Source organism: Ranitomeya variabilis, chromosome 6, assembly GCF_051348905.1.
Source record: "Ranitomeya variabilis isolate aRanVar5 chromosome 6, aRanVar5.hap1, whole genome shotgun sequence".
NCBI classification, from domain to species: Eukaryota; Metazoa; Chordata; class Amphibia; order Anura; family Dendrobatidae; genus Ranitomeya; species Ranitomeya variabilis.
The window spans coordinates 182,215,794-182,359,972 of NC_135237.1; the positions used below are offsets into that span (position 1 = coordinate 182,215,794).

The 144,179-nt window shown below is 43.6% G+C and overlaps 1 protein-coding gene across 2 annotated transcripts; it reads right to left on the reverse strand.

The window, feature by feature from the left end:
• Positions 1–2,535: 2,535 nt before the first annotated feature.
• Positions 2,536–112,728, reverse strand: AVL9 (AVL9 cell migration associated). 2 transcript variants are annotated; one of them, XR_013216878.1, is made up of 17 exons: positions 112,333–112,728; positions 57,540–57,660; positions 56,884–56,969; positions 51,653–51,724; positions 50,995–51,084; positions 47,486–47,552; positions 44,518–44,558; positions 27,342–27,380; positions 26,625–26,694; positions 21,508–22,019; positions 10,808–10,942; positions 8,978–9,197; positions 8,590–8,707; positions 4,131–4,184; positions 3,946–4,034; positions 2,901–3,831; positions 2,536–2,771 (listed from the first exon to the last, which is right to left on the reverse strand). XR_013216878.1 is itself a non-coding variant. In XM_077269300.1 (16 exons), the coding sequence occupies exons 1-16, from the start codon at positions 112,426–112,428 to the stop codon at positions 3,725–3,727; spliced, it is 1,917 nt and encodes a 638-aa protein (XP_077125415.1). In that variant the 5' UTR covers positions 112,429–112,728; the 3' UTR covers positions 2,536–3,724. The 2 variants fall into 2 exon arrangements, 1 of the variants encoding a protein (XP_077125415.1); XM_077269300.1 differs by having other exon boundaries at positions 2,536–3,831.
• Between the last annotated feature and the right edge of the window lie 31,451 nt (positions 112,729–144,179).

Here is a 144,179-nt window from a genome sequence, read left to right on the forward strand (position 1 = left end):
TATAATGCGCAATGGAAAAATCATACAAATAAAGCAAAATTCTATATCAAATATTTAAAAAGAAAAATATTAAAGTATTTAAGGAAAGCAATAAATGCAGTAGTTCAAATAATATACAGCTGAAATGTTTTCTGCCAAGAGAACTGTCCTCCTAGCAGTTATAGCAGCAGACCTTGCTCAGTCGCGGAAATAACAGCTTTCTACAAAAGGTAGCAAAACCGTTTCACAACCCAATGACTAAGGAAAAAACACCAAAACGCAATTGGTCAGATTTCAACACATTCTCGTAACGAAGTCCTAAAACTCTATAAAGACATTTGTATATTTAATTTATTGATAGCTACATAGAAACTCTAAATTCAAGGGTGACGTATAGGAGGAAAGCTTGACACTTAAGGTTACTACCCAAGTTTTGCTTTTAAGCGCTGCACAAGTGTTTTTTTTTGTGTTGTAAGCAGCCCAGCCTAATAATACAAATTAATAATAATAATACATCTACTGATCCCAGCCAGCCACCGCTGTTCCTCTCTTAGCGGTAGCCGGAGTCTCCTGGCTGTTCCTTACAGCAAGGACAGGTAATGTGGCCACAGAAGCTAATGCATGGGGGTACAGCAGTGACCAAAACATCATTGCCATGATTGGCTGCAACATCACATAGCCATACCACCACAGCAGGATATAGAGAGACAGACTGTTGGGATTTCTTTTAAGCATGTACTAATAATCCAAGAGTGAAGAAAACAAAACACAAATTGTCTTTATAACGGCAGATGCATAAGGTGTGGTGGGCTAATATCCTAATCCACTTCAGCTAGGGGTACTATTTGATAGTGCCTCTCAGTAGTACAGATGCCAACACATTCTAGTGAGGAGCAGCATTTGTTTAAAGGGCATTTTGGGTTTATTTAACTACCAAACTAAAGCAAGTTTTAGGGCAAACATTTGTGTTATGTATTGTGTTTTGCCTAGTGCAGGGTCATTTTGACCACGGATGCTACTTTGAAAGGGTTGTAAAGAAAATCATAGCTCCTTCCTTCTAAATGGCTTTTGAATGAAAGCAGGAATGACAAGTTCAGCAACTTTCTATATACTTTGCATTTTTGTTCTTCAGTATCTCAAAACTTATGCCATCTGCCAGTGGAAATGGAACCATAATAGTTACATTAAAGGGTTATTCTGGCTCCGTTCAGCTCCTTACCAGGATGTAAGCGGGGCCACATCTATGGATATGTTCTGAGATGCACATGTCACTGGCAGGTATCATGCACCTGTCCTATTCACTTTCACTGCACAGAAAATATAACCTTTACTTGCATACAAAAAAAAAAAAAAACCCGCTAAATCAATTGGAATGAAAAGAAATAACTGTTCAACAGTGGGGCTACAATGTTGAAGAATTATGCGGTATTCAATTAGTTCTAGACCAAATATGGTCTCATAAATATTAAAGAGGTTGTTTACTACTAGGACAACCCCGTCTTGATCAAAATGTTTGGCCTCCATAAAATAATAAAGCCTATACTCACCTTCTGTGCAGCTGCTGTTCCACGGTGTCGGCACTTGCTCTCTCCAGGGCTCTCATGCGGTGTTGTAACACGCGACGCCGGCACCCAATCAGTGCTGGTGTCACTGTCCCCGCCTTTGGACAAATCGAACATGAAGAGGAAGTCCTGGCTGCAGCTGATCTTTGACTTCCTCTTCATGCTCAATTTGAAAGGCAGCAGAGACCGGGACGCCAGCAAGGGAGTCCCGGGTGAACAAGTGCTGGCACTGCAGGAATGGCGCCAACACGAGAGGGTATTACAAGCTTTATTATTTTATCGGGGCTAAGCCAGGGGTATGACAAGAAAGTTGTCCAACTTTTTTAAGTGAGGGAAAAATTTAAACTGCAGATGACTGCATTCAGGCCTAACTCTAATGCCAGCTGACCCATCAAGATTTATTGATCCATACACACCTGATTTAAAAATGTATCCAGGTTGTGATCCATGAGATCCACAGCATGTCTTATTCTTTTCAGTTTTGTAGATCAGACTCAGCCATTAAAATACAGTCAAGGCTGAAAGTGTTGGCATCCTTGAAATTGTACCAGGAAATGAAGTATTTCTCCCAGAAAATTATTGTAATTATACATGCTTATTTCCTGTGTGTATTGAAACACAAAAAAAAAAAAAAGGTGAATTTGACATAATTTCACACAAAGCCCCAAAAATAGGCTGGACAAAATTTTCGGCACCCTAAACTTAATATTTGGTTTCACACCCTTTGGAATAAATAACTGCAATCAATCACTTCCTATAACCATCAACAAGCTTCTTACACCTCTCAACTGGAATTTTGGACCACTCTTCTTTTGCAATCTGTTCCAGGACTCTCATGTGGACTTGTAACCTTGAGATTCATATTTTTCAACAGTTTTGGTTCTCAAGCCTTAGACAGTTCTCTTCTCCTCTTTCTGTTCCCCATGCTTAGTGTGGCACACACAGACACACTGTAAAGATTGAGTCAACTTCTCCCCTTCTATCTGGCTTTAGGTGTGGTTGTGTGTGAAATGACGTCCAGTTTGACTTAATTTCCTGTTTTTTTGTGTTATTCCAATACACAAAAGGAAATGAAAATGTGTTGACATAATTTTCGGAGAAATACTTCATTTTCTGGATCAATTTCAAGGGTGCCAACAATTTTGGCCATGACTGTATATGTGGATCCCATCATCACCCCATTTTAAAATTGAAGGAGGTAGATTGTGTGAACTTATAATCTTCTGTTGACTGTTAAAGGGCCACTGTCACCCCCTCCAGCCGTTATAAACTAAAAGAGCCACCTTGTGCAGCAGTAATGCTGCAGTCTAACAAGGTGGCTCTTTTAGTTTATAACGGCTGGAGGGGGGTGACAGTGGCCCTTTAACAATATCCGTGAAAAATGTGTTTCCGTGTTTCATCTATTTAATATGGATCCCCCATGAACTTTAATGACCATGTCCGATTTACAAAATGGATGAGGATAGAACATACTTTGAGACTTACGGACAGGAAAAATGGATCCATTTTTACAATGGATGTGAATATGGGTCCGTGAAGAAAAACAAAAAAAACAGTACATGGACATGTTATATGGATGTGTGAATGTAGCCGGAGAAGCAAAAAAAACAAAACAAAAACAAAACACAGACGCAACAATAGATGTATGGAAATAATTTTCATTCACCCATTTTTCTGTGACTTGAATACATTGTACAATTGCTCCGGTCTAAAATTGGGTGTACACATTCCTACCGATCCCCTACACAAATACAAGCTTAGCTTGACCTAGTGCATATGAATGTCCGTGAGAAGGGAATGATGACCCTGACAAACATCTCACATGCTGAAATTCAACAGTCTGATCCATTTTCTCCCCGACATCTGATGGCAGGGTGAGTTTCGATACCACCATAATCATTAATTGGATGTTCAGTCCAGGCTAAATAGGCAGGTTTGGCCAACAATCTATATAGTGTATGGCCACTTTAAACCTGCATTCACATTTCTCTCCGTCCATACTTGTAAGGATGGTATATTTTTTTTTTTATTTGCCATAAAAAGAGAATGGATCATAGTAGAAGGAAGGCAAATAGTAAAAATAGAATCCTCAAAAAGACTGAGAGATGAGAGGCCATAGACACGTGACTTGTGCATAAAACAATCCGTAGAGGGAACAGGAAAAATCAACAGCCGTCTTTTATTCAGTTGTTCTCTTCCTGCTGTTCCTGGGTTGATGGCTGAGAGAAGGTAGAAAGCCAAGAGGACATTGCAGATTTTGCACTGATCAGTGCGCCCCCAACTGACTGACCTACAGAAACAGAATATATCAGGGTCAATATTTGTGACAAAGTCATGTTAATATTTATGCGCCCCAAGATGAGGCGATACAATGAAAAATTAACATAAAAATATTTTCTCATACCCATTGCTTTACCCGTCTGAACCATGTTACGGCTTGTGGTGACAACAGCATTGCCAAGCTTCTTCCCTCTTTCACTGTTCTGGACTGAGCTTTAACATAACAGTGAGATGTTTATTTTTATTAATGCAGTCAATAGGGTAATGGGTCTAAAACTAGTGAATCAAACGCAGAAAACCAATACTTACTGTGAAAGTCTTAGCTTCACATCTGATACACTATAATTGCCCTGGAATGGATGGCTGAAAGACAACATGTTACAGGCAGATAAAATTTGGAGGCATAATACATCATTAGTGATGATAATGAAAAGCAAACACTTTCACCATGCAATTACTCTTTTGGGGGAACAGATTCAGATACAATGAAAGTCGGTGTCAGAATTTCTACATAATTCAGACAATGACAAGAGCATTTTAGGAGCCCAACTTAAAATTGTATTCAACTGCCACCTACCCAACCTGACAACTGCAGCTTGTACTGAGCAGTGTCAGATCTCAGCAGAGTATCAAATGTTTTATTGCTGGCTTCCCATAATATAGACTGGTGCAATCTTCCTCTCAGTTAAAAGGCAAACATGAACCTGGACACTTTCAGCCACAACTTCATTATGCGGTTCTGATGCTCATGTGCCCATAATAGGTGCCCCAGGGATGGACGGTTGCTGAGCAGCCCTATAAGCAGCAAGCTTAAATGCATTGTGTGTTCTGACATTTTTTTATTTTTTTATTTATTTTTTTTTTAAATCAAAGCAATCATTAGCATTATATGCATTTCTATGGGATTGGATCAGACACCTTAGCCTTCCCTCCCAGTGTGCATCAATGAGCCTTGGGTGTTCATAACTTTGTCCCAGGTTCACATGAACATTCCTGATGGGCATCTTTACACAATTCATACTAGCAGGACTGTGTGCCAGGTCAGAGTAATGCAAAGAGGACCTGTCAGCATAATACTTCTCACATAAATGTAATTCTTCCCAGAAATGTATGAAGAAATTGACAAATGGATGTTATTTCCCCTTCTCCAAGGACTGAAAGGCTAGACAACTGAAGATGACTGGACAGTGCCAGTCGGTGTAGGAACAAGTCACAACTGAAAAACGGAAACACCAGTCATTAACACAACGTTTTACAAGACAGAATGGTTATGTCATGGAGAATTAATAAAACATGAATGTTATTTTTTTAAAAGAAGCCCTCCACTCCCGATTTATTAAAAACCCACATTCCCGAAACATCATCTCATGGAATTTGTGTAATATCATTTATTACACTAAAAAGGCCAGGCAGTTAGATTTGTGGACATACTCCATGAGCAAGGGAAATAAATAGTAGTCGTCAGTTGTTAATTTATTCATGTTTTCATGAGAATTAAAAGGACAACAGAACAAAGTATACATCTAAAAGGTATTTCAGAATAGTTTATAAATATTATTTTAAAGGGAACCTGTCACCTCCAAAATCGAACATGAGCTAAGCCCACCGGCATCAGGGGCTTATCTACAGCATTCTGGAATGCTGTAGATAAGCCCCCCGATGTATCCTGAAAGATAAGAAATAAAGGTTAGATTATACTCACCCAGGGGCGGTCCCGCTGCGGTTCGGTCCGATGGGTGTCGCGGTCCGGTCCGGGGCCTCCCATCTTCTTACAATGACATACTCTTCTTGTATTCACGCTCCGGCGCAGGCGTACTTTATCTGTCCTGTTGAGGGCAGAGCAAAGTACTGCAGTGCGCAGGCGCCGGGAAAGGTCAGAGAGGCCCAGCACCTGCGCACTACAGTACTTTGCTCTGCCCTCAACAAGGCAGACAAAGTACGCCTGCGCCGGAGCCACAGCAAGAAGACAAGAAGAGGATATCATCCTATGAAGATAGGAGGCACCGGATTGGACCGCGACGTGAGTATAATCTAACCTCTTTTTCTCATCTTTCAGGATACATCAGGGGGCTTATCTACAGCATTACAGAATGCTGTAGATAAGCCCCTGATGCCGGTGGGCTTAGCTCATCTTCGATTTTGGGGGTGACAGGTTCAATTTAAAAGGTACTTTGGTTTCAGCAAAAATGGTATTTTTTTTAAATTAAGTTGTGCAATTTCCTAATATACCGTATATACTCGTGTATAAGCTAAACTAAGTATAAGCCGAGGCACCTAATTTTGCCACGAGAAACTGGGAAAACTTATTGACTCGAGAATAAGACAGGTATGCATTGTCCCCTAGTTCCCATCCTTGTCTGCATGGCTCCTCATCCCCATCCTTGTCTGCATGGCTCCTCATCCCCATCCTTGTCTGCATGGCTCCTCATCCCCATCCTTGTCTGCATGGCTCCTCATCCCCATCCTTGTCTGCATGGCTCCTCATCCCCATCCTTGTCTGCATGGCTCCTCATCCCCATCCTTGTCTGCATGGCTCCTCATCCCCATCCTTGTCTGCATGGCTCCTCATCCCCATCCTTGTCTGCATGGCTCCTCATCCCCATCCTTGTCTGCATGGCTCCTCATCCCCATCCTTGTCTGCATGGCTCCTCATCCCCATCCTTGTCTGCATGGCTCCTCATCCCCATCCTTGTCTGCATGGCTCCTCATCCCCATCCTTGTCTGCATGGCTCCTCATCCCCATCCTTGTCTGCATGGCTCCTCATCCCCATCCTTGTCTGCATGGCTCCTCATCCCCATCCTTGTCTGCATGGCTCCTCATCCCCATCCTTGTCTGCATGGCTCCTCATCCCCATCCTTGTCTGCATGGCTCCTCATCCCCATCCTTGTCTGCATGGCTCCTCATCCCCATCCTTGTCTGCATGGCTCCTCATCCCCATCCTTGTCTGCATGGCTCCTCATCCCCATCCTTGTCTGCATGGCTCCTCATCCCCATCCTTGTCTGCATGGCTCCTCATCCCCATCCTTGTCTGCATGGCTCCTCATCCCCATCCTTGTCTGCATGGCTCCTCATCCCCATCCTTGTCTGCATGGCTCCTCATCCCCATCCTTGTCTGCATGGCTCCTCATCCCCATCCTTGTCTGCATGGCTCCTCATCCCCATCCTTGTCTGCATGGCTCCTCATCCCCATCCTTGTCTGCATGGCTCCTCATCCCCATCCTTGTCTGCATGGCTCCTCATCCCCATCCTTGTCTGCATGGCTCCTCATCCCCATCCTTGTCTGCATGGCTCCTCATCCCCATCCTTGTCTGCATGGCTCCTTATCCCCATCCTTGTCTGCATGGCTCCTTATCCCTGCCCTGATATCCATGGGTCCTCATCCCTATCCTTATATGCATGGCCCCCCATGAGAAAAGCATAAAAAAATAAAAATATAAAAAAACATACTACTTACCTTCCCTGCCGGCCCTGACAGCATCTTGTCCCGGTGCCAGCAGCTCCTGAGGCTGAGCGATCACGTGTCCCCGCTTATTAAGGGAATAAATATTCACCTCTCTCCATGCCTATCGGAGTCGAGAGAGGTGAATATTCATTACCTTAATGAGTGGGCACCTGATAGCCCGTTAGCTGCTGGAAGTCCGATGCGCCCTGCTGGTGCATTTGTTTGGAGGCTTCAACAGGTAATCATCTCTGCTTTTTTCTCTGATTTTTTTCAATTTTCTGGAGGATTTTTAAGTCCTCTTTTTGTGTCTGTGAGCTTTTACTCAATGTTTAGCGTTAGGACCGGCAAAATGTAAGGACCCTTGACGTGGGTTGCCAGCTTAAGTATTGAGGCCCCAATATAAACTAATACCTTACATACATTGATATGTTTTTTTTTTTGCACTTTATCTCGCAGGGCGCAGTCGGACCAAGATGGCTCTGTAAACTGTAGGCCTCTATTCACAAAGCATGCATTTTGTAGCACTGGGCGGCCCGCCTGTATGTGCGTTAGTAATAGGCTGTAAACCAGATGCTCTGCATTCCCTGTGTGAACAATGCCACATACAGACTATTATCGCTTATCTTTCTGTGCACTAATGCCAAACAGCCAACACTGGATTGAAAGTGGTTGTTTCATCGGTATTTTTTGCACCTGTTTTTTGCCATCATTAATCGGGTCCGATGCGCCCTGCTGGTGCATTTGTTTGGAGGCTTCAGCAGGTAATCATCTCTGCTTTTTTCTCTGTGATTTAAGTCAGCGGCTCCAGATGACTGTGCGCGCTATAAGAAAACTGAATATTCATTGCCAGTGCAGTATTCATTTCTCTTTAGCAGCCGGCTCCTGTCTCCTGTGACCCGCTGCTTCGCAGCTCCCCCTTCCCCACTGGGACAATGACTTGTGTATAAGCCGAGGGGGTGTTTTCGGCACAGAAGAATGTGCTGAAAAACTTGGCTTATACACGAGTATATACGGTAAGTTGCACCAAGCAGAAATCTTGAAAGCCTTGTGAAATTGATAATCAACTTTTATTGGTTACATCCAGGGAAGAAGAAGAATAATCTGTCGTGGTCACGTGACCGACATGCAGCGGCTGTAAAGATTACAGTTGTTGTACAGCTACCAATGTGCCGTCTTGTACAGAGCCGCGCAGATCACATGACCAGGACTGGCTTGAATCGCTCAACAGTAAATAAAAGAATTAAGAATTCATACAGAAACAAATAACATTATTTCCTAAAACTGCTTTATTAACTTACACTCTCTTTTATACTGATTATTCTTACCATGGATTCACCTCCGAAAGAGCAGGATGCTTATTGCTGTTCCATACCCTATAGTTGTGTGTTATTTTCCACATTGAAATAAAAGCAGATCCATAGTCTGACATCATCTTCTCATTCTCTGCAAAGAAAAAAAAAGGAAATAGCAAGAACATCTGCCATCAAAGGAAAAAATAACACTCTTCTAGCACCAGCCTGTGCAGTTTTATCAATCATATCATCATCCAAGACCACAGGGATCACTACTACTCTCGTATGAAGCAGGTTGGCACTCCTATGTCTCGTGCCAGGTATAATGTTAGGTTCCTGGTTACATGGATTTGAAAGATACAGAACTTTAAGGGAAAAAAAGTTTACTTAACTAGACATTATGGGTTGTGATTTACACTACCTGGCTGTGCAGAGGCAGAAAGCAAAGAATGCAGGTAAAGTGCAAACTGTGCCCTGATCCATTCGTCACCACCCTCCCAGCCTGTGCCATCGAGGAACACATCATCCCGGTTTTCTGTGACATGCTTCACTAAGTGGTCAATGAATCGGAGGTCAGCTGTTGTAGGGTTCAGTATCTTCCTCAGCTCAGGGTCATGAATGTTCAGTCTTGCATCTTCTACCTTAAAAAGCACAATGATTATTCTTATCATCCAATACTTCAAGATGAAGTTATCATGCAGTACATGTTCCTCAGGGATCTGTCCTAGGGCCCCTCCTCTTCTCTTTGTATGCTGCCCCTATTGGACGAACAATCAGTAGATTTGGTTTCCAGTACCATCTCTATGCTGACGACACCCAATTATACACCTCTTCTCCTGCTTTCACTCCGACCTTCTTAGAAAACACCAGTGATTGTCTTACCGCTGTCTCTAACATCATGTCCTCCCTCTATCTGAAACTGAACCTGTCAAAAACTGAACTCCTCGTGTTCTCTCCCTCTACTAACCTACCTTTGCCTGACATTGCCATCTCCGTGTGCAGTTCAATCATTACTCCAAAGCAACATGCCCGCTGCCTTGGGGTCATCCTTGATTCCGAGCTTTCATTCACCCCCCTCATCCGATCACTGGCTCGCTCTTCTTATCTGCATCTCAAAAACATTACTAGAATTCGCCCTTTTCTTACTTTCGACTCTGCAAAAACTCTTACTGTTTCTCTTATTCATTCCCGTCTGGACTATTGTAACTCTCTACTAATCGGCCTCCCTCTTACCAAACTCTCCCCACTCTAATCTGTCCTGAATGCTGCTGCCAGGATCATATTCCACACCAACCGTTACACCGATGCCTCTACCTTGTGCCAGTCATTACACTGGCTACCCATCCACTCCAGAATCCAGTACAAAACTAATACCCTCATCCACAAAGCACTCCATGGCTCAGCACCACCCTACATCTCCTCTCTGGTCTCAGTCTACCACCCTACCCGTACCCTCCGCTCCGCTAATGACCTCAGGTTAGCATCCTCAATAATCAGAACCTCCCACTCCAAGACTTTACACGTGCTGCGCCGATTCTTTGGAATGCACTACCTAGGTTAATACGATTAATCCCCAATCCCCACAGTTTTAAGCGTGCCCTAAAAACGCATTTGTTCAGATTGGCCTACCGCCTCAACGCATTAACCTAACTATCCCTGTGTGGCCTATTAAAAATAGAAAAAAAAACAAACACATAATCAGGTTCCTTGCATCGTGTTCTCATACACTTTATGCAGTTAATAGCCCTCTGTGTCTGTACTGCTACATACTTAGGCTGTTAACTGGTTCATGCAGCTTTACATGAACACCCGAGCCTTACACTATGGCTGGTCCAAATAACTAAAGCAATTGTTACCATCCGCCTCTCGTGTCTCCCCTTTTCCTCATAGTTTGTAAGCTTGCGAGAAGGGCCCTCATTCCTCCTGGTATCTATTTTGAACTGTGATTTCTGTTATGCTGTAATGTCTATTGTCTGTACAAGTCCCCTCTATAAGTTGTAAAGCGCTGCGGAATATGTTGGCGCTATATAAATAAAAATTATTATTATTATATTATTAGATGTCATGCACCAAAACATGCGTCAATATTAGCCACACAAACAAAACACTATTACTGTATATACAGAACAACAACAAATCTATATTTTACATACGCACACCTATATTATAAAATATACACGCTTGTCTCAAAAATACTTTCCAATAACAAAGTTAACAAGAACCCAGCTAGGATGCAGGTGAAATTACACACCTCAACAATGGCATCACTTAGGTGTTTCTGTTGCCGAAAGAGTATGTTGGTGGCTCCAGCTACGAATCCTCGGACACTAACATCAGAGAGCAGGTGATGCTGTTGCAGGGCCATGTACGGTAAACACAAGTACCCCTAAAATAAGACCACACGTTAGAATATAAAGCGGAGAGGAGCTCTGAAACATGCTACCAGCTACTCTCTCCATGGCAAAGCTCTTTCTATTTATACATATCCAGATTCTTGAATCTGATGTTCACAGAATAAAACAATAATAACCCAGTCACATGACAGAGGCTAAGTGTCTCATCGCTAGGTGTCCTATCACCACTGGGACCCCAACCAATTACAGGAACTAGGGTGCAGTGTCCCATGTTTGAATGGAGAGCTTGATTGTCACTTTATTTAACCCCTTCCCGACCTTTGACGCCACGTAGGCGTCATGAAAACCCGTGCCAATCCGACCTATGACGCCTATGTGGCGTCATGGAAAGATCGCATCCCTGCAGATCGGGTGAAAGGGTTAACTCCTATTTTACCCGATCTGCAGGGAGAGGGGGAGTTGTACTTCAGCCCAGGGGGGGTGGCTTCACCCCCCCGTGGCTACGATCGCTCTGATTGGCTGTTGAAAGTGAAACAGCCAATCAGAGCGATTTGTAATATTTCACCTATGAAAATGGTGAAATATTACAATCCAGCCATGGCCGATGCTGCAATAGCATCTGCCATGGCTGGAGACCCCGATCTGCCCCCCCCCCACCCCACCGATCGCCCCACCAGTCGTCCTTTCTGCCCCGATCTCCTGTCCGCTCCCCTCCTCCCTCCTGTCCGCTCCCCTGGTCCTCCGATCCCCCCCCCCCCCGTGTTCCGATCCCACCCCCCCATACTTACCTAGCTTCCATGTCCCTCCCGGTGTCCGGCCGTCTTCTCCATGGGCGCCGCCATCTTGGAAAATGGCGGGCGCCTGCGCAGTGCGCCCGCCGAATCTGCCAGCCGGCAGATTCATTACAAGTACATTTTGATCGCTGTGGTAGGTTCTGACACAGCGATCAAAATAAAAAAATAATAAATAAACTCCCCCCCCTTTATCACCCCCATAGGTAGGGACAATAATAAAATAAAGAAAATATTTTTTTTTCTTTTTCCACTAGGGTTAGGGTTAGAACTAGGGTTAGAACTAGGGGTAGGGTTAGGGGTAGGGTTAGGGTTACGGTTAGGGGTAGGGTTATGGCATGTGCACACAGAGCGGATCGGCCGCGGATCCGCAGCGGATCGGCAGCGGATCCGCAGCGGATTGGCCGCGGATCCGCAGCGGATTGGCCGCTGCGAATTCGAAGCAGTTTTCCATCAGGTTTACAGTACCATGTACACCTAAGGAAAACCAAATCCGCTGTGCCCATGGTGCGGAAAATTCCGTGCAGAAACGCTGCGTTGTATTTTCCGCAGCATGTCAATTCTTTGTGCGGATTCCGCAGCGTTTTACACCTGTTCCTCAATAGGAATCCGCAGGTGAAATCCGCACAAAAAAACACTGGAAATCTGCTGTAAATCCGCAGGTAAAACGCAGTGCCTTTTACCTGCAGATTTTTCAAAAATCGTGCAGAAAAATCTCACACGAATCCGCAACGTGGGCACATAGCCTTAGGGTTAGGGTTGGAATTAGAGTTAGGGTTGGAATTAGGGCTAGGGTTTGAAATAGGGTTAAGATTAGGCTTGTGGTTAGGGTTACGGATAGGGTTAGGGGTGTGTTGGGGTTACAGTTGTGGTTAGGGTTGGGATTAGGGTTACGGTTGGGATTAGGGTTAGGATTAGGGTTAGGGTTGGAATTAGGGTTACGGGTGTGTTGCGGTTAGGGTTGTGGTTAGGGGTGTGTTGGGGTTAGGGTTGTGATTAGGGTTATGGCTACAGTTGGGATTAGGATTAGGGGTGTGTTGGGGTTAGTGTTGAAGTTAGAATTGAGGGGATTCCACTGTTTGGGCACATCAGGGGTCTCCAAACGCAACATGGCGCCACCATTGATTCCAGCCAATCTTGCGTTCAAAAAGTCAAATGGTGCTCCCGCCCTTCCAAGCCCCGACGTGCGCCCAAACAGTGGTTTACCCCCACATTTGGGGTACCAGCGTACTCAGGACAAACTGGGCAACAACTGTTGGGGTCCAATTTCTCCTGTTACCCTTGCAAAAATAAAAAATTACTTGCTAAAACATAATTTTTGAGGAAAGAACAATTATTTTTTATTTTCACGGCTCTGCGTTATAAACTTCTGTGAAGCACTTGGGGGTTGAAAGTGCTCACCACACATCTAGATAAGTTCCTTCGGGGGTCTAGTTTCCAAAATGGGGTCACTTGTGGGGTGTTTCTACTGTTTAGGCACATCAGGGGCTCTGCAAATGCAATGTGACGCCCGCAGACCATTCCATCAAAGTCAGCATTTCAAATGTCACTACTTCCCTTCCGAGCCCTGACGTGTGCCCAAACAGTGGTTTACCCCCACATATGGGGTATCAGCGTACTCACAACAAACTGGGCAACAAATATTGGGGTCCAAATTCTCCTGTTACCCTTGTGAAAATAAAAAATTGCTTGCTAAAACATCTTTTTTGAGGAAAGAAAAATGATTTTTTATTTTCACGGCTCTGCGTTGTAAACTTCTGTGAAGCATTTGGGGGTTGAACGTGCTCACCACACATCTAGATAAGTTCCACGGGGGGTCTAGTTTCCAAAATGGGGTCAATTGTGGGGGGTTTCTACTGTTTAGGCATATCAGGGGCTCTGCAAACGTAACATGATGCCCGCAGACCATTCCATCAAAGTCTGCATTCCAAAACGTCACTACTTCCCTTCCGAGCCCCGGCATGTGCCCAAACAGTGGTTTACCCCCACATATGGGGTATCAGCGTACTCAGGAGAAACTGGACAACAACTTTTGGGGTCCAATTTCTCCTGTTACTCTTGCAAAAATAAAAAATTCTGGGCTAAAAAAATATTTTTGAGGAAAGGAAACATTTATTATTTTCACGGCTCTGCGTTATAAACTTCTGTGAAGCACTTGGGGGTTCAAAGTGCTCGCCACACATCTAGATAAGTTCCCTTGGGGGTCTAGTTTCCAAAATGGAGTCACTTGTGGGGAGTTCCTACTGTTTAGGCACATCAGGGGCTCTGCAAACGCAACCTGATGCCCGCAGAGCATTCCATCAAAGTCTGCATTTCAAAACATCACTACTTCCCTTCCGAACCCCGACGTGTGCCAAAACAGTGGTTTACCCCCACATATGGGGTATCATCGTACTCAGGACAAACTGGACAACCACATTTGGGGTTCAATTTCTCATATTACCCTTGGGAAAATAAAAAATTCTGGGCTAAAAATCATTTTTGAGGAAAGAAAAATTATTTTTTTATTTTCACGGCTCTGCGTTATAAACTTCTGTGAAGCACCTGGGGGTTATATGTGCTCACTATGCATCTAGATAAGTTCCTTGGGGGGTCTAGTTTCCAAAATGGGGTCACTTGTAGGGGAGCTCCAATGTCTAGGCACACAGGGGCTCTCCAAACGCGACATGGTGTCCGCTAACGATTGGAGCTAATTTTCCATTCAAAAAGTCAAATGGCACGCCTCCCCTTCCGAGCCTTGCCGTGCACCCAAACAGTGGTTTACCCCCACATATGAGGTATCGGCATACTCAGGAGAAATTGCCCAACAAATTTTAGGATCCATTTTATCCTGTTGCCCATGTGAAAATGAAAGAATTGAGGCTAAAAGAAATTTTGTGTGAAAAAAAAGTACTTTTTCATTTTTGCGGATCAATTTGTGAAGCACCTGGGGGTTTAAAGTGCTCACTATGCCTCTAGATGAGTTCCTTGGGGGGTCTAGTTTCCAAAATGGGGTCACTTGTGGAGGAGATCCAATGTTTAGGCACACGGGGGCTCTCCAAACGCGACATGGTGTCCGCTAAAGATTGGAGCCAATTTTTCATTCAAAAAGTCAAATGGCGCTCCTTCCCTTCCGAGCCCTGCCGTGCGCCCAAACAGTGGTTTACCCCCACATATGAGGTATCAGCGTACTCAGGACAAATTGGACAACAACGTCCCTGGTCCAGTTTCTCCTTTTACCCTTGGGAAAATAAAAAATTGTTGCTAAAAATCATTTTTGTGACTAAAAAGTTAAATGTTCATTTTTTTACTTCCATGTTGCTTCTGCTGCTGTGAAACACCTGAAGGGTTAATAAACTTCTTGAATGTGGTTTTGAGCACCTTGAGGGGTGCAGTTTTTAGAATGGTGTCACTTTTGGGTATTTTCAGCCATATAGAACCCTCAAAATGACTTCAAATGTGAGGTGGTCCCTAAAAAAAATGGTTTTGTAAATTTTGTTGTAAAAATGAGAAATCACTGGTCAAATTTTAACCCTTATAACTTCCTAGCAAAAAAAAAAATTGTTTCCAAAATTGTGCTGATGTAAAGTAGACATGTGGGAAACGTTATTTATTAACTATTTTGTGTCACATAACTCTCTGGTTTAACAGAATAAAAATTCAAAATGTGAAAATTGCGAAATTTTCAAAATTTTCGCCAAATTTCCGTTTTTTTCACAAATAAACTCAGAAATTATCGACCTAAATTTACCACTAACATGAAGCCCAATATGTCACGAAAAAACAATCTCAGAATCGCTAGGATCCGTTGAAGCGTTCCTGAGTTATTACCTCATAAAGGGACACTGGTCAGAATTGCAAAAAACGGCAAGGTCATTAAGGCCAAAATAGGCTGGGTCATGAAGGGGAGTCTATGGGACTGACAGAGATGAATAATGGTGCACAGCGCCACACGTTTGGTAGTGGCCGTGAGTGGTATTGTACATTCTCCCCCATATCAACAGATGTCAGAAATTAAACCATCAATTTATAAATAAATTACTATTAAAAGTGCTGGAGAAAACCCATTACAACATCCACTTTAGTAAAAGTAAATATATTTATTATATATATGTAGCACCTTTGCGTCTGGGGTCTGACATTAAATGAAGCACAGGGTACATGGGCGAACGATGCTCTATTCAAAGGAGGGACACAAGTAATTGTTCGTTAATCAGTGGGGATCTTAATTGCTGGATCCTCAGTGATCTAGGAGCTAACAACTAACCTGACAATAACTTGTGACCAAAATCCTCATTTAAGGATTACGTTACTTGGAAATATTTTGTCTTTGGTCCACAACATTTCTAAGCTCCCACCATTAGTATTTGGTGTGTTTTCAATGCTGTAAATTACTTGCACTATTTTTGTACCATTTAGCCAAGCTAGGCTATTTGCATTTTTAGTGCATTTTATCACTTTTTTCATGCAAATTTAGCCTATTTTTGGTATGTTATGTGTTACATAAAATTACCGTATATACTGGAGTATAAGCCGAGATTTTCAGCCTATTTTTGGGGGTTGAAAGTCCCCCTCTCGGCTCATACTCGAGTCATACCCAGGGGTCGGCAGGGGAGGGGGAGCGGGGGCTGTCTAATAATACTCACCTGCTCCTGGCACAGTCCCTGCAGGTCCCTGGTTCTCCGGGCGCCTCAGCTTCTTCCTGTACTGAGCGGTCACATGGAAATTAGACGGCTTAAAAGTTTAACAGTGATTTCTAATTTTTCCAGCAAAATTTACAAAACCAAAATTTTTTTTATTTTTTTTTTAAGGGACCACTTCCCATATGAAGTGACTTTGAGAAGCTTATGTGACAGATAATACCCACAAGTGACACCAATTTAAAAACTACACCCCTCAAAGTGCTCAAAACCACATTCAAGAAGTTTAATAACTCTTTAGGGGCCTCACAAGATTTAAAGCCACATGAAAGGGAAAAAAATAAAAATGTCACTTACCCACAAGAATGTTGCTTTAGCCTGAAGTTTTCCATGTTCACATGGATAACAGGAAAAAATGGACCATACAATTTGTTGAAAATTTGTTTGCAGAGCCCCTAATGTGACAAATCCCCCACAAGTGACCACATTTTGAAAACTACACCTCTTGAGGAAATCATCTAGGGGGGAAGTTTCAACTCTCAAGCAAGTAACATAACTGTATTATATTGGGCTGAATCAATGGAAAATTACCATGTTTACCAGTGAAATGTTGCTTTAGCCCCAAGTTTACAATTTGTTGCACAATTTCTCCTGAGTATGCCAATACCTCACATGCGGTCGAAAACTACTTTGGAGGCACAGTGCAAAGCTCAGAAGCTCCATATTTGAGTGCAGATTTTTGCTGGAATGGTTTGAGTGTGACATTACATTGGCAGAGCCCCTGAAGTGCCAGAACAGCAGAACCCATTCATAACTACACAGCTCAATGAATTCATCTAGGGATGCAGTGATCATATTGACACCACAGGCGTGTCACAGAATTTTATAACATTGGGCAGTGATGAAAAAACAATTACCGTATATACTCGAGTATAAGCCGAGATTTTCAGCCCAAATTTTTGGGCTGAAAGTGCCCCTCTCGGCTTATACTCGAGTCACGGTCTGTGGCAGGGTCGGCGGGTGAGGGGGAGAGGGCGCTGAGGCATACTTACCTAGTCCCGGCGATCCTGACGCTCCCCCTGCCCGTCACACTGTCTCCGGGTGCCACAGCTCTTCCCCTGTACAGCGATCACGTGAGACCGCTCATTAAACTTATGAATATGTACTCCACTCCCATAGGGGTGGAGCCCCATATTCATTTCTCTAATCAGCGGTGCCGGTGACCGCTGATAGAGGAAGAGGCTGCGGCACCCGAAGACCCGCTGTCCGGGGGAAGGAGCGGGACGCCGGGAGCAGGTAAGTATCGCATATTTACCTGTCCTCGTTCCACACGCCAGGCGCCGCTGTCTTCCCGGCGTCTCTCCGCTGACTGTGCAGGTCAGAGGGCGCGATGACGCATATAGTGTGCGCGCCGCCCTCTGCCTGATCAGTCAGTGTGGCGAGACGCCGGGACGGGACGCTGAGGAGCTGCAAGCAAGAGAGGCGAGTATGTGTTTTTTTTTTTTTATTGCAGCAGCAGCACCAGCGTTATATATGGTACAGATTTATGTGGAGTATCTATGGGGCCAAACTGAACGCTGCAGAGCATTCCATATGGGGCAGCTTTATAATGAGCATCTATGGGGCCAAACTGAACGGTGCAGAGCATATATGGCACAGCTTTATAAGGAGCATCTATGGGGCCATAATGAACGGTGCAGAGCATATATGGCACAGCTTTATAATGAGCATCTATGGGGCCATAATGAATGGTGCAGAGCATATATAGCACAGCTTTATAATGAGCATCTATGGGGCCATAATGAATGGTGCAGAGCATATATGGCACAGCTTTATAAGGAGCATCTGTAGCGCCCCCACCGCCGCAGGGCCGAGGGGTACCCGGTACCGGGCCTGTGTGAGTCTCTGCTCTGGGGATGTCACGGCGGCTAGGCCCCGGTCCGTGACCCTGCCGTGGGGCACACAGGGAATAGCAGGTGTGGATGGTGTACATGGGGGTGAGACTGTAGTGGCGCGGTGCAGTAAATAACGAGGACACCAGGTTGCAGTCTCTTTACCTCTTTACTGAAGATCTCTGGGTCCTCAGTCCGGAATACGGTTCACCAGGCTGCGCAAGTCCGGCCGGTCCAATGGCACCTCCAGAGTTCTCCTCACAGGTGGAAATCGGTGCCTTCCTTCTAGCGCTATGTGTTGTGGTCCTTCCCTGCTGTGCTTACGGAAAGTCCCCCACAACTGTTGTGTCTGTTTCTTAAGTTCCCTCACAACTCGATTAAATGATGTTCTTCTAATCCTCCGTCCCTCCCTGATGTTCTGGTTGGAACGGCACCCGTTTGACGGGTAGGCTCGGAGCTCTTCCGGGACCCTAGAGTCGCCCCTCTCCACAAGTTGCCCCCCAAGACTGCATAGGTGATTTGAGTTAGACAGCCCGCCTTAGACTGACTGTCCTGCCACTGTTTAGAGTATTGCTTGAAGCTGAATGTTATAATACTCCCTCGGCGTTCCGGCCACCGGTAGTGCGCCTCAGTAGGGTGTTGCTCCGGTCTTACAGCACGACCCCTACTGGTATTTCTCCTTTTGCTTGATCTCGTTTCTCACTCAGCACAATCTATCTCGCTTCTAGTCCTTCCTTGGGCACCGCCGCTACCCGGAGCAGGCGCGGTCCCGTTACGTTCGCTCAAGTTGCCAAGCCTCTGTCAGGATCCCACCCCTGACAGAGACCCTACTGTATCTTCCCCCCACAACACCCTCTGCCACAAGGTGTTGCCTGGTTCCAACCCAGTCAGCTTTCTGATCTAACTTCCTGCCTGACCCCCAGTTTACCCATTATGGTGGGGAGTGGCCTAGTGAATAGAACCCTTAGCTCCCCCCGGAGGCCCGACTGTGAAATGTATTGGTGTCTGTGATACCTGATCAGATGAACTCCTTCAGTGCCATCAGACGCACCATAGCTCCCCATAGTGGCGGAGCCACAGTACTGCAACGACCAGGACTCTGGGGCGCTGCACATCTATGGGGCCATAATGAACGGTGCAGAGCATATATGGCACAGCTTTATATGGAGCATCTATGGGGCCATAATGAACGGTGCAGAGCATATATGGCACAGCTTTATGTGGAGCATCTATGGGGCAATAATGAACGGTGCAGAGCATATATGGCACAGCTTTATATGGAGCATCTATAGGGCCATAATGAACGGTGCAGAGCATTGTATATGTGGCACAGCTTTATATGGAGCATCTATGGGGCCATAATGAACGGTGCAGAGCATTCTATATGGCACAGCTATATATGGATAATATATGGGGCAATAATCAATGGTATGGAGCATTATATATGGCACAGCTTTATATGGAGCATCTATGGGGCAATAATGAATGGTATGGAGCATCTATTTTTATTTTTGAAATTCACCGGTAGCTGCTGCATTTTCCACCCTAGGCTTATACTCGAGTGAATAAGTTTTCCCAGTTTTTTGTGGCAAAATTAGGGGGGTCGGCTTATACTCGGGTCGGCTTATACTCGAGTATATACGGTACATTTTCACTGCAAAAAAATTGTTTTAGCCTACAATTTTACATTTTCACATGGGGAAATGGGTAAAAACGGCACAGAAATTTGTCAACAAATTTCGGCTGACATGGAAATACCCCATGTGGCTGTACAGTAATGATAGCCACACGGCGAGACTCGGGAGGGACAAAGCGCTATTTGACTCTTGAACAAATTATTGTAGAATAGTTTGCAGACTCCATATACAGAGCCTCTAGGTGTCAGAAGAGTAGAATCCCCCCTCAAGTGACCCCATTTTGGAAATTACACCCCTTTGGCAATTTATCTACAGGTGTAGTGATGATTTTAAGTCCATGGGTATTTTACAGAAACAAGCAGCAGTGGATGTTGCCAAGTGATTATTGCAAATCTGATTTTGTAGTACCGATACATTGTGCCCAGCTTGTGCTTCTGGAGACATGGACCCTGTAAATTAAGCGGGCTCTCCTCAATACAGAAATGCCAAACATGTGGATGCTAAATGTGGTTTAGGCACACGGTAAGTCGGCATATGTAATTGGGAGGTGTATTTCTTTTGAGGGGGTGAGGAGCCATTGTGCTTTTCCAGAGCCTTTGTATTCCCAATATCGTGTAAGGACCGTATATTTCAATTGACAGATGATGGACCCAAGTAGGGACTTGCTTTTTTGTAGAATAAGTTGAAGCTTTTATCGGGAACATTTTACATAACACTTGGGATCACATTTATCCTGTGCTCTACGCTGAGCAATTACATGGGATGGGAGTTCTCGACAACAAAATCTCCGAATTACGCAATACAGATGAAACCCCTGAAGGATCCATTCACTATGATGAGGCAGTAGTTACACTGGTCTCCGTCTGGCCACTCTCTTAGGCTAGGTTCACATTGCATTAATATGTGCACGCTAACGGACAGCGTTGCACGGCGAAAATGTCGCAATTAACGCCGTGCAACGGGTCCGTTAGCGCACCCATTGACAGCAATGTGAAGTTTCCCTGTAACGCAATGTTTATTTAGGGGTCGCGTTAACGTCCCCGCTCTCGCAGATCCCCGGTCTGCGAGAGCGGGGAACGGACCTCAGGCGCGCCACGGACGCTGCAAGCAGAAGAACGGCACATCGCTAGCGCGAGCTGAAAAAGGCTGTGGGGATCTGCGAGAGCGGGGACGTTAACGCGACCCCTAAATAAACATTGCGCTAGCGCAATCTGCTAGCGCTAAACGGATTGCCCTAACGCAATGTGAACCTAGCCTTACGTACGCTTCAAAAGAGGGACATAATGAATGCCATCTTTCAATTCAGAGCAATAAATTGGTGGTAAAATAGCAGGCAGCATTTCAGAAGCAAAGATTTGACTGCTGATTTTCAGTCTCTGAAAATATTTGACTTTTGCAGATATACCATTACCTACAAAGATTACTTTTTATGCATTTTTTACAAAAACCATAGGCTTCAATGCAAAACTGCATAAAAGAATCCAGTCTTGTATGGTGCCGAGCGGAATTTTCATGCATATATTGGTGTTGCGATATACATTAGTTTCAGGCATTATTTGGGGATATCAAAAGTGGAAAAAAAATCTAAACAGTGAGGGTTAAAACACTTTTTTGCCAGTTGTATCAATCTTTGATCTCACTTTAACCATCAATATTACCTTTGTAAAAATTGCTAGTGGCATTCCATACTTGTCTTCTTCTAGACCAGATATAAGTCCTGGAGTAAATACAGCCTGACCTGTTTTAGACTGAGGTTGCACGGTTATGGGAACGCTTCCTGAACCCATTGTATCATTAGTAAGAAGTTCACAAGGGCCTGGTCCTACATTCCACACTTCCCCTTCATCCGCTGCAAGACACTCCTCCAGTATGCTTGGATCTAATGTCTCCCAGTCACTCTCAACGGACTCTGGAGATGTATGAGATGGTGGTCTGAGATGCTCAATACTGCCATTAACATCCACTCCATGTTCTGTACCCGAAACCTCTGGTTTGCTGGGCTCTACTAAAGAGTCTTGCCCGATTTCAGTATCCTCATCTTTAGGACTTGAAATTAGAGATGGTGTTAGATTGCTGTCTTGCGAAAATGCAACTACAGGAAGTTCTTCTTCTGCAATACTTTGTCGAGGCCTGTAGTGGGAGCTGTCTGTGAGTCCATGCTCAATCATACCTATATGGAAGAATGAAAAAGCTATTAAAACAAGCAGCACTGAGCTTAAAACAAGGGTTTTCTTTTAATCAGATCATTTTTATTGAATGTTTTAAATCCTTTACAACAAATAAAAAACTTATCCAATGACCCACAACTGACAAGGTAAGGAAACGAGGAAAGGGTTTAAATATACACTGATCTAAAGCTCAAAAAAATAAAGGGAATGCTTAAACATCACAATGTAACTCCAAGTTAATCACACTTCTGTGAAATCAACCTGTCCAGTAATGAAGCAACACTGATTGTGAATCAAGTTCTCCTGCTGTTGTACAAATGGAACAGACAACAGGTAGAAATGATAGGCAATCAGCAAGACAACTCCTATAAAGGACTGGTTCTACAGGGGGTGACATCAGACCATTTCTCTGTTCTCTTCCTTTTTGGCTGTTTTGGTCACTTTTGTTGTTTGTCATTGCTCTCACTCCTAGAGGTACTGTACAGTAGCATAAGGTGGTGTCTACAACCCACAGATACCAGGAGACAGGCCAGTTCACCGGGAAACATAGAGGGGGTCGTACAAAGGCAACAACCCAGCAGCAGGAGCGCTACCTCCTCCTTTGTGGACGAATAGAAGGAGAAGTACCTGAGCCCTGCAAAATGGCCTCCAGCAACTCACTAACATCCATGTGTCTGGTCAAAATGTCAGAAACAGACCCCATGAGGGTGGTGTACGGGCCTGACATCTAAAAGTGGGTGTTGTGCTTACAGCTCCGTGCAGGGCGATTGGCATTTGCAGAAAACACCAAGATTGGTAGATTTGACATTGGCACCCTGTGCTCATTATGGATGAGAGCAGGTTCACACTGAGCACATGTGACAAACGTGACGGTCTGGTGATGCCGTGGAGAACGTTATGCTGCCTGTAACATCCTCCAGCATCTCCGGTTTAGCAATGGGTCAGTAACTATGTGGGGAGGCATTTCTGGAGGGCCGCACAGCCCTCCTTGCGGAAGCCAGAGGTACCCTGACTGCCATTTGGTACCGGGATGAAATTCTCAGACCATATGTTGGTGCGCTGGGCCCTTGGTTCCTTCTGATGAATGACAATGCTAGGCCTCATGTGGCTGAAGTGAGTCAGCAGTTTCTGCATCATGAAGGCATTGATGCTATGGACTGGACTGGCCGTTCCCCAGACCTGAATCCAATCGAGCACATCTGGAACATCATGTCTCGCTCCATACAACAACGCCACATTGCACCACAGACAGTCCATGAGTTGACTGATGCTTTAATCCAGGTCTGGGAGGAGATGAAGCAGGAAAACATCCAGTGCCCAATCAGGACCATGCCCACACATTGTAGGGTGGTCATACATGCACGTGGAAGACACACACACACACACACACACGAGCATCATTTCCTTGTCTTGAGGTATTTCGACGGAAGTTGGGTCAGCCTGTAATAATATTTTCCATTTTGAGTATCATTCCAAATCCAGACCTCCATGGGATATTAATTTTGATTTACATTGACCATTTTTAAGTTTTATTGTTCTCAACGCATTACACTATGTAATGAATAATGATTTGCAACTGGAATATTTCATTCAGTGATGTCTAGGATGTGGTATTTTAGTGTTTCCTTTATTTTTTTTGAGAAGTGTATATTCCTAAAATATCCTTTTTAATGGTTTTTACTTGTATAAACAGTATTAGTGGGTTATTTAGTTAGAGGGTTATTCTCATCTTAGCCTTTCATGGCTGAGCCGAGAATAACACTGACCACTAAAAGCTGGACCTATGAAAACAGCAGAGTGGCTGAGCTACCCAATTTCTGCAACTTCCTTAGAAATGACAGGGAGTTACAGAAACATTGCATCTCAGCAGCTTTCGCTGGTTTACAAAGATCAACCTCCGCTGGTCAGAGTCTGAATGGAGTATTTCCCTAGTGAACCCAGAATCCAAGAAAATAACAGGGATTTCCAGAAACTGGCCTAAAATATTTTATTGCAACAAAAATCTATTAACCCCTTCACGACCTTTGACATTAAGGTAAGTCAAAAGTTATGTCCCTGCCAGACGCTGAGCCCGCATCTTTTCCCGAGCATGCCTCTAACAGCCACGAGTAATTTCGCGATCCACCCGCGGCTGTTAACCAGTTAAATGCCGTTGTCAATCACTGACAGTGGCATTTAACAAGTGGTGGCAGGAAGCACGCCACAAGCTTCTCCCTTTGGTGCCCGTCACGTGATCACATGGGCTGATGGGTTGTCATGACAGATGGGGGTCTGCTGAAGACCCCCGTGTTGGTCATTGTGAATCTCCTATGAACGCTGGCCCATGGCTGGCATTCATAGGATATCATGATTTCTGCTACGCACAGCAGGGATGAAGAACGGCTATGTGTAGCACAGTCGATCAGATGATCGCAGCTTCAAGTCTCATAAAGGGACTATTGAACCAAGTAAGAATTAACAAAAAAAAAAAAAAAAAAAGGGTAAATTAATCTGATCAGTAAACATTTTAACCCCTTCATGACCTTGGGATTTTTCGTTTTTCCGTGTTCGTTTCTCACTCCCCTCCTTCCCAGAGCCATAACTTTTTTATTTTTCCGGCAATTTGGCCATGTGAGGGCTTATTTTTTGCGGGACGAGTTGTACTTTTGAACGACATCATTGGTTTTACCATGTCATGTACTAGAAAACGGGAAAAAAATTCCAAGTGCGGTGAAATTGCAAAAAAGTGCAATCCCACACTTATTTTTTGCTTGGCTTTTTTGCTAAGTTCACTAAATGCTAAAACTGACCTGCCATTATGATTCTCCAGGTCACTACGAGTTCATAGACACCTAACATGACTAGGTTATTTTTAACTTAAGTGGTGAAAAAAAATTCCACACTTTGCTAAAGAAAAAAAAAAAAAGTGCGCCATTTTCCGATACTCGTAGCGTCTCCATTTTTCATGATCTGGGATCGGTTGAGGGCTTATTTTTTGCGTGCCGAGCTGGCGTTTTTAATGATAGCATTTTGGTGCAGATACGTTCTTTTGATCGCCCGTTATTGCATTTTAATGCAATGTCGCGGCGACCAAAAAAACGTAAATCTGGCGTTTCGATTTTTTCTCTTGTTACGCCGTTTAGTGATCAGGTTAATGCTTTTTTTTATTGATAGATCGGGCGATTCTGAACGTGGCGATACCAAATATGTGTAGGTTTGATTTTTTTTTTATTGCTTTATTTTGATTGGGGCGAAAGGGGGGTGATTTAAACTTTTATATTTTTTTTCTTTTTTTCACATTTTTTTAAATTTTTTTTTTTTTTAAACTTTTGCCATGCTTCAATAGCCTCCATGGGAGGCTAGAAGCAGGCACAGCACGATCGTCTCTGCTACATAGTAGCGATCTGCTGTTCGCTGCTATGTAGTAGAAAATCAGGTGTGCTGTGAGCGCCGACCACAGGGTGGCGCTCACAGCTACCGGCGATCAGAAACCATAGAGGTCTCAAGGACCTCTATGGTTACAATGGAGAAGCATCACCGACCTCCGATCATGTGACAGGGTCGGCGATGCGCTCATATCCGGCCGGATGCGGTAGTTAAATGCCGCTGTCTGCGTTTGACAGCGGCATTTAACTAGTTAATAGCGGCGGGTGAATCGCGATTTCACCCGCCGCTATTGCGGGCACATGTCAGCTGTTCAAAACAGCTGACATGTCCCGGCTTTGATGCGGGCTCACCGCGGAGCCCTGCATCAAAGCAGGGGAGCTGACCTGTGACGTACTATCCAGTCCGAGGTCAGTAAGGGGTTAATGAGAAATAAAGTCAAACCCCCAGAATTACGGATTTTTGGCCGCCGCAACATTGTAATAAAATGCAATAACAGACGATCAAAACATCATATCCTGCATCAATAAAAACGACAGCTCAGGGAGCACAAAATAAGCCGTCACCCAGCCCCAGATCCTGAAAAATGGAGGGTCTTGGAAAACTGACATAAGCAATTTTTTTTTTTTTTTTAATGTTGGATTTTTTCCACCACTTACTATAACTATACATGTTTGGTATCTGGATACTGGTACTGATCTGTGGAATCATATTGGAAGGTCAATTTTAGCATTTAGTAAACTTGGTAAATAAAAAAAAAAGTTGTGGAATTGCACTTCTTTTTACAATTTCACCAGACTTGGAATTTTTTCCCCGTTATCCAGTGCACTATATGGTAAAATCAATGATGTCATTCAAAAGTACAACTCATCCCAGAAAACAAGCTCTCAAAACACTATATTAACTGACATAAGAAAAAGTTATGGAGAAAAAGTTGAAAGCACAAAAACAAAAAAATTGCCATGAAGCATATGCCCGCTAATTGCAGGAGTATAAACAGATGCCCCTATGGTCTGGCTTTATTTGACTTCTGATTATTTGGCTGGTCTGTGGAACAGCAGAGGTGGAGTGCATGCGGCCAGGCAAGTGTTCTGTTGGGGTGACAGTTTATGATAATTTCCTCTGGCTACTGCCCAGTTCCCAGCACAAATGTGCCACTTATTCTGCACAAAATACAATCACAATTATACACAGGGAGAAAATTTAGTGAAAGAAAGAATATAACAGTTTAAATAATATCTGACCTGGAAACAGAGACAAGACAGTCATCAAAGCACCCACTAGTCTGTTAACGGGAGACACATAAAACAGGACCTGTAGAAGATGTGAAAAAAATGTATTAAGGCGGATAACACCTTTTGAATTTCAGATTGTTCCATTTTCTGTAATATGTACTAGTAAACTTCTGTAGTCTCTGCATTACATAGAAATGCAGGAAGTTGGCTGCAACAGACAAAATGATCATGTGAAAATGGATCCAGGGCAAATTTTGGCAACTAATCGAACTAGTGTCAATGTGAACAGATATATGGACATGCAAAATCAAGCTGCCATTTTCCTCAAAACATATTTGATTCAGTGGTTAGCTGGATGTTGTCAAAATGGGAACAAGTTTTACATGAACCCTTGCGTAAAGCAAAATGAACAAATAAAACACTGCTCATTATTCAGTAAAGCGATCAATGCAGCATAAACCTTCCAATAAGCTAATAATAAAAAAAAAAAAAATTATGGAAGTTTCTAGTTCTGCTTTTGGGATGTGTGCAAGGTTTATCTTCACTTTGCTAATGACACTTGTCATTGCACATAAGATTACATAACCACCAGCTTGTAAGTTACGATCTGTGAGCTATACAAGCGCAATAAACTTATATAGTAGGTGCATATAAACACTGTGCAAGGTCATTTTTGATGACAGCTGCTTTATATATTTTTTATATTGATATGTGTAAGACACCTACCTTTTTCTCAAGGAGAATGAGTTTAAACAAAATTAACACCTAAAAAACAAAGAATAAAAAACAAAAACATGAAAATAATGCAGTTACTCTTCACATATCTACACTTTTCACCATCAGTTTTTTTTTCTGGATGTCAAAAAAGGAAGTACAAGCCAATGGTTCATTTGATAGAGATGTGTATTGTAAGGAGACTTCAGGGAATGTGTTGTTTCACACCTCTGCTGCACATTTAGGCTACGTTCACACTTGGTGTTTTGTTGCTTTTTTTTTTCACCATCAGCAAAACCTGCTCTCTTGGCAGTAAAAAGCAGGTATTGCTTGTTTTTTCTTGCTGCGTTCTTGTCATGCTACATTTGTCTTTTATGCATGCTGATAAAGTTAAGTGACACAAAAAAAATCATTCTATTTCATAAGGTTTGGCACAAAAAATGCAGCCAAACAAACCTGATACCTGTGGGTTTTAGTGTTTTTTTTCACCACACATTACTTTCAATGGGTGAAAAAAGCTGAAAAAAAAATGTTGAAATAAGTGACATGCTCTATTCTGCAAAAACCAAGAAAAGCACAAAATACTGAGGACAAAAAAAAACAAGCTGTGTGCATGAGATTTCTGAAATCTCAGGCTTTGCTGGTACTGTAAAACTCGTAGGTTCAACCATTAGGGCGGTTCAACCATTAGGGCGGTTCAACCATTAGGGCGGTTCATCAGTATGAGGAGAATATGCAAATGTATCTATCAGGGCTGTGGAGTCGGAGTCGTGGAGTCGGAGTTAGTTTTGGTTGGAGTCGGAGTCGGTAGAAATGTACCGACTCCGACTTTAAAAAAAATGTATTAATATTTCATAATTGAACTTTCATATGAATTTTATAAATGTTACTCAAATATATATGTTCTATCAAACTATGAACAACAGTGATAAGTAGTGTTGAGCGATACCTTCCGATATGCAAAGGTGTCGGATTGGATCGGCCGATATCCAAAAAATATCGGATATCGCCGATATCGATACCAATGCATATCAATGGGACACAAAATACCGGAATGGTTCCCAGGGTCTGAAGGAGAGGAAACTCTCCTTCAGGTCCTGGGATCCATATTCATGTATAAAATAAAGAATAAAAATAAAAAATATTGATATACTCACCCCTCCGACGGCCCCGGCTCTCACCGGTCCAAGCGTCTGCCTCCGTTCCTAAGAATGCAGGGAGTGAAGGACCTGCGATGACGTTGCGGTCTTGTGATTGGTCGCGTGACCGCTCATGTGACCGCGACGTCATCGAAGGTCCTTCACTCCCTGCATTCTAAGGAACGGAGGCACCGCTAAGAGCCAGGGTCCGCCGGAGGGGTGAGTATATCAATATTTTTTATTTTTAGTATTTATTTTTTACATGAATATGGATCCCAGGGCCTGAAGGAGAGTCTCCTCTCCTCCAGACCCTGGGAACCATACGCACCGCACATTTCTGATTCCGATATCGCAAAAATATCGGAACTCGGTATCGGAATTCCGATACAGCAAATATCGGCCGATACCCGATATTTGCAGTATCGGAATGCTCAACACTAGTGATAAGCAGTTCTGCTGGAGATAGAGACATTTCTTACTTCTTGTGTGTCACTGTTCTCCACTGCCCTTATCTAATCTTATACTTGGTTAACCTCATGCTGCCCCAACTCCTCTAATTACAATGTATGAAACTGAAAGTAAAAATGTGTTGCAAATTCTTAGTAGTAAAGCTCCTCCTCTAGACTAGATGTTTACTAGGTGTGCGTCTTCCAAGCATCTCACAGCTGCTACTCAGAAGAGGAAGAATGTAAGAAGTATTATCCTTTCAACAAACTTTGCATCAGTTAACTGTGAGCACATGAGGAATAACAGTATTACTGACCACTATATCAGTTGTACGACCTGGCAATAATTTTGTACAATTGTTTTTAGGAAAAACAATTGTCATTTGGATTGTGAATGCAGAATTAAAAACCTGAGAATGTCAAAGAAGCGTCACATTAAATCAGCTGTATTTGAACATTTCACCATCACTCAAGATAGAAAACATTATGTCTGTCAGTGTATGACAAATGATCCAGATGAAAACAAATGCTGTGAAGCCAAGATCAGTGCATATTCAGGCAAAGATAAAAATGCCCCGACCAGAGCTTCTAATCTAAAGGGACATTTACAGCGCTTTAATCCAGAAGTACTGAAAGCAGTGGATGAGAAAGACTGCATCAAAACCAATGAACCAGTGCCCAGCTCTTCCAGCCTAACAAAGGAGCAGAGAACTTTGCAGCCATCAGTTGCAAGATATTTTGTCAGTGACAAAGTTACTGTGACAATGACAGTAGATACATTTAAAAAACAGATCATAGAGCTTGTTGTAAAGGATAGTGTGCCTATTTCATTATATTCACGACCAGCTTTTATGTGTCTGAATGGGGAAATGGCCCGCAAGCTTGATGTTTCTCTGGAGAGAGAGAGAGTATTAGAAAATTAGTAATCGAAGAAGCTTTTAAACAAAAGGAAGAACTTAAAAAACTCTCAAGGGACGCTTTCTGTTTCTTAAAATGGATGCCTGCACACGTCACAGAGTGAACTATTTTGCCATCAATGTCCGATTTGTTTGTGACAAAAATGAAATAGTTACCAAGACATTGGCAGTAAAAGACACCAAAGCTCATCACACCAGTGAGTTTCTCCAGGTCTTGGTGGAAAAGGTTCTGCAAGACTATGAACTTAAAAAAGAGCAAGTTCTTTCTGTCGTAACTGACAATGCTTCAAATATGATAAGTACTAGCTAATGAATGAGAGTAATGATGGTGACCAGCAGCTAGAAGAACATTCTGGGTCCACAGACACAAATGTTTGAAATAGAGGAACACAGTATTGTAACTGAGGAGCAAACTGAAGTTGCTTCAGATGAACAGCAACATGATAGTTTAGATGATCTAAAGAACTGTGTCAATACGTTCTTTCATTCATCACATGCGCTGTGTTGCGCATACGCTACACAGCTGGCTATAAGAGACAGTCTGCAAGAAGGACATGCTGCTGCACGGATTGGCAAGGTGAGAAAATTGGCTACTGTTGCCAGAACCCCTAAAGTTGACTCAATTTTGAAGAGACGTGCTGGAAAAGGGGCAATTATTGATCAAGCCACACGATGGGGCAGTACTTACTTAATGATTCAGCGCTTGGTTGAACTGAAAACCTTTCTTGTAGACATGGCTAACCCTCAACTGATGCTAAATGAAAGTCAGTGGAATCAGGTGACTGAGCTGGAAAAATTGCTAGAGCACCCATTTACAGTGACTACAAAATTACAAGCAGAGGACTTAACTCCAGGTATTTTCTTAAAGGAGTGGAAGAACCTGATGTTTCGCCTGTCCCAAAGAGGAAGGTTAATTGCAAGTGGCATTGCTACATCAATGAAACGGAGAGAGGAGCTACTATAAGGCTACGTTCACATTTGCGTTGTGCGCCGCAGCGTCGGCGCCGCAGCGCACAACGCAAACAAAAACGCAGCAAAACGCATGCACAACGCTGCGTTTTGCGCCGCATGCGTCCTTTTTTTAATTGATTTTGGACGCAGCAAAAATGCAACTTGCTGCGTCCTCACGCGGGCGCCGCAGCGACGCATGCGGCGCAAAACGCAAGTGCGACGCATGTCCATGCGCCCCCATGTTAAATATAGGGGCGCATGACGCATGCGGCGCCGCTGCGGCGCCCGCCGCTAATGTGAACGTAGCCTTACAAAATAACATTCTTTTGGCAGCTGTTTATGTAGACCCAATGCATCGGATTCTTCTAGATGATCAACAGCTAACTAAAGGAAAAGAAGCTCTGTTTGAAATAGCAGTGAGGATGAAAGGGTTGCAGAACAGTCAGGAGGAACAAGAAGAATTTGGTTGTCCTGCCACATCTTCACCCTCATCAACTGATGAAGAATTTAATTTTGAAAAATATTTGGATCACAACAACCGTGCAAAGCGTTCCCGCATAGAAGAAGAGTCATCAAAGAACACAGCCAGTACATTTCAGCAGAATTTTTCATGTGCACTAAAAGAAATTGAGAAATTTGACCGTTCATCAAAAATAACAGTGCAACAAGCGATTCCTCTGTATCCGGACATTGTCAGAGATGTTGCCCGAGTGGTTACTGCTTTGCCACCAACCCAAGTTAGTGTAGAGAGGTTGTTCTCTGCTCTCAAAATAATTAGATCAGATTTGAGGGCATCCATGAAGGAGGATCTGACAGAGGCAATACTTTTTCTGAGGACAAATTTATAGATTTCTTCTTAACTGCATAACAGTGTTTATTGCATATTTACTTACAAGAGTTTATAAAAGTTTATAAAAGTTATTTGCTATATTCTAATTGTATTCTAATAAATATAGTTTTTGCTCTAAGTGGTGTGATTACTTATATGATGGTGAGAAACTGAATAAGCACGATGTTAATATTCTACAACAGTAAATTTATTGTTACGAATTGGCCATTTATGAAGGAGTCGGAGTCGGAACCTGATAAAATCCAGGAGTCGGAGTCACAACTGTGGCTTACCGACTCCACAGCCCTGGTATCTATTGACCTTGGAGAGAGCTTCCCAAGTTGTGCTTATAGCAGGAGGAGTATTAGAAAGGGCTCTACAAGCCAGGAACTCCATGAGAAGCAGTTTACTTACCTCCACAAATAAATAAAAAAATCCAGCGATATGGTACATTTCAATGTATAACCATCAATGGAAATCCATGCGCAAGATCCTCAGGCACTGATCAGTCCTCAAAACTGAACCCACGTTGTCCAAGTGTCTTTCTAAACTGCCATTTATGACAGCTAGAAAAAGTAAAAACCTCAAGGATATTTTATTGGGAAGCCACTATGTGGCAAAGCCCCCAGATTTATTTGGGACACGTAGAGAAAAACAGAGATGCTACCCATGCGGAGACTACCTGGCATTAAGGAATCTGGTACACGTCACGTCATTCACATCTGCAGACGGCCTGAGAGAGTTCTAAATTACAAGCTACATCTCTAGTAATTCAACACATGTTGTATATTATGCTTCATGTAAATGTGGACTAATATACATTGTTCTTAGGGTACCGTCACACAGTGCCATTTTCATCGCTACGACGGCACGATTCGTGACGTTCTAGCGATATCGTTACGATATCGTTGTGTCTGACACGCTACTGCGATCAGACACCCCGCTGGAATCGTACGTCATAGCAGATCGTTTGGAACTTTCTTTCGTCGCTTGATCACCCGCTGACATCGCTGGATCGTTGTGTGTGACAGCGATCCAGCGATGTGTTCGCTTGTAACCAGGGTAAACATCGGGTAACTAAGCGCAGGGCCACGCTTAGTAACCCGATGTTTACCCTGGTTACCAGCGTAAACGTAAAAAAAACAAACAGTACATACTCACATTCCGGTGTCTGTCCTCCGGCGTCTCAGCTTCTCTGCACTGTGAGCGCCTGCCGGCCGGAAAGCGAGTACAGCGGTGACGTCACCGCTCTGCTTTCCGGCTATGGTGCTTACACAGTGCAGAGAAGCAGAACGCCGGGGGACAGACACCGGAATGTAAGTATGTACTGTTTGTTTTTTTTACGTTTACGCTGGTAACCAGGGTAAACATCGGGTTACTAAGCGCGGCCCTGCGCTTAGTAACCCGATGTTTACCCTGGTTACCCGGGGACTTCGGCATCGCTCCAGCGCCGTGATTGCAAAGTGTGACCGCAGTCTACGACGCTGGAGCGATAATCATACGACGCTGCGACGTCACGGATCGTGCCGTCGTAGCGATGAAGATGGCACTGTGTGACGGTACCCTTACAGCTCGTGAACTCCGTGTACGAACTCGTGAACACGTAAGGAATATAATGGCTGCCTGGGATGTGGATGATGTGAAACGCTAAAGATGATCCCCAGGCACACCACAACTGCAACCCCAAAGATCTCAAAATCAGGGGTATCCATAAGGTACATAGTGGCATAAGGCAACATGAAATGTCTGTTAGCACAGAGTGAGTGCAGGTGGATAAGAATATGGGTCACTATAGTACCAGCTGGTCCAAATGAACAATTAAGCTTTGTTCAGTTTTTGTAATTTTTATTGTATCTGGGCTTGATTTTAATCTGTGTTTTTTTTCTGTTTTTAGTATTTTATAAAAAATTTCTTCACGACTCGACCACCGACTGATTCTTGTATAAACCAGATCCTCCATATTTTTAAGGCAACTTTCACACATCAGGTTTTTTGTTTCAGGCACATTTCGGCAATTTTTGAAAAAAACGGATCCGGTGTTTTTTTACGCCGGATCCGTTTTTTTCCCATAGAGTAGTATTAGCGCCGGATTGTGCCTGAAGGACATGCGTTTCATCCGTTTTGTGCCGGATCCGTCCCTTCAGGATTTTTTTGTCGGACACAAAAAACGTTCACTGCAATGTTTTTTCTGTGCGGCGAAAAAGCCTGAAGGGATGTTTCCGGCAATATATATATATACTAGATGGTGGCCCGATTCTAACTAACGCATCGGGTAGTCTAGAATATGTATATATGCATGTCTGTCTGTGTATATATATATATATATATATATATATATATATATATATATATATATATATATATATATATATCTAATATATAAAGCTGAATGTGTGTGTGTGTGTATGTATGTATGTCCGGGATTGGCATCTGAACCGTAGCAGCTACAGCCACAAAATTTTGCACAGTCACACGTCTGGACCCCGAGAGCGTCATAGGCTATGTTGTGAGGTGAAATTTTAACCCCGCGCTTTCCAATTCACCAAACAATTTTGCCCCTATCTACATAATGGGGAAAAAGTGAAAGGAAAAGTGTTGGAGGCGTCGCAGCTACAGGCACAAAATTTTGCACAGTCACACGTCTGGACCCTGAGAGCGTCAAAGCTATATTGTGAGGTGAAATTTTAACCCCGCGCTTTCCAATTCACCAAACAATTTTGCCCCTATCTACATAATGGGGAAAAAATGAAAGGAAAAGTGTTGGAGGCAAATTAACAGCTGCCAGATGTGAACAAGGGGGACTTAAAGAATGACAGCGATGGCACCAAAGAGTATATACTGTACAGTTGCTAAGGTGGGGCCCCAACATGGGATAATCACACCACCACGGGGATATGAACACACACACAAAATGCGCCACACACTACCACGTGCTCGAACACATATACCACCCTCAGTGCACATTTCACCACACATACACCAACCTCGCCACATAAAAGTAGAAACACAAAAGTCGCCGCTCAAAACTCGCCACGCGCAAAACTCTCCACATGCAAAACTCGCCACACGTGCAAAACTCGCCACACGCAAAACTTGCACACGCAGAAAAATTGCCACACGCAGAAAAATTGCCACATGCACAAAAGTTGCAACACATGCAAAAGTTGCCTCACACAAAACTTGCACATACTCAAAAGGCACCACACATAAAACTCGCCACGCGCAAAACTCGCCATGCGCAAAACTTGCTGCACACAACTTGCTACACTAACCTGTCACATGCAACTCGACACACAAAAAGTTGCTACACGCATGTCGCCACACAAAACTAATCTCACAAAAGTCCCTACATGCATGTCGCCACACGCAACTCAACACACACAACTTGACACACGAAACTCGCCCTAAAACACACACAAGTCTGGTATCCTTCAAAAATAAAAATCTGATTAATAAGCAGACAAACTACAAGAGCAACAAATGTACCATATAGGAATCCGGCAGCTGTCAGTCACATGACCAGTCTATTATGTGTATGTGTGAGCTAATATATACTGCCAGGGGGTGGGCTTACTGTTGGCTGGGGATTTATCAGGCTGCCATTTTAGCTTACAAATACTGAGGTAAAAATACTGACCAAATAACGTGTGAACGAGGGCTAATACAGGAGGAGATGACATACAGCTATATACTATATACAGGAGATGACACACAGGTATATACTATTTACAGGGGAGATGACACACAGGTATATACTATATACAGGAGGAGATGACACACAGATATATACTATATACAGGAGAGATGACACACAGGTATATACTATATAGAGGAGGAGATGACATACAGGTACATACTACATACAGGAGGAGATGACATACAGGTATATACTATATACAGGAGGAGATGACACACAGGTATATACTATATACAGGAGCAGATTACCTACAGGTATATAGTATATACAGGAGGAGATGACACAGGTATATGCTATGTATAGGAGGAGATGACATACAGGTATATACTATATACAGGAGATGACACACAGATATATACTATATATAGGTGAGATGACACACAGGTATATACTATATACAGGAGATTACATACAGGTATATCTAATATATAAAGCTGAATGTGTGTATGTATGTATGTGTGTATGTCCGGGATTGGCATCTGTACCGTCGCAGCTACAGCCACAAAATTTTGCACAGTCACACGTCTGGACCCCGAGAGCGTCATAGGCTATGTTGTGAGGTGAAATTTTAACCCCGCGCGTTCCAATTCACCAAACAATTTTGCTCCTATCTACATAATGGGGAAAAAGTGAAGGGAAAAGTGTTGGAGGAAAATTGACAGCTGCCAGATGTGAACAATGAGGACTTAAAGAATGAGAGCGATGGCGACAAAGAGTATATACCGTACAGTTGCTAAGGTGGGGCCCCGACATGGGATACTCACCACACACGGGGATATGAACACAAACACAAAATGCGCCACACACTACCACGTGCTTGAACACATATACCACCCTCAGCACACATTTCACCACACACACACACCAACCTCGCCACATAAAAGTCGAAACACAAAAGTCACCACTCAAAACTCGCTACATTCAAAACTCGCCATATGCAAAACTAGGCTCACGCAAAACTCGCCACACGTGCAAAACTCACCTCATGGAAAACTCACCTCATGCAAAACTTGCACACACAGAAAAATTGCCACATGTACAAAAGTTGCACCACATGCAAAAGTTGCCTCACACAAAACTTGCACATACTCAAAATGCACCACACATAAAACTCGACACGCGCAAAACTCGCCATGCACAAATCTTGCTGCACACAACTTGCTACACTAACCTGTCACATGCAACTCAACACACAAAATGTTGCTACACGCATGTCGCCACACAAAACTCATCTCACAAAAGTCGCTACATGCATGTCGCCACACGCAACTCAACACACACAACTTGACACATAAAACTCGCCCTAAAACACACACAAGTCTGGTATTGTCCTTCAAAAATAAAAATCTGATTAATAAGCAAACTACAAGAGCAACAAATGTACCATATAGGAAATACGGCAGCTGTCAGTCACATGACCTGTCTATTATGTGTATGTGTGAGCTAATATATACTGCCAGGGGGGAGGGCTTCCTGTTGGCTGGGGATTTATCAGGCTGCCAATAGCAACCAATCACAGCTCAGCTTCTATTTTGCTACAGTTAATTAACCTGAGCTCTGATTGGTTAATATAGGCAACAAAGACATTCTCAGTATAACAAAGCTAATATATGTTGTGAAATGCTTCTATTTGCTTAGTTTTTGCCTTTTAATAATTACATTTCTATCTATTTGTTTTGTGGTTTTTGTGTGCAGAATAAATTTTTGTTAACACATTCTATTTTGCTAACAGCAGTCATTAACCCGGGCGAAGCCGGGTAGTACAGCTAGTATATATATATATATATATATATATATATATATATAGCAGCCACATAGTATATAGCACAGGCCACGTAGTATATAGGAGCCATGTAGTATATAGCAGACAAATAGTATATAGCACAGGCAACGCAGTATTTGTCTGCTATATACTACATGGCTCCTATATACTACGTGGCCTGTGCTATATACTATGTGGCTGCTATATACATACATACATATGTATATATACATATAACCCATGGAGGTTATTGAAGCATACCAAAATAAAAAAAAAAAAATAGAATTATTCTTACCGTTAATTCGGTTTCTAGGAGCCTTCCACGACAGCCCAGGAGGTTGTCTCCATACCCTAATGGGGGACAGGAAGCACAAGAGGTTAAAAACCCCTCCCACTTTCCATTAACCAGTGACTTACAACTGAACCATAGCACCGGTTTCGTTTTAGGTTCTCAGAAAAATATCCAAGAACATCGGGAGGGAATGAATGCTGTCGTGGAAGGCTCCTAGAAACCGAATTAACGATAGAATTATTCTTATTTTCTCTAGTTGCCTTCCACGACAGCCCAGGAGGAATGCCAACCAATTCTGTATTTAGGGAGGGACCACAGCCTGAAGAACTTTCTGGCCAGACTAGATCCCGGTTGGACCAGAAGTCCAATCTATAATGCTTAGTAAAGGTGTGTAGAGAAGACCATGTTGCAGCCCTGCAAATCTGCTCCGTGGAAGCACCAGCCCTTTCAGCCCAAGAGACGGAGGTAGATCTGGTGGAATGAGCCTTAAAGGCCCCGTCTCACACAGCGACGCTGCAGCGATACAGACAACGATGCTGATCGCTGCAGCGTCGCTGTTGTGTCGCTGTGTGGTCGCTGGGGAGCTGTCACACAGACAGCTCTCTCCAGCGACCAACGACCAGGGGAACGACTTCGGCATCGTTGAAACTGTCTTCAATGATGCCGAAGTCCCCCTGCAGCACCCGGGTAACCAGGGTAAACATTGGGTTACTAAGCGCAGGGCCGCGCTTAGTAACCCGATGTTTACCCTGGTTACCAAAAAAAACAAACAGTACATACTCACCATCTGATGTCCGTCAGGTCCCTTGGCGTCCGCTTCCCGCTCTGACTGTGTGCCGCCGTACAGTGAGAGCAGAGCGCAGCGGTGACGTCACTGCTGTGCTCTCACTTTACGGCGGCAGTCAGAGCAGGAAGCAGACGCCAAGGGACCTGACGGGCAACAGATGGTGAGTATGTACTGTTTGTTTTTTTTTTACATTTACGCTGGTAACCAGGGTAAACATCGGGTTAATAAGCGCGGCCCTGCGCTTAGTAACCCGATGTTTACCCTGGTTACCAGTAAAGACATCGCTGGATCGGTGTCACACACACCGATTCAGCGATGTCAGCGGGACCTCAACGACCAAAAAAAGGTCCAGGCCATTCCGACACGACCAGCGATCTCACAGCAGGGGCCTGATCGCTGGTACGTGTCACACATAGCGAGATCGCTACTGAGGTCGCTGTTGCGTCACAAAACTTGTGACTCAGCAGCGATCTCGCTAGCGATCTCGCTATGTGAGACGGGGCCTTTAGGCCAGCAGGAACCGCAATATTCTGAGCTAGATACTCCTCAGTAATGGCCTTTTTTTCCAGTTGGCAATGGTACTCTTCGCTACTTTCGTGCCTTTGTTTCGGCCAGATAAATGAATGAAGAGATTTTGGTCAATTCTGAAGGATTTAGTTTGTTCCAAATAGTGTAATACTATACGACGTACATCCAAGGTATGGAGTCTGTGTTCTTCCGGACTTGTAGGATTGTGACAGACCAATGGGAGGACTATGTCCTGTGATCGGTGAAATTCTGACACTACTTTCGGAAGAAAACATGGATCTGGTCGGAACACAATGGAATCGTCCCTTATGCTAAGATAAGGTTCTCTAATTGAGAGAGCTTGTATTTCCCTCACTGGTCTTGCAGCAGAAATGGCAACTAAGAAGGCGGTTTTGCCGGACAGGAGCTGTGAGGAACAAGATGATAACGGCTCAAATGGAGGAGCCGTAAGGCCCTTTCGGACTATATTTAAGTCCCATGATGGTACAAAGATTTGTTGTTTTGGACAATGTCTTGATGCTGAGACCATAAACCTTTTTATCCAACGATGACCTGCAAGGTCTTGGTCAAAGACAGAACTCAAAGCTGATACTTGAACGTTTAATGTACTCGGCTTCAACCCCAACTCTAATTCTTTTTGTAGAAAGTCTAATATTTGTGAGATATTAGGGTGGAAGGGGGTCAGGATTATGAGGATGACACCACGAGGAGAATCTTTTCCAAATTTTGCTATATATAGCGTTGGTGACAGGTTTTCTGGATTTTTGTAAAGCAACGGTATTGGAGGAAACACGTATGCTAGCCGGAATCTCCATGTATGAGCAAAGGCGTCTACTCCCTGAGACTTGTCTCTGGGGTCTAGAGAGAAGTAGTTCTCGACCTGAGCATTCTGACTTGAAGCTAAGAGATCTATGTCTGGAAGGCCCCATCTGTTCGTCAACATCCTGAAAACATCTGTCTTCAGGCTCCATTCTCCTGGTTGTAAGTTTTGACGACTTAGGAGATCTGCTTGAACATTTACTGACCCTTTGAGGTGTATTGCTGATAGTGAGAGGAGATGTTTCTCTGCCCAGCAAAAAATTCTGTTTGATACTACTTTCAAGTGGTTGAACTTTGGACTCCCCTGGTGTTTGAGATGCGCTACAGTCGTTATATTGTCCGAGTACACTGACATGTTGACCTACAATTAGACTGTTGGCGGCTAGAAGGGCCTTCTCCACTGCCATCAATTCTCTGAGATTGGAAGAACTGGAGCTTTCTTTTCGATTCCAGTGACCCTGGAATGGGATCTGCGACACAACCACACCCCAGCCTTTTAGACTGGCATCTGTTGTCACTGTCACCAGAGGATTTTGTATCCAGTCCACCCCTCTTAGCAGGTTTGTTTGGATCACCCACCAGGTTAACGAGGCCTTTACCTTCCCTGGAGTGTATACTCTTCTGTTTAGGAAATTTGGATTTCCATTCCAGTTTTCCAGAATATGTGCCTGCAGAACTCTGGAATGTGCCTGAGCCCACTGGACTGATTGTATGCAGGCCGTCATCGACCCCAGAAGAGACATTGCTGTCCGCAGAGTAGGGGACCTTTGTTTTTTGAAGTCTAGGACCTTGGATATCAGGTTCTTCCGGTGCTCTTCTGGTACAAAGGATTTTTGATTTTCAGAGTCCAATAGGACCCCCAAAAATTTTATCACTGTTGATGGTAATAGATGATACTTCTTTAGATTGGGTATCCAACCTAAAAGTCGTAAGATGTTCAGAGTTCTGGCAATCCTCTGATTGAGAATTTCGGCGGAAGGACCGATGATTAGAAGGTCGTCCAAGTAAGGTACTATGGCGACGTCTTGGATTCTGATATGAGATACAGCTTCCGCCATGACTCTGGAAAAAACCCTTGGGGTCGAGGAGATCCCGAAGGGGAGAACATAGTATTGAAAATGTAGAATCTTGTGATTCAACTGGACCGCAAATCTTAGATATCTCCTATGACGAGGATGTATCGGAATATGGAAATAGGCATCTTTGAGGTCTATTGTTGCCATATAAGAATGAGGATCTATCAGAGGAATGGCTGATTTTACTGACTCCATTTTGAATTTGCGGTAAGTAATGTATTTGTTGAGAGCTTTTAAATTTATTATGATCCGGGCTTGTCCGGAAGGCTTTTTTACCATAAATATACAGGAGTAATGCCCTTTTCCCTGTTCGTTTACCGGGACCATTGAAATAGCTCTCGAGGTCATCAGATCTTGTAAACCTGACATCATTAATTTCTGAGTCTCCTGAGATGATGGGGAGGTGACTCTTAGGATCCTGGGAGGAGGCGCCTCGAACTCTATAAGAAGACCCTGTTGGATAACACTTACGACCCAAGGGCTGTTGGAGATATTCTGCCAACTGTGAACGAAGTTCGAAAGCCTCCCCCCCACCGGATCGGAGTCATTGTTTTTCTTGCTGCGACTGCTGGGGAATAAGGATATTTTTGGGTTTCCCCTTGGCATAACTCCACCTACCGGATTTTCCTTTTCCCTTAACCTGGGAGGGCTGAGACTGGGAAGCCCGAAAAAAACGCTTCCTGGGAGGTCTCTGTTCAGGAAGAGTTTTTTTCCTGTCCGTGGCTTTTTCCAGGATGTCATCTAATGAGGGCCCTAACACATAGTCACCCTTAAAGGGAATGGAACACAGCTTTATTTTTTAAGTGACATCTCCACTCCACATCTTTAGCCAGAGAGCTCTTCTGGCCGAATTTGTCTGGACTAATGACCTGGCGGCTACACGGATGGATTCCAGTGAGGCGTCTGCAAGAAATCCAGCTGCTCTATGTAAAATAGGCAAGGATTCCAATACTTCATCTCTCGGAGTACCCTGAGAGATGTGGTTTTCTAATTCTTCCATCCAGCGGAAGAGAGAGCGGGCTACACAGGTGGATGCAATATTGAACCTGAGGGCTGAAGTGAACGTTTCCCAGGATTTTTTGAGTAGGCTTTCAATCTTCCTATCTAAGGGATATTTTAACTGGGAGGAGTCTTCGAACGGCAGGGCAGTCTTTTTTGCCACTCTAGCCACCTGAACATCTATTTTTGGGATGTTCCATTTAATTGAATCCTCATCCAGAGGAAACCGATGTTTAAAGTCTGACGGGGTCGTTAGCCGTTTCTCAGGAAGTTCCCACTCATTATTGATCATATCAATGATACTTTTGTGTACGGGAAAACCAGGTTGTTTATCAGTATGTATGCCGAATAACTCATCCTGTATAGACTGAGGAACGGGTTCCTCCTTTAGCCCCATAGTATTCCTCACTGCGGACACCAATTCCTCAATATATTCAGAGGAAAAAAGGTAATTTTCTGATTTCAGCAGTTTTATGAGATAGGACATCTTCCCATTTAACTGAAGATGACGCATAAGAGCCATCAGATTCTGAATCAGAATATTCCTGGATCTTCCTCTTCTTGGGAAGTGATGGACCAGGTGAGGGTGGTGGTGGCGGTGGAGGGGGGGCAAGCGTGGCTAAAGAGGTCTGAACCTCCTGTCTAACCAAGGAATGTATTTCTTCAATTAGTGAAGGATGTTCAGCCCGGATTATTTTGTCCGTACAGGGTTGGCACAATTTTTTCTCCCATTTTAAGGGCAGTTTTCCGTTACAAGTAGCACATTTGCGCTTAGTAGTAGCTTTATGGTCAGGCTTGTCTCCCTGAAATGAGAGCGGAAGCAGTATGAGAAGGTACACTAAAATCTACCTTTAAATGGGACCCGTCCCTGCCACACTTACTGGGGCTTGGGGAGCGCTGGGCTCTGCAGCTGCAGGGCAAGACGTATCCATGCTGAGCAGGCTTACCTGAGACGTCTTCTGCAGCTTATATAGAAAATAATGCTGCCCCAGCGCGTGGCAATTTGCCGCGCCTCCCCCTCCGCAGTCCCAGGCAGGTGTGCGAGGATGCAGCGTGCCTCACACGCCGTTCGGAGGTCCGTCCCAGACAGAGTAACGCTCCTTCACACAGGAGCACCGACCCGGAAGTGAAGCGTCACGTGACTTCCGGGTCGCCGAACAGCACGCACAGGAGGGGGAGACACCGGAGAGCTCAGGGAGGCCTCCAGGATGGGATCACCGGCCCGCTTTACCCCCGCAAGGGGACGCAGGAGGACCGGGAATGCGGTCCCAGAATCCCAAGAAACGGGAGCATAACGGAGGAGGAAGCCCTGGGGGCCCGACCACCAGTACCCGGCCAAGATTATAAGGTACACTGCCAGAGCCGGCCGCGCAGCGCACCAAGAAACTCTCCATGCCCCATGGGGAACAGGAAAGACACTGGTTAATCAGAGGTGGGAGGGGTTTTTAACCTCTTGTGCTTCCTGGCCCCCATTTAGGGTATGGAGACAACCTCCTGGGCTGTCGTGGAAGGCAACTAGAGAAAAAATGTTTTTAAAAAATATATAAAAGTTTAAATCACCCCCCTTTCGCCACATTCAAAATAAAACAAACAAAAAAACCGAACCTACACATATTTGGTATCGCCGGGTTCAGAATCGCCCGATCTATCAATTAAAAAAAAAAAAAAAAAAAAAAAGGATTAACCTGATCGCTAAACAGCGTAGAGATAAAGTCAAAAAAGTCCGAATTACTTTTTTTGGTCGCCGCGACATTGCATTACAATGCAATAACAGGCGATCAAAAGAATGTATCGGCACCAAAATGGCATCATTAAAAACGTCAGCTCGGCACGCAAAAAATAAGCCCTCACTTAACCCCAGATCACAAAAAATGGAGATGCTACGGGTATCAGAAAATGTAGCTATTTTTTTTGCAAACTTTGGAATATCATTTCACCACTTAGATAAAAAAGCACCTAGACTTTTTTGGTGTCTATGAACTCGTAATGACCCGGAGAATCATAATATCAGGTCAGTTTTAGCATTTAGTGAAGCTAGAAAAAAAGCCAAACAAAAAACAAGTGTAGGATTGCACTTTTTTGCAATTTACTCGCACTTGGAATTTTTTTCCCGTTTCGAGTACATGACATCGTAAAACCAATGGTGTCGTTCAAAAGTACAACTGATCCTGCAAAAAATAAGCCCTCACAAGGCTATATTGACGGAAAAATAAAAAAGTTATTGCTCTGGGAAGGAGGGGAGTGAAAAATGAAAACGCAAAACCAAAAACAACTAGGCTCATGAAGGGGTTAATAGATGTGTCCCTGTGTATGCTGCAGGAAGAAGACACAGCTGATTCTAACGGGTTAATCGGAGTTTCTTACTATATACCGTGCAGAGACCGCAGCAGCCAAAACACAGAGAAGGATGTAGGATTTACCTATACATTGCTACATACAGATTCAGCATGAAATAAAGCCAGATTCAGAAGAGCGCATGCAAAATAATCTGTTTTCAAGCAGAAAAAAAACTATGATTTTTCAACCAGATTGTCATCGGTATACCATCAGTATGTCCGTTCTTTTACTTCTGTATGGAGTCCATTCTATACAGTAACAATTTTAAACATAATACAATTTAGTATGTTAATAATTGCAATAGATCTCTGATAAATGGAGAGTAACTTGTACGTGAGGAGCGAGTCTAACATTAATATGCAGGAAGTCTCCGAGAGCTGTCAAAATGCAAGTCAGTGGACAATCTCAGTTTGTGCAGGCGTCAGTCTCATTCTCTTAAAGGGACAGTGCTTTTATTATTAAATTAATGAGGAAACGCTTTCATTTTTATAACCAGGTGTGTATGAGAAAGGGAGGTGCATCCTCTTTAAATCACCAAAATGGATCCCTATATAGTCTATGCCATGTTTGACAATTAGAGAACATCACTGATATAAAATAAATAAGTACCTTATGTCTAAACTGAAGCACCAGATCACGTGGCGAAAGACCTAGAAAGGATTAGATATCGATTTGTTTTGAAATGTATAATACATCATGAGTTAATCTTTAAAATTATATCGTTTGTACAGTTACTTCTTTGTTATAGGCAACTAGTACACCATGAGAGTAGCAGAATCTCCATATTGTAATAAATTACTTGTGTAAACAGGACCAGTCATTTTACTGTGCGGTGCAGTAAAATTAGATTGCTCCGTCTGGCGGCATTTACTACTACTTGCTTATTACTATGCAGGCAGAATGCAGGCCTGGATGGAGATATTTAATTTGAGTTATGAAGCAACACCAATTGTGAGTCAATTTATCCTGCTGTTGTGCAAATGGAACAGACAATAAGTAAGAATTATAGGCAATAAACAAGACAACCCCTATAAAGGAGTGGTTCTGCAGGGTTGACCACAGGTCATTTCACTGGTCTCATCCTTTTGGTCTGTTTTGGTCACTTTTGCATTTTGTCATTGCTCTCACCCTTAGAGGTATTGTACAGTAGCATGAGGCGGGGTCTACAAACCACATAAGTTGCTCAGGTAGTGCAGCTCATCCATGATGGCACATCAATGTGATCTGTGGTAAGAAGGGTAACTGTCTGTCAGCACAGTGTCCAGAGAATGGAGCAGATAACAGTAGACAGGCCAATACACCAGGAGACATGGCGGGGGCAGTAGGAGGGCAACAAACCAGCAGCAGGACAGCTGCCATCTCCTTTATGCAAGGAGGACCAGGAGGAGCTGTGCCAGAGCCCTGCAAAATGACCTACAGCAGACCACTAACATCCTTGTGTCTGCTCAAACTGTTAGAAACAGACTCCATGAGGGTGCTTACAGCCCAACACCATGCAGGGTGATAGCCATTTGCCAGAGAACACCAAGATTAGAAGATTTGACATTGGCACCCGATGCTGTTCACAGATGAGAGCAAGTTCACATTAAGCATATGTGACAGGTTTGACCATGCCGTGGAGAATGTTCTGATGCTTGCAACATCCTCCAGCATGGCTGCTTTGGCAGTGGGTGAGTAATGGTGTGGGGAGGTTTTTCTTTGGAGTGCCGCACAGTCTTCTGCCTGCCATTAGGTACCGGGAGAGGCTCAGACACATTGTGATGAAATATGGTGGTGTAGTGGGCCCTGGGTTCTTTCTGATGCATGACAATGCTAGGCCTCATGTGGCTAAAGTGCGTCAGCATTTCCCGCATGATGAAGGCGTTGATGCTATGGACTGACCTGTCAGTTTCCCCACACCCGAATCCTATCGAGCACATCTGGGACATCATGTCTCGTTCCATCCACAGACAGTCCAGGAGTTGACTGATTCTTTAATCCAGGTCTGGGAGGAGATTCACCAGGAGAACACCCGCCACCTCATCAGTAGCATGCCCAGGCATTGTAAGGCGGTTATACAGGCTCGTAGAGGCAACACACACACACACACACACACACACACACACACACACACACACACACACACACACACACACACACTACTAAGCATCATTTCCTTGTTTTGAAGCATTTCTACTGAAGTTGGATGGTCCTGTAATTTGATTTTCCATTTTGATTATCATTCCAAATCCAGACTTCCATGGCATATTAATTTTGATTTAGGCTATGTGCACACGTTCAGGATTTCTTGCAGAAAATTCTGGAGAATTCCGGACATTTTCTGCAAGAAATCCGCAAGAAAACCGCGTGCGTTTTTGCCGCGATTTTGCCGCGGTTTTGACGCGTTTTTGCCGCGGTTTTGATGCGTTTTTGCCGCGGTTTTTTCCGGACACTTCCCAATGCATTTTAAGTGGGAAATCCGCAAAAAAACGCAAAATTAATGAACATGCTGCGTTTTTTACCGCGATGCGTTTTTACCGCGGAAAAAAACGCATCATGTGTACAAAAAGTGCAGAATTCATTAAAAATGATAGGATGCATAATATAAGCAGATTATTTGCTGTTTTATAGCGTTTTTATAGGGAAAAAAACGCGAAAAAACCGCGAATAATCTGCAACGTGTGAACACAGCCTAACAATGATCATTTTTTATGTTTTATTGCCTTCAACACATTCCATTGTGTAATGAAAGCAGCACTAGTAAACAGCATCACTGCAATAGGACGGGTGCCACCAATCCTCCAAATGTTAAAGAAAAAAACGAAAGTAGCAAACCATTTGAGAAAATTAGATTTCATTGTTTAATAGCCTATAGGGGCTCAGCGATGTTTTGGTTCAACCGAGAACCTTTTTCAAGCAAAGGGTGATCAGCAAAGGTGCCAGGTGTCGGACCCCGTCCAATCAGACATCAATAAAAAAGTAGAGGACAACTTCTTTACACATATCTCATGCAATTTTAGAATATGGATTTTTTTTGTTAAATATGAAGGAGTTTAGGCAATAATAATAACATAGTAACATAGTTATTAAGGTTGAAGGAAGACTTTAAGTCCATCTAGTTCAGCCCATAGCCTAACCTAACCTGCTTTAACATGATGATCCAGAGGAAGGCAAAAAACCCCATGTGGCAAAGAGTAAGCTCCACATTGGGGAAAAAAAAATTCCTTCCCGACTCCACATACGGCAATCAGACTAGTTCCCTGGACCAGTGCCCTATCAAGGAATCTAGTATATATAACCTGTAACATTATACTTTTCAAGAAGGCATCCAGGCCCCTTTTAAATTTTAGTAATGAATCACTCAATACAACATCATACGGCAGAGAGTTCCATAGTCTCACTGCTCTTACAGTAAAGAATCTGGTTATTTTCTATATTCTGTGTTTGTCCATTTTCTAAATACTATAAATAGCAGTCAGGCAAAATATATGCAGTCAAATTTCCTGGCATTTGTGTCCTGTGCAATAAAGGTTTGCATTGTGACTGATCAAATGTAAGCCGACAAGCTCTTCAAACAAACAAACAAAGAGCAACTCACCAAGATATAACTGTGATCCCTCTAATCCACTTCCACCTAATGAACCATTCATATGTTCATAAAGTTCCTGGAGGGGAAAAGATAAAACATGTCAAATTAATCTCAGAGAATATAGTCATTTATTTTTAATAATTTATCAGTAGCCTGCATAGAATATCACCAGCCTGCAGAACAAAATAAAATGCATATTTTCCAGACGGGCATTGCTCCACCCATGAACGCTTTATGTCTCCCAAGAGTCACATGACCACTGTAGAAAATAAGCTGCCGCTGATGAGATACAGACTTTTATATTCCATCAGAGGCAATTTCTGTTCTAAGGGAATACTGATTGACTTCAATAGTGTCAGGTGACAGTAGGGAGACAAGACGACAACACAGGAGCAGCGACAGATCAGGAGGTAAATACCGTATTTTCCGGCGTATAAGACGACTTTTTAACCCCTCAAAATCTTCTTAAAAGTCGGGGGTCGTCTTATATGCCGGGTACAGACAAATGTGCATATGGTGGGTGGGGGGGAGTGGTCCCGATGACGAAGAGAGGGGGCGTCTCACAGGAAAGTGTGAGTGGAGTAGCCCAGTTACCTCATTGCTGCAGCGTGGGGTCTCTGTGCTGGGGAGCGGCGGCTCCTCATTGCGGTAGCATAGGGTTCCTGTGCTGGGAGCGGCAGCTCCTCTTCGTGCCGTGGGGGCTCTGTGCTGTGGGGCGGTGCATCTAATTGCAGCGTCGGGGCTCCTCCGGCATCTCCTCAAGGCCCGGAGGCACCGGCAGCTCCATTATTACGATGCGGTGGCCTCCGGGAAAATGGCCGCTGGGGGCGGCGCATGCTCAGATTCAGATCTCGTCTCCCGAGATCTCGGGACGAGATCTGAATCTGAGCATGCGCCGCCCCCAGCGGCCATTTTCCCGGAGGCCACCGCATCGCAGCAATGGAGCTGCCGGTGCCTCCGGGCCTTGAGGAGATGCCGGAGGAGCCCCGACGCTGCAAGAAGATGCACCTCCCCACAGCACCCACGGCACGAAGAGAAGCTGCCGCCTCCCAGCACATGAACCCTATGCTACCGCAATGAGGAGCCGCCGCTCCCCAGCACAGAGACCCCCACGCTGCCGCAATGAGGTAACAGGGGGCTACTCCACTCACACTTTCCTGTGAGACGCCCCCTCTCTTTGTCATCGGGACCACTCCCCACCCCAAAAGGCACATAGTCACAGGCCCTATAAGACGACATACGGCATATAAGACGACCCCCGACTTTTAAGAAGATTTCATATTTTAACTGGAAAAGTTGGGGGGTCGTCTTATACGCCCAGTCGTCTTATATGCCGGAAAATACGGTATGTATTTTTTAGCATCTATCTGCACAGCAAAATAATAACATTAAAGGGGTTTTCCAGTTTCAGGAAATCTCCTGTCAAGTGGCTGGTTTGTGTAAAATAAATAAATTAAGCTTTAGTCACCCTACCTGGGTCCAGCGCAGAGTCTCTACTGCTGCTCCTGGTTTGTTATCATCTGCAGTGTTGATGTTACATCAACAGCACTACAGCCCTTAATCCCTTAGCGACAGAGCACATTTGGTACTTCACGACCAAGCCAATTTTTACAATTTTGACCACTGTCACTTTATGAGGTCCCTTTATTAACTCTGGAACACTTGAATGTACCCCACTGTTTCTGAGACTGTTTTTTTTTGTGACATATTGTACTTCATGTTAGTGGTAAAATTTCTTTGATATAACTTGCATTTATTTATGAAAAAATAAATAAATTTGGCAAAAACTTAGAAAATTTTGTCATTTTCAAACTTTTAATATTTGTACACTTAAATCACCTCACATTTGAAGTGAGTTGGGGGGGGGGGGTCACTATAACAGAAAATACCCAAAAGTGGCACCATTCTAAAAACTACACCCTCAAGGTGAGCAAAACCACATTCGAGAAGTTTATTAACCCTTCAGGTGCTTCACGAGAACTAAAGCAATGTGGAAGGAAAAAATGAAGATTTTACTTTTTTCACAAAAAAATTACTTTGGAACTATTTTTTATTTTTATTTTTACAAGGGTGTCGGGAGAAATAGCACAACAAATTTTGTGGTCCATTTTCTCCTAAGTACACCAATACCCCGTATGTGGGGGAAAGCCATTGTTTGGGTGCATGGCAGGGCTCAGAAGGGAGGGAGCGCTGCTTGACTTTTTAAATGCAAAATTGGCTGGAACCAATGGTGGCACCATGTTGCATTTGGAGAACTCCTGATGTACCTAAACAGTGGAACCGCCCAAATTCTAACTCCCACCCTAACCCCAACACACCCCTAAACCTAATCTCAACCCTAACCCTAGCCCCAACCCTAGTTCCAGCCCCAGCCCTAACTTTAGCCCCAGCCCTGACCCTAATGGAAAAATAGAAATCATTTTTATTTATTTTATTATTTTTACCTAACCAAGTTGGTGATAAAAAAAAATAGTAAATCAAACCCCCGTTTATGTTGATCACCGTGATAGACCCTATCACAGTGATCAAAATGAACGAATAGGAAAAAATTCCTATTGTTTCCGGGTGCCGGCCGGCAAATCTCAGCTGGCGTACTGGACATGTGCCTGCCATTTTCTTCCAGAAAGAAGACCCCGGCGGCCCCTGGGACTTCACGGGGGATTGCAGAGACACCAGAGGTACCGGGGGACTCCATTTCTCTCTCCTCTGATGTGCAATCACATCAGAGGAGAGAGAAATTAAATGGGAAAATTAGACTTTTCTTTTGCGGTCCCCGTTATACTGTTAATAATGGCGATCGTAACACTGAGGTATGTAAAAACCGACCCGAATCATGTTCTATGGGGTCTCAGCTACCCCCCGGTAGCCAAGACCCCGGAGAAATTCCAAAGCTGGGGGTGCCATACACGTATTTATCAACGCCGTAAAAAAGCAGCGCTGAGGAATAAGTACTCTTAATTGTTAAATGAGCTCAGCGACTCTGCCAGAGCAGATGACATGAGTCCCTGAGCTAACCGATTGGCTGCAGCACTGCAAACGTGAGGTCAAAGGTGCAGACAATAACACACTGGGAGCGGTGGCATAGACTAACCCATAGAAACGAGTAGGATGAGTAAAGAGTAATATGTTTAATAAAGTATAAGAAAAAAAACCTGCAGCCTGAGGATGGGAGTGGGAGTTTTCCAGACAAGAAAAGCCTTTTAAATTATTTTCGTTATAAACCTTTAACAAATGTACATTTTCTATACAGTGTGGCTCTGGATATATGTTTGATGTTCTAGATTCTATTGTACAATTTTATAATGTTGAGCAACTTAAAAAGACAACAGAACTTTTTTTTTCAAATGCACCGACAATAACGTAGATAAACTGCATACAGCTACATGTCTCTGAAGGTGTTATAAGAGTGTTACACCTGCACAGATCTGAAACTTGCAAAAAACTTTTATATTGGCTTTTCCCCTTCATAAAACAATGCACTGTGAGCTACAGATCCATTCTTTACTGGTCATACATACCTTAAGAATAGATATTTGTGAAAAATCCTTTTCTTCAAAATAGGCATGAGTGATTAATTGAAGTTTTGCTTGAAGTAATCCATATAGGGGCTTAAGAAAAAACAAACAAAACCATCTAAAACTAGTCCGTTTTCATTGCACTTCATATATTTTTTTTTAATTATTCATTTATTTATTTATTTTTTTAACTAGAATCCTTAGAGACTGCCGGACATGTCTCCTCTGCTGGATATACAGCATACCTTGTGAATTAGCCCACTAAATAACCAGCAGTTCACACAAGTCTTGTAGATGAAGCAGCAGTTTCAGACAATTCTTCACATTAGCTAATGGAATTGTAGCTACTTTGCGAAGATATGCCTCATCAACTACAAAGAATCAAAGCCAGAGGCAACTAAACTATGAAAGCGTAAGTTACATAAGAAAAATAGTAAGTGCAATCTTCAACTGCGTGGCATGGGCATAAAATGCCATACAATTGACTAATTTAATATCAGTCCTGTACTATATCATAGGCAATTATATTAAAATTATATTTGCAGAAAACATCAACCGGCTTTTATTGCCAAAGCGAGGATGCTTGACCTGCTCTTCATACGCTAACATGGCTGAATCACTTCATTTATTCACCAGGCACGCTACGACAGCGGCATCTTACCAGCTGGCTCAACACACAGACACTTTTCTGCACAGTTTCCCGGGTAACATCGGCCTGACGAACTTTCAAGGTCTGGAAAACACAGAACTGATTACAGCAAAGGCTGCAAGGAATGAGCAGAACAGCAAAAGATGACAACATAAGAACATAATGTAATTATATAGGAAAAGCTGATTACATACAGAGTATCACCTCTAAAGGAAGCTAGTATTACAACTTCCCCTTCACCCCCAAGGGTGGTTTGCACGTTAATGACCGGGCCAATTTTTACAATTCTGACCACTGTCCCTTTATGAGGCTATAACTCTGGAACGCTTTGACGGATCTTGGCGATTCTGACATTGTTTTCTCGTGACATATTGTACTTCATGTTAGTGGTAAAATTTATTCGATATAACTTGCGTTTATTTGTGAAAAAAATGGAAATTTGGCGAAAATTTTGAAAATTTTGCAATTTTCCAACTTTGAATTTTTATGCCCTTAAATCACAGACATATGTCACGCAAAATACTTAATAAGTAACATTTCCCACATGTCTACTTTACATCAGTACAATTTTGGAACCAAAATTTTTTTTTGTGACGGAGTTATAAGGGTTAAAAGTTGACCAGCAATTTCTCATTTTTACAACACCATTTTTTTTTTAGGGACCACATCTCATTTGAAGTCATTTTGAGGGGTCTATATGATAGAAAATACTCAAGTGTGACACCATTCTAAAAACTGCACCCCTCAAGGTGCTCAAAACCACATTCAAGAAGTTTATTAACCCTTCAGGTGTTTCACAGGAATTTTTGGAATGTTTAAATAAAAATGAACATTTAACTTTTTTTCACACAAAATTTATTTCAGCTCCAATTTGATTTATTTTACCAAGGGTAACAGGAGAAAATGGACCCCCAAAGTTGTTGTACAATTTGTCCTGAGTACGCTGATACCCCATATGTGGGGGTAAACCACTGTTTGGGCGTATGGCAGAGCTTGGAAGGAAAGGAGCGCCATTTGACTTTTCAATGCAAAATTGACTGGAATTGAGATGGGACGCCATGTTGCGTTTGGAGAGCCCCTGATGTGCCTAAACACTGAAACCCCCTACAAGTGACACCATTTTGGAAAGTAGACCCCCTAAGGAACTTATCTTGATGTGTGGTGAGCACTTTGACCCACCAAGTGCTTCACAGAAGTTTATAATGCAGAGCCGTAAAAATAAAAAATCATATTTTTTCACAAAAATGATCTTTTCGCCCCCAATTTTTTATTTTCCCAAGGGTAAAAGAAGAAATTGGACCCCAAAAAATGTTGTGCAATTTGTCCTGAGTACGCTGATACCCCATATGTGGGTGTAAACCATTGTTTGGGCGCATGGCAGAGCTTGGAAGGGAAGGAGCGCCATTTGACTTTTCAATGCAAAATTGACTGGAATTGAGATGGGACGCCATGTTGCGTTTGGAGAGCCCCTGATGTGCCTAAACATTGAAACTCCCTACAAGTGACACCATTTTGGAAAGTAGACCCCCTAAGGAACTTATCTAGATGTGTGGTGAGCACTTTGACCCACCAAGTGCTTCACAGAAGTTTATAATGCAGAGCCGTGAAAATAAAAAATCATATTTTTTCACAAAAATGATCTTTTCGCCCCCAGTTTTGTATTTTCACAAGGGTAACAGGATAAATTAGACCCCAAAAGTTGTTGTCCAATTTGTCCTGAGTACGCTGATACCCCATATGTGGGGGGGAACCACTGTTTGGGTGCATGACAGAGCTCGGAAGGGAAGGAGCGCCATTTGGAATGCAGCCTTAAATGGATTGGTCTGCAGGCGTCACGTTGCATTTGCAGAGCCCCTGATGTACCCAAACAGTACAAACCCCCCACAAGTAACCCCATATTGGAAACTAGACCTCCCAAGGAACTTATCTAGATGTGTTGTGAGAACTTTGAACCCCCAAGTGTTTCACTACAGTTTATAACGCAGAGCCGTGAAAATAAAACATCTTTTTTTTCCCACAAAAATGATTTTTAGCCCCCCAAATTTTTATTTTCCTAAGGATAACAAGAGAACTTGGACCCCAGAAGTTGAAGTTGTTGTTCAATTTGTCCCGAGTACGCTGATAACACATATGTTGGGGTAAACCCCTTTTTGGGCGCACGGGAGAGCTCGGAAGGGAAGGAGCACTGTTTTACTTTTTCAACGCAGAATTGGCTGGAATTGAGATTGGACGCCATGTCGCGCTTGGAGAGCCCCTGATGTGCCTGGACAGTGGAAACTCCCCAATTCTACCTGAAACCCTAACCCAAACACACCCCTAACCCTAATCCCAACGGTAACCCTAACCACACCCCTAGCCCTGACACACCCATAATTCTAATCCCAACCCTAATCCAAACGTAAATGTAATCCAAACCCTAACCCTAACTTTAGCCCCAACCCTAACTTTAGCCCCAACCCTAACTTTAGCCCCAACCCTAGCCCTAACCCTACCCCTAAACGTGACTGAAATACGTGGCACTGAAATACGTGGCACTGAAATACGTGGCACTGAAATACGTGGCACTGAAATACGTGGCACTGAAATACGTGGCACTGAAATATGTGATACGTGGCACTTAAATATGTGATACGTGGCACTTAAATACGTGGCACTGAAATACGTGATACGTGGCACTTAAATACGTGGCACTGAAACACGTGGCACTGAAATACGTGATACGTGGCACTGAAATACGTGGCACTGAAATACGTGGCACTGAAATACGTGGCACTTAAATACGTGGCACTAAAATACGTGGTACTAAAATACGTGCAACTGAAATACGTGGTACTAAAATACGTGCAACTGAAATACGTGGTACTAAAATATGTGGCACTGAAATACGTGATACGTGGCACTGAAATCCGTGATACGTGGCACTGAAACACGTGGTACTGAAATACGTGATACGTGGCACTGAAATACGTGGCACTGAAATACGTGGCACTGAAATACGTGGCACTGAAATACGTGGCACTGAAATACGTGGCACTATGACTGTCAGAAAATGTTCATTAAACGGTTAGGCTAAGTTCACACTAGCGTTGTGCGCCGCTGCGTCGGCGACGCAACGCACAACGCACGCAAAAACGCGGCAAAACGCACGCAAAAACGCTGCGTTTTGCGACGCATGCGTCGGTTTTTGCCGAAAATCGGACGCAAGAAAAATGCAACTTGTTGCGTTTTCTTGGTCCGACGCTTGCGGCAAAAAAGACGCATGTGTGGCACAACGCAACAAAAAAAAAACGCATGCGTCCCCAATGTTAAGTATAGGGGGCGCATGACGCATGCGTCGCCGCTGCGTCGCCGACGCACATTAGCTTAACGCTAATGTGAACGTAGCCTTAGGGGTGAGGTTAGGGGTAGAGTTAGGGTTAGGGTTTGGATCCCTTGATCACCTTGATGGTGGTGGGTGGCTTTTCAGTGTGTTTTCTGTTTTTTTTCGATAAAAATGCATGCGTTTTTAACGCAAACAAACGCATGTGCTTAAAAACGCAAGAAAATACTGCAGGTTGTATTTCTGAAAATAAACGCATGCAGAAAAAAACCGCATGTGTTTGAAAACGCGACCAAACGCGTACAAAAAAACCGCATGCGTTTTCAATGTTAAATATAAGGAAAAAACGCATGCGTTTTTTTGTGCAAAAAACGCTGCAGACAAAAACGCAAGTGTGAAACCAGCGACGCTTTTTATAGCAAAAAAGTTTTTGCGTCTCCACATTTTGAGACCTATAATTTTTCCACATTTTGCTCCACAGAGTCATGTGAGGTCTTGTTTTTTGCGGGACGAGTTGACGTTTTTATTGGTCACATTTTCGGACACGTGACCGTTTTTGATCGCTTTTTATTCCGATTTTTGTGAGGCAGAATGACCAAAAACCTGCTATTCATGAATTTCTTTTGGGAGAGGCGTTTATACCGTTCCGCATTTGGTAAAATTGATAAAGCAGTTTTATTCTTCGGGTCAGTACGATTACAGCGATATCTCATTTATATCATTTTTTTATGTTTTGGCGCTTTTATACGATAAAAACTATTTCATAGAAAAAATAATTATTTTGGTATCGCTTTATTCTCAGGACTATAACTTTTTTATTTTTTTGCTGATGATGCTGTATGGTGGCTCGTTTTTTGCGGGACAAGATGACGTTTTCAGCGGTACCATGGATATTTATATCAGTCTTTTTGATCGCGTGTTATTCCACTTTTTGTTCGGCGGTATGGTAATAAAGCGTTGTTTTTTGCCTCGTTTTTTTTTTTTTTTTTCTTACGGTGTTTACTGAAGGGGTTAACTAGTGGGGCAGTTTTATAGGTTGGGTCGTTACGGACGCGGCGATACTAAATATGTGTACTTTTATTGTTTTTTTTTTTTATTTAGATAAAGAAATGTATTTATGGGAATAATATATATTTTTTTTTTATTATTTATTTAGGAATTTTTTTTTTTTTTTTTTTACACATGTGGAAAAAATTTTTTTTTACTTTTTTACTTTGTCCCGGGGGGGACAATACAGATCATTGATCTGGCAGTGTGCACAGCACTCTGCCAGATCGACGATCTGCTGTGCAGGGCTGCAGGCTTACCAAGTGTCTGCTCTGAGCAGGCACTCGGTAAGCCACCTCCCTCCCTGCAGGACCCGGATGCCGCGGCCATCTTGGATCCGGGACCTGCAGCCAGGAAGGAGGTAGGAGACCCTCGCAGCAACGCGATCACATCGCGTTGCTCCGGGGGTCTCAGGGAAGCCCGCAGGGAGCCCCCTCCCTGCGCGATGCTTCCCTATACCGCCGGTACACTGCGATCATGTTTGATCGCGGTGTGCCGGGGGTTAATGTGCCGGGGGCGGTCCATGACCGCTCCTGGCACATAGTGCCGGATGTCAGCTGCGATAGGCAGCTGACACCCGGCCGCGATCGGCCGCGCTCCCCCCGTGAGCGCGGCCGATCGCGTATGACGTACTATCCCGTCGGTGGTCATACGGGCCCACCCCACCTCGACGGGATAGTACGTCTGATGTCAGGAAGGGGTTAATGCGTCCACTGAATGGGATTTTTTTTTGTCATCTCATATCGTGAGCACTTGTCAAATATTTAGAAATTCTGACATGGTCACTCCTGGTAAGGGCTAAAGTCTGTAAAAATGACAAGTATGAATAAGTTTTACATGCTGGAATACAGTAAATTGGTGTTGAGCCGAGCAATACCTTTGCTTCAATCTGTCTGTAGCAAGAAACGCCATAAACGGTCTTCCGCTCTCCGCTTCTTGGCGGGAGGTGAAAAAACACAGCATCTATGAAAGTAAATACAGAAAATTCATGCACAGGTCAAGGTGAAAAAAAAATCAATTCTGAGATAGTGCGGTTACTGAACATCACCTGATGGTCTGCGGAGGCTAACTATTGGTATAGATCTGGAGAAATCAAGTTCTCCTCAACTTTGGAGTATAAAAGTAAACTTCACATGATGCAGATTTTGTTGCCGAGATTTTGTCAACTGAAAATCAGGTTTATTCAACTGAATGCGATAGCAAAAGCTGAATCTTGTGAATTTACTCTAAAGCTCTGCTCATACTGTCCTGCTCATTGTTATTGGCACCCATGCAGTCTAAGTACATAATGTGGAATATCTCCTGAAAAAAAAAAGAATCAAGTAAAAAAAAGAGCAAATGATAAGCAATAATTTAAAACAAAACAATGCGAGGGGAAAATAGAGAAATCTAAAGCTTGCTTGCACAGTATATGGGATTCAGAGCACAATGCATCTTTCTAGCTAATCCTACAAGTTCATACTTTTTAGTATAACCTGGCACACTTTACTATTAAAATAAAAACAAGCATAATAAAACTGGGCATTGTCATACCTTCTTGGAAGTTGTGTGCACCATCCGGTAATGCCAAAAATGGTAGGTATTTCCATTCCTCTGGTAAGACATGGCTGTCGTGTCCCTCTCCCGAAATCAAAGGAGGGTAAGAAAATTCCACCTGATAAAAAATAAAAATTGATTTCCACTTACTGGTTTCTAATTTACTGCTGAGGGTCATCTCACCCCTTAATGACCGCCAATACATCTTTTAACTGACCTGAGATATAAGAGACTAGAATCCCCATACAGCTGACAATCCAGCAGCTCTCGGCTGGACACTATAGCTGACAACTTGCTGCATCAGCCACGATCAGTATTTGCACTGTCCAAATCTGTTTAACCCCTTAGATGCTGCTGTCAGTAGTGACAACATCATTATAAATGGTTAACAGAGTGTGGGGGCTCCCTCTATATCCAAATTGGTGCCCTCAGATCATGATTGTGTGGTCCTGATGTTTGCCATGGCAATTCATGACCAAATAGCGGCCTCAGAGTCTGACGGCTGTAGTAATCTGTTCAGAAGTTAGCAGCATTTAGGTGGTAAAAAAAAACAAATTTTCATTTCTGTCATGCCACTTTGCATTAATTCCTGTAAAGCACCTGAAGGGTTAATAAACTACCTGACTGCAGTTTTCAATACGTCAGGGGGTGCCGATTTAAAAATGGTATCACGTTTGGGGGTTTCCCAATATATGAGACCCCTAAAGGCACTTCAAACATGGATAAGTCTCTAAAAAAATAAATTTTGGAAATTTCCTTGAAAAAATGAAAAATTACTGCTACATTTTTAATCCTCCTAAAATGCTAACAAAATAAAATAACATTTTACAAATGGTGCTGATGTAAAGCCGACATGTGGGAAATGTTATTTATTAATGGTTTGCTATGATATGGCCATCTGGATTAAAGGGATAATCATTCAAATTTTGAAAATTGCTAATTTTTTAACATTTTTCTCAAATTTTTGATATTTTTTATAAATAAACACTAAACATATTGACCTAAATTTACTATTATCATAAAGTATAATGTGTCACGAAAAAATAATCTCAAAATCACTGGGATTTGTTGAAGCGTTGCAGAGTTATTACCACATAAAGTGACACTGGTCAGATTTCAAAAATTTGGCTCCGTCACTAAGGGGTTAAACATGGCTTGTATTTTAAAATGACCGTTTCCAGTCAGGCAGCTACCTTCACTTAAAGGACTAGAAATACCTGATTGGGAACAAATGGACAGGACAACACAGCAATTGGCTGGACATGCACCAAATATTTTCTACCCTCTCTCTATTAAAGTCCTTTGTTATCAACGGGATTCTTTTTGTCCTATCTAGATAGAAAGACATTACACATTTCCAGAACAGAGTATGGATTTTAGGAGAAATTTACCTCAGAAATCCATACGGTTTTCCAGATTTTTTTTGTAATTTTTAAAAAAGCCGTTTTGGGGAAAAAAACAATCAAAAATTTCCTGTATAAACAGCAATGTGGTTTTCCATTAAAATTGAAAGGAAACTTCTTCAAAGAGCATTTGAGGCAGTTTTTGATTTGTGAACATCAAATAAACTGTGGACATAAGCTAAGGGCTCTTTTAGATGAGCGTATTAGACACAAGTGTCCTGTGTAAAAGAAAAAAGAAAACAAACAAATGAATAGCACACAGCCCATTAGGGCAGTTTTTTTTTCACTCGGACAGAGTGTCCCTATAAAAACATAAGAGAAAATAGAATTACGGTAGACTTTACTAAGAACCATCTAGAACAGCACCACAGGGGGATGTCAACCCACCCTAATAGGGACAGGAAACACAGAGGTCAAATAGCCCTTCCCACATCCCCTCTCCAGAGTTTTCTAAAGGACTACAAAAGTTTTGAATGCTACAAATAATATTTATCACCAAATTCAAAGTAATGCAAGAAATAACTAAGGAAAGGGTGGGAATAACCCGTGCAGTCATAGAGGGTTCATAGAAACAAAAATTATCGCCAAGTATATGGTAATTCTATAATCTCAAATCGCCCTCTATGACAGCATCACAGAAGAAATACCAAAGAGTAACTTTAGGGAGGGACAATAGTCTGGAACACTTTTCTCCCAAAGGCTAACTCTTTGTTGGTTCTGCAGATCTGTTCAATGGAAGCGCTTGCCTTCTTAGCCCAGGAGACAGATAGAGCCATAGTGGAGTGAGCTGTAAATCTTTCCGGGGGCAAGAGATTCTGGTTCCGGAATGTCTTGCAAATTGCCATCTTGATCTAGTTAGCAATAGTTCTTTTTCAGATTTTCTTCCCTTTATTTTGACCACAGTGCTTGATAAAGACATTCTGATCCTTCCTCCAAGATTGTGCTTGTTGAAGGTAGTGGATAGTGGAAGACCACTCATAGTACATCTAGGTAATGGAATTCCTCTTCTTTACCATTTGTTGGCAAAAGGAAGGAAGACTGATTTCCTGTGATCTCTGGAAATCTGACACTACTTTGGGCATAAAGGATTGGTCCAGTTGTAGTACAAAGGCCCCGTCTCACATAGCGAGATCGCTAGCGAGATCGCTGCTGAGTCACAAGTTTTGTGACGCAACAGCGACCTCCATAGCGATCTCGCTATGTGTGACACGTACCAGCGATCAGGCCCCTGCTGCGAGATCGCTGGTCGTGTCGGAATGGCCTGGACCTTTTTTTGGTCGTTGAGGCCCCGCTGACATCGCTGAATCGGTGTGTGTGACACCGATCCAGCGATGTCTTCACTGGTAACCAGGGTAAACATCGGGTTACTAAGCGCAGGGCCGCGCTTAGTAACCCGATGTTTACCCTGGTTACCAGCGTAAATGTAAAAAAAAACAAACAGTACATACTCGCCTTCTGATGTCCGTCAGGTCCCTCGCCGTCTGCTTCCTGCTCTCACTGACTCCCGGCCGTACAGTGAGAAGTGAGAGCACAGCAGTGACGTCACCGCTGCGCTCTGCTCTCACTGTACGGCGGCTCAGTCAGAGCGGGAAGCAGACGGCAAGGGACCTGGACACCGAAAGGCGAGTATGTAGTGTTTGTTTTTTTTGGTAACCAGGGTAAACATCGGGTTACTAAGCGCGGCCCTGCGCTTAGTAACCCGATGTTTACCCTGGTTACCCGGGTGCTGCAGGGGGACTTCGGCATCGTTGAAGACAGTTTCAACGATGCCGAAGTCGTTCCCCTGATCGTTGGTCGCTGGAGAGAGCTGTCTGTGTGACAGCTCCCCAGCGACCACACAACGACTTACCAACGATCACGGCCAGGTCGTATCGCTGGTCGTGATCGTTGGTAAATCGCTTAGTGAGACGGGGCCTTAATTCTATTGTCCAGAATACTCAAGTAGGGTTCTTTGAGAGGGCCTGAAGTTCACTCACTCTTCCAGGACAGTTTGTCTAGCTCTATCGAGGACATGAGTTCACACGGAGACAGTGTCAGACCCTTGAGGACGTTATTTACAGTGGGTACAGAAAGTATTCACATCTCTTTAAAAATTTTCACTCTGTTTTATTGCAGCCATTAGGTAAATTCCAAAAAAGTTCATTTTTTTTCTCATTAATGTACACTCTGCACCCTATCTCGACTGAAAAACAAAACAAAAAACAAATGTAGTAATTTTTGCAAATTTATTAAAAAAGAAAAACTGAAATATCACATGGTCATAAGTATTCAGACCCTTTGCTCAGACATTCATATTTAAGTCACATGCTGTCCATTTCCTTGTGATCCTCTCTCCTTGGAATGGTTGCACTCCTTCATTGTAGTCCAGCTGTGTTTAATTAAACTGATAGGAAACCAGTGGCCTTCTGGAGAAGAGGTAAAGAAGCCAAAATATCCTCTCTGGGAGTTCACTTCCTAAGGATCTTCTAGCTGATCTAGGCATCGGGGCATACTGTAGATCATGCTACACACGTAGAGACAACATTTGTCTTCAGCAGAGCAGCCGAAGTCTCCCATGATTTTATTAGCAAACTATCTTCTGCTCTAAAAGATCCTTAAGCTGAGAAAAATCTTCAAATGGCAAAGTGGTTTTCCTAGCCACTCTTAACTACTTGTATGTCAACCTTTGGTATTTCAGACCAAAATTTAGAAATGTCTTAATCTACAGGGAACCTGTCTTTTAGTTCGCCAGGAATACTTTGCCGCTTCTCAGGCGATTCCACTACTCCAGGATTAGGTTTTGGATATTTTCATACATGTGAAATAACATTATCTTTTTTGAACAGAGGCCCCCAAACATTTCTTCCTGAACCATTTGGATGGTCTTCTCTACTTCCATGGTACTCCTTACCAAAAGTAAGAAGTTCTTCCATATCTTTGGAAGAAAAATATTTTTATTTTCCTGGGTTACATCTGGGATGAACGTTAACCCCCTCTAATGGTTTTCCCAGTATAGACCAGATCGTCCTGTGAATCTGAGTCTAAGGGTATGTGCACACGTTCAGTAAATGCTGCAGGTTGGACACTGCGTACTTGCGCAGCGTCCAGCTGTTACAGCATAGTGGATGGGATTTCAAGAAACCCCATGCCCACTATAAGTGCTCAGACGCTTGTGGCTCACCTGCGGAGACGGACATGCTTTGCGTCTTTCCAGACCGCAGTATGTCTATTTATCTTGCGGATACGCGAGCCTCTGCAAGATATATTTCACCCATACAATGTATTGGATGATGTGAATCTGCACGGTTCAGTGAACACAAGCGGATTCCCCTGCGTTCAATAGGCGGCAGCAGACATGTGCTGTGTCTAAAGTGCTACCAATTCCTGAATGTGTGAACATACCCTAACTCGTCCTATAGGCCAATTTTGTTCTTGCACATATTGCATTTATGGCTTGTCACTTTAGTTTTACTCTTTGGTGCAGGATCCTTGCCCCCTGAAAGAGAAGGGAGGAGAAATAAGGCTACCATAACATATGACCACGGAGAGGGACCTACCAATGAGAGGAAGGGAAAAAAAAAAAGTGGAACGCAACCAGAGTCCGAAGTCACCTCAGGATGCCACACAGGAGAGGAAGAGGAGCAAGGCAAGGGAGCTCAGGGATGCCCCCCGACCACACACCATCCAACTTTATCCAGGATAAGCTGCAGCCTGGACTTCCTCTGCACCCCTCAACATATTCAAAACAGCTGTCAGTTTATTAACCATTCGGTTAATACGAAGTGGCATGACAGGAAGGAAAAATGTTATTTTTAACACCTAAATATCGCTACCTTCCAAACAGGCCACTATAGCTGGGAGACTAAGACTGTTAAGTGGCCATGAATTGCCATGGCAAATATCAGGACCACACAATCATAATCTCAGGGTGTTGATGGGGTTAAAGATTGAGCCTCCACACTGTTAACCATTTAGATGCCATAGTCACTATTGACCGCAGCATCTAAGGAGTTAAAAAGCCATTGTTGGTGCCAACAACAATCAATGGTAATACAGCAAGGTGTCAGCTATAGTGTACAGTGGACAGCTGCTACATTGTCACCAGTCAGGAGATGCTATTGTTTGATACCTGAGGTCAGTCAAAAGACATATTGGAGGTCACTAAGGGGTTAACACAAAGTAGGGGAAAGAACCTTTTGATAATCCATTATTTGGAAATGAAGGGTCCCATTGTTTTCTTCTCTGGTTTGGTTGCAGCAATGAGATGCAGCATTGGCCAGATCTTACAAACCAGTTATGATACTGACAACGAACTTAAACCTTTAGGTCACATTAACATTGCCATGGTTTGTACATTCAGTATCAGTGCCATGTTATAAAGAGCAGTTCTAGAATCTACATTTATATGCCTTTCATTGGCTTATGCTGCAGGATAGTAAAACATTCCTCGGGGTGAGCCTAAAGGTGATGGTTTCATTATACAAGAGATATAGTATGGCTGTATAGGGAACCTATGATTATCTGCAGAATGGAGTGATGCAGAGCAGAAGGAATACGAACACTTGATGACAAAACAAAAGGACAAGGAATCCAATGTCAGGACAGGTGGCAATTATGGAAATGTAACTGACAGCCTTTCCACCTGTTACTTAGGTAACTGAAGACCCCCCATGAGTTTGAAAAGAGAAATTATACAGAGTGCCCAGGGTTATATTCTTCATAGGCATTATTTAAAATAAATGAGGAGCTCAATTACATACAGACAGCGTTTATTTTCATGACTATAATCTAGAACAAATTTGTCTTCTACCACGACAGCTATAAGAGACACCATCTACATCAGTCACAAGCTATGTGATTCCTTCATGATGATGTTCTAGAAATAAAATGTAATTATGCATGCCTGTGAATAGCTGCAGAGTTCAGGTGACTTCAAAAGTGCATCATTGGATGCTTCTCTGATGATGTGCTCTTTTAGTCACCTGTTGACTTCTGAACAGAGAAGACAGTCACCAGCATAGGTATCAGGAGCAGCTGTTACTGAATCCACAGGAAAGCAACCTCCTTCAAGGGGTATTCTTTTGTTATGAAACGGATATAGTTAGTTGGACAGCATGAATATATGCAAGTTTTCAATTGACTTGCATTTTCTATCTGCTATCATTTTCCAGCAATGAAAGCTTTTATCTTATAGTACATAGCATACAGCTTCTAAATAGATAGACCACAAGAACCATGGCCCAGTGAGTGCAGCAGTTACATTCCAGGTTTAGGAGTTTACTCCTGAGATACCAGCAACCTCTCTCCAGCCTATTGAGTTTGATACAACAGTAAGCTGCTTCCCTTGCGGTCAGACTCTGATCTGGAGATGCTGTTGTCAGTCCTGCAAAAATCACTCCCCACACCCCATGGTGGGCAGTTTCCAGAGCAATACTCTTATTCACTGCTCACTTGAGCCATGCGCCATTTCAAAGGCATGGTTATCTCTATACGCAAATACAGTGGTAATAGGGTGGACTTGACCTGAAAAATCAAAAAGGCACAAGAAAACTCTGCATGTTGCAAGTTCAGCATAAAAGGGGCTGTTTCCAAGACATTCTTTTTCTAAACACTCCAATTACATGGACAGTTGCTTCAACAGCAATAACAATATATGATCTCAATTTTTCACAAATGCCAGACATTCGGCATTTTTCACATACAGTACATAAATACACACACACAATTTGTAACAGCATAAATATTCTGTTCCCCAGAAATGTTAACGGACTTGTGACATACACCGTTTGCACATAGTACTGTCTACTGACACCTCACGTGTTCGGTCATTGCTATGATTAGAGAACATACCGGTGTGGTCAGACTGGTTAAAGTCACTGCTAGCTTCATACCATTATGCGATATATATACACATACCTGATTAAGGTAGTATACCTATACGTAATCTGCCTATACAAGCTTTTGTATTAACAGATCAGTAAACAATGGATTGAATGCGAATACCCCGAGCAGCTGATCTAATACACTCATGAATTAAATACACAGCCCAGCAGTTTGAATTTAAATGGCGCAGACCAAAGGGCCAGTTCCTTCATTCCAGACACTGATTAGTGTACTTAGGGCTTTTAGTATATTTTTACAATGCTTTAGTTGCAGTTCTCGGAAAAGTGTACAGAAAAATACAGTAACATGAATTAAATGATCCAACAGATGTAAAACAAGTGGACAAACAGTCACACTTCTGAGTATAGGTAAAGTCTTTTTTTTTTCTACCCATTGCTAAAGCAGAAATGGAGTGTACGGAGAGATGTACGGTATAATTAAAGCCTTTACGAGTCTTTTGATCAATTCTATGTACCATGTGGATTGGGCCTTTACCACAAATAGGGAGCGAGATCCACCACATTAGGCTAAAATATTTTAATGGATTTAGGCTTCAACTTTGTCTTAGGAAATGTCTTAATTTTTCCACTAACATTCTGAAGACCAAGAAATATTTCATCGCCATATGAAAGCTATTAGCATGTCAAATCTAATTTAATACAAAGCCACTTAGCTATTATAAGCCATGAAGTGATCATATCACTTCTAAATACAATGTTACTATAACACAAATATGAAAGCTATTAGCATGTCAAATCTAATTTAATACAAAGCCACTTAGCTATTATAAGCCATGAAGTGATCATATCACTTCTAAATACAATGTTACTATAACACAAACTGTATAGTTGAGCATTTGCAGACAAGTGGCTTAGAAAAATTAGATGAAGGATTGCCAACTATATAATGTGTACGGAAATGTCCAGATTCTCCCCAATGGCAGATGTTGAAGTAAGAAGGATCGGACGTGTTGGATATTATGTATGGATTCTCCTAAAAGATAGCTTACATATAGGAGGTGACTAGAAGATGCTTACTCCTGTCTACCCAATAAAAACACATGAATGCACGAATGTGTCAGTTGTGCATGGGCATCAAAAGGAATAACCATATGACCACTTTATGTAAAATAAAAACTTGAATACATTTTCTAGGTAACCAAAATCTGTAACAAATTCATTAGTGTGGATAATCTCTCTATGGAAGGTACCAAAGTAAAAAGATTTCACATTGTGATATACTCACACTAATTCCAGCACATCAACCACACCAGTGTAAACTGTACACGTCTGAAGCAAGCCGGCGGTGTAAAGCCGGATAACTGGCAAAATTACAGCTGTAGCTTCACTGAAAATCCTGGAAAAGCCACAACTAAAGCTTTCCTTTCTATTTAATAAGGGCTAGGCTTTTGAACACTGGGAGGTCAGGGTCTTCTTTATGAAGCAATAGACATTACACATTATTTCAGCTCTTCCATTATTATAGAAGGAAGGTATGCAGTTACACTTGTTTCTAACAGGAACAAAAGAAAAAAGAAACTAAAAAAAAACAAACAGAAGGCCGTCAACCTGGCATCAGACGGATAGGCCATTATTTTCTTGGTTTTGCTCCCATGAAGAACTACGAAAATAAAAAAAATAAAAAAATACTGGAGTCAATTGAGATCCTGTATCTTCTATTGGCACTTGTTGCATGCAATTTATTTGCTCTTTGAAAAGAACTTTAAGGTGGGGAATAAAAGATAAGAAATGCATATGTGGACCCTGTGTGTTTTATCTATCTACACAACAGATTAGTTCAGGGAGATATTCCTAGTGACAGATTTGGTTTACAGGGGTATTCTCATCTGTGACAATTAGAACAGTGCCCCTTCTATGGTACCAAACAGTGCCTCTTAGGGCTCCTTTTCACTTGCGAGACATACGGCCGTGTCTCGCAGGTTAAAACCCTCCTCTGGCGCCGGCACTTCGGAGCAGAGCGTGCTGCTCCATGTGTTGCTATGCGGCCGCACGCTCGGCTCTGGAGTGCCGGCGTCAGAGGAGGGTTTTAACCTGCGAGACACGGCCGTATGTCTCGCAAGTGAAAAGGAGCCCTAAAGGTGTGTTTCCATGGTCAGGTCTGCATAGAGCCGCAGCGCCCAGATGTTACAGCATAGTGGAGGGGATTTCATGAAATCCCGTCTCCACTATGCGTTAAAACACGCATGCGGCAGACCCATGTAAACGGACATGCGGCGCGTCTTTTCAGAACGCAGCATGTCTGTTTACAATGTGGCGACGCTCCGTAAATTTCCCATAGATAATCATTAGATGCGATAAAACCGCATCTACTAGTCACATGCGTAGTAACTGTGTAAACGCAGCTTACTACGCATGTCTCCTAATTTACCTGCGGGCTTACCTTAACTTATCTTATCGCGAGAACTGCCGTGCAAGTGACCGGGGTTATCTCCGGTCACTATTCTGCTTCTCACGATCAGCTGACCGCTAGAGTGTAGGTGATTGCCGGAGATCTCCAGCGATCATCTACAAGCTTTGCTATGTCTGGATGTCAGGAATCCAGATGTAGCAGAGCTGGCCTCGTCGTGGGACACTCGATATTAAGGACTACGTCGAACTCAGGGAGTATACTGTTGGTTTATTATTTTTCTTTTTTTCTAGGAGACGAGGGCTTCGCTTGGATTACCAGTACAATAAAAATATGATCAAAACTGTGTGGTGTATTATTTCATTAAAATACTTTATTCTGCATGCATGTGTGTGTGTTATTAACCCTTTCATAAGCATAGGATTAGTAATGGTAGGTATCTTATTGACGCCTCTCCATTACTAAGCCGCCTTAATGTCACCTTACAAGGGTGGCATTAACCCGTCATTACCCCGTATTCCACCGCTACTCAGGAGTGGGAAGAGAGAGGCTAAGCGCCGGAATTGGCACATCATACAGATGTGCCATTTCTGGGGCGGCTGGGGGCTGGAATTTGTAGCCGGGGGGGGGGGGGCAATATCCATGGCCCCTCTAGGCTATGAATATCAGCCCGCAGCTGTCTGCGTAGCCTTTCGGGCTATGAATTATAGGGGGACCCCATGTCATTTTTATTTTTATTTTTTTTTTTTTGGGGGGGGGGGGGGGGTCTCCCTATTTTAATAGCCAGTAAATGCTAAATATACAGCTGCAGACTGATACCCATAGCCTGGGAAGATCCATGGGTATTAACCCATTCCCAGGCTACAAACATCGGTCCCTCAGTCGCTGGCTTTCCCTCTCTGGCGCAGAAAATTGAGCGGGAGCCCACACAATTTTTTTTTTTCCACTTTTTTTTTTTTTTTTAAATTGAACAGATATTGCTTTTAAGGCCTGGGTCACACTTGCGAGAAACTCACATGAGTCTCTCGCCTCAATACCAGTCACTGCTGCAGGCACTCGGACCGGAGCGTTCAGCTACATAGAAATACATGCAGCCGCACACTCCAGTCCTGTGTGCCGGTGGCAGTGTCGGGTATTGAGGTGCGAGTTTCTTGCAAGTGTGACCCCGGCCTAACGCAGATTTCGTGTGTCTTTATTTAAGGCCGGGATCACACATGCGAGAAACTGACGAGTCTCGCATCTTAATACCCGGCACTGCCGCCGGTACTCCGGAGCGGAGCGAGCGGCTGCACAGCAATACATGCAACAGCATGCTCCGCTCCCGAGTGCCGTCGTCAGTGCCGGGTATTAAGATGCAAGACTCGTCCGAGTTTCTCGCATGTGTGATCCCGGCCTAACTCTTTATGTACCATTTTATTATATTTATTATTAAACATCGGGCTTGGTATTATCTATCTATCCATCATCTATCGTATCTATTATCTATCTATTATCTATCAATATGTCTGTCTATCTAGCTATCGATAGATATATTTATAGATAGAAAATAGATAGATATGATAAAGATACGATAGATCTATCTATCCCATATCTATCTATCTATCCCATATCTATCTATCTATCTATCCCATATCTATCTATCTATCTATCCCATATCTGTCTATCTATCCCATATCTATCTATCCCATATCTATCATCTATCTATCATCTATCTATCATCTATCTATCATCTATCTATCATCTATCTATCATCTATCTATCATCTATCTATCATCTATCTATCATCTATCTATCATCTATCTATCATCTATCTATCATCTATCTATCATCTATCTATCATCTATCTATCATCTATCTATCATCTATTAGTCTCTGTGTGTAAACAATATTCTTCAATGGAGAATGTGAATGAACAGGTTGGACAAGAAATGACATCACAATTCTTTTTTTTTTTGGTATATCTTTATTTAGCTTACAAAAACACACACAAATCCGCATGAAAAAAGCATTAAAAAAGCATGTAAAAACACACAAAAAATTCAGGTGACCTGCCAGTGACCTCAGGTGCAGATTTGGTGCAGAATTTACCTGCGTCAAATCCTGACCGTGGAAAAACACCCTTAGGGTATATGCACACGTTGTAGATTTGCCTATGGAATATTCTGCCCAGATTCTGCATCTCTTGGCAGAAAAACGCAGGAAAAAAAAAATAGTGTGTTTTTTTATGCGGATTTTCATGTGTTTTTGCAAGCTAAATAAAGATCTATTTAACAAAAAAAAAAGAAAAATAATTGTGATGTAATTTCTTGCCAACCTCTTCATTTACGTACTCCATTGAACAATAATATTTACACACACAGATAGATGGAAAGTCAGAAAAAAAAAAAAAAAAAAAACCAGGCAGCACTCCAAAAATCAAATTGAAAAACCGTGGCTTTACTGATCCATTAGCAGTTCTTTTTGGAAGTGCTGCCAAATTTTCTTTAATTATTTTAGATCTAGATAGACACATCGATAGATAGAAATATAGATATATCTATAGATAAATACCAAGCCCGATGTTTAGTAATACACATAATAAAATGGTACATAAAGAGTTAAATAAAGACACACACACAAAAAATCTGCATTAGGCTGGGGTCCTCGGGACCGGAGCATTCAACTGCATAGAAATACATGCAGCCACACACTCCGGTCCCGAGTGCCGGGTATTGAGGTGCGAGTTTCTCGCAAGTGTGACCCCGGCCTTATACCTGTTTACTTTAAAAAAAAAAAAAAAAAAATGGCGTGGGCTCCTGCGCAATTTGCTGCGCCAGAGAGGGAAAGCCAGCGACTGGGGACCGATGTTTATAGCCTGGGAAGGGGGTTAATACCCACAGATCTTCCCAGGCTATGAATCTCGGCCCGCAGCTGTATATTTAGCCTTTACTATTAAAATAGCACCCCCCCCCAAAAAAAAAAAGATGAAGAAGAGTCCCCCTATAATTAATAGCCAGAAAAGGCCATGCAGACAACTGCGGGCTGATATTAATAGCCTAGCAAGGGGCCATGGATATTGCCCCCCCGGCTACAAACACCAGCTCACAGCCACCCCAGAAACGGCACATCTGTAAGATGCGCCAATTCTGGCACTTAGTCTCTCTCTTCCCACTGCCCTGTAGTGGTGGTATATGGGGTATAATAGTTTGGGGTTGATGCCACCTTTGAATTGTAAGGTGACATTAAGCCGGCTAAAGGTACCTTCACACGAAACGACATCGCTAGCGATCCGTGACGTTGCAGCGTCCTGGCTAGCGATATCGTTTCGTTTGACACGCAGCAGCGATCAGGATCCTGCTGTGATGTCGCTGGTCGCTGAATAAAGTCCAGAACTTTATTTGGTCGTCCGATCGCTGTGTATCGTTGTGTTTGAAAGCAAAAGCAACGATACCAGCGACGTTTTACACTGGTAACCAGGGTAAACATCGGGTTACCAAGCGCAGGGCCGCGCTTAGTAACCCGATGTTTACCCTGGTTACCAGCGTAAAAGTAAAAAAAAAAAACAGTACATGCTCACCTGCGCGTCCCCAGCGTCTGCTTCCTGACACTTACTGAGAGCCGGCCCGAAAGTGAAAGCACAGCGGTGACGTCACCGCTGTGCTGTTAGGGCCGGAGCTCAGTCAGTGTCAGGAAGCAGACGCTGGGGGACGCGCATGTGAGTATGTACTGTTTGTTTTTTTTACTTTTACGCTGGTAACCAGGGTAAACATCGGGTTACTAAGCGCGGCCCTGCGCTTAGCAACCCGATGTTTACCCTGGTTACCCGGGGACCTCGGCATCGTTGGTCGCTGGAGAGCGGTCTGTGTGACAGCTCTCCAGCGATCAAACAGCGACGCTGCAGCGATCGGCATCGTTGTCGCTATCGCTGCAGCGTCGCTTCGTGTGAAGGTACCTTTAGTAATGGAGAGGTGTCAATAAGACACCTATCCATTAATAATCCTATAGTTGGTAAAGGGTTAAATAAACAGCCAGAAAAAAGTATTTTAATGAAACAAAACACAACACGGTTTTGCCACCTTTATTGTTCTGGCCAATCAATGCGACACCCTCGATCTCCTGCAAAAAAAAAATAAATAAATAAACCAACACAAACACTCCCTGGTCTGACGTTGTCCATTTAATAACGAGTCTCCCCTATAGAGCTGTCACATCAGGAGTAGGGTTGAGCGAAACGGGTCGGCCATTTTCAGAAGTCACCGACTTTTGGCAAAGTCGGGTTTCATGAAACCCGACCCGACCCCTGTGTGGGGGTCGGCCATGAGGTCGGCGATCTTCTGAATCTGGTATCGGAATTCCGATACCGAGTTCCGATATGTTTGCGATATCGGAAATCGGTATCGGAATCCATATTTAGGTGTAAAATATAGAATCAAAATAAAAAATATTGATATACTCACCCTCGGACGCGCCCTGGTACTAACTGCTCACACACTGCATCGGCACGGCTGTGCCTCCACAAGACAACAGCGCCACCAATGACTCCCAGGCATTACCGTCAGGACATCGCTTCCCTGACCTCCTGAAATTCTTCATTGGACCACCCATGAAACTGAAACTGGACACATTGCGTCATTGTGAAATACTACATAGCGGTGACAATACTTACCCGGTGATCCCTAAGGCGACTATATGATAAAGGCCGTGGTTCGGCCGAAACGTCAAAACTGTCGCTCCACCTATCACCGTTAATAAAATTGATTCACTTTAAAGCATATCTTTCGACTGAGTGCAGTGATTCTATATTGAACTTGGACTTATGGACCATTGGGTTCCCTTTCACTGGCACCGTTGCTCCACCTAGTTGAGTGCTAACCATCTACATTATTACCCTGGTACTAACTGGCAGCCTTCCTTCCTAAGAATGAGCGCATGAATGACCTGCGGTGACGTCGCGGCATCTAAGGCCCTTCACGCGCTCATTCTTAGGAAGGAAGACTGCCGGAAAGAAGCCAAGGGTGAGTATATTCCTATTAGGTATATACTCACCCTCGGACGCGCCCTGCTTCTTTCCGGCAGCCTTCCTTCTTAAGAATGAGCGTGTGAAGGGCCTTAGATGACGTCACGGCTTGTGATTGGTCGCGGCCGCCCATGTGACCGCTCACGCGACCAATCACAAGCCGTGACGTCACCGCAGGTCATTCACGCGCTCATTCTTAGGAAGGAAGGCTGCCGGTTAGTACCAGGGCTCGTCCGAGGGTGAGTATATCAATATTTTTTATTTTGATTCTTTATTTTACACTTAAATATGGATCCCAGGGCCTGAAGGAGAGTTTCCTCTCCTTCAGACCCTGGGAACCATAGTATCCCATTGCACTGCATTGGGTTTCGTGTTTCGGCCGACCCCGACTTTTTTATAGGATCGGCCGATTTCACTCGACCCGACTTTTGAGAAAGTCGGGTTTCGTGAAACCCGACCCGATCCTATAAAAATAAAAGTCGCTCAACCCTAATCAGGAGATGTGACTGCTCTATAGGCCTCGAGTGACACACTGACAGGAGACAATGGCTCCTGCAGTGTTATCACTGAGGGTTCAATGGGCTCTCACTTTATGGCACTGCTGCGTGAGAATTTTACCACGCAGCGGTGCTGCAAGTGACAGTATGTACTCTGCACTCACAGAGGCTGAGGGATACAGTGCGCGGAGGATTACCTTCTGTCGCTGTATCACCGGGGCCCCTGGAGAGCGGTGGCATTTGCCGATGTGACAGCTCTCCACAGGAGATAGTCGTGGGAGACTCATTATTAAATGGATTACATCAAATCAGGGAGTATACTGTTGGTTTATTAGTTTTATTTTTTTTTATTTATTTTTTACAGGTGATCGAGGGCTTTGGCAACTAGGTGATTGGTGAGTATGTACTGTATGTCTATATGTGGTTTTTTTTACACTTGAACACAGTAGCCGGATAATGGGACTACTACTGTCCCATCATCCGGCTAGCTGTCATTGTAGCAGGCATAGCCGGATGGGACTAGTAGTCTCATCGGACAATGCCTGCCTACACATAGCTCCGCACACATACAGCACCGCAGACACACACAAACCCGCACACAGACACGCACATCTTCTCCACACACACAGTCTTCGCCCACACACACACACACACACACAGTTCTCCACCCGATCTGCAGCGTTTCTCGCAGGCAACTCGGCAGTTCTTTTTTTAAACCTGTGGTTTTGCAGCGGATTTGCCTGACACAATGGAAGTCAATGGATGCAGAAACGCTACAGATCTGCAAGAAGAATTGACATGCTGCGGAAAATAAAACGCTGCAAATGCGCGCTATTTTTTCTGCAGAATGTGCATAACAATTCTCAATTTGCCATTGACTAACATTGCTTGTGAACTACACTACGGATTTGATGCAATTCCGCGTGTCCAAAAACGCTGCACATCCACATCAAAATACGCAACGTCTGCACATAGCCTTAAGGACACACTCCCATCAAAGTTTTTATCCTCATAATATATTGCAGTCATCATATTATATAGCACTGTGTACTTACAAATGCTCATTTTGCCCTGTTACCTATTTTCTTTCCCCTGCATTTATAAATCTCCTCTTCAACTCCTGACCCAGCTGCTCCCTCCTCCTCCTGCAAGAGATTTTTGCAGTGACTCACGACTCATACAGCGAAAATTGACCTAGTTTCTACACACAGTTTATTAGGATTCAGATAGTCAGTTTTTATTCACATGATGTCATATACGTAAATTAAGAGAGGAATTAGCTGTGTAGAAAGGCAAAACGAGCAATTGTAAGTACACAGTGCCATATAATATGATGACTGCAATATAGTAACAGGATAAAATCTTTGATGGGACTAGGAGTGCCTCTTTAACCCTGCATCAGGAGCAAGAGGCTTGACAGACACAGCTCATACGTTTTTCTTTACCCCTCCACTCCAAGGAAGCTGGGGATTCCGCCCCTCATAGTATCTTCCTATCTTTAGGTGCTGCTTGAACCCCCCCCCCCCAATCAGTTTTACCACCATCCTTACGGAGAGCAGGTGTGACCTCTCAGGCTCATTGCGATTGAAGGATCACATTCTGTTTTGTTTTTCCCCATCACAATTGTTTATTTTGCTCATTTTATGAATGAATAATGCAAAGTTTGTAGATATTTCGTAGAAATAAGTACAGTTTCTTTAAAAATGGCCTCTCCAGCACATTGTGCACGAACATGTAATAATAATCTCTGATATATGATCTGATCTGCTATTTGGCGGTGGTTCAGAAATTTGGGTACTTGTTTTATTACTTTTATGGTTATGAAATGAGCTTTGTTGCATCTAATTTCGTATATTCGCTTTTAATACAGGGAAAATAGAACAGTTGTGAAAGGATTCTATGGCCCTTATACATCAGTCTTGATCAAGTGTATGATCAAGTGTATGAAGGAGAAAGATGAGAGAAAAAAGACCCGAGCCTGGTAATGGACTTGGGGCATTTTTCAGCTGGTGTGACCAGCATATGGAATGTACTCCAGTCAGGCACTTAAGTACACTTCTGTCCTAATTTACGCTACTACTGGCATACATTATGATGAATTTATCACCCAGAGTCGACTGAAATTTGGCAGAGCTGGTGTAAAAACACAAAAAGTGGCAGATTTGTTTGCACAATTACTAGTTGAAATCTCACAATATTTTAGTGTAAACCATTATATAACAGATTGATGAATCAGTGCCTATGTCTTCTGAGCATACCTGTGTCCAGATAGATAAGGACAGCAGAGAACAGCACTGCTGCTCAAATGTGGCTCCTTGCCCAAAACTATGCATTAGACATTGCCATTGCATAATTCTGTCTGGCTTGTATAAATCCAAAGTGTTCAGCTTGTTAATGTAGCATTGAGCGAAACAGAATAAAAATAATTGTTTACTTTCCCCTTGTCAATAGGACATGTCCCTACGTAGCCCAATAATGACAATGGTGTGCGTTCCTACAAACTGACAAGAAAGATTGCAAGACAGGCTGAGAATTCAATGTACTTATATACTGTTTATTTTACTCACCTACATACCGCCATTAATTACTCAGCGCTTTATAAACATTAATCGGCACTGTCCCCATAGAGAATCTAGATTGTGAGCCCCAAATCAGTATGTCTTTAGGGTGTGGGAGGAAACCTGAGTACCTGGAGGAAAACCACGCAGGCGCTTGAAGATGCTGTCATTGGTTGGATTTGAACCCCGGACCCCAGCGCTGCAATGGAAGGGTTATAATCACTGCCCTAGCCTGCTGGTCACAAATAAGTAAATTGCAAAATTTGCTTGTTATTAACCCCTTTCTGACATTAGACGTACTATCCCGTCGAGGTGGGGTGGGCCCGTATGACCACCGATGGGATAGTACGTCATATGCGATCGGCCTCGCTCACGGGGGGGGCGCGGCCAAGTGTCAGCTGACTATTACAGCTGACTATCGCAGCTGACATCCGGCACTATGTGCCAGGAGCGGTTACGGACCGCCCCCGGCACACTGCGATCAAACATAATCGCAGTGTTCCGGCGGTATAGGGAAGCATCGCGCAGGGAGGTGGCAATGTTATATTTTATATTTTTTATATTTTATTTATATGTTATATTTAAAATAAAATATTCACATGTGTAAAAAAAATAAAAATTCCCCAAAAAAATATTGTTCCAATAAATACATTTCTTTATCTAAATAAAAAAAAACAAAAAACAAAACACAACAATAAAAGTACACATATTTAGTATCGCCGCGTCCGTAACGACCCGGCATATAAAACTGTACCACTAGTTAACCCCTTCAGTGAACACCGTAAAAAAAAAAGAAAAAGAGGCAAAAATCAACGCTTTATTATCATACCACCAAACAAAAAGTCAAAAAGACTGATATAAATAACCATGGTACCACTGAAAACGTCATCTTGTCCCGCAAAAAACGAGCCGCCATACAGCGTCAAAGAAAAAATAAAAAAAGTTATAGTCCTCAGAATAAAGCGATGCAAAATTATTTTTTCTATAAAATAGTTTTTATCGTATGAAAGCGCCAAAACATAATGAGGTATCGCTGTAATCGTACTGACCCGAAGAATAAAACTGCTTTATCCATTTTACCAAACGTGGAACGGTATAAACGCCTCCCCCAAAGAAATTCATGAATAGCTGGTTTTTGGTCATTCTGCCTCACAAAAATCGGAATAAAAAGCAATCAAAAAATGTCACGTGCCCGAAAATGTTACCAATAAAAACTTCAACTAGTCCCGCAAAAAACAAGACCTCACATGGCTCTGTGGACAAAAATATGGAAAAATTATAGCTCTCAAAATGTGGTAACGCAAAAAATATTTTTTTGCAATAAAAAGCGTCTTTCAGTGTGTGACGGCTGCCAATCAAAAATCCGCCAAAAACCCGCTATAAAAGTAAATCAAATAACCCTTCATCGCCCCCTTAGTTAGGGAAAAATTAAAAAAATGTATTTATTTCCATTTTCCCATTAGAGCTAGGGTTAGGGCTAGGGTTAAGGCTACAGTTAGGGTTGGGGCTAAAGTTAGGGTTGGGGCTAAAATTAGGGTTAGGATTACATTTACGGTTGGGAATAGGGTTGGGATTAGGGGTGTGTCAGGGTTAGGGGTGTGCTTAGGGTTACTGTTGGGATTAGGATTAGGGATGTGTTTGGATTAGGGTTTCAGTTATAATTGGGGGGTTTTCACTGTTTAGGCACATCAGGGGTCTCCAAACGCGACATGGCGTCCGATCTCAATTCCAGCCAATTCTGCGTTGAAAAAGTAAAACAGTGCTCCTTCCCTTCCAAGCTCTCCCGTGTGCCCAAACAGGGGTTTACCCCAACATATTGGGTATCAGCGTACTCAGGACACATTGGACAACAACTTTTGGGGTCCAATTTCTCCTGTTACCCATGGGAAAATACAAAACTGGGGGCTAAAAAATAATTTTTGTGGAAAAAAAATATAGTTCTTACCGGTATTTCTCTGAGCCCATGAAGGCACCACGGAGAGAGGGGATCCGCCCACCAAGGACAGGAAAACTACAGATAAAAAGGGCGGTACCACTCTCCCGCATCAGTTGTTTACTAGAGAACAATGGGAGACTATGGAACAGCTTATTAGTTTCAATATTACTTAACCCCTTCCCGACCCATGACGCCTATGTGGCGTCATGGAATGATCGCGTCCCTGCAGATCGGGTGAAGGGGTTATCTCCTATTTTACCCGATCTGCAGGGAGAGGGGGAGTGGTACTTCAGCCCAGGGGGGGGTGGCTTCACCCCCCCGTGGCTACGATCGCTCTGATTGGCTGTTGAAAGTGAAACTGCCAATCAGAGCGATTTGTAATATTTCACCTAAAAAACTGGTGAAATATTACAATCCAGCCATGGCCGATGCTGCAATACCATCGGCCATGGCTGGAAAACCTTAAGTGACCCCCCCCCCACCCCACCGATCGCCCCCCCAGTGCTCCGTTATGGGGTCCGGTCCCCTCCGTCCTGTGCTCCGCTCCCCCGTCCTCCTGCCCGCTCCCCCCTGCTCCTATGTCACCCCCCGGTGCTCCGACGCCCCCCCCGTGCCCCGATCTCCCCCCCCTTATACTTACCGAGGCTCCCGGTGTCGGTCCGTCTCCTCGCTGGGCGCCGCCATCTTCCAAAATGGCGGGCGCATGCTCAGTGCGCCCGCCGAATCTGCAAGCCGGCAGATTCATTACAGGTACAATTTGATTGCTGTGGTAGGTTCTATCACAGCGATCAAAATAAAAAAATAATAAATAAACCCCCCCCCTTTATCACCCCCATAGGTAGGGACAATAATAAAATAAAGAAAAATGATAATTACTTACGGGTAATTTGATTTTCCAGATCCATGACAGCACCGGTACATGAGAGATGGTTCCGCCCCCAAGAACAGGAAACCTGCATAGGAGATAAAAGATGGGGACGGCACCTCTCTCCTCAGTTTGTTTACAGAGAATGTAAGGTAACCGCTATGTTAGTTTTAGGCATATATAAATTATACTTAACTCTAACACTATTTATCTATTGTTATGTTAAGTGGTTATTACCCCATCTTTCGCTTGTGGGTTTTTTTTTTTTTTTGTGAAACACACACCATCACCAAGATAGGGCGGGAACTAGAGCGGTGCTGTCATGGATCTGGAAAATCAAATTACCCGTAAGTAATTATCATTTTTTCCCTTCCCCATGACAGCACCGGTACATGAGAGGAAGAAATAGAAGGAACCTCTAGGGTGGGACAACGGCAGATAGTACTTTCCTACCAAAGGCAAGATCTGATAGCCCCAGATTTAATCTATAATGGCGGAAGAACGTAGAGGGTGAAGACCATACTGCTGCATTACAAATTTGCTCTATCGATGCATTTGCCCTCTCTGCCCAAGATGTGGAAATAGCCCTTGTAGAGTGGGCCGTAACACAAGGTGGAGGGACCTGTCCCGAAGAGGAATAGGAAAGTGATATAGCCATACGGAGCCAACGTGCAATAGTTGATTTTGTGGTCTTTTTTCCCCTGTTTGCCCCCTGAAAGGAGACAAAAAGGGCTGAAGACTGTCGCCATGGTCTTGTCACTTCTATATATTGAAGAAGGCAACGTCTAACGTCCAAGCAATGGAAGGTTTCTTCTCCCTGGGATTTTGGATTGGCACAAAATGAAGGCAAGACTATCTCCTTGTCCCTGTGAAATTTCGAGTTGACCTTTGGTAAGAAGGCCGGATCAGATTTTATAATTACCCTATCCTCCAGAATTGTAGTATAAGGAGGGTCAATAGATAAAGCCTGAAGCTCACTAATGCGTCTGGCAGAGGTAAGGGCAATCAGGAGAACTGTTTTTAAAGTTAGCGCTTTATCCGATATGGAGGAAAGAGGCTCGAAGGGAGAGGAGGTCAAGGCGTTTAAAACTAAATTTAAATCCCAGGGAGCGACCTTTGGACGAGGTTTGAATGGTCTGGCTGTAAAAGAGGCCCGAATAAACCTACACACCCAAGGGTGATCAGCCAATTTTTGGTCAAACAAGGCGCTAAGCGCCGAGACTTGCACTTTTAGAGTGCTGGTAGATAATCCCCTCTCCAGACCCTTTTGGAGAAACTCTAGGATTTCAGATATAGGGACTTTCTGAATGGTATCAGTTAACCCTCGGCCCGAGAATTCTAAAAATTTTCCCCATACCTTTTGGTATTTATCAGTTGTGACTTTTTTTCTACTGGACAGTAGGGTAGTAATTAACGGATCCGAGAACCCCTTTGCTAGCAGCAGTCCCCTCTCAAGTTCCAAGCAGTGAGGTGTAGGCTGTGAACCTGAGGATGTGTCACCGGACCCTGGTGCAGAAGGTTTGGAACCTCTGGAAGTATCCACGGGTCCGAGATGGACATACGTCTGAGCCAAGTGAACCAAGCTCTCTTTGGCCAGAAGGGTGCGATTAAAATTATGCGTGATTTCTCTTCTCGGATCTTCTTCAGGACTGTAGGGATCAATGGGATCGGGGGAAACGCATAGGCTAGATGGAATCTCCATTGGTGTAGTAACGCATCTACTCCTTCCGGGTTCTCTTTCGGGTTTAGAGAGTAGAACCTTTCTACTTTTCGATTCTGCCTTGTGGAGAAAAGATCCACTTGAGGAAGTCCCCAGATTGCACAGATTTCTCCAAATATTCTTTGATTTAGTGACCACTCGCCCTGGTGCAGGACGTGACGACTCAGAAAATCTGCGACAAAGTTGTCCGACCCCTTTAAGTGTGTACTCGTGAGGGATAAAAGGTGGTTTTCGGCCCAAAGAAATTGTTTTCCTGCTTCTTCCATTAGGGAACTTGATCTGGTTCCTCCCTGCCGATTTATATACGACACCGTTGTGCTGTTGTCGGACAACACTACTAAATGTTTTCCTTTGAGATCTTCTTCTGTTTGAAGAATTGCTTGCCTTACTGCTGTCAATTCCTTCAGGTTTAAGGAGGCTAATTGCATCTGTGGATCCCATAGACCCTGTAGGATCCGATCTGATAGGTGTGCTCCCCACCCTAACGGGCTCGCATCTGTGGTCAGTATCAGCGGATTCTGGATTGACCATGGGACCCCTTTTTTTAGATTCCCGGAATCTAGCCACCAGCTTAGAGAGTCCCGAACATGTTGTGACAATACGATTTTCCGGTTTAGATTGTAGGGTATTCTTGTTTGTTCTGACAGGATCTCCCACTGTAGGTCCCTTGAATGAAGTTGTGCCCATTGGACTGCCGGAATTGTTGCAGTAAGCATGCCTAGGAGGGACATGGCTTCCCTTACCGAGACGTATTGGGCCACCTGTATTTGTGTTATACGTTGTTTTATGGCCTCGACTTTTCTGTCTGGAAGGATACAGACCTGTTTGATTGAATTTAATTGGATCCCCAGGAACTCCTGTATCTGGGCTGGAATCAATCTTGATTTTTTTAAGTTTATTATCCACCCTAGTTTGGTTAGTAGCTCTCGTACTGTTGTAACTGCTTTTATGCAATCTTCTTGATTGTCTGCTATCAGGAGGAAATCGTCTAAATAGGGCACTAGCAGAATGTTCTCTCTCCTTATGAAGGATGCTACTTCCGAAATTATTTTGGTAAAAATACGAGGAGCTACCGATACCCCAAAGGGGAGACATTGGTATTGTAGATGGGTGTAGACCTTCCCCAGCTGCACAACCAACCTCAGGAATTGTTGATGTTCTCTGCTGATCGGCACATGATAATAGGCATCGGTAAGGTCTATCACTGCCATATAACATCCTGGATACAACAGTTTTACCGCCGTTCTCAGAGTCTCCATTTTGAATTTTTCTACCCGGATGAATTTGTTTAATTCTTTTAGGTTGAAAATAGTTCTTAAAGATCCATCCGGTTTTGGAGTGAGGAAAAGGGTGCTGTAAAATCCCCTCCCTATTTCCTGTGGAGGTACCTTTACCAGGACTTTTTTGTCTAAAAGAAGACGAACTTCTTTTTCGAGAACTAACTGGTTCTTTTTGGCCACACGAGTAACTTTTATTCGGTGGGGAGGCAGGGAGATGAAATTTAGTCGTAGGCCGTCTGATAACAAGTTGATTATCCATTGGGACGGCTGTAAGGTTACCCACTGATGGACAAAAAACCGTAACCTTCCTCCCACCTGAAATATGGCGTCATTGTTTGGGATCCGGTTTTGGGGGTTTATTGAAAAGAAACCCTCTTTCTCTTTTCTCCCCCCAGGGTTTCCCCCGTGTGGTTCTATCCGTTGGGCGGCCTCGGCCCCTACCTGATCCTCGAAAGGACCGACGATTGTCATACCAACGTCGTTTAAAGAAAGGAGGTGGAGGGAAGTGCTTTTTCTTGTCCGCCGCTTTTTCTAAGATCTCATCTAAAGCGCTGCCGAATAAATATTGGCCCTCACAGGGGACCGCACAGAGCTTCACTTTAGATTGGAAATCAGCATTCCAATTTTTTAACCACAATGCCCTTCTACCTGAATTAGAAAGGGCACCCGCCCGGGCAGAAAACCGAACAGAATCAATGGCAGCGTCCGCCAGGAATCCTGCTGCATTTTGAAGTGAAGGGATGACTTCTAGAAGTCTGTCTCTTGGACATTTGTTTATTTGTTCGCTTAGTTCCTCCAGCCATTTAACCATGGCACGGGCAGTACAAGTAGCCGCTACTCCAGGTTTAAACGCCCAAGTTGAGGCTTCCCAGGCTGATTTTAGAAAGGCATCCGCCTTTTTATCTAGGGGGTCTTTTAGGGCCCCCATGTCCTCAAAGGGAAGTGCTATGCCCCTGGAAGTACTTGCGATAGCCGCGTCCAGCTTAGGCGCCTTTTCCCATTTCTCGCAAATTTCCTCACTAAAGGGATATTTACGTTTCAAGGCCTGGGGAACTGAAATCCTTTTATTCGTTTTTTTCCATTCTTTTTAAATGAGATTTAGTATGTTATCATGAAATGGGAAAACTTTCCGTTTCCTATCCTCCAAATTACTGAACATAGAGTCCTGAACTGTTTGCTTCTCTTTTGGCGTCTCAACCCCCAGGGTGGACCTGACCAGTTTTAGCAACTTCCCCACATCTTCTGATAAGACATAAGGCCGGCCACTCTCTTCATCTGAAGAGTCCAGGTCCGAAATCTCCTCGGGCGGAAGCTCACCCAGTTCACCCTCGGATTCTATATCAAATGCCTGGGCAGACATAGAGGGCGGGATTACGGAGCTCTGCAACCCATGTTGTTTTAACTGCTCCTTTACCGTACATTGTACTTCGCTTCTAACAATATCTTTTATATTCTGAAGCAATGATGATGACTCTTCAGACACAGTTTTCTCTATCCATGAGCGGCACATACGCTTTTCATACGTTTTGGGAAGGCTTCTATCACAGAGTGCACATACTTTATGCTTTTGTTTAGAGGCAACTTTCTTTCCCTGCATATATACAAAAAACACAATGTCACTGACATGTCTTTGCCTTACAAAGGCACTCACCCACCGGACCCTCAGTACCACGACAGGCTGTGGGATGTCTGCTGGGATCGCTGATTCCTTCAGATCTGCCATCTTGCAGGAGACTGTTCCCAGCGCCAGCTTGCCGCCTTGTAGTTTTAAATATAGGCGGGCAGGAAGCGGTGTGTGCATCCCTGAACTTCCTCCCCCCCGGGGAGTGTCAGCACACCGCTTATTCAGCGTGTAGCGTCACTTCCGGTTACACCCGGAAGTTCCCCATTCAGTCGGCGCCAGCGTCGTGATGGGCACGCTCATTTTTCTCCCCCGGCCCAGCCTCCGGCCAGGAGCGGACGCCGGGGAGTCCGCAGTGGGAAGGACGCACCTGCAGCTCCAGGTATGGAGGCGACGCGCGTACGCCGCCGCCGCCGCTACTCCCACCGCGGACCTCGGTTCAGAGACCGGCTTAGCGAGGGAGACCTCTTCCCATGCAGCACCGCAGGTTCCCCGCAAGAACAGGAAACCAAACTGAGGAGAGAGGTGCCGCCCCCATCTTTTATCTCCTATGCAGGTTTCCTGTTCTTGGGGGCGGGACCATCTCTCATGTACCGGTGCTGTCATGGGGAAGGGAAAAATTTTTTTTTTTCTTTTTCCACTAGGGTTAGGGTTAGAACTAGGGTTAGAACTAGGGGTAGGGTTAGGGTTACGGGTAGGGTTAGGGTTATGGCATGTGCACACAGAGCGGATCGGCCGCGGATCCGCAGCGGATCGGCCGCGGATCCGCAGCGGATCGGCCGCGGATCCGCAGCGGATCGGCCGCGGATCCGCAGCGGATTGGCCGCTGCGAATTCGAAGCGGTTTTCCATCAGGTTTACAGTACCATGTACACCTAAGGAAAACCAAATCCGCTGTGCCCATGGTGCGGAAAATTCCATGCAGAAACGCTGCATTGTATTTTCCGCAGCATGTCAATTCTTTGTGCGGATTCCGCAGCGTTTTACACCTGTTCCTCAATAGGAATCCGCAGGTGAAATCCGCACAAAAAAACACTGGAAATCTGCTGTAAATCCGCAGGTAAAACGCAGTGCCTTTTACCTGCAGATTTTTCAAAAATTGTGCGGAAAAATCTCACACGAATCCGCAACGTGGGCACATAGCCTTAGGGTTAGGGTTGGAATTAGAGTTAGGGTTGGAATTAGGGCTAGGGTTTGAAATAGGGTTAAGATTAGGCTTGTGGTTAGGGTTACGGATAGGGTTAGGGGTGTGTTGGGGTTACAGTTGTGGTTAGGGTTGGGATTAGGGTTACAGTTGGGATTAGGGTTAGGATTAGGGTTGGAATTAGGGTTACGGGTGTGTTGCGGTTAGGGTTGTGATTAGGGTTATGGCTACAGTTGGGATTAGGATTAGGGGTGTGTTGGGGTTAGTGTTGAAGTTAGAATTGAGGGGTTTCCACTGTTTAGGCACATCAGGGGTCTCCAAACGCAACATGGCGCCACCATTGATTCCAGCCAATCTTGCGTTCAAAAAGTCAAATGGTGCTCCCGCCCTTCCAAGCCCCGACGTGCGCCCAAACAGTGGTTTACCCCCACATTTGGGGTACCAGCGTACTCAGGACAAACTGGGCAACAACTGTTGGGGTCCAATGTCTCCTGTTACCCTTGCAAAAATAAAAAATTACTTGCTAAAACATAATTTTTGAGGAAAGAACAATTATTTTTTATTTTCACGGCTCTGCGTTATAAACTTCTGTGAAGCACTTGGGGGTTGAAAGTGCTCACCACACATCTAGATAAGTTCCTTCGGGGGTCTAGTTTCCAAAATGGGGTCACTTGTGGGGTGTTTCTACTGTTTAGGCACATCAGGGGCTCTGCAAATGCAATGTGACGCCCGCAGACCATTCCATCAAAGTCTGCATTTCAAATGTCACTACTTCCCTTCCGAGCCCTGCCGTGTGCCCAAACAGTGGTTTACCCCCACATATGGGGTATCATCGTACTCAGGACAAACTGGACAACAACATTTGGGGTCCAATTTCTCCTATTACCCTTGGGAAAATAAAAAATTCTGGGCTAAAAATCATTTTTGAGGAAAGAAAAATTATTTTTTTATTTTCACGGCTCTGCGTTATAAACTTCTGTGAAGCACCTGGGGGTTATAAGTGCTCACTATGCATCTAGATAAGTTCCTTGGGGGGTCTAGTTTCCAAAATGGGGTCACTTGTAGGGGAGCTCCAATGTTTAGGCACACAGGGGCTCTCCAAACGCGACATGGTGTCCGCAAACGATTGGAGCTAATTTTCCATTCAAAAAGTCAAATGGCACGCCTCCCCTTCCGAGCCTTGCCGTGCACCCAAACAGTGGTTTACCCCCACATATGAGGTATCGGCATACTCAGGAGAAATTGCCCAACAAATTTTAGGATCCATTTTATCCTGTTGCCCATGTGAAAATGAAAGAATTGAGGCTAAAAGAAATTTTGTGTGAAAAAAAAGTACTTTTTCATTTTTGCGGATCAATTTGTGAAGCACCTGGGGGTTTAAAGTGCTCACTATGCCTCTAGATGAGTTCCTTGGGGGGTCTAGTTTCCAAAATGGGGTCACTTGTGGAGGAGCTCCAATGTTTAGGCACACAGGGGCTGTCCAAACGCGACATGGTGTCCGCTAACGATGGAGATAATTTTCCATTCAAAAAGTCAAATGGCGCTCCTTCCCTTCCGAGCCTTACCATGTGCCCAAACAGTGGTTTACCCCCACATATGAGGTATCGGCATACTCAGGAGAAATTGCCCAACAAAATTTATGATCCATTTTATCCTGTTGCCCATGTGAAAATGAAAAAATTGAGGCTAAAATAATTTTTTTGTGAAAAAAAAAGTACTTTTTCATTTTTACGGATCAATTTGTGAAGCACCTGGGGGTTTAAAGTGCTCACTATGCTACTAAATAAGTTCCTTGGGGGGTCTAGTTTCCAAAATGTGGTCACTTGTGGGGGAGCTCCAATGTTTAGGCACACGGGGGCTCTCCAAACGCGACATGGTGTCCGCTAAAGATTGGAGTCAATTTTGCATTCAAAAAGTCAAATGGCGCTCCTTCCCTTCCGAGCCCTGCCGTGCGCCCAAACAGTGGTTTACCCTCACATATGAGGTATCAGCGTACTCAGGACAAATTGGACAACGTCCGTGGTCCAGTTTCTCCTTTTACCCTTGGGAAAATAAAAAATTGTTGCTAAAAGATCATTTTTCTGACTAAAAAGTTAAATGTTCATTTTTTACTTCCATGTTGCTTCTGCTGCTGTGAAACACCTGAAGGGTTAATAAACTTCTTGAATGTGGTTTTGAGCACCTTGAGGGGTGCAGTTTTTAGAATGGTGTCACTTTTGGGTATTTTCAGCCATATAGAACCCTCAAAATGACTTCAAATGTGAGGTGGTCCCTAAAAAAAATGGTTTTGTAAATTTTGTTGTAAAAATGAGAAATCACTGGTCAAATTTTAACCCTTATAACTTCCTAGCAAAAAAAAAAATTTGTTTCCAAAATTGTGCTGATGTAAAGTAGACATGTGGGAAATGTTATTTATTAACTATTTTGTGTCACATAACTCTCTGGTTTAACAGAATAAAAATTCAAAATGTGAAAATTGCGAAATTTTCAAAATTTTTGCCAAATTTCCATTTTTTTCACAAATAAACTCAGAAATTATCGACCTAAATTTACCACTAACATGAAGCCCAATATGTCACGAAAAAACAATCTCAGAATCGCTAGGATCCGTTGAAGCGTTCCTGAGTTATTACCTCATAAAGGGACACTGGTCAGAATTGCAAAAAACGGCAAGGTCATGAAGGGGTTAACTTAATTGAGATACCGCGTGACCTATCATAAAATAAACTATGGCACTATATTAACGTGCACACCCATAAGTGAAGGGAGGGAATGTACGGGTGCAGTCATGGGCTCAGAGAAATACCGTTATCGGTAAGAACTATATTTTTCTCTGTCGCCCATGACGGCACCACGGAGAGATTCCATAGATTTGTACATTCAGGGAGGGACCCCCGCTTCCAGAACCCTTTACCGGAAGTAAGGTCCGAAGAGGAGATAAGGTCCAATCTATAGTGCCTATAGAATGTGGAAGGTGATGACTAAGTAGCAGCTCTACATATCTGGTCAATCGAAGCTCCGGCCTTCTCGCCCAAGAAGCTGCCACTGCTCTCGTTGAGTGAGCCTTGACCTCCCCTGAAATAGACATTCCACTTGATGAGTATGATAGGCTGATAGCATCTGTGATCCATCTCGCCAGAGTAGCTTTGCAGGCTTTTTTCCCCTTCCAGGGATCCTGAAAGCACACAAAAAGAGAGGCATCCTCCCTACTCTCTCTGGTGGCTTCTAAGTACTTCATGAAGCATCTCCTGACATCTAGTGTATGCAATGATTCCTCCTCCCTATTTTTAGGGTTAAGATAAAAGGAGGGCAGAGATATCTCTTGAGTTCTGTGGAACCGGGATGCCACCTTCGGGAGGTATGCTGGATCTATTTTGAGAGTAACACTATCCTCTAAAAACCGTGTATGAGGAGGGTTAGCAGATAGTGCCTTTATGTCGCTTATTCTACGAGCAGATGAGAGGGCGACGAGCAGGGATGTTTTGAGGGATAGGAGTTTTAATGGGATATCCTCTAAGGGTTTGAAGGGCGGTTTAGACAGGGTTTTAAGGACCAAAAATAAATCCCATTGAAGGGAACTTTTACTGGAAGTGGCCTCGAACTACCCCTCTAAGGTATTTGCCACTTTAACCCTAGCAATGGTGAAGTTCGTAAGGGATGGATTGAATGTTGGTTAGAATTAGACAGTGTTCTTTCCCGCAGTCAATTTAGGTATTGTGTGTTAGGTGTCGAGTTCCCGCCTCTGCACAGGGGGAATCTCAAACCATCTCCGCTGCGGTCTCCCATCCTTCTCCAGCCGCAGTGGAGTCTGCTCAGCAGAGACGTCAGTCCCAGCGTCTAGCTCAGGCTGATACTGGATGACTGGTTTGATGAACCTGGGAACCCACTGATTCATAAAGTGATGTTTTAAGGGACAGATTCCCAGAGAAGCCTCTGACCGGGGTTCAAAAGGAGGTTTGGATAGGGATATAAGATCAAAGTTTAAATTCCAAGGAGGAGTAAACCGAGAGGGGATGGGTCTAGACCTGGCCAATGCTTTGATGAACCTGGATATCCCCGATACCCAGCCGGGTCGTAATTGTACAGGGCCCTTAAATCCAAGACTTGAACTTTTAATGTATTTGTGGCTAGCCCCTGTTCCAATTCCTTGCAGAAACTCTAAGACAGCTGTTATTGGAAACTCCCTCTTCTAACTTGGAACCTGAAAGGAAGTTCCTCCAGGTTTCCCCCCTCCCCCAGCAGTTTGGTGGTTCCTATATGGTCTTCTCCACTCCTGGAAACATTCACAATCAATATTATGGCTAATATTCTGAGGAGATGCACCAGAGAAGTCTGGGTGACCAGCTTTTTGACCATTGCCATATATTAGGGCTCAGAGTACCGGCCCCCGACCACCTGCTCTATATTTCCACAAGGAGGGGACTTGGAGAAGCAACATGTGCCTGTTCAGACTGGATTACCCAGTCATGCACCGCGGCGTCTGCTTGCGTCATAAGGGCGCGCTCTCACCCCGTGCGTACCATTAGCCTCCGGTCCTGGACTGTGGGAAGATCAAACCAATAACAGTTAGTACATGGATAATGGCAGAGCATTAGGATGTACACACATTACTCATCCAGGAGATCACGTCTATTCCGAATCCTTAGGTGTCTAAACCCCAAACAAGGGTTGGATATTATTGCAACTAAGGAATACACAATCCGGCAGGTAATATTTCCTAACATTACCAGAGTTGGCCTCTCATTAGAAACGCTGAAAGGGAAACGTGGATCATCACTCCTATTTTACTGACATTACACACATATACGTATCCTAAAAGGCAAGCTTGTCAGTGTTATTTATACACCCAGACAGCCATGGAGGGAGTAGCCATACTCTATGGCTAGAGAAAAACAGGATTCTTCCCACCAGAGAGGTGCTGATTCGCCACAAGGTGCCAAAGGCAGACATGCCGTCCCTGGTAACCATAGTACAATAGACTTATGGGACGAGAATCTATCTACTGGATGTTAATCAAGGAAACCAGCCTGATTGTCACATGTGGAATTGGTAAGGATTTTTTCCTTCCACCTCTTGGTATTTTCTGCTCCCAGGACAGTAGTATGTCCCTTTATAGGTTGAGAAAAACTGTTCCATACGGAAGAACTGCTAATTTACTCAGCCAATTCAAGCAAAGCTGCTTGCTCATCTAAGCCCTGTTGTAAAGAATGAATCAACAGAAGTTGGAACTGGGTACAAAACCACTAGGACTCTATAAGCCAGAGTTGGGGCCCAAGACAAAAATGTGAAATGGTAGACCCACGATATACCTTGTGCGTGGCTGCATAACCTAAATCAGAAGGTCTAACCCAGAGCCAAAAAAGAAAACACCAAGCCCGAAGTACTAGGAAGCACAGAGGTACTATGATACTAATGACACCCCCTGAGGCACAGGGGCACTGAAGCAATAAGATGCCCGTAAGCACACATTTTGATGTATGGAGGGGCTATTAATGCAATGTGAAGCAAAAAAGCACAATGAAGCACCACGATGCAATATGATGCAATACAATGCATAAAGGCAATATGAAGCACTAAGATGCGACATGATGCAATATGATGCAACATGATGCACAGAGGCAATATGAAACACTATAATACAACATGAAGCACAGAAGCACTATGATGCAATGATATATGATACACAGAGGCACTCGATATGATGCATAGAGGCACTAAGATGCAACATGATGCACAGAGGCACTCAATATGATGCATAAAAGCACAATGATGCAATACGAAGCAGAGGTACTCAATATGATGCATAAAGGCACTGATGCAATATGAAGCACAGATGCACTCAATATGATGCATAAAGGCACTATGATGCAACATGATGCAGAGGCTCAATATGATATGTAGAAGCACAATAATGCAATATGAAGCACCGAGGCACTCGGCATGATGCATAGATGCACTATGATACAATATGACACCCAGAGACACTCAGTACGATGTATAGAGGCACCATGATGCAATACAACGCGCAGAGGCACTCAATACGATGCCTAGAGGTACTATGATGCAACATGATACATAGAGGCATGCAATATAATGCATAAAAGCACTATGATGCAATATGATACACAGAGACATGCCATATAATGCAGAGGCACCATGATGCAATATAATGCACAGAGGCACTTAGTATGATGCATAGAGGCACCATGATGCTATATGACGCACATAGGCACTCAGTAAGATGCGTAGAGGCACCCTGCCGCAATATGATGCACAGAGGCATGAAATATAAGGCATAGAGGCACCATGATGTAATATGATACGTAGAGGCATGTAATATAATGCATAGAAGCACTATGATGCGACATGATACAGAGACACGTGACATAATGCATAGAAGCAATATGATACACAGACACGCAATATAATGCAAAGAGACACCATGACACGCAGGGGCACTCGGTAAGATGCCTAGAGGCTCTAAGATGCAATATGACACACAGAGACACTCAATACGATGCATAGAGGAACCATGATGCAACGTGTTGCACTCAATATAATGCATAAAAGTATCATCATGCCATATGATGTTCAGCAACACACACTATAAAGCATAGAGCTACAGTCATGCTTGAAAACCGGCCAATAGTTACAAGCAAAAGAGCAATCTCTCAGAGATACGGATAAGCTTCCACTTTGAATAGTATATCTCATTTGTCAGACTGACCCCACCCGAAGGAGCTAACTAATGAGTTGCAGCTGAAGGGCAGTCTTCATGGAGGCAAAGTGCTCCATTAACACTATATGTCCTCCCAAGGCATAGAGTAGTTAAGTTGCAAAGAAAAGTGAGACACCTGTTTACCAGACCCCCCAAAAAAGTGAAAACCATGCTTCCAAAGGTCACTCTGAAGTCTAATCATAAGGCTCTGCGCAGACAAGACATGCAACTAACTCCAAATCATGAGATGTAGCCTGGACATATGGCCTTATTATAGCCTAGAGGTCCAAGGTCTGGCTGTGTATATGTGAAAACATACCTCACATATTGAGCTCTAGCACAGCTTTGCACAAAGGCATGAGCTATCAACAGAACATTCCACCATGCACTTACCTGTGCTGGCTCCATACCTGCTAAAAAACAGGGGGAGCTGGTGACGCCGAGAGCCCATCATGAGGGGAGGCGGCGTCCCATCAGGAGTGCAGCATTGCTGTCAATGATTTTCTCTCCCCCATGAGGTCCAGGCCTGGCAACTGAAGTAGGCTCAGCTCCGGTGTTTCCCTGGAGAAGATTCTGGGAGAGGCAGCATGCAGCTTTTTTTTTTTTTTTTCTTGCACACCGGGGGGCCCCGGCTTTTGCAGATTGCAGGCTTACGCTTCAGGGGGGAGAGCGCCACTCTCCCCGTAACCACAGAGGGACCCCCCTGTATGTTTATCGCTGCTGCGGCATTTTTTTTTTTTTTTTGTGGCTAGTGCTGCGGTTTGCGCTGCAGCCTGTGCTGCGGCTCGTGCTGCGGTTCCTTTACCAACGGATTACTGAAGCAGCCTCTTTTTATGCGGCGGCGATTCCCGCCGCTTGATTCAATTATGCGCCTGTGCAGAAGCGCCTCTTCCGGCGCCTGCGTAGGAACGCTGTCTGCCGGCTCCTGCGAAGTGTGCCATTATCGCTCTTTCCGACGTGCAGTTTCAAGATGGTGCCGCACATGTCCCGCTGCCCACCGGAGCTCCCGGTCTCCTTGCAGCCTGCCCTAATGCGCGGTCCCTGCACGCCGGTCGGCTATGCAGTGTGCAAGCTGACGCTTCCAAAGGGGGAGCCGCGCCGCTCCTCCCGCAACCACAGAGGGACCCCCCTGGATGTTGCCGCTGCTGCATCTTACCTAGGGAGGTGACCGCGAACTCCATGTCACCTTCCCCGCACACCCTAGAGGCCCACTAGCCCCAGCGGTGGCGCTTCGGGTGACCACACCAGCCGAGGCAGAGGGACCCCAGCTGCCTGAGTCGGACTGATTGGCCCCGGAATCCCACGACGATCTTCCTTCTGGTAAGTCTGTAGGTCTCCCATCAAGGACAGGAAACCAACTGATGCGGGAGAGTGGTACCGCCCTTTTTATCTGTAGGTTTCCTGTCCTTGGTGGGCGGATCCCCTCTCTCCGTGGTGCCGTCATGGGCGACAGAGAAAAAATATTTTTTATTTTCACGGCTCTGAGTTATAAACTGTAGTGAAACACTTGGGGGTTCGAAGTTCTCACAACACATCTTGATAAGTTCCTTGGGGGGGGTCTAGTTTCCAATATGGGTCACTTGTGGGGGGTTTCTACTGTTTAGGTACATTAGGGGCTCTGCAAACGCAATGTGACGCCTGCAGACCAATCCATCTAAGTCTGCATTCCAAATGACGCTCCTTCCCTTCCAAGCTCTGCCATGCGCTCAAACGGTGGTTCCCCCCCCACATATGGGGTATCAGCATACTCCGGACAAATTGTACAACAACTTTTGGGGTCCATTTTTTCCTGTTACCCTTGGTAAAATAAAACAAATTGGAGCTGAAGTAAATTTTTTGTGAAAAAAAGTTAAATGTTCATTTTTATTTAAACATTCCAAAAACTCCTGTGAAACACCTGAAGGGTTAATAAACTTCTTGAATGTGGTTTTGAGCACCTTGAGGGGTGCAGTTTTTAGAATGGTGTCACACTTGGTTATTTTCTATCATATAGACCCCTCAAAATGACTTCAAATGAGATGTGGTCCCTAAAAAAAAAAAAAAAAAAAAAAATGGTGTTGTAAAAATGAGAAATTGCTGGTCAACTTTTAACCCTTATAACTCCCTAACAAAAAAAAGTTTTGGTTCCAAAATTGTGCTGATGTAAAGTAGACATGTGGGAAATGTTACTTATTAAGTATTTTGTGTGACATACAGTGGGGCAAAAAAGTATTTAGTCAGTCAGCAATAGTGCAAGTTCCACCACTTAAAAAGATGAGAGGCGTCTGTAATTTACATCATAGGTAGACCTCAACTATGGGAGACAAACTGAGACAAAAAAAATCCAGAAAATCACATTGTCTGTTTTTTTATCATTTTATTTGCATATTATGGTGGAAAATAAGTAATTGGTCAGAAACAAAATTTCATCTCAATACTTTGTAATATATCCTTTGTTGGCAATGACAGAGGTCAAACGTTTTCTGTAAGTCTTCACAAGGTTGCCACACACTGTTGTTGGTATGTTGGCCCATTCCTCCATGCAGATCTCATCTAGAGCAGTGAGGTTTTTGGCTTTTCGCTTGGCAACACGGACTTTCAACTCCCTCCAAAGGTTTTCTATAGGGTTGAGATCTGGAGACTGGCTAGGCCACTCCAGGACCTTGAAATGCTTCTTACGAAGCCACTCCTTCGTCACCCTGGCGGTGTGCTTTGGATCATTGTCATGTTGAAAGACCCAGCCACGTTTCATCTTCAATGCCCTTGCTGATGGAAGGAGGTTTGCACTCAAAATCTCACGATACATGGCCCCATTCATTCTTTCATGTACCCGGATCAGTCGTCCTGGCCCCTTTGCAGAGAAACAGCCCCAAAGCATGATGTTTCCACCACCATGCTTTACAGTAGGTATGTGTTATGGCTGGACCTGGTGGTTAGGAGCAACGGGAATGACCTGATAGTCAAAACTGCAAAATAGAGCGAGCTCTGGGAAGTGGGAGCTCTGCTGACCGCAGCCCTAATCTATTATCACACACACTAGAATTAGCCGTGGATCGTACCTGACTCTGCCTAGACGACTCTTCACAGCCTGAGAGGTAACTTCCCCTAAAGAGAAATATAGCATCACCTTGCCTCAGAGAAATTTCCCAAAGGAAAAGAGCAGCCCTCCACATATATTGACTGTGAGTTAAGAGGAAGGCACAAACATAGGAATGAGACAGGTTTCAGCAAAGGAGGCCCGACTTACTAAACAGACAGAAGATAGATAAAGGGATCTTTGCGGTCAGCACAAAAAACTACAAAAAGCCACGCAGAGTGAGCAAGAAACCCCCCGCGCCGACTTACGGCGCGGTAGGTGCCACTCTGCAACCCAGAGCTTCCAGCTAGCGAGACAATATCATGATAGCCAGCTGGACAAAACTTAGCAGGTACTCAGAAATATATTCAGCGCACAAATGAACAACAAATGAGCTTAACAGGGACTTAGCTTCTGCTGAAGTAGACAGGTCATCAGGAGATCCAAGTGAGATCTGAACCAGTACAGATACATTGACAACTGGCATCAGGTAACGATCTGAGCAGAGTTAAATAGAGGAACCAGCCCAGTCTTTAAACGATGCAGCTGAGGAAGCCACCTCCAGACCAGCAGCTCCACTTTCAGCCACTAGAGAGAACCCACGGACAGAACTCACAGAAATACAATTCCTGACCACAGGAGGGAGTTCCAGAACAGAGTTCACAACAGTACCCCCCCCCCCCTTGAGGAGGGGTCACCGAACCCTCACCAGAACCCCCCCGGCCGATCAGGACGAGCCAAATGAAAGGCACGAACCAAATCGGCAGCATGGACATCGGAGGCAAGAACCCAGGAATTATCTTCCTGACCATAGCCCTTCCATTTGACCAGATACTGAAGTTTCCGTCTCGAGATAAGAGAATCTAAAATCTTCTCCACCACATACTCCAATTCTCCCTCGACCAACACCGGAGCAGGAGGGTCAACGGAAGGAACCATAGGCGCCACATATCTCTGCAACAACGACCTGTGGAACACATTATGGATGGCAAAAGAAGCTGGAAGGTCCAAACGAAATGACACAGGATTGAGGATTTCAGAAATCTTATAAGGCCCAATAAAACGAGGCTTAAACTTAGGAGAAGAAACCTTCATAGGAACATAACGAGATGACAGCCAAACCAGATCCCCAACACGAAGTCGAGGACCAACACGGCGACGGCGGTTAGCGAAACGTTGAGCCTTCTCCTGTGAATGTCAAATTGTCCACTACATGAGTCCAAATTTGCTGCAACCTGTCCACCACAGAATCCACACCAGGAAAGTCCGAAGGATCAACCTGCCCTGAAGAAAAAACGAGGATGAAAACCAGAATTACAATAAAAAGGTGAAACCAAAGTAGCCGAACTGGCCCGGTTATTAAGGGCGAATTCAGCCAATGGCAAGGTGGTCACCCAATCATCCTGATCAGCAGAAACAAAGCATCTCAGATAGGTCTCCAAAGTCTGATTGGTTCGCTCAGTTTGGCCATTTGTCTGAGGATGGAAAGCAGAAGAAAAAGACAAATCAATGCCCATCTTAGCACAAAAGGACCGCCAAAACCTCGAAACAAACTGGGAACCTCTGTCCGACACAATGTTCTCCGGAATGCCATGCAAACAAACCACATGCTGGAAAAACAACGGAACCAAATCAGAGGATGAAGGCAACTTAGGCAAGGGTACCAAATGGACCATCTTAGAGAAGCGATCACAAACCACCCAGATGACCGACATCCTTTGAGAGACAGGGAGATCTGAAATAAAATCCATGGAAACATGCGTCCAGGGCCTCTTCGGGACCGGCAAGGGCAAAAGTAACCCACTGGCACGAGAACAGCAGGGCTTCGCCCGAGCACAAGTCCCACAGGACTGCACAAAAGCACGCACATCCTGGGACAAGGAAGGCCACCAAAAGGACCTAGCCACCAAATCTCTGGTACCAAAAATTACAGGATGACCAGCCAACACCGAACAATGAACCTCCGAGATAACCCTACTAGTCCATCTATCAGGGACAAACAGTCTCTCTGCAGGACAGCGGTCAGGTCTATCCGCCTGAAACTCCTGCAGAACCCGCCGCAAATCAGGGGAGATGGCAGACAAAATCACCCCCTCTTTGAGAATACCAGCCGGCTCAGAAACTCCCGGAGAATCAGGCACAAAACTCCTTGAAAGGGCATCAGCCTTCACATTCTTAGAAACCGGAAGGTATGAAACCACAAAATCGAAACGGGAGAAAAACAGTGACCATCGAGCCTGTCTAGGGTTCAACCGCTTGGCAGACTCGAGAAGTCAAATTCTTGTGATCCGTCAAGACCACCACGCGATGCTTGGTGCCCTCAAGCCAATGTCGCCACTCCTCGAATGCCCACTTCATGGCCAACAACTCCCGATTGCCAACATCATAATTATGCTCAGCAGGCGAAAACTTTCTAGAAAAGAAAGCACATGGCTTCATCACAGAGCCATCAGAACCTCTCTGAGACAAAACAGCCCCTGCTCCAATCTCAGAAGCATCAACCTCGACCTGAAAAGGGAGCGAAACATCTGGCTGACACCACAGGAGCCGAAGAAAAACGACGTTTCAGCTCCTGAAACGCCTCAACGGCCGCAGAGGACCAATTCACCACATCCGCACCCTTCTTGGTCAAATCAGTCAGTGGTTTGACAACACTAGAAAAATTAGCGATAAAGCGACGGTAAAAATTCGCAAAGCCCAGGAATTTCTGAAGGTTCTTCACAGATGTAGGCTGAGTCCAATCATAAATGGCCCGGACGTTAACTGGATCCATCTCGATAGTAGAAGGGGAAAAAATGAAGCCCAAAAGGGAAACCTTCTGAACTCCGAAGAGACACTTAGACCCCTTCACAAACAAGGAATTAGCACGAAGGACTTGGAACACCATTCTGACCTGCTTCACATGAGACTCCCAATCATCCGAAAAGACCAAAATATCATCCAAGTATACTATCATGAATCTATCCAGATACTTTCGGAAGATATCACGCATAAAGGACTGGAATACAGATGGCGCATTAGAAAGCCCGAATGGCATCACCAGATACTCAAAATGGCCCTCGGGCGTATTAAACGCGGTTTTCCATTCATCGCCCCGCTTAATACGCACAAGATTATACGCTCCTCGAAGATCTATCTTGGTAAACCAACTAGCCCCCTTAATCCGAGCAAACAAATCAGACAATAGAGGCAGAGGGTACTGAAATTTGACCGTGATTTTATTAAGAAGGCGGTAATCTATACAAGGTCTCAGAGAACCATCCTTCTTGGCCACAAAAAAGAACCCTGCTCCCAACGGTGACAACGACGGGCAAATATGCCCTTTCTCCAAGGACTCCTTTATATAGCTCCGCATAGCGGAGTGTTCTGGCACAGATAAATTGAAAAGTCGGCCTTTAGGAAACTTACTACCAGGAATCAAATTAATAGCACAATCACAATCCCTATGAGGAGGCAGGGCACTGGACTTGGGCTCATCAAATACATCCTGGTAATCCGACAAAAACTCAGGTACTTCAGAAGGAGTGGAAGAAGAAATTGACAACGCTGGAACATCACCATGGGCCCCTTGACAACCCCAACTGGACACACACACAGATTTCCAGTCCAATACTGGATTATGGACCTGTAGCCATGGCAAACCCAACACGACCACATCATGCAAATTATGCAACACCAAAAAGCGAATATCTTCCCGATGTGCAGGAGCCATGCACATGGTCAACTGGGTCCAGTACTGAGGCTTATTCTTGGCCAAAGGCGTAGCATCAATTCCCCTTAATGGAATAGGATGCTGCAAGGGCTCCAAGAAAAAACCACAGCGCCTGGCAAACTCTAAGTCCATCAAATTCAGGGCAGCGCCTGAATCCACAAACGCCATAACAGAGTAGGATGACAAAGAGCAAATCAAAGTAACGGACAAAAGAAATTTAGGCTGTATAGTTCCAATGGTGACAGACCTAGCGGACCGCTTAGTGCGCTTAGAACAATCAGAGATAGCATGAGTGGAGTCACCACAGTAAAAACACAGCCCATTCTGACGTCTGTGCTCTTGCCATTCAGTTCTGGTCAAAGTCCTATCACATTGCATAGGCTCAGGCCTCTGCTCAGAGGACACCGCCATATGGTGCACAACTTTCCGCTCCCGCAAACGCCGATCGATCTGAATAGCCAAGGACATTGATTCATTCAGACCAGCAGGCGTGGGGAACCCCACCATAACATCCTTAAGGCCCTCAGAAAGACCCTTTCTGAAAATCGCTGCCAGAGCACACTCATTCCATTGAGTAAGCACAGACCACTTTCTAAACTTCTGACAATACATTTCAGCATCATCCTGACCCTGACATAGAGCCAGCAAGATTTTCTCTGCCTGATCCACAGAATTTGGTTCGTCATAGAGCAATCCAAGCGCCAGAAAAAACGCATCTACATTAAGCAATGCAGGATCTCCTGGCGCAAGGGAGAATGCCCAGTCTTGAGGGTCACCACACAACAAGGAAATAATGATTTTTACTTGCTGACTAGGGTCACCAGAGGAGCGAGGTTTCAGGGCAAGAAACAGTTTACAATTATTCTTGAAATTCAGAAACTTTGATCTATCCCCAGAAAACAAATCAGGAATTGGGATTCTAGGCTCTAACATAGGATTCTGAACTATATAATCCTGAATGCCTTGTACCCTTGCAGTGAGATTATCCACACAAGAGGACAGACCTTGAATGTCCATATATACACCTGAGTCCCGAACCACCCAGAGGTCCAGGGGAAAAAAAAGACCAAACACACTGCAGAGAAAAATAAATGGTCTCAGAACTTCTCTTATCCCTCTATTGAGATGCATTAACACTTTTTGGCCAGTTGTACTGTTATGGCTGGACCTGGTGGTTAGGAGCACCGGGAATGACCTGATAGTCAAAACTGCAAAATAGAGCGAGCTCTGGGAAGTGGGAGCTCTGCTGACCGCAGCCCTAATCTATTATCACAAACACTAGAATTAGCCGTGGATCGTACCTGACTCTGCCTAGACGACTCTTCACAGCCTGAGAGGTAACTTCCCCTAAAGAGAAATATAGCCTCACCTTGCCTCAGAGAAATTTCCCAAAGGAAAAGAGCAGCCCTCCACATATATTGACTGTGAGTTAAGAGGAAGGCACAAACATAGGAATGAGACAGGTTTCAGCAAAGGAGGCCTGACTTACTAAATAGACAGAAGATAGATAAAGGGATCTTTGCGGTCAGCACAAAAAAACTACAAAAAGCCATGCAGAGTGAGCAAGAAACCCCCCGCACCGACTTACGGCGCGGTAGGTGCCACTCTGCAACCCAGAGCTTCCAGCTAGCGAGACAATATCATGATAGCCAGCTGGACAAAACTTAGCAGGTACTCAGAAATATATTCAGCACACAAATGAACAACAAATGAGCTTAACAGGGACTTAGCTTCTGCTGAAGTAGACAGGTCATCAGGAGATCCAAGTGAGATCTGAACCAGTACAGATACATTGACAACTGGCATCAGGTAACGATCTGAGCAGAGTTAAATAGAGGAACCAGCCCAGTCTTTAAACGATGCAGCTGAGGAAGCCACCTCCAGACCAGCAGCTCCACTTTCAGCCACCAGAGGGAACCCACGGACAGAACTCACAGAAATACAATTCCTGACCACAGGAGGGAGTTCCAGAACAGAGTTCACAACAGGTATGGTGTTTGATGGATGCAACTCAGTATTCTTTTTCCTCCAAACACGACAAGTTGTGTTTCTACCAAACAGTTCCAGTTTGGTTTCATCAGTCCATAGGACATTCTCCCAAAACTCCTCTGGATCATCCAAATGCTCTCTAGCAAACTTCAGATGGGCCCGGACATGTACTGGCTTAAGCAGTGGGACACGTCTGGCACTGCAGGATCTGAGTCCATGGTGGCGTAGTGTGTTACTTATGGTAGGCCTTGTAACATTGGTCCCAGCTCTCTGCAGTTCATTCACTAGGTCCCCCCGCGTGGTTCTGGGATTTTTGCTCACCGTTCTTGTGATCATTCTGACCCCACGGGGTGGGATTTTGCGTGGAGCCCCAGATCGAGGGAGATTATCAGTGGTCTTGAATGTCTTCCATTTTCTAATTATTGCTCCCACTGTTGATTTCTTCACTCCAAGCTGGTTGGCTATTGCAGATTCAGTCTTCCCAGCCTGGTGCAGGGCTACAATTTTGTTTCTGGTGTTCTTTGACAGCTCTTTGGTCTTCACCATAGTGGAGTTTGGAGTCAGACTGTTTGAGGGTGTGCACAGGTGTCTTTTTATACTGATAACAAGTTTAAACAGGTGCCATTACTACAGGTAATGAGTGGAGGAAAGAGGAGACTCTTAAAGAAGTTACAGGTCTGTGAGCCAGAAATCTTGATTGTTTGTTTCTGACCAAATACTTATTTTCCACCATAATATGCAAACAAAATGATAAAAAAACAGACAATGTGATTTTCTGGATTTTTTTTTGTCTCAGTTTGTCTCCCATAGTTGAGGTCTACCTATGATGTAAATTACAGACGCCTCTCATCTTTTTAAGTGGTGGAACTTGCACTATTGCTGACTGACTAAATACTTTTTTGCCCCACTGTATCTCTGTAATTTAATTGCATAAAAATTCAAAGTTGGAAAATTGCGAAATTTTAAACATTTTCGCCAAATTTCCGTTTTTTTTTCACAAATAAACACGGGTAATATCAAAGAAATTTTACCACTATCATGAAGTACAATATGTCATGAGAAAACAATGTCAGAATCACCGGGATCCGTTGAAGCGTTCCAGAGTTATAACCTCATAAAGGGACAGTGGTCAGAATTGTAAAAATTGGCCTGGTCATTAACGTGCAAACCACCCATGGGGGTAAAGGGGTTAAAAATCCTATCTGTTCTCAAGAATGGAGTGCATTTTAATTTTGTTTTACTGCTTGTTACTCACACTACATCTCCTAGGCAAGGAGCACAGCACTTACAAGCTCTTTCCAGCAGTACTTGTAAGCAATGCTCTGAAACTGATCTGTACACCTTCAGTATCCAGCTTCTTCCAGATGAAGCCACTGGAAGAAGCTGAAGTGAAATGCACATTGGGGTAAAGGTACATGGTACTGGTCGTTGCTTCTCATTTTCACCAAGCCTTCTTTAATAGGTAATACCTGAATTATTGATTCACATGCTTGCTGGGCTATTGTAACTATTTTAACTAACTGTTTAGCTGTGTACTGCTAGGGATTTTAGATATCCACAATGGCATGTAAAGTTTGGGAACCCCTGGTAACTGTTACAGTTATTGTGAAGTTACCGTAAGCAAGTTGAAGGTGAAATGCTATTTAAAGGTCTAAAGTTAAAGATTAAACATTTCCTTTGTATTTTATGCAAAAAAAAATAAAAATTATATATGTGTATGTATATATATATATATATATATATATATATATATATATATATATATATATATATACACATACACACACATACATATACACAATCGTGTTGAAAAGTCCTGCATAGGCGTGAAGAAAACTGTTTCATACCTCTGCATCTCTATAGTGAAGCTGGTGGAACATATATGTTTTTGTAATCCCTCATTGTATGCCATACTCATTTTTGAATGTCCCAATTTTATAAATTGCTATGGTATGCGCATTTTTGATAATTTTTTACAGCATAACCATACCTACACCAGTACAGTGTGTAGAATGGTGAACAGGTTTCTAAGTTCATTAACTTCCAATGCAAGTTCACACAGACTTAAATTTTACTTTTTAAGATTTATTATTTTTTATTTCAGAGTCCTGAAAAGGGCCTTTAGAGTGCATCTTTAGCTTCTAATACTTTATTGGCCAGCCTTTGCTCTTGAGCACCAGCTTGCATCTCTGTGGCATTGAGTGAACAAGCTTCTGCAGATGTTCACGAGTGATGATGTGGTTCCAGGCCTGTATCAGAGCCTCAATATACTCACTCTTGGTCCTTGGCTGTTTTCTAGATATCTCTAATGATACCTTGTGCCACAAATTTTCAATTGGATTGAGGTCCGGGGACTGGGCTGGCCAGTCAATAGTAGCCACCTTGTTCTTCCAACACCATTGGCTGCCATACAGCCCTAGACCATTACTTTAATCGGATGTTTCACAGAGAAGCTCAAACACTCTGGCTTGTACTCTTCATGTGGGAACCTTCTCACATAAGACTTGCCATCATTTCCTAAAATGCAAAAAGTGCTTTCATCACTAAATAGCACTTTTTCCCCACTCCTCCTTCCTCCATTTTAAATATTTCAATGCCCACAGTTTTCGCCTTTGTCTGGCTGTCATCAATGGCTTCTTTCGGGCCTTGCACCCTTTCAATCCTGCTTCCAAACATCTCTATCTAACAGTTGATGTTGCTACCTCAATATTGCACTTTTCTTGCCATTCTCGCAGAAGCTGAGGAGAGGTGAGTTTTCGATTGGCAAGGGATGTCCTTATCAGTACTCTATCCTCCCTTTTAGTTGACTTTCTGGGCAGACCAGATCTGGGCCTGTCCTGGGTAATTCCAAGCTGCTTATGTTTCTGCAAATTTCTTACGACTGTACTCTGATTACAGCCGACCTTCCTTGCGATCTGGGGGCCAGTATAACCCTCTTCATGTAGCACCACAACTCGCACACGATCCTCCGCTGACAAAAATCTGAAGGCTCCCATCATAAAACTCTACAGTATGATTCACTAGATAGACCAACAGAGATAAAACAAACAAAGCAGCAGATGTGATGCAATGTGATTGGCTGCCATATCCAGGTTATGATTGGTCATAAGAACCTCATCTGCGATTGGATAATTTTGGATCTGAAGCTGTACAATATTTAGTTGTGCTTTCAATTCCCATATTGTTGGAATAATTTCAGACAAAACTGCTTCAAAAGGTTAAAAATATTACAGGGAGAGAATGCAAAATTGTATTCTGAACAAAACCATATATAATATGTCATATTAGCATCGAAGATATTCAACAGAAAACGTTTCAAACTTGAAAAATCAATTTATTCTATGCAGGACTTTTGAACACACACATATATACATACATACATACACACACACACACACACACACACACACACACACACACACACACACAGTACAGACCAAAAGTTTGGACACCTTCTCATTTAAGATTTTTCTGTATTTTCATGACTATGAAAATTGTACATTCACACTGAAGGCATCAAAACTATGAATTAACTCATGTGGAATTATATACTTAACAAAAAAGTGTGAAACAACTGAAAATATGTCTTACATTCTAGGTTCTTCAAAGTAGCCACCTTTTTGCTTAGATGACTGCTTTGCACACTCTTGGCATTCTCTTGATGAGCTTCAAGAGGTAGTCACCGGGAATGGTCTTCCAACAATCTTGAAGGAGTTCCCAGAGATACTTAGCACTTGTTGGCCCTTTTGCCTTCACTCTGCGGTCCAGCTCACCCCAAACCATGTCGATTGGGTTCAGGTCTGGTGACTGTGGTGGCCAGGTCATCTGGCGTAGCACCCAATCAATCTCCTTCTTGGTCAAATAGCCCTTACACAGCCTGGAGGTGTGTTTGGGGTCATTGGCCTGTTGTTGTGTTGTTTTTTTTAAACTTTTGACCATGTTAGTTCCTTGAGACGACTTCAACCTGCGATGATCCGCTTTCTTGTGCTACACACAGCAATAACACAGGATTGCTGTATGTCTCAAAAATCATGGTCTCCTATGACAGGCACAGCGGTCTTCAGCAGACAAATGGCTGTTATGGCAGGTTATCAGAAGTGGCAGGAGCTCTGCATCACCATCACAGATCTTACACCTTATTTTATTTTAATGCTGTGATAAACTAAACAATGCAATCTGTTCTGAGCTACAATAGAAACATGCAGATGGCAACTTGAGTAAAACTGCAGGGTTATGAAATAAAACTTTACCTGAATAACGAGAATATCACGTTATGCAGTTCACCAAACAAGACTACTGCAGATAACAGAAGACCAGATCAACAGGAAAATACAAAAAGTGCCAAAGGGTAAAATAGTGCGCCTAAGGGCATATGGAAAAATGTGGCTATAAAGCAAAAATATATAGATTTGTATTTCTTTATTTTTTAATGTCTATGGTCACCTTTTACAGTTTAGATTACTGAACGTTAGGAGTCCGTTAGATGGCTACATTTTTTTTTGCTTTTGTTTACATCCGCCGGCTGCTTTTAGACCTGCTAATAGCCCATAATGGTGCACCACCACATTATGGGTGTCAGGTCCGGGCATTCCTACATGAACAGTTTCCTGGAAAGTGGATTGGTCATCGTGGGCCAGTTGAATGGCCACCAAGGTCTCCCGATCTGACCCCCTTAGACTTTTATCTTTGGGATCATCCGAAGGTAACTGTCTATGCTGTGAAGATACGAGATGTGCAGCATCTGAAACAACGGATATTGGAAGATGTGCTAGGATTTCTTCTGCGATGTTGCTATCAATGTGTCAAGAGTGGGAGAAGAGGGTTGCATTGACAATCCAACACAATGGGCAGCACTTTAAACACATTTTATAAGTGGTCATAAACTTGTAAATATCTCACGAAATAATAAAGTTACGTTAAAACGAATCACTATTGTTTTTCTTGTGAAATTCTCAATAAGTTTGATGCGTCACAAGACCCTCTTTCCATTGAAAAAAATAAAGTTGGATCCAAAATGGCCGACTTCAAAATGGCCACCATGGTCACCACCCATCTTGGAAAGTTTCCCCCCTCCCATATACTAATGTGCTACAAACAGGAAGTTGATATCACCAACCATTCCCATTTTATTTAGGTGTATCCATATAACTGACCCACCCTGTATATTGTCTGTACAAGTCCCTTCTAAGGCTATGTGCACACGTTGCGGTTTTTACCGCGGAACCGCAGCGATTTTGATACTGCGCGTCCGCAGCAGTTTCCATTGCGTTTACAGTAAACATGTAAACCAATGGGAAACCGCAAACCGCTGTGCACATGCTGCGGGAAAAACCGCGCAGAAACGCAGCGGTTTACAACCCGCAGCATGTCACTTATTTGTGCAGAATCGCAGCGATTCTGCACACATAGAAATGCATTGATCCGCTTACTTCCCGCATGGGGCTGTGCCCACGATGCGGGAAGTAAGCGGATAATGTGCGGTTGCTACCCGGGGTGGAGGAGAGGAAACTCTCCTCCAGGCCCTGGGAACCATATTTGTGGTAAAAAAAAAAAAAGAATTAAAATAAAAAATAATGCTATAGTCACCTCTCAGCGCTGCACGCGGCCGTCCGGTCTCAGGTTTGCTATGCGAGCAGGACCTGCGGTGACGTCGCGGTCACATGACCGTGACGTCACGAAGGTCCTTCTCGCACAGCATCTATGGAACCGGACCGCCGCGTGCAGCGCCGAGGAGATCGGGACGTCAGAGGGTGAGTATATAACCATTTTTTTTTCATTTTTAACATTACTATTGATGCTGCATATGCAGCATCAATAGTAAAACCAAAACCCGCAGCGGAAACCGGAAGACAAAACGTGATAAATCTGCAGGGATAACCGCAGCGGTTTTGCCCTGCAGATTTATCAAATCCGCTGCGGGAGAACCCGCAGGGACCCGAACCTACGTGTGCACATGGCCTAAGGGTACTTTCACATTAGCGTTGTGCACTGCACGTCGCAATGCGACGTTGCGGCGCACGGACGCATACTGTGGAAGCGCCGCACAACGGGGGCAGCGGATGCTGTTTTTCAATGCATCCGTTGCCCCACTGTGAGGTGCGGGGAGGAGGGGGCGGAGTTCCGGCCGCACATGCGCGGTCGGAAATGCTGGACACGACGCACCAAAAAACGTTACATGCAACGTTTTTTGGTGGTATGCGATGTGTGGCAATGCATAGCACTGCGTCGCTAATGCAAGTCAATGGAGAAAAAACGCATCCTGCAAGCACTTTTGCAGGATGCGTTTTTTCTACAAAACGACGCATAGCGACGCAGTGCACGACGCTAGTGTGAAAGTAGCCTAAAATGTAAAGTGCTGCGGAATATGCTGGCGCTAAAGAAATAAAAATAATAATTATTATTATTATACTACCAGATATCACTGAGGAGCAAAGCTAGATTATATTACCGGATATCACTGAGGAGCAAAGCTAGACTATACTACTGGATATCACTCTGGAGCAAAGCTAGACTATACTACTGGATATAACTCAGGACCTGCACAAGATAAGTAATGTAAAATGCTTACAAAGTCAAACAGCTCTGATGCAGACTACATATCTGGATATGACCAGATTAGGGCTATTCATGTGCATCCTACCCATGTGGCTTTACTGTAAGGGTACATGCACACAGGAGGGAAATGCTGTTGATTTTCAATCTAGATTTGTGGATGGAAAATCCACTGTGGAAACAGTTGCAGAAAGAAGAGATTTTCCACACAGAAATTGACTTGGGTTGAATATTTTCTAATCAGCAGTAAGCAAAAATCACATTCTTTGTGGAAGTCATAATATGCATACAAATTGCAAGTTTTGGCCAGAGTTGTCAAAGCTAATTTCCAATATATTTGTAATAAGGGGCGTAACTACCACAGTCGCAGCGGTCACCGCTGCGACCGGGCCTGGCAGGTCAGGGGTCCGGTAGGTGAGAAGCACCCGACTTCCCCCGCCGCCACATTGAACTAAACCCAATTCAAAGCAATGATGGAGGAGAGAGCGTCAGCCGACGCTCCCTCTACCATCATTCCCGACACTGCGGGTGCGCGATGACATCACTTCATCGTGCACCCGCTGTGTGCATGGCCCAGGCAGTGCAGCATCTGCACAGGTGATGGCGGCTGCCATATTGGCGGAGCCTGTGGCGCCTGCTGGGACTGGGAACAGGCGGCTCCGGAGCTGGCGGTCGGTGCATGGACCGAGCCGCCTAGGAGGGGGATGCCACAGCGGCTCAGCCATGTGGAGGACCGGAATATGGAGGTGTACGGGAAAAGCGGCAGTGAGGTGTGTCTGCTGCCTGTGTGTTGCCGTCCCCAGCCCCCTGTGACACCAGCCTCGTTTCCTCCCTGCTCTCCCGTGCCCCATGTCCCTGTAGGTCCCCCGGTTCAGGTCATTGTGCTCCTCCGGGCCCATGTACACTCCTTGTCCCTCCTCCCCTGGTCCCCCAATGCTCCCCATCTCCCATGCCCTGAGTCCTCCTGCACCCCCCATGCACTCCCTGCCCTTGTCCCCGTGTGACCAGCCTGCCCTGCTCTCAAGTCTCCCCTTTCTCACCGTATTCCCCATCTACCCTGTCCTCGTAATCCCTGTGCCCTTCTTTCCTGCTCCCAAGTTTTCCCACCGTCCCCTTGCAGCGCCGTCTCCCCGTGCATACCTATCTACTCTGCCCTCAGAGTCCCCTTCTACCTGTCTCCATTGCCTCTTGTGCCCTTCTCCCCTTCCTCCTAGTCCCCTTGTGTCTGTCGCCCTTGTCCCCGTGTGTCAGTCTCCCTTGCCCACTAGTCCCCGTGTGTCAGTCTCCCTTGCCCACTAGTCCCCGTGTGTCAGTTTCCCTTGCCCACTAGTCCCCGTGTGTCAGTCTCCCATGCCCACTAGTCCCCATGTGTCAGTCTCCCATGCCCACTAGTCTCCCTGGCCCACTAGTCCCCGTGTGTCTCCTTGTGACACTCTCCCTTGCGCCCTTCTCACCTGCCTCCTAGCCCCCTTGTGCCTGTCTTCCTTGCTCCCTAGCCCCCCTGTGCCCGTCTCCCCTAGCCCCCTTATGTCCTTCTGCCCTGCCCCCTAGTCACCGTTTGCCCATGTCTTTCTCCCCGCCCCTGTATGGAGGGGCTGCATTATATTCTATGGGGGTTACATTATAATTAGTGAAGAGCGTGTGTATTTGTTGCTGGGGATTTCCCGAGCCCGCTCGGGTGACCTAGTATTTATGACTGCTCGGAGATTTAGTTTTCATCCCGACAGCTGAATGATTTACAGCTAGTAGCCAGCCTGAGTACATGTGGGGGTTGCCTGGTTGCTAGGGAATCCCCACATGTAATCAAGCAGGCTAGTAGCTGTAAATCATTCAGCTGCCGTGATGAAAACTAAATCTCCAAGCAGTCATAAATACTCGGAGGTCACCCGAGCGTGCTCGGGAAAACCCGAGCAACGAGTACACTCGCTCATCACTAATTATATTGTATGGCGGGGCTACATTATACTTTTGTGGGGTGGCTGCATTATACTGTACGTGGGCTGCATTATACTGTATCGAGGACTATGGGGGAATACATTATACTATATGAAGAACTATGGGGTGCATTATACTATGGGAAGTAACTTGCACGACATGGATGACGATGGCGGAACATTATACTATATGGAGCACTATGAGGAGTGTATTATACTTCTTATATGAATCCCCATGACTTCTATGTAAGCCCCTGATGAGTTTTTTTTTTTTATACATTACATAATGGCAGTATGGGGGACAAATATATACCAGGATGGGGCACCGGATAGTTACGCCAGTGGTCACACTATACAATTTTGCAATAAAGCTATAGTGTGCGAAATGAATAGGGAGAATGTGAATTTGGGTGGAATTGGGCATTGGGATGGGGGGGGGGGGCGGGGCATTTGAAAGTTCGCACCGGGGCCTATAACTTTGTAGTTACGCCACTGTTTGTAATGCTACAGCCTGTATGGTGTGTACAGGAGGTATATATGTGCAATAGCCCGTATGTGTGTACAGGAGATATATACCGTATTTTTCGGATTATAAGACGCACCCCAAGTTTTCATGAGAAAAATAGGAAAATAACTTTTTTTTAATAAAATGGTAGTGCTTCTTATAATTCATGCGTCTTATTGCTTACCGGCGGTGGTGGCTGAGGTGAAGCGGGGGTCCCAGGGTCGCTGGTGGAGGAGGCAAGAGTAGAGCGTTGCCGCAGGCTGGAATGAGTGGGTGTTCCAAAGTGCGGCACGCCGCTGCAGGTGTCCCGGTGGCGGTGCTGCGCTGTGTCCACTGTTGCGGTGCTGTGTCCCCGATTTTGCGGGGAGCTCTCATCTCCCGAGATCTCGGCACCGAAATCTCGATCTGCGCTTGCGCCGCCTCCCGGCGGCCATTTTCCCGAAGTCCACCACCGCACAGGAAACCATGGAAGAACTTGCCGGGGGCTCTGGCCTTTCACAAAATGTCGGCAGAGCCCCCTGCAGCACCAGGGACACAGCACAGCGGCACGCCGATAAGGTATATCCACATTATAAGACACCCCCCCCCAAAAAAAAAAAAAAAAAAATTAGGGGGGGGGGGGGGGGGGGAGTGCGTCTTAGAATCCGAAAAATACGGCATGTGCTTGTGATACAAATGAGACAAGAATGTCTGAATGTATGTGTAGATAGTGATTTCACGTATCTATTGCCATTAACTGAGTAAAACAAGACAAAATGGAAGCGGGAAAGTGCCCTCAGAGTGACCTATTTGTATTGTATGAGGAGATGTGGCATAAACAGCTATGTACGCATGCGCAGCGGCATTCTTGTAGTGTGAGGAAAATATTCTCGAGGGTGAACAACAAGATAAGCATGGAATTTGTACAATAACAGCTCGTGATCTGTAAAATAATAAGTTATATGAGAAAAATGCCAGTACGCATGACGAAACTGAATCCAGTTTTAAGTGTATAAAACAGGACGGCATTTAGGTGGGGGTAGGGACATTCCAGGAGACTTTATGGACGCATAACTTCTGTGATGATGTGTTACCGAATATTTCCTTCTCATCAGTCGAGTCCCCCGGCAGGGAAGTGATGTTACAATATTTGGTAATTATATAGTTGCTTACTTTCTCTATTATATAGATGATGATTATGATCATGTAATGTTAGGCTAGCGCTGTTATAATTCATGTGCCTGTAGTACATATATCAAATCATAGCTTAAATTGTTGATTATTAAACTTTATTTCATTATTAATAAAATATAAATTGTTTTACCGAAATAAAGACCTAGTAGTCTTCTTGCCTAATTAGTATATTAGTGAGCGCTACGTAAGTAAGGGGTTTTCCCCTCCCGGAGTGAAAACTCGGTAAGACAGTGCTACACCCTGTATGGTTCTTTAAAAGGCAGACGCCGAAACGTGCGTCGGGATGGACGCATCCTTGGGACTTCTCTGGACCCCTTTTCACCCACCAGTTGCTCACAGGTAGATATCATATGGCATCATAGCAATATGTTCACATTATGGCTACACTTTTTTTGGCACTGTCCATATGTCCACCAATTAATTACCGTAAATTGACAGAACTGCACTAGCATCTTAGTTAAGATTTTTTTTTTTTTTGCCACATTCTATATTTGCTTTTATGAGGGTCCACCTCTATTAACCCTTATTCCCTGTCATATTTGCAGCACCATATATTTGTATTTTGCATTTTATTCACCATTTTACTTTACTGTGCCATGCTGACAGCAGTAATATTTATAACATTAACGTATTTGCACCTTGTATATTGCATCCCCTTTTTCATTCCTAGAGCATTTGGCCGCTCCTCTATCGTTGTTTTATCAGTATATTAAATAAAATATATCTTTTTACACGTTATTGGGTATAAATTCATTTTTTTCTTCCTTTTGTTATGAGATATATTATATATCCACAGCTCTGGAAAAAAAGAGACCACTGCAAAATGTTCAGTTTCTCTGATCTTTATAGGTATATTTTTTTAAGTAAAATGTAAATTGTTCTTTTATTCTATAAACTTCTGACAACATGTCTCCGAATTTCCCAGCAATAATTTTTTTTTTTTCTGACAAAGAAAATGGTCAAAATTAAAAAAACAAACAAACAAAAAAAAACACCAGTGCTTTCATTCCTCAAATAATGCAAAGAAAACAAGTTCATAATCATTTAGAAACAACAATACTAATGTTTTAACTCAGGAAGAGTTCAGAAATCAATATTTTGTGGAATAATCGGAATTTTTAATCACAGCTTTCGTGCGTCTTGGCATACTTTCCACCAGTCTTTGACACTACATATTCTACAGCCTGTATGATGTGTGCAGGATATACGCTACAGCCTGTATGGTGTGTGCAGGATATACGCTACAACCTGTATGGTGTGTGCAGGATATACGCTACAGCCTGTATGGTGTGTGCAGGATATACGCTACAGCCTGTGTGGTGTGTGCAGGATATACGCTACAACCTGTATGGTGTGTGCAGGATATACGCTACAGCCTGTGTGGTGTGTGCAGGATATACGCTACAGCCTGTGTGGTGTGTGCAGGATATACGCTACAACCTGTATGGTGTGTGCAGGATATACGCTACAGCCTGTATGGTGTGTGCAGGATATACGCTACAGCCTGTGTGGTGTGTGCAGGATATACGCTACAACCTGTATGGTGTGTGCAGGATATACGCTACAGCCTGTATGATGTGTGCAGGATATACGCTACAGCCTGTATGGTGTGTGCAGGATATACGCTACAGCCTGTATGACGTGTACAGGATATGTTACAGCCTGTATGATGTGTGCAGGATATACGCTACAGCCTGTATGGTGTGTGCAGGATATACGCTACAGCCTGTATGACGTGTACAGGATATGTTACAGCCTGTATGACGTGTACAGGATATGTTACAGCCTGTATGACGTGTACAGGATATGTTACAGCCTGTATGATGTGTACAGGATATGTTACAGCCCGTATGATGTGTACAGGATATACGCTATAGCCTGTATGATGTGTGCAGGATATATGCTACAGCCTGTATGACGTATGCAGGATATGTTACAGCCTGTATGATGTGTACAGGATATGTTACAGCCCGTATGATGTGTACAGGATATACGCTATAGCCTGTATGATGTGTGCAGGATATATGCTACAGCCTGTATGACGTGTGCAGGATATGTTACAGCCTGTATGACGTGTACAGGATATGTTACAGCCTGTATGATGTGTACAGGATATGTTACAGCCCGTATGATGTGTACAGGATATACGCTATAGCCTGTATGATGTGTGCAGGATATATGCTACAGCCTGTATGACGTGTGCAGGATATGTTACAGCCTGTGTGGTGTGTGCAGGATATGCTACAGCCCGTATGATGTGTACAGGATATGTTACAGCCTGTATGATGTGTGCAGGATATACGCTACAGCCTGTATGGTGTGTGCAGGATATGTTACAGCCTGTATGATGTGTGCAGGATATGTTACAGCCTGTATGATGTGTACAGGATATGTTACAGCCTGTATGATGTGTACAGGATATGTTACAGCCCGTATGATGTGTACAGGATATATGTTACAGCCTGTATGATGTGTGCAGGATATGTTACAGCCTGTATGATGTGTACAGGATATGTTACAGCCTGTATGATGTGTACAGGATATGTTACAGCCCGTATGATGTGTACAGGATATACGCTATAGCCTGTATGATGTGTGCAGGATATTGTTATGAAGGACTGTCACATGGATAAACATTGCACCTTATGTCCCAATCTTCCTACAATATCATTCTCGGTCTTCAGTACCCGGAGGTTGGGGGGCTGTGCCCTGTCCCTACAGAATGGCAGGTGAAACCCCCAGGTACCAGCGGACAGCTCCCATCACCAGGACATGGGCAGGGACTGGCAGAACTTTCCCCAGTCATCGTGCACACAGAAGCATGCAGGAGGCTGACGCCACAGGTACACACACAGCGGTAAGGAGGGCATGTAATACACAGCCTGCACATGGGAAGTTTCTCACCTGGCAGCCCTTCTTATGGTGGAAGCCCACCACCACAATATGCAGCACAGGCCCTGCTCTGGTCGCAGGGGTCTCTTCCCCAACCTGGGCATCCATGCGTGACGTCACAGAGACACGGTCCGTTTCGCCGTGGCCACTAGGGGGCAGACCTGAACGGTTTCGTGCTGGCACCTTCCTGCAGCGCTCTTGTACTTCCGAGGGCCGTACACCAGCAGCACTAATACTGGACTAACCCAGGCACCGTGCATGTAGTGCCGAGTGTGCGGTCCACGCCTCTCCCTGCCATGCGGACCTGCCCTGTCAGTCTCCAACCTCCCTCCTTCCTACTATTTGCCTGCAGTCACATGTCAGTGACAGGTTCAGAGTGACGTCATCGCGCCAGCTTCCGCCCTCAACCATTGAGCGATCACGTGACCAGGATTCAGCCGCGGGATTGGTGGGCGGGGATGGGTGTACTATGCACGCAGTTTGTGGTGGAAGTGGCCACCAGTAGCTGCTCGGTCCGTGTCATATGGCGGTGGCTAGAGACGTTCTCGGTAACGTCTGGTGCTTGCCTCTGCGGGAATAGCCGCTGCTCTGAGGAAAACAACTCGGCGTGCTCTGAACCTTGACTATAGGCATTGGGGAAAAAGGCCATATTGTGTCTGTATTGGCGCCTGTGAAATCCAGAATTTATCTATGAGTGGTCGGAGTGGTAATCTGAGGAGAAACGCTTCGTGTGAACCAGCGCCATCTGTAGCCTCTGTTTACCACAGGCCTCCCCTGGGCGCCTGGTTTAGCCTAGAATGTATGGGCACCTGGCAGATATAAGCAGTGGTGAATGTATTCACCCTCTTGCCATTTTTAGTGTGTTGCTACCTCTCACAACCTGGAATTTTTCTATTTTTCTTTGAGGGGTTGCGTCAGTTCATGTAAACACCAGAACTATTCACCCCCCTCCTCCTAAATCAGTACTTTGTAGAGCAGGGGTGGGAAATTACAGCTGCAATCACTCTGGATAAGTCTCTGAGCTTTCCAGTTTCCACATCTTCCCACTGGGATTTTTGCCCATTCCTCAAGGCAAAACTGCTGCAGCTCCTTCAAGTTAGATGGATTCCTCTGGTGAACAGAAATCTTCATGTCTCACCATAGATTCTCAGTTTAAGGTCTGGGCTTTGACTAGGCCACTTCAAAACATTTACACGTTTCCCCTTAATGACCGCCAATACGTCTTTTTACTAATCTAGTATATAATTGTCTAAGGGTCACTTGCGTCTGTCTGTCCTTCTGTCTGTCTTTCACATTCATTGGTCGCGGCCTCTGTCATGGAAATCCAAGTCGCTGATTGGTCGCGGCAAAACAGCTACGACCAATCAGCGACGGCCACAGTCCGGAAGAAAATGGCCGCTCCTTACTCCCCGCAGTCAGTGCCCGGTGCCCGCATACTCCCCTCCAGTCACCGCTCACACAGGGTTAATGGCAGCGTTGACCGCGGTGTAACGCACTCGGTTAACCCTGCTATTAACCATGTGTGACCAACGTTTACTATTAATGCTGCCTATGCAGCATGAATAGTAAAAAGATGTAATGTTAAAAATAATAAAAAAAATAGTTACATACTCGATCCTCCCTGATCGAAGCGGTTACCGACTCTCCTCGCGACGCCCCGGTGACCGCCCCATGCATTGCGGTCTCGCGAGATGATGACATGCGGTCTCACGAGACCGCTACGTGATCATCTCACGAGACCGCAATGCACTCTTCAGACCGGAACGCGCGAGGACCATCGGTAACCGCTTCGATCCGGGAGCCAACGGAGGGTGAGTATGTAACTATTTTTTATTTTAATTTTTTTTTAACAGGGATACCGTGCATACTACGTGACTTGCCAATATACTACGTGACTGGGCAGTATACTACGTGGCTCTGTGCTGTATACTACGTGACAGCAATATACTATGTGGCTGGGCAATATACTACGTGGCTCTGTGCTGTATACTACGTGGTTGGGCAATATACTACGTGGTTGGGCAATATACTGCGTGGCTGGGCAATATACTGCGTGGCTGGGCAATATACTACATGACTGGGCAGTATACTACGTGGGCTGTGCAATATACTACGTGGCTGGGCAATATACTACGTGGCTGGGCAATATACTACGTGGCTGGGCAATTAACTACGTGGGCTGTGCAATATACTACGTGGACATGCATATTCTAGAATACCCGATGCGTTAGAATCGGGCCGCCATCTAGTCTGAGATATAAGAGAATAGCAACCCCATACAGGTGACAATCCAGCAGCTGTCGGCTGTCCGCTATAACTGACAGCTAGCTGCATTAGTGTTGGCACCGTCCATATCTGTTTAACCTCTTAGATGCTGCTGTCAATAGTGACTACATCATATAAATGGTTAACAGAGTGTGGGGGCTTCCTCTTTATCCTCATCGGCTCCCTGAGATCATGATTGTGTGGTTCTGATGTTTGTCATGGCAATTCACAGCCAAATAGCGGCCTCAGAGTCTCCTGGCTATAGTGACCTATTCAGAAGTTACCGACGTTTAGGTGGTAAAAATACACTTCTTCATTCCTGTCATGCCACTTTGCATTAATTCCTGAAAAGCACCAGAAGGGTTAATAAACTACATGACAGCATTTTTTTAATATGTCAGGGTGTGCTGTTTTTTTTAAAATGGTATCACTTTTAGGGGGTTTCCAATATATGGGATATAAAGTCACTTCAAACATGGATTGGTCCCTAAAAAAATAATTTTGTTAATTTCCTTGGGAAAAGGAAAAATTGTTGCTACATTTTTAAACCTCCTAAAATGCTAACAAAATAAAGCAACATTTTACAAATGGTGCTGATTTAACCCCTTAGTGACAGCCAATTTGCTACTTAATGACCAAGCCAATTTTTACAATTCTGACCACTGTCACTTTATGTGGTTATAACTCTGGAACATTTTAACGGATCCCGCTGATTCTGAGACTGTTTTTTCGTGATGTATTGTACTTCATGTTAGTGGTAAAATTTGATATAACTTGCATTTATTCATGTAAAAATGGACAAATAGCAAACAATTTTAAAATTTTTGCAATTTTCAAACTTTTAGCTTTTGTGCCCTTAAATCAGAGAGTGGGGTAACACTAAATTGTCAATAAATAACATTTCCCACATGTCTACTTTACATCAGCACAATTTTGGAAACAAAATTTTTTTGTTTTTGTTTTTTTTTCTGCAGAAAATCCGCACGTGTTTTTCTTGCTGTTTTTGTGCGGATTTTTCGCGTTTTTTTCCAGAGCTTCCCAATGCATTAAATAGCGGGAAATCCGCGATAAATATGCAAAATTAATGAACATGCTGCGTATTTTTCCATGATGCGTTTTTATTGCGGAAAAAAACGCAACATGTGCACAAAAATTGCAGAATACATTCAAAATGATGGGATGCTTAATGTATGCATTTTTTAGGCGTTTTTGCCTCAGAAAACCACCGAAAAAACGGGCAAAAAATGCAAAAAATCCTGAACGTGTGCACATACCCTAAAAGTTGACCAGCGATTTCTCATTTTTACAAGAAAATTTTCAAAACCATTTTTTTTAGGGACCACATCACATTTGACGTAACTTTGACAGGTGTACATGACATAATATACCCAAAAGTGACACCATTCTAAAAACTGCACCCCTCAAGGTGCTCCAAACCACATTCAAGAAGTTTATTAACCCTTTAAGTGCTTCACAGAAACTGAAGCAATCTGGAAGGAAAAAATGACCATTTAACTTTTTTTCACAAACATTTTACTTCAGAACCAATTTTTTTATTTTCACAAGAGTGAAAAGAGAAAATGAACCACAAAATTTGCTGTGCAGTTTCTCCAGAATATGCGGATACCCCATATGTGAGGGTAAACCACTGTTTGGGCGCACGGCAGAGCTCGGAAAGGAAGGAGCGCCGTTTGACTTTTTCAACGCAGAATTGGCTGGAATTGAGATCGGACGCCATGTTGCATTTGGAGAGCCCCGGATGTGCCTAAACAGTGGAAACCCCCCACCAGTGACACCATTTTGGAAACTAGACCCCCACAAAGAACTTATCTAGATGTGTGGTGAGCACTTTGAACCCCCAAGTGCTTCACAGAAGTTTATAACATTGAGCCGTGAAAATAAAAAATCATTTTTTTCTACAAAAATGATATTTTCGCCCCCAAATTTTTATTTTCCCAAAGGTAACAGGAGAAATAAGACCCCCAAAGTTGTTGAGCAATTTGTCCCCAGTATACTGAGAGCCCATATGTGGGGGTAAACCACTGTTTGGGCACACGGCAGAGCTCAGAAGGGAAGGAGCACCATTTGACTAATCTCAAAATTGTGAGAGCGGATGCCATGTCGGGTTTGGAGATGTGCCTAAACAGCAGAAACCCCTCACAACTGACCCCATTTTGGAAACTACACCCCTCAAAGATTTTATTCAGGGGTATATTGAGCAATTTGAACCCACAAGTACGACACACAACATTAGGTCCTCATTGAAAAAGTTAATTTTTTCACAAAAATCTTGTTTTAGACCTGAATTTCTCACTTTTGTCAGTAATTACACAAAAAAATGGACCCCACAATTTGTTACCCACTTATGAGTGCGGCGATATCCCATATGTAGTCAAAAAGTTCTGTTTGGACAAACGGCAGGACTCGGACAGGAAGTGTCACAATATGACATTTGGCTTTATTTGAAATAGATTGTCATTAGTGATGAGCGAATATACTCGTTACTTGAGATTTCCCGAGCACGATCGGGTGTCCTCCGAGTATTTTTTAGTGCTCGGAAATTTAGTTTTTATTGCCGCAGCTGAATGATTTACATCTGACAGCCAGCATAAGTACATGTGGGGGTTGCCTGGTTGCTAGGGAATCCCCACATGTACTTATGCTGGCTAACAGATGTAAATCATTCAGCTGCGACAACTAAATTTCCAAGCACTAAAAAATACTCGTAGGACACCCGAGTGTGCTCGGAAAATCTCGAGTAACGAGTATATTCGCTCATCACTAATTGTCATATTTGCAGAGCCTGTGTGATTCAAGAGCAACAGAAAACCTTCATAAATGTCTTTTTTTTATATAAATTGTGCACTCTAATCTATTTGTCTAGGGAGGTAGTGAGTAGTTTGATACCACCATTTTTATGCAGTTGATGCAACACCAGTTTGAATATTTACAATTTCCATTTTTTTCACTGTCTCTTTTGTGATTCTTTTTTATACGTTCTGAGGAATACACATCAAATTTTCTTGCACTAGTTTTTATGTGTTCAGAAATATATCCAATACTAGTTGGCCCGTGTGAAATTTTCGCACATTTGTTGTTGGGGGCTCAGGCAATTTCAGGAAAAGTAAGCTGGTGAAATGTAAATGTATTTAATGAGATGATAAACACAGAGAGGTATGTGTGTCACTGACATATATATATTTTCACAAATATTTGAGCCCATGGATCTATTATATGGCGATTTTGCAAGCCGGCAAGAAAATCTTGCCATACGGATGTCATACGGATGTCACAGGGATGCTTACATGCGAAAAAATCGCATCCTCGCATTGCACACGGATGAGAATGCTGGACTGCTTTGCCTATAATAATAGACGCACACCATTTGGTCTTTAGGGTAAAATTGAAGTTCCAGGACCCATTAAAAGCTTCTAGACACACTGAGCAAATAAGAAAATCCTTCCAGGAATTATTACAGAGGGCAGCATGCTCCTAAAAACACATTGGCTGATTATAAAATTTGGTCTTGCTAACAAAACTGTTGTCCCCAATTTGCTTATTTTGTAGCAGGAAAAATAAACAGTACTAGAATGAAGGGCAAAATGTGGAGGAAAATGCAGCCAACTATGTGGCAAAGCTGAGTTTGTTCCAAAGATGAAAGAACATCAGCAGGGCTAGAATGGTAGACACATAACAAGCTCCCACCCGCCAAGGTAGGAACCGCTAGATGTACAAAACAACCAATTCTCTACAGAAACCATAAAGTATTGTCTGGTACCAGACGTTCGTCAAGAACCGTAAAGTAAAGCCCATAGTGTATTCGTACGAACTTCCTCATTATTAGAGACCCTCCAATAAAATGATCATGCCCATATCACCAACATAAATATAAGTAATATAAATGGAAGCAAAAGTTTTGTGCAGCAAGACAGTCGTAAAACAGTCAAAGTTAGATAAATGGTCAAAAATGTTTGTGAGTAATCAGGTCCTAGAATTAATTTTCAGATGACCTGACTTTTCAAGAACATTTGTGGGGTCCACACTCTGGAGTGTACAGACGTGGGTATGTGGACGAGAATTTGTTGGAATAGTAGTTTGGTATGTGATTGATCAAGTCCTAGAATTAATTTTCAGATGACCTGACTTTTCTTTTTCCAGTGATTTTTATTTAAATTTAAAGTTTAAGGCTACTTTCACATTAGCGTTTTAATCTGCAGCGTTTAATCCGCAAACGCAAGGACACGAAAAACGCATGAAAACGCGTGTAAACGCAGCGTTTTTAAAACGCTTACGGTTACCGCATGCGTCATTAAAACACTGCGTTTACATGCTTTTGCATACGTTTTCCATGCGTTTGCGTTTTTTGTGCGCATGTCGCAAAAATTTACCAGAGAAAAAATCTAGATGCAAGAACCAGCCAATGGGACTACAGAGGGCGTGTATTATGTGAAATCTATATATAGACCCTAGGACAGCTGAAATCTTCAGATTTTGCTCCTGTGTCCTGTGACAAGATGGATCTTCACATGGATAGCTATTACTTCAAACTGGATCTGAGCATCAAGATTTTTCTGGCATGTGCGTTTGCTTGGGAGCAACACCGGAACCGGGAAAGACAGAGAAGGACACGGCGTAGGCGGTTTTGGCAACACCCCATTGTAGAACTGCGTGAGAGCCGTGGTGCATATCACACCCTGTATGGTGAGCTCAATGAGAACCCAGAAAAATTCCCGGAATATACCAGGATGTCACAAGACTCTTTCCGGGATTTGCTTGAACGTGTCCAAGGAGCCATCCGGAGACAGGACACACAGCTCCGTAGAGCCATTCCACCAGAGGAACGTCTCCTGGTTACCTTAAGGTACGTAATAATTCTAAACAAAAGCTACCCAAAATTTTTTGCAGGTCTGATGTTTTTTTGCCTATTTTGTAAATTATTTATTCTTACTACAGATTTCTTGCAACTGGAGAGAGCTTGTCATCCCTTCATTTCCAGTACCGCCTTGGGATTTCCACGCTGTCCGGAATTGTTTTTGAAACCTGCCGGGCTTTATGGACCATTCTCCGTGAGGAATTTATACCCATACCCACGGAGGACATGTGGAAAGAAATTGCTGACAAATTTTGGACTGTTTGTGATTTTCCCAACTGTTTGGGTGTGGTGGATGGGAAGCACATCCGGATTACCAAACCAGCCAGAACGGGATCACAGTTCTTCAACTACAAAAAATATTTTTCTTTGGCAATAGCCGATGCGGACTGTCGCTTCATTGCTGTGGACATTGGTGCTTTTGGCCGTAGCAATGATTCACAGACTTTTAAAACCTCTGATATGGGCCGACGTGTTTATGGCAAAAATTTTAATTTCCCACAGCCACGACCACTCCCCTACACTCAAGGCCCACCGCTGCCATTTGTAATGGTTGGGGATGAGGCCTTTCAGATGAGTGAAAATCTCCTGAAGCCCTATTCAAGTCGGGACTTGAACCGCACAAAACGGATCTATAACTACAGACTAACCAGGGCACGCAGAACAGTAGAGTGTGCCTTTGGGATTATGGTGTCCAAATGGCGCATTCTAGCAACTGCAATAAATCTAAAAATGGAGACAGTGGATGAGGTGGTTAAAGCCTGTGTGGTTCTCCACAATTTCATTCTGGCTAAGGAGCGACCCACCATAGAACTTGATGAACCTGTTGCAAACCCTTTGCCTGATTACCGTCATCACCCGCTGCGGTCAACAGTTGAAGTAGGCCACATGCGGGACCAATTTGCTGCCTTTTTTGATTCTGACATTGGACGTGTGCCATGGCAGGACAATATGGTGTAAAATGTACTGCTGGTTTCGGGTCTGCAAATTTATGTTTGGAATGTTAATGTTTTTTCTAATAAAATAATTGTGATTTACTTTCTTCACCATGTCTCCTATCTATTTCCTCAACAAACCACTTTGGGTTTTTGTGGTTAGGTTCTTGACGTCATTGAGTGCGGTCTTGTTTCACCATTAGCTATTTGCCGCAGACTGTATAGACGATGTCTGTATTGTCGCAGTAGTTGTCCAGTACTTAACAGCATTATTTGTAAGCCAAAACCAGGAGTGGTAGTTAAATGCTTTTAGTGGTGCATATGTGTTTATTGAACTTTTCCTCACATAGCTCCACTCCAGGTTTAGGCTTACAAATAGTGCTGTAAAATACAGAGCGAATACTGAGAGTGTGACGGCAGCCTATACCACAAATCTATAGTAATCAAGTCAGGTGTCTGAAATAATGAATTTATGATGCTAATTGCTCTTGAATTCAACACTTGTCCGGGTGAGTATAGATATGTCATGTATGACGTACATTGACCCTTCACTTTGTGTGAAATATATGTATATGTACCCATAAGATAAAATGGAGGTAATATAATGCATTTCTAAAATCAGCAGGTCAGGGGTCATAAATAATGTTTCTGATAAGACACGACCTGTTGAGTACACTTGTGCTGTGTATTACCACCATTTTGTCTTCTATGTGCTACCAAAAATCACGGAGTAAACAGAAAGAACTGTTTTTGGAGAAAATACAAGTGTTTTTTTGGGGGGCAACCTCATATCTCTTAAGCAAACACACACCAAGCTTCAGTGTTCTGTTAATTAAGTACTGTAGGTTGGAGGTGGCCCCCAAAAAAGTGTTTGACGCATTATTTGTTATTGGCGCATGGTGTGTGGTGACGGCGGCGAAATACACAATTAACCAAACCTCATTGGGGCAAAACACAGGTTTATTAAACACAAAAACAAAAAAATTAACTGCGCCTGCTTGGGGTTGAGTGCCGATATTGTAGCGTGTTGAGTTGTGAGGTCTGGCTTATTGTAGCCGACATAGGGGTGGCAGGAGAAGGCGCAATGAAACTGCTGGGGTCAGGATATTCAGGGATAGGGCTAGACACATGAGAGGGCTGAGACACACTGGAAGGGTGAGACAAACCAGACATTACAGACACATTGGGAGGTGAGGGGGGAGGGATAGCTATGGTTTTTTGTTTTTTTTTGCCTTTCCCCTTCCTTGTTTTGCGCGGGCTCGTTGTCGTGGCAGGAAACGCCAGGGCAGGGTCCGGCAATGGCAGTCTTGTAGTGGTGGCGGGGAACGCCAGGGCAGGGTCCGGCAATGGCAGTCTTGTAGTGGTGGCGGGGAACGCCAGGGCAGGGTCCGGCAATGGCAGTCTTGTAGTGGTGGCGGGGAACGCCAGGGCAGGGTCCGGCAATGGCAGTCTTGTAGTGGTGGCGGGGAACGCCAGGGCAGGGTCCGGCAATGGCAGTCTTGTAGTGGTGGCGGGGAACGCCAGGCCAGGGTCCTGCGGCGGCAGCATGGTGGTGGCAGTGGAGGAGGCCCAAGCAGGAGCAGCAGTTGTCGTGGTGGCGGTGGGCTGACCCACTGCACTGGGCATGGTGGTGGTGCTATAATACGGTCCGGCAGTATTTGGAATGGAGGTGGCCGTGCAGTGGTATGCAGCAGATGTCGGCATTGATGTAAAGCGTGACAGTGTGGGCACTGTTGGAAATGCCCCCACTGTCTGCTGAAAATACCGACTCTGCTGCATAGCCTGCACGTAAGCAGCATTGCAGGCCTGCATAACAGTAATCTGGAGCTCAGGACTAAGGTGTTCCGACATGCCCTGTTCTATCTAATTAAAAAAATGATGTGCTGGCCTCTGGAGGTCGGCTTTCACTTGGGCAAGGGCTGTGGTTACCTCCTGGATACGTGTGCTCATATGACTAATGGCAGTATCCAGTCGGTCACCCATCGCCTTGAGTCCCTCATGGAAGACCGAGCTCAAGTGTAAAAACTCGGGCATGAGTGACCTGTCCGCGGCCCTCTGCCGCTGCCGGGAGGAGCCCATAAAAAATTGGCTAGAGGCAGAGGACTGGGGAAGGGGAACACCTAATGGACCAGCTTCCTGGTCTCCAGGTTGTGTGGCAGGCCCACTTGCTGCAGCGCTGGAGGATGGCTGGGACGGGTCCGTGGCTGACTGATGAAGGACCGCTCCAGAACCTGGGCCAACAGTGGAGCTCCAAGTGCTGCGGAAAAAAAAAAATAAAATTATTACAAAACATTTACAAAAAGATAACTCAACAGTTAGATAAACATTCAGATAGGGAAAGGTCACACTAACACTATTTGTAGTGAATTTTACATCAGAATTTGCAAGCCAGGAGTTCAACAGTAGGAATAAAAGTTTCATAAAACAACATGCTATACTTCTGCATGCATCGACCAGTCCTTGGGGATTAAAAAAACTGATGTAAAATATGAAGAGACGTTGGAGGCAATACAAGCCATATCTCTATACAAGGTATTGGTAATCCAAAACCTGGAGAGGAACTATGTGAGGGAAAGTATTCAAAGAACACGTACCCCACTTCTGCATCTATCAACCACTCATGGTTTTGGATTACAAATTCTGATGGGAAATACGAATTGACGACAGAGTACATACAAGCCACCTGTATACTCACCAGGACAAGTGTCATGAAAAATGAATTGAGGAGCCATTGGCATCCTGAAATCATTATTTATGACACCTGACTTGATGAGTATAGATCTGTTGTGCAGGCTGCCGTCACACTCTCAGTATTTGCTCAGTATTTCAAATCAGTATTGGTAATCCAAAACCTGGAGAGGAACTATGTGAGGGAAAGTATTCAAAGCACACGTACCCCACTTCTGCATCTATCAACCACTCATGGTTTTGGATTACAAATACTGATGGGAAATACGAATTGACGACAGAGTACATACAAGCCACCTGTATACTCACCAGGACAAGTGTCATGAAAAATGAATTGAGGAGCCATTGGCATCCTGAAATCATTATTTATGACACCTGACTTGATGAGTATAGATCTGTTGTGCAGGCTGCCGTCACACTCTCAGTATTTGCTCAGTATTTCAAATCAGTATTGGTAATCCAAAACCTGGAGAGGAACTATGTGAGGGAAAGTATTCAAAGCACACGTACCCCACTTCTGCATCTATCAACCACTCATGGTTTTGGATTACAAATACTGATTTGAAATAATGACCCCCCAAAAATTGCATTATACACCACTTTTTTTTTTCTTTTTTAACCAATATACTTACGTTCTTCGTGCAAGGACCGGTCTCAAAAACGCAAGGATGCGGTGGTACTTGTATTTGCGTATCCTTGCTGCAGAACCACTTGGAAGCTGGCTCTCTTGGCGCAGGTCCTTGTTGAAGCGGTCCTTCATCGATCTCCAACGTGTTTTCACTTTTGACACTGTTGGCAAAACAAAACATAATAGTTAGGACAATGGTCTTTTGACCATGGTCACACAACTGTATGTGCTGTGAAAAAGTAATGACTTTCTCACATCATACACAGTTGTGTGAGCATGGCCAAGGTATTGACTACATCACACTGCATTGCGATACTTACCAAATGCAGAACGGACCCGAGCCGGGGCATTGGCCCAGCCATCCCACAAGGCTGCGGCCACCTCATTCCAAAGCCTCCGGATCGTCACATTGTTGGCGTGCAGTGGATCCCGGGTGTCCCACAATGCGACTCGCTCGTGAACCAGGGAGATGAGGTGTTCATTCTCAATTAGGTCGTCATCCTCCTCTGGAACCTAACAACAAAAAGTACATAATATAGGAGGCGTTCACATACGGAAGACAGAAAACAGAATCAGAGGAATGGCATGAATATTGAAGTAAAAAAAAACACTGGTGCTGAAGCCAAAGGGAAAGAAAGAGAGAAGTAGAAAGAAATGAAGATTCAAGAATTATAAAGTGAGGATACAATACACATTCAGCCAGCTATACTTACACGATGCCGCCGTGTTGCCCGGCCGTGACTACGCTGCTCCTGCCCAGTCTCCTGCCCAGTCTCTTCCGCTGTAGAAGAAGTGGTCTGAAAAAGGGAAAATATACATTGTCATATGTGTAGATGTGACAGTGAATACTTACCAATCTGAGGAGGTGAATACTCACTTCGCTGACATGTTCCCCTTGTGCAGGCCCAGGCGTTTCCTCATCAGAAGAAGAAGACATTCTGATGTGTGCAGAAAGAAAGGAATGACAGAAATTAGGGCATATAGACACAGATTATAGAAAAGAAATGCATTGGATAGGATATACTCACATAGTTCAGAGGCTTGTTTGCTTGTTTTCTGCTCCAAGGGGCTGTGGGGCGTCTCGTCTGCAAGGCAGTCTGATGAGTAGTGACCTGCAACTGTCCACTACCTCCCTTTATCACCTTGTATGTGGGGGGTGGCTTATCAGTGTCTAGACATGTTTTTCTCAATTGAGACGCATGCGTCGGCAAACGCAAGCAAACGCATGTACTGAAAAACGCATGCGTTTACATAGACTACAATGCGTTTTTTTGGCGCAAACCTTGCGCAATCAACCGCATACGTTTCCAGGCGGCAAAATGACGCCTCTAAAAATTACTACATGTTGCATTTCCGCGCCAAGACGCAGACGGCTAGACGACGCATGCGTCGTCAAACGTGGCAAAACGCGAACATAGAAAAACGCATGCGTCGATAATGTTAAAGATAGGAATACACAACGCATGCAGATATTTGCGGAAGAAACGCTGCGGACACAACCGCAAATGTGAAAGCGGCCTAACATACATAGAATTGGTGAGATTTGCAGTTGCAAATAGGTTAGGAATGGGGAAGGGTGGAGGGGGCTGTAACAAAGAAAAGGTTGAAGGGAGGGGGGGCGGGGGGATTTTGAAGCAAAAACAGTGTTACCAAACAAGACTAGCAACAATCAAATAATAAAATAACAACAATGCCTAGTAATCATAGGTGTTAAGCTACAATTCAAATAAGTTTAAGGGTAAATATTATCCCAGTGAGACTGTTTCTCTGTGAACTTGACAAGTTGATTGTTGGCTAGGGCGAATTTTAATTCGTACGGCCTATGAAGTGAGATTTTCTCAACTAAGTCAGAGAAAGTGGGAGAAAGTTGTTTTTTCCAAACAAAACCAATTACATTTTTGATCACAAGCAGAATGTGGATAATTAAATATCTTTTGTCTGGGCTGAGGTCTATAAGCTCAAGGGACAGCAAAGCCAGTTGAGGAATTAGGGTGATTGCTTTACCTGCTATTTTGTCAATGACAGTAGTGGTTTGGGACAACAGAGAAATTAGCTTGTAACAGGTCTCCACGAACACCGCAGTTCCTCCAACACAGAGAGGAGTTATTTTAGTCAAAATGCACTAATCTGGCAGGAGTATAATTCCAGCACAAGTTGACTTTAAAGTGTGATTCTTGTAAAGACATAGATAGAGTTGATGCATAAGTGGAAGACAATGCGTCTTCCCATACCTCACGAGGAAGTGAAATATTTAACTCTCTCCCATTTATGCATGTATGAATTTTTTGACAGATCCACATCATGGTTAAACCAGTTTTATATATACCTATGACTCCAGAAGATCCCATGATCTGTGTTGCTTATTAGATTTAGGGTCCCTTCTGAGATTTTACGTTCCCTCTGGAGGAAGGATAAGACTTGTTCTTTTAGGATCAAAAATTGTAGGAACATTGACAACGGAAGTTTGTGTTTATCTTTTAAGTCGCTGAATTTCATAACTGAGATTCCATCGTGTATGTCCCCCAGCTTCGTAATACCATATTCAACCCAAGATATTGGTAAAGTCTGGTTATTGAATGATAGCATGGTATGGAGAGGTAGTTTTTTTAAGATTACCATTTTGGGTGACCCTCTTTTTTGACTTGAGAGTTTATTCCAGGCGTACTTGCCTGGAAAATGGGATGAGCGGTGGAGCTGCGATAGTGATTAGTTAGGGTCTTTATGATTAGATCTCGAGGGTGTTTGTTATTGTTTAGAAATATTTCTAAATCTAGCCAAGCTGGGGGGTTGGTACATGACAAACAATATAAATTCTGTTTAATTAAGGTTGTGAAGTGGTGGGCAGTTATATTTGGAATTCCTAGTCCTCCATGGGCTTTCTTTTTGTAGGTTATATTCAAAGGGATTCTAGGTTTTTTTATTATCCCAAATAAATGTATTAACAGCTGTTTGAAGTGTGGTTAGTTGTGAGACCGAAATGTGTAGTGGTATAGTGCTTAAGATGTACAAAATCTTCGGAAGCGAGAAAATTTTCATGGTAAAGTTTCTGCCCCACCAGGAGAGCCCTCTGTCCCCAAAAACGTTAATGTCTTTATTAATGGTCTTAAGTAGAGCATTGCTATTGGTTGTAACTAAGTTATTGAGGCTATTAGTTATTGTGATGCCCAGATAATTGATTTCTTTGTTGGCCCAGTTAATGGGTGAAATTTGTTTTATTTTTTTAATCTGGTCCTCAGTTAAATTTAGATGAAAGATACTAGATTTTTCTTCAATAATTTTGAAATGTGAAAGGGTTGAGAATGTTGCAAGGATGTTGTGTAATTCTTTTATATAGTTAACGGGATCCATCAAGGTAACAAAGACGTCATCAGCGAACCAGCTTATTTTGTGTTGATGTGTTGTAGTGTTTAAACCTCTAATATTACCATTTTGTCTAATGTGTTGGGCAAGGGGTTCTATGGCCATAATGAAAAGTAGCGGGGACAGGGGGCAGCCCTGCCTTGTTCCATTTGATATGGAAAAGGGGGCAGAAACGTGGTTATTTGAGATTTTACCTGTGGGATGACCTGACATTTCAAGAACATTTGTGGGGTCCACAGTCTGCAGTGTTCAGACGTGGGTACATGGATGAGAATTTGTTGGAATAGTAGTTTGGTATGTGATTGATCAAGTCCTGGAATTAATTGCGAAATGGGGTAAAATGGGATCTAATGAAAATATTCTCTATTACTTGTTCAAAATTACTTTACTGGGACCATTAAGCAAAAATTAGAAATGATAAACAAACAAAAACTAATTGTAGGTAGTGTGGTAGGTCTCAAAACAGGGGGCGATACAAAGGCCTGGTTCGGATGGGCGTGTGCGGCAATAGTACCAGGAATCAGTCCACCATGCTTCCTACAAACCCAGCATCTTTTTTGAGGACACTTTTGGGTGGGAGTGACAGGGACAGGGTGAGGAAAATGGTGCTCTGCAAGTCTCCGGGAATCCTCAGACTGGAAGGCTTCCCCCTGTGCCATCGACTCAAACATGAGGCCCTCAACAATTTGTTCCTGAAACTGGAGGAATGTAAGCGGTCCTTGGGACTTTTTGTACTGGACAAAACTGTTGTATGTGGCAGTTTGGATAAGGTAGATTGCCACCTTTTCGTACCAGGCCCTGGTCTTCCGCTTCACCAGGTATGGTTGCAGATCCTGGTCTGACAGGTCAACGCCACCCATAAATTTGTTATAATCTGTGACACAGATTGGTTTTTGTTTGTCCCTGGTGGCGCCCCTGTCTCTGACTGTCACAGTGTGGTCAGCATGTAGACGTCCTTGCTGTCATCCCACTTCACTGCAAGAAGTTGGTCACTTGCGAGTGAGGATGACGCCCCCTTCTCCAAACGTCTGGACACCAACTGTCACGGAAACCCCTCTCGTTTTTTTCTGACTGTCTCACAGGCCCCTGTATTTACAGCGTGGAGAGATTTTTATAGGGGGATACTTGTGTAATAGTTGTCCATATACACATGGTACCCTTGATGGAGAAAGGGCGTCATTAGCTCCCAGACAATTTTGCCTGGGATGCCAATTGTCTGGGGGCAGTTTGGGGGATTGATTTGGCAGTCCCTACCTTCATAAATTAGGAAGGTGGAAGTGTACCCTGATGAGCTCTTACAAGTTTTGTACAATTTGATGCCATATTTGGCTTGCTTGGAGGGGATAAATTGGCGGAATGATAAATGGCCCTTGTAGTTCATCAAGGACTCGTCGACTGACACATTTTTTTCTGGGGTATAGGAATTTAGAAATTAATTTTGTAGGAGGGAAATTAGGGGTCTCAATTTATTTAGCCGATCAGGAACGGGAATGAAAGGCAGGTGCGTTTTTTGGAGCTGTATTGTTGGGCATATAAATTAGTTTGCTGTGCGATTAATTGTAGGACTTCTGGACTAATGCAAATTTTGAAAAAAATCAACAAGGGGTAAAATTGGTGACATCTACTCTTAATCCGAGGCTGCAGAAAATGGGGGAAAATGAAGTTTCATTATACCACAGAGGTGGGGGGACTGCGGTACTTGGTCCTGCCTCTGAAGCTTCAGCAGTGACAACTGACTCCGCTACCATCGGGCTGTGGGATCCCGTGGAGGAAGAATCATCATCACTGCCTGAAAACTGCTCTACTTCTGAGGCAGATTCTGTTACACTGCTGGAGCAAAGCAGGCTGTATGCTTGCTCCGTGCCAAATGTTCTGCGTGCCATTTATTTATTTGCCTGCATAACGAAAAACTAACCCTAATCTAACAGTAGTATTTTGTTCCTGTTAACCCTAACCCTAGTACGTATAACCCTAACCCTAATACGTGTAACCATAACCCTAACCGCAAAAAATTATTAAAAAAAAAAAAAAAAAATGTATAATCCCCTGATAACATAATTGTATGCTTTATGGAGCGTTCGGATGCAGAAATTATTTTGTATAATTCTGACAGGGCAGCGCTTGAACTGTAGTCTATCTCTCTTCTCTCCCAGAACAAATACAATGAGAGCAGAGAGAGGCACAGAGCAAGTGCTGCCATATTTACTAAATATTGGGGGTTTTGATCACTGTGATAGGGTCTATTACAGTAATCAAAACCCAGCAGCTAATGAGAAAATTCTCATTGGTTGCAGGCAGGCAGATCTTGGCGGGCGCAATGCGCATGCGTCCGCCATTTTCTTTCTGCCAGAGGAACGAGGGGGACCGGGAGACAACTGATCCAGTACGTTAAGTACCATGGGGGGGCTTTGGTGAACCCTATTTCTCTCTCCTCTGATGTGCGATCACATCAAGGGAGAGAGAAATGGAATGGAAAATCAGACTTTATTTTTGTGGTCACCGATATACTATTAATAATGGCAAACGCAACACCGCTGTCAGTAAAAACCAACCCGAATCATGTTCTCTGGGGTCTCGGCCACCCCTGCAGCCGAGATTCCTAAGAAATTCCGACTCTGGGGGTGCTATACCCTTATTCCGCAGTGCCGTTTGCTGTGTTTTAAGTACCCTTAACTGCCGCCATTAAAAGGCGTATCGGCGCTTGTTAAGGGGTTAACGCAAACATGAGGGAAATGTTATTTATTAATGTTTTGCTATGGGATGTCTATCTGCCTTAAAGGGATAATCATTCAGTTAGAAAATTGCTATTTTTGTTACATTTTTGTCACATTTCTGATATTTTTTATGAATAAACACAAAACATATTGATCTAAATTTACCATTATCATATAATATATATAGTAATACTATAATATATAGTATAATGTGTCATGAAAAAACATTCTCCAAATCAATTGGATATGTTGAAGCATTTCAGAGTTATTACCACGTAAAGTGACACTGGTCAGATTTAAAAAATTTGGCCCGTCACTAAGGGGTTAAACCACTCAAGTTCTGCTTTAGCAGTGTACTTTGAATCACTGTCTTGTTGGATGGTTAACCTCTGTTCCAGTCGCAAATCATTGACAGACTGAAACTGGTTTTGCTCAAGAATATCCCTGTATTTCGCACCATCCATCTTCCCCTCCATTCGGACCATTTTCCATGTCCCTGCTACCGAAAAACAACCGTACAGCATGATGCTGCCACCACCATGTATCAATGCGGGATGGTGTTCTTGGGGTGATGAGCTGTGTTGTTCTGGCTCCTGACATAGCGTTTACCTTGGTGGCCAAAAAGTTCAATTTTGGTCTCGTGACCACTTTGCTCAATGCATTTGGGTATTCTCCCTCATTTCTTTTGGCAACTTCAAATCAAGCCTGATGTGGAAACCTGTATGGAAAGTTTTAGGAGAAACTCAAAAGGTTTCACACGTTTGCCAGTTTTGATCAAATCAGGGAGTCAATCGATCGGAGACAAGAGCACACAAGCTGAGGTCTCTTGGTGTACTGGCTTGTCTGACTTTCAGAAGCCCAGTCACAAGTTTTTATTACAAGCACAGAGATAAGAAAAGTGGGAATGGCTTACATTACCTAAGACAGAAGATATTTAAGTTGGGGAAAACAAAATCGTAAATTATGGATTCTGTAAAAATTCCTTTCTAGCCACATCTAAGGAGCTTACTATACTTTCAGAGGCAAAAGAAATGTTTAATACAGACACCTCTATTTCAGAGAACACCCTGTGTTATTGCTGTTATGAATAACACTTATAAAGCTAATACTAAAATACAAATGATCAAAGATATGTAAGTAGATTCAATTGTCTAAATAATAATCAAAGCAAAGTATAAATATTTACCGTAACAAGATTTACAATTTTTGTGTGTAAGTAAAGACTTTTTCTGCCCACTCTTCCATAAAGGTCACCTCTATGGAGTAGTGTACTGCTTATTGTGGTTGTATGGACAAATATTCCAGTCTCTGCTTGGGAACTCAAATATCAAAAGACTGACCGGTACATCCAAACAGAAAACAGGTGTGAACAGGTGCTTACTAAGTGTAGCCATCTCCATATATAACCAACAAATAAAGTAGCACTCTGTAGCGCATATGTATACAAATCTGCTTGGGAACTCTGCAGCTCCCTCAGGGTTACATTTGGTATCTATTCTGCCTCTCTGATTAATGCCCTCCTTGCCCGGACTGAGAGTTTTGGTGGGTGGAACTCTCTTGGCAGGTTTGTTGTGCTACCATGTTCTTTCCATTTGATGATAATGAATTTGATGGTGCTCCAGAGATCAGAGATTGGGATATTTTTCTTATACCCCGACCCTGACTTGTACCTCTCACCAGCTTTGTCCCTAACTTGCTTGGAGATCTCCTTGGTCTCCATGGCTTTTGGTTACCCCCCCCAATATGTATATGTGTGTACATATATATATATATATATATATATATATATATATATATATATACCTATATACTGTATATACAGTACAGAGCAAAAGTTTGGACACACCTTATTTAAAGATCTTTCTGTATTTTCATGACTATGAATATTGTAAATTCACACTGAAGGCATCAAAACTATGAATTAAAACGTGGAATTATATTCTTAACAAATAAGTGTGAAACAACTGAAAATATGTCTTATATTCTAGGTTCTTCAAAGTAGCCACCTTTTGCTTTGATGACTGCTTTGCACACTCTTGGCATATTTATATATACAGCTCTGGAAAAAATTAAGAGACCACTGTACAGTTTTATAAAAATCAGCTTCTCTAGATGTCTGACAGCCATTCCTTTCCAGTGTCAGTTGAATTCCAACCAGAGTACACCTCATTCTACTTAATGTGCTTCTGATTAGGTGATCACCTGAATCAAATATTATTTAACGAAGGAGTGTATAAAAAACACTGCTGTGGTGTACATAATCCTCTTGCAGTAGGACAAGCTGGATGGCAAAACAAGTGCTAGTGATATCCCAAAAGTAATAGGAATGAAAAAATAACTTTTAACCATGCCAAAGGAGTTGAAAAGAAAAGTCTTGAGTGAGGAAAAGAAGGGCTCAATTCTGGCTTTACTAGCAGAAGGACACAGTGAGTGTAATGTTGCCTCCATCCTTAACATTTCTAAGACGGAAGTCCATTACAACAAAATCAAGCAGCAGACATTGGGGACAACAAAGCTACAGACCGACTGTCATGTCGGACGCTGTTCAGACCAGGTCGTTCGACAGACAGCGGTAATTCCGCTTTTGACCACTATTTGCTCATTGGCGTTGGCTAGATTTTATCTAGCTGTTCCGGGGTTAATTTACCTGATCCTCGGATTGGAAGCTGGGCCATGCCCATTGCCTTTAAATAGTTCTCCTGATCATTGGGCGTTGCCAATTATAGCTTCTGTCTTGTGCGTTGTTATCTCGGTCTGGAGTGGAGAGCTGGTTGTTGGAAATTCATTGCTGGTGGTGTATTTTCCTTTGTCTTATTTACTCCTTCCTATATTTGTATTTATTTTGCCCTGCACATTTATAGTGTATTCCTGAGTGACTGCGGCGTGGTGTATATTTTCCTTTATCCTTGTCTGTGCTAACTGTGGGTATTGGTGTATTACCTCTTCACTAGGTGGTGGGCGGAGGTTTCAGCCTAGGGTAGAAACAGGAGACAGGGTGAGGTTCGAGGCCTGGACATGCACACCGTCAGTGTAAACTCCAGGTAGAGGGTCAGTCAGGATTTCCCTAGTCTGAGGGAAATTGCAGGGGCCCGGGTTATTAGCTCTCGCTCACCTAGTCTTCCTGTGACACCGTCAGAGGGCGAAAACGACTTTCCACTGACCGGGATGACCGTCATCTTATTGGAATGTCACTCAACAACTGCAGGATGACATCAAGTGACCTGCAAAAGGAATGGCAAATGGCAGTTGAGGTGAAGTGCACGGCAAGAGCAGTTCGTAACAGGCTTCTAGAGGCAGGGCTCAAGTCATGTAAAGCTAGAAAAAAAAGCCTTTTATCAATAAGAAGCAAAGGAGAGCCAGGCTGAAGTTTGCCAAAAACCATAAGGATTGGACCATAGAGGACTGGAGTAAGGTAATCTTCCCTGATGAGTCTAATTTTCAGCTTTGCCCAACACCTGGTCATCTAATGACTAGATGGAGACCTGGAGAGGCGTACAAGCCACAGTGTCTTGCACCCACTGTGAAATTTGGTGGAGGATTGGTGATGATCTGGGGATGCTTCAGCAAGGCTGGAATTGGGCAGGTTAATTTTTGCGAAGGACTTATGAGTGAAGCCATATACAAGGTTATCCTGGAAAAACAGTTGATTCTTTCTGCTAAGGCAATGTTCCCCAACTCTGAGGACTGTTTTTTCCAGCAGGACAATGCACCATGCCACACAGCTAGGTCAATCAAGGTGTGGATGAAGGACCACCACATCAAATCCCTGTCATGGCCATCCCAATCTCCAGACCTGAACCCCATTGAAAACCTCTGGAATGTAATCAAGAGGAAGATGGATAGTCACAAGCCATCAAAGAAGAACTGCTTAAATTTTTGTACCGGGAGTGGCATAAGGTCACCCAAAAGCAGTGTGAAAGACTGGTGGAAATCATGCCAAGACGCATGAAAGCAGTGATTAAAAATCATGGTTATTCCACAAAATATTGATTTCTGAACTCTTCCTGAGTTAAAACATTAGTATTGTTGTTTCTAAATGATTATGAACTTGTTTTATTTTTTGCATTATCTGAGGTCTGCAAGGAATGCATTTTTTTTGTTATTTTGACCATTTCTCATTTTCAGAAAATAAATACAAAATGTATTGCTTGGAACTTCGGAGACATGTTGTCAGTAGTTTATAGAATAATAGAACAATTTACATTTTGCTTAAAAATATACCTTTAAAGAGAAAAATCGACAAACTGAAGATTTTGCAGTGGTCTCCTAATTTTTGTCAGAGCTGTATATATATATATATATATATATATATATATATATATATATACATATATATATATTTTTTTTTTTTAATTCAATGCCTTGGAATCGGGTGTTGAAATTGTCAGTCAATTGCATATTGTCCTGATTATTAGAGGCTGTGGAGTGCTGTTCGTGACAAATTGGTGGGATATCTGTGGGATTCACTTGGCTGTTTTCTGGCTGTTCCCTTGACATTGAGCTATTGAATCTGTGTAAGAGCACCATTATGACCATGCCTTTACTTAAATATGCAAAATGTTAATGACCGGTTCTCGTTCGTGGAATTTTGTATGTTTAAAATACAGCATTATAGCTGAATTCCAAACTATAATTTTCTTCACTTTAACAGTAAAAATAAATGTTAGTATCTGCAAATTGTTCTACTCTTTGTTACAAACAGGACAGTAATATTTCTTATTTGTGGTCACACATCTATCTTTAGTCGATAAACTGGCACATTTGAAATGATACCACTGATTACAATCAAAACATTCCACAATACTTTCTTGTGGCTCACAGATTTGACAAAAGCAGAACATGTCAATGTGACCTTTTTAAAATTAATTTTTAGCCTTCTGCTCGCATAGGAAAACATACTCATTTGTCCCATCTCCAATCATTTCACTAAATGGGCTTTGTACAAAAGTTATTTTTGAAAAGTCAACAGCTTCCGCCACTGCTGTCACGTTAGCTAAGGCAAAAAGTCTGCAATAACTTGATTCTCTTTATAGATGAAGGCAATGGAATTTCACATCCAGAAATTTATTGACCAGTTGAAACAGTGAGCCATACTTTTTTTTAGTTGTTTCTTTAGGGTGTCTGAAACAGCTGTGAACAGCAGTGAGTCATAAACAGAAACCATAGCACTACTGTACACTGATACCACCCAACAAGCTCCTAAATGGTGGATTTGAACTACATGGTTTCCAATTGTGTCTTCAAAGTGTTATTCTGTATCAGAACCTGCCAAAATCACATCTGTGAATCCAGAAATGTTTTGGTGTTTTGATTACAGATAGTGACAAATATTTATGGTATTGTCATCCAGCCAATCATTGCAAATCCCAGCTCTATCATCTTGTGTTAATTTAATAATAATTTGGAACCCAAGCATTATTTTTCGTTTCAGTGAATGACCCGTTTTTGTTCTCCCTAATTACAGTTTCCCATAGCTCTTCCTTTTTTTGTCAGCTATCCCCAATCTACGCAGTTCGGGTTGTTTTTGCTTGTCATATTTTCTTTTGGGAAAAATGTTTATTATCATTAACTAAACTTTTCTGCGTGGGCATTAATGCTACTCCAAGATCAGAAGACTTATTCTCTCTTACCATTAGCAGCCATTCTGTAAATTTGGCCTCTAGCATCTTAAGACATTCAGCAATTTGCAAAATATGCACACAATCAGTAAGCCCTTTCAACACTCTTTCACGTTTACGTTTGGAAATGTTTTTTTTTTTACTTCTTATTCGTGGGGGTAAATCTTGAAGTACCAACTTTTCATCAACAAGCATATTTTCTTGGCTCAAGTGTTCCTCTTGTTTGTAGTTTCCTGAAAACAGTAATCGGTAGTGAAAATAAAGGGTTTTTGCTATAGAATGTGCTAATATTGCCCCATTTGTAAGGTGTATAACGGAACACCACACAAATGTGTTTACATAGCAATAGATACCAGTGCAAATTCTTGCATGTGTGGAAAGGTCCATCAGGGCCAGCACAAACTGCATACACAACATATTTTCTTGTTTCACTCTGGACTTGACTGTAATATCTTTTTTTTTTAGTCTACAATAATAACACTGCATTACATGATTAATAAAATCTCGTGGTCGATTGTGTGCAAAAATGATGGAACTTCGACATCGTACTTTCGATAGTGTTCTGAACTGATCCCATTTAATTGCAGATACCTTTAAAAAAGTGAAATAAAACTATTAAACACAAATACCATTATTATATAAAATTAAATTCTAAAGTAGGTTATTAAAATAGTTTTTAAATATAGAAGTCCCATTTGCACAGTTAATCCATGCATTACAATACTTTCTCGATCAACCTGTTTAAACGTTCCCCAGAAAAATAATGGCCAAAGTGCTTGTTCTTCAGTGATGGGTTATGTGAGGCACATAAATAATATTGGCAAGCACAAATACCTCAGTGACATCTTAATGCCAAAACCAGGGCTACAAGTAACCCATTAGATAGATACCTACTTCAAAGTGTGTATATATATATATATATAGCCGGAGAAACAAGGAGTCATCAGATATATTTAAGTAAAAAGATACATATTTTATTGAAAGTCGAACAATAAAGCAAAAAATTACCAGCAAAAATAGTCATAAAAAATGACACATAAACAGACAAAGAGACAGAAAAGCCACAGGGACACCAATTGCAACTGCCCGGTTATTAATAATATTAAAGTGCTTGTGCAATAGTATAGCTTATGGTAAGGAGACTTCCTACAAAGAAGGGGATAGTCAAGTTACTATATCCAATCAGAAAAACCCCCCTAAGGAGGGAGAACACTTACCACGGGCAGAGGCAAAGGCAAAAAGACCCTAGGCCGGTGTTAGATGACCCCGACGCGCGTTTTGCGTGTTCAATCCACCGCTTTATCAAGGGGAATACAACAATACAGCAGCAAGGACCTTTTATGGTCACATGGAGAGTCATATGGTGTGCATATGGCCAATCAGCGTGGTTAGAAGCGGCGCATGCGCAGCGCGTCTCCCAGGTCCTGGAAGGTACATCTCGGCATCATGTGTTACTACACAAGCGCGGGGAGGGGGATTGTCCCCGCGCATGCGAGCAAGACAAGGAGACACATCAATGTCCACCAGAGAGCAGGAGCGGCGGTACGCATGCGCCCAACCACTGTACCACCAATGTGAGATCAAATAACCATTTCAGTACTATGGTATTAAGGTACCTTCACACTAAACGATATCGCTAGCGATCCGTGACGTTGCAGCGTCCTGGATAGCGATATCGTTGTGTTTGACAGGCAGCAGCGATCAGGATCCCGCTGTGAGTTCGCTGGTCGTTGCTGAAAGTCCAGAACTTTATTTCGTCGCTGGATCTCCCGCTGACATCGCTGGATCGGTGTGTGTGACACCGATCCAGCAATGTCTTCACTGGTAACCAGGGTAAACATCAGGTTACTAAGTGCAGGCCGCGCTTAGTAACCCGATGTTTACCCTGGTTACCATTGTAAAAGTAAAAAAAAAAACCACATACTCACATTCCGGTGCCCGGCGTCCGCTTCCCTGCACTCCTCCTGCATCCTGTGTAAGTGCCGGCCGTAAAGCAGAACGGTGACGTCACCGCTCTGCTCTGTGGGAGATGCCGGAGATGTTCAGCGCTGACACAGGATGCAGGAGGAGTGCAGGGAAGCGGACGCCGGGCACCGGAATGTGAGTATGTGTTTTTTTTTTTTACTTTTACAATGGTAACCAGGGTAAACATCGGGTTACTAAGCGCGGCCCTGCGCTTAGTAACCCGATGTTTACCCTGGTTACCCGGGGACTTCGGCACCGTTGGTCGCTGGAGAGCCATCTGTGTGACAGCTCTCCAGCGACCACACAACGACTAAACAGCGACGCTGCAGCGATCGGCATCGTTGTCTGTATCGCTGCAGCGTCGCTTAGTGTGAAGGTACCTTTACAGTCAGATAATATGATTATAAGGGCAGTACACATCGTTTTTAGACCTATACAATTGCAGAGATATCACACCTATGTATCATAAAAATCTAATAAGAAATCATAACATCACATTACATAGTTCACATATTCAAATATATAGACATCATAAGCGCAATCAGCCGATTATGAGGATGGTATAACAGACGATGTATCTGTAATTCCAATGTCCTTGAAGAACCCAAAATCAGTCCCGCTGTGAAAATGTGAAGAAAAATTAAAAACAATTAAAATACATAAAAACAAACTTACTAACACCATATATAGGGGAATGTGGGGAGGACGAATATATCTCAAAGAACCCAGGAACACGGAGGCATATTGGGGGATTTATTTACACAGCAGATCACAGAAATGATGCAAATGATAATGAGTCATTTAGGCCCCTAGGGGTCAGGGTATCCAATAGCACGATCCATTTCGCTTCCACCTGTGCAAGAATTTTTTTTATATTCACCCCCCCTGATCCCTAGGTGAATGACATCAATCCCCCTTACCTTAAACGAAGATGGATCACTGTTATAATACTGTCTAAAGTGAAGGGGATCGTCTTAAGGAGGGTAATATCGGTCGCTGTCTTGGCCGCACAAGTGTCCCGCTCATGCTTCCGTATACGTACTCTCAGCTCTCTTGATGTAAGTTCAATATAAATTTTTGAGCAGCCACAAGTCGCATAGTAGATGACATTCGTGCTACTGCATGATATTCGATGTCTAATCTCAAATTGTTTCTTACCATCAGATGAGCTGAATGTGGTGCAGCGCAGGACATTTGGGCAGGCAAGACAGCGACCGCATGGTATGGACCCAGATATTGGGCCCCTAGAGCCAAATGGATGATTAAAGGTGGGAGTGTAATGACTCCTCACTAGGAGATCTTTAAGATTTTTTTATCTCCTTGCGGTCATAGAGGGAAGTTCCCACAGTGCAAAAATGCAGTATAATTGAGTGTGGCAGTGCGTGGGCGGAGACTGCAAGTCTCTGCGGGCGGGGTCTGTGCGGGACCGTGGGTGGTCTGTGCGTGCCTGCCGGCGGTCTGTACAGCCTGCCGGCGGTCTGTACAGCCTGCCGGGGGTCTGTGTGGCGTGCCGGGGCTCTGTACGGGGCTCTGTGAGCGTGCCGGGGCTCTGTGAGCATGCCGGGGCTCTGTGCGGGGCTCTGTGAGCGTGCCGGGGCTCTGCGGCGTGCCGGGGATCTGTGCGGCATGCCGGGGCTCAGTGTGGCGTGCCGGGGCTCTGTATGGGCTGCCGGGGGTCTGTGCAGTGTAGTATGTATGTAGCATGTATGTATGTAGCATGTATGTAGTATGTATGTAGTATGTATGTAGCATATAGTATGTATGTAGCATGTATGTAATATGTATGTAGTATGTATGTAGTATGTATGCAGCATGTATATAGCATGTAGTATGTATGTAGTATGTATGTAGTATGTTATATGTAGCATGTATGTAGTATGAATGTAGCATGTATGTAGTATGTATGTAGTATGTATGTAGCATGTATGTAATGTATGTAGTATGTATGTAGTATGTATGCAGCATGTATATAGCATGTAGTATGTATGTAGTATGTATGTAGTATGTTATATGTAGCATGTATGTAGTATGTATGTAGCATGTATGTAGTATGAATGTGGCATGTATGTAGTATGTATGTAGCATGTATGTAGTATGTATGTATGTAGCATGTATGTAGTATGTATGTAGCATGTATGTAGCATTTATGTAGTATGTATGTAGCATGTATGTAGTATTTTTTTTTTTTTTACATTCAACACATTAGCCGGATGATGGGACTACTACTGTCCCATCATTGGCTAATGTGTCAGTCACTGTCACTGTAGCCGGCACGTTAAATGTGAGGCGGATGTTTAAGGAATCCTGATTCAGCGTCCCCATAAATTCCCCGAGCTGCTGTGCCGTCCCGTAACACAAAAAGAAAATATAATCTATATATCTGTGCCAGCACAGCACATGGGGCCCCGGTCGCCAAAAATGAATCTCTCCCAAGACCCCTGGAAGAGATTCGCATACGAGGGCACACAGGCCACGCCCATGGCTGTGCCACGCTTCTGTAGACAAAAATGATCTTTATAGACAAAAAAATTGTGGGTTAGGACATAGCGCAGCAGCTCAAGGATAAATTCACACAACGGGCCGTCATGGTCGGAGGCCCCCAGGAAGAGGCGGACCGCATTGAGGCCATGCTCATGTTCGATACACGTATCGAGGCTCTCCACGTCAGCGGTGACCATCAAAGTATCGTGATCCACAAGAATACCATCGACCCTAGCCAGGGCGTCCGTTGTGTCCCGTACATATGACGGCAATGTTTCCACCATCGGTTTTAGATAAAAGTCGATAAATTGGCATATTGGATTACAAAGGCCTCCAATGCCCGACACAATAGGGCGCCCTGGAGGGTTGAGGGCATTCTTGTGGATTTTGGGCAGTAAATAGAATGTTGGAATTTTTGGAAATTTGACAGTAAGCCCATCCAACACTTGTCGAGTAATCACGTCTTTTGCCAGAGCTCTGACCAAGATCCCTTGGAGGTCGAGAGAGAAGGAGTTCAGAGGATTAAAGGTTAATCTGGAATATGTATCCGAATCTCTTAGTTGTCTGAAGGCCTCCCGTTCATATTTGGCCTGAGGCCAGATCACGATGTTCCCCCCTTGTCTGCTGGTTTAAATACAATGTCCAGAAGGGACTGAAGTTGAGATAATGCTATACGATCCGCATGGGTCAAGTTATCAAACTGACGTCTGGTTGAAAGTTTCTTAAAGTCCTCAGTAGCACATTTAGTAAAAATCTCAATGGCCAGACACAGAGTCAAGGGGAACCTGGTAGATCTGGAAGAAGAAGAGGGTGGGAACCTACTAGTTTAGGGACCAACCTGTTCATCTAAGAGGTCCTCCAGATTCTGAAGTGTTTCTCTCTCAATCTCATTCAAGGGCTCAGAAGACGTTCTTTTATGATGTAACTTTCTCAACAATAGTTTGCGGGAGAACAGATTCAGATCTTTTATAGCTGTAAAACAATGAAAAGAATTAGTTGGTGAAAAAGAAAGACCCTTTGATAAAAGTTTTAGTTGGGTATCTGTGAGAACATGAGAAGATAAATTAACTACGTGTAACCATCCCTGGGAATCAGATGGTACTCTTGTATTGGTTTTGGACTTAGATGTTTGTCTGGTTGTACGTTTATATACAGGCGTTTTTCCTGAGGAACCACCATGTGTCAAAGTCTTTGGTATAAATTCACCGTCCCCGGAGATATTAGATCTCATTGATGCTGACCGTGATCTTGACTGAGAGGGATTTCTGGACTGTGACCTTGATCGGTCATATATATTCCGCCATCTATAGATGCGTGAAGACCTCTTATCCTCAACATCCCTCTGGAATTTTTTAGCTTTGGTAGTTTGTATTTCATGTGCCCATTTCTGGGAGAGAACATCAATCTCCTCATTAAATTTTTTGAGAGAATCAGAGGTCATGTCTCTACGGAGAATAATCTGTAGTTCCTCAATCTCAGACTCGAGAGAGGTAACAGAGTCATGGTTCATACTTTTCAAAAGCTCCATAAATCCCTTGGAGCATGTATTTGTAAGAGTTTCCCATTTGGTTTTAAAGGTTTCATCCTCAATTGGAAAGGATGGGAAAACCTGTATTCTCAGACCTCTTGGAATGAGATCCCTTTATATGTACTTCTCTAAAAAAGCATGGTTCCACCAAATGCGTGTCCGCCGCCTGAGTAGATCCTTAAATTTATTGATTACGTCCTGTAAGTTCTTATCCGGTCCCACAGCACCCCCATCTGTCTCATCCTGCATAGTATCATTTATGAATGCACGCCACGTATGGTGCCGTGCACGGAAATCCATAATATAGCTGAGGTAAACTGTGAAAAACACAAATAATAAGCAAGCACAAATACCTCAGTGACATCTTAATGCCAAAACCAGGGCTACAAGTAACCCATTAGATAGATACCCACTCCAAAGTGTGTATATATATATATATATATATATATATATATATATATATATATATATATCCGAAGAAACAAGGAGTCATCAGATATATTTAAGTAAAAAGATATATATATATATTATTTATTGAAAGTCCAACAATAAAGCGAAAAATTACCACCAAAAATAGTCATAAAAAATGACACATAAACAGACCAAGAGACAGAAAGGCCACAGGGACACCAATTGCAACTGCCCGGTTATTAATAATATTAAAGTGCTTGTGCAATAGTATAGCTTATGGTAAGGAGACTTCCTACAAAGAAGGGGATAGTAAAGTCACTATATCCAATCACAAAAAAATCCCTAAGGTGGGAGAACACTTACCACGGGCAGAGGCAAAGGCAAAAAGACCCTAGGCTGGTGTTAGATGATCCCGACGCGCGTTTCGCGTCTTCAATCCACCGCTTTATCAAGGGGAATACAACAATACAGCAGCAAGGACCTTTTTTGGTCACATGGAGAGTCACATGGTGTGCATATGGCCAATCAGCGTGGTTAGAAGCGGCGCATGCGCAGCGCGGCTCCCAGGTCCTGGTAGGTACATCTCGGCATCATGTGTTACTACACAAGTGCAGGGAGGGGGATTGTCCCTGTCCATGCGAGCAAGACAAGGAGACACGTCAATGTCCACCAGAGAGCGGGAGCAGCGGTACGCATGCGCACAACCACTGTACCTTCAATGTGAGATCAAATAACAATTTCAGTACCATGGTATTACAGTCAGATAACATGATTATAAGGGCAGTACACATCGGTTTTAGACCTATACAATTGCAGAGATATCACACCTATGTATCATAAGAATATAATAAGAAATCATAACATCAGATTACATAGTTCACATATTCAAATATATAGACATCATAAGCGCAATCAGCCGATTATGAGGATGGTATAACAGACGATGTATCTGTAATTCCAATGTCCATGAAGAACCCAAAATCAGTCCCGCTGCGAAAATGTGAAGAAAAATTAAAAACAATTAAAATACATATAAACAAACTTACTAACACCATATATAGGGGAATGTGGGGAGGATGAATATATCTCAAAGAACCCAGGAACGCGGAGGCATATTGGGGATTTATTATCATTAGTGTTGAGCGATACCTTCCGATATCCAAAAGTATCGGTATCGGATTGGATCAGCCAATATCCAAAAAATATCAGATATCGCCGATACCGATACCCGACACCAATGCAAGTCAATGGGACACAAATATCGGAATGTAAATAAGCCCTTTCTGTGCTTCTACATCCTGTCCCGGAGGGGGGAGAGTGTGGGCGGTGCATGGGTGGAGACTGTGCGTGTCTGTGTGTGCGCGCGGGGTCTGTGCGGGCCTCTGTATGTGCTGCCGGTGGTCTGTGCGGGCCTCCCGGGGCTCTGTATGTGCTGCCGGTGGTCTGTGCGGGCCTCCCGGGGCTCTATATGGGCTGCCGATGGTCTGTGTGGGCCTCCCGGGGCTCTGTATGGGCTGCCGGTGGTCTGTGTGGGCCTCCCAGGGCTCTGTATGGGCTGCCGGTGGTCTGTGCGGGTCTCCCGGGGCTCTGTATGTGCTGCCTGTGGTCTGTGCAGGCCTCCCGGGGCTCTGTATGGGCTGCCGGTGGTCTGTGCGGCGTGCCGGGGCTCTGTATGGGCTGCCGGAGCTCTGTGCGGTGTGCAGGCATCGTGCGATGTGACTACAAGTCCCATCGGACGATGCCTGCTATAGTGACAGTGACTGACACATTAGCCAATGATGGGACAGTAGTAGTCCCATCATCCGGCTAATGTGTTGAATGTAAAAAAAAAAAAATACTACATACATGCTACATACATGCTACATACATACTACATACATGCTACATACATGCTACATACATACATACTACATACATGCTACATACATACTACATACATACTACATACATGCTACATACATGCTACATGCATACTACATACATGCTACATACAACATACTACATACATACTACATGCTACATACATGCTGCATATATACATACATGCTACATACATGCTACATACATACTACATACATGCTACATACATACTACATGCTACATACATACTACATACATACTACATGCTACATACATGCTACATACATACTATATACATGCTACATACATGCTACATACATACTACATACATACATCATACTACATACATACATACTACATACATACATACATACTACATACATACTGCATACAACATACATACATTACATACATACTACATACATATTACGTACGTACATACATACATACAACATACATACTACATACATTACATACATTACATACATACTACATACATTACATACATACATACTACATACAATACAGTCATACAT

Excerpts from the sequence above, each read along its gene's own strand:
- AVL9 (XM_077269300.1), bottom strand. The coding sequence starts at position 112,428 with ATGGATGCCCAGGTTGGGGAAGAGACCCCTGCGACCAGAGCAGGGCCT. Across the intron at positions 51,725-56,883 it reads ACAGACAGATTGAAGCAAAG|ACCTTGAAAGTTCGTCAGGC; the intron begins GTATTGCTCGGC and ends TGTGTTTTCCAG. Across the intron at positions 8,708-8,977 it reads TTCTGCCTCTGCACAGCCAG|AGAATGAGAAGATGATGTCA; the intron begins GTAGTGTAAATC and ends TTTTCTTTGCAG.